This window comes from Chiloscyllium punctatum, chromosome 47 (genome assembly GCF_047496795.1).
Source record: "Chiloscyllium punctatum isolate Juve2018m chromosome 47, sChiPun1.3, whole genome shotgun sequence".
Taxonomy (NCBI): Eukaryota; Metazoa; Chordata; class Chondrichthyes; order Orectolobiformes; family Hemiscylliidae; genus Chiloscyllium; species Chiloscyllium punctatum.
In genome coordinates this window covers 51,471,577-51,615,755 of record NC_092785.1, presented here as the reverse complement: position 1 = coordinate 51,615,755, position 144,179 = coordinate 51,471,577, and the positions used below count along the sequence as shown (strand labels likewise).

Genomic DNA, 144,179 nt, shown 5'->3' with positions numbered 1-144,179 from the left:
AGAAAAGCTAATTGAAAACTTTGCTGTAAAGGACCTTTTGGGAACAGTGACCACAATACATTGGTGTTCTTTTATGCTGTTTGAGTACACGGTAGTTTTTGTTTTATTTGAAGTAACTGTCATAAATCTGAATCGTCCAAGCCCTGAAGGTGTGAGGAGAAATTGGGGTCTGCAGATGCTGGAGATCAGAGTTGAGGAGTGTGGTGCTGGAAGATCAGAGTCGAAAAGTGTGGTGCTGGAAAAGCACAGTCAGGCTGCGTACTAGTAGCAGGAGAATTGACGTTTTTGGCATAAGCCCTTCATCAGGAATGAGGCTTATGGATGAAGGGGGCAGGGAGATAAATGAGAAGGCGGTGTGGCAGGAGGGAGGTAGACAGAAATGCGATAGGTAGATGAAGGTGGGGTTGAAAGTGATAGGTGATGAAGGGAGACAGAACGCCTCATCTACTACATACGTTAAAGCCAGTGTGGTCTTCTCTACATTGGTAAGGCAGCTGGATCATTTCAGAGAACATAGCTGGGATAGCCACATTGACCAACTCCACCGCCTTGTGGCTGAACACTTTAACTCCCCTTTCCACTCTGCCAAGGACGTGAGAGTCCTGGGCCTCCTCCATCGCCAAACCCTAACCACCCGAAGCATGGATGAAGAAAGGTTCTTCTTCTACCTTGGGACCCTCCAACCACAGGGGATTAATGTAGGTTTCACCAGTTTCCCCATTTACCCTAACTCCACCTTATCCCAGTCCAATCTTCCAACTCAGCATCCTCCCCCCTTTTGAACGTTCCTATGTGTTCATCTTCCTTCCGATCAATCTGGTCCACCCGCCTCTCCGACCTCAGCCTTTCAGCCTCACCTTCCACTATCTAGTAGATCACAGGAATTAGCTTAGAAAAATGCCAAGTACCGTAGTAAGCCAGGGGAATCGGAGAAATATAGGACCCAGCAACGGATGACCAAGAAAAGAAAATCAAAAAGCGAAAAAGCATAAAAACAAAAGAAAAACATAAATACTGCTAAAAAAAAGTACATCAGTGTATGAAACAAAAATAAAAACAAGGTCAAATATGGAACAGTGAGTGTGCGGACAGAATAATTTATTGAAGACAACAGAGAAATCGCAGGGAAAAGAAACAGTATCTTTGTGTCTATCTTCAAGGCAGAAATTCTCCCAGAAATACCAAGTGACCATGGGACTTGCGTAAGTAAAGTCTAAGATCATTCTTATCAGTGTTGATGTCATCTTTGAAAAGAAAGCTGGATTGAGTATTTATAAACGTGACAAATCAAAAGTACTTCATACAAGAATTTCAGAGGAAGCAGCAATAGGCATATTGATTGCATCGCAGATTATCACGTTGTTTTCCAATACATTCCCGAAAGATATTTAGCCAATCTGGATAAGGCAAAGGTTACAAATATTATCCAACAGTTTAAGAAAGGATGAAGATGGAGAGTGGTGAACTACAGATCAGTAACTTGTCATCCGTGGTCGGATGTCTGTTGGGCTCGATTATAAAGAACGTGTTACTGGATATATAGAAAGTAATGGGAAAACTGGGGAGGATGATAATGCATCGATGAAACGAAAACCATAAGTGGCAAACATTTTTTGGAATGGTTTGAGATGATTCTTGTGGACGTAGGCAATGAGGAGCTAATGGATAACGTATAGTTGGATATTCAAGAGAATCTTTTATAAGAACTCTCCTACTAACATCATAAGAAAAGTTAAAGTGAAAGGACTTGGGAAGAATTGGACGGCAGAGTGGCACAGTGGTTAGCACTGCTACCTCACACCGCCAGAGACACGGGTTCAACTCCCGCCTCAGGCAGTTTCCACATTCTCCCCGTGTCTGCGTGGGTTTTCTCTGGGTGTTCCGTTTTCCTCCCACAGTTCAAAGATGTGCAGGTCAGGTGAATTGGCCATGCTAAATTGTCCGGAGTGTTAGGTAAGGGGTAAATGTAGGGGTATGGGTGGGTTGCGCTTCGGCGGGTCTGTGTGGACTTGTTGGGCAGAAGGGCCTGTTTTCACACTGTAATGCAATGTAATCTAAACACAAGCAAATAGGAAACGAAAAATTAGGTTGACATTCATGTGAATGTAATTGAAATATAGAAGATGCCATGCGCATCTTCTCAACTGAGAGTATTGTGTACCATTTGGAGTCCCAATCTAAGATAGAATATACTACAGACGAACTGCAAAAGGTATTCTCCAGATTAATCCCTAAAATGGCAAGATTGTCTGATGTGGAAACTCAGCCTGTGATCTCGAGTTTCAAAAGATGAGAGGTGATTTTACTGAAACTTAGAAACATAGAGGGGAGAGAATAACCGAGGGACATGAAGAAGTGCAAGCAGGAGAGACGAGGGAGAATCCCAGGATATTTTACACGGACAAGTAGAACAGAATAATCAGCAACAGTTCGTGTCCATTAGAAACCAAAGGGGCAATCAGTGTGTCAACCCGGAGAACATTGATAGATTGTTACAGGCAAACATCACAGCTGTTTTACTTGGGAGAAGGAGGATGCAGCTACAGAATTCGAGAAGATGGACTAGAAAGCTCTTGGAAAGAGATTTTTGTAAAATACAAGCGGCGGTTTGAGGCTTTGTCTGGTAAAAAATTGGACCAATCTGCAGGTCTGGATAATGTTGGAGTCAAGGGAGGAAAGACGCTGACTGGAAATTTTAATTAGAATCTGACAATAGGGGAGATGCCAGAGGACTGGAGAACAACTATTATGATTGCACTTCACAATAAGGGTGGTAGAGATAGACCAGGAAACTCTAGACGAGCGAGTATTAAATCACTGCTCGGGAAACTACTGGAGAAAATAGAGAAGGAGAAAATTGAACTCCAATCAGAATGGCAAGGTTTGATCAGGGATGATCATCATGACTTTATCAGAGTGAAGTCACACTAATGGAGTTGATTCAATTAGTTTGAGGAGGTCGCTTATTTAGTTTTGATGCAATGCCTTTGACAAAGTTCCGCATGGGAAACTGAAAAAAATAAAGTAAAATCTCAGAGTATCAAGGATAACTTGAAAAGTTACAGCAAAAATTGTTTTAGTGTCAGGAGGCAAAGGGTGATGGGAGAAGGCTGTTTGTGTGATTGGAGACCAGTGTCCCCTGGTGTACCACAGGGATCACTGCTGTGTCCCTTATTGTTTGTAGCATTCATAAATGGTATAGATGTGAATCTGGAGGGGGAGTGGGTGGAGGGGTGGGACATGTGATAAGCAAGTTTGTGTTTGAGACAAAGATTGGCCGGGTGGTTGGCAGTGAGGAGGAAGTTCTGATTTTAAAGGTAAATACAAGTGGAATGATCAGATGGGCAGATCAATGGCAGATGGAATGTGATCCTGATAAATATGAGGTGATGTACTTTGGAAGGAGGAACCAGACATGGGGTGTACACAATGATTGGCAGCACACTAGGGAGCTCAGAGGGTATTTCTCCACACATCCCTGAATGTGACTGAACAGGGTAATGGACTAGTTAAGAATTTAACCTTGGGTGGAACGTTTATTAATCAGGGAGTAGTTTATAAGTATTATACAGGGCTTGGTTTAGTCCATGATGGAGTACTGTATGTCGTTCTGGGAGCCAAATTATAAGGAAGGATGTGATTGTACTGGAGGGGGTTGCAGAGGAGATTCACCAGGATGTTCCCTGGAATGGACCATATCAGCTATGGAGAGAGGCTGGATAGGCTCGGGTTGTTTACTTTTGACAGAGAGGCTGAGGGGGATGTGATTCAGAAGGATAAGTTAACAAGGGGCATCGACAGAGTGGACAGACAGCAACTGTTCCTTTTAGACAGAGGATCAAGAACAAGGGAGCACACTTTTAAAGTGAAGGGTTTGAGGTTCAGAGAGGATTTAAAGATGACTTTTTCTTCACCCAGAGGGTGTTGGGGTCTGGAAAGTACTTTCTGAGAGGGGGGTTATCAAGGTTAACCTCTCAACTGTTAAAAGTACTTGGACAAGCACTTGGAAGTGCCATAACATTCCAGGCTATCAGCCTTTTGTCGGAAAGTGGGACTAATATAGATCGTGCTGTATTTCTGTTGGCACAGAGACTGTGCTCCTGTGAGTATATGATGTGGAAGGTCAATGATTGAGCAGCTTTACACAAGAATTGATGGGTTTCTGAAGATAATGTTCACAAAGGTTATATGAGTGAACTGTTATAGCTTGTCAAATTATGTCAATGTGAGAAGTATGAAAAAGAAGTGCAGTTTTTTTCCAGTTTGAAACCAGAGAATGGAGAATGGGAAACAGGGAAATGGCAAAACTATGAATCCACTACTTCAGTTCTGTCTTCACAGTACACAGACAATACCAGGAAAACCAAGTCTGGCGTGGAAAACGAAATAGTACATGGAACATAGAACATAGTAAGTAAATCGTTTGGGAGAAATGATTGGGACTGAAAGTAATGGTCATAGACAACACTAACACGGGTTTATGAAATGGGAATTATGTTTGAGAAACAGACTGGGAGACAAATGAAAGAGAAGCAATGGATGTAAAACGTGAATTTTCAGAAAGATTTTGGTAAAGCTCCAAGCCTAGTTTGCAAATTCAAATCTTCGTGGATTGGGGAGAATATATGGCCATGCTTCTAGAATGGGACAGCTGGCAGGAGACAGTGAATAGAAATAAACAGACTTGTGAAGCAACAGCCTGACATTGTATTTAAGGTCTGATTCTGTGAGTATGACTATATCCCTGACACCCCATCACCTTCCCCGGATATCTCCTCTCTCACCAGCAGGACAGACAAAGCAGAAGTGGTGGCACCGTGGGATGCAGTTTGAAGGGAACTGTTCTGGGAGTCCTCAACAATGAATCTGTATCCCATGAACTCTCATGGCGTTAGTTTACACATGGGAAAGGCAACCTCCTGCTGATTACCATGTACCAGCCTCTTCAACTGATGAGTCAGTACTCCTCCAAGCTGACCAACACTTGGAGGAAGCGCTGAGGGTGGCAAAGGCACAAAATATACTCTGGGTTAGGGATGTCAATGTCCACAAAAAGAGTGGTTCAGCAGCAGCATTACTGATTGAGCTGGTTGGGTCCGAAAGGATATAACTTCTCGACTCTGTCTGCGGCAGGTGGTGAAGGAACCCACAAGAGGGAAAAGCCATATTTGACCACAGCCTTACTAATCTGCCAGCTGCAGAAGTATCTGTCCATGACAGGATCGGGTAAGAGTGACCACCGCATAGTCATTGTGGAGATAAAGTCACATTTGCGTATTGCGAATAACCTCCACCATTTTAGGTGGCACTGTCACCATGCTAAATAGGACAGACTTTGAACAGATCTAGCAGCTCAAGTCTGGGTTTCGATAATATGTTGTGCGTCATCAATAGCAGCAGAATTGTACTCCAGCACAACCTCATGGCCTGGCATATCCCCCTCACAACAATTACCATCAAGCCAGAGGATCAACCTTGATTCAATGGAGTGTGCAGGAGGGCAGGAGCAACACTGGGAATACCTGAAAATGAGGTGTCTGCCTGATGAAGTCACCAACCATGACTACCTGTGTGCCAAACAGCATAAGCAGTTAGTCATAGACAGAGCAAAGTGATCCCACAAGCAACGGATCAGATCTAAGCTCTGCAGTCCTTCTACTTCTAGTAGAGAATAATTATGGATAATTAAACAAGTCAACAGAGGAGGACATTCCATAAGTATCCCCATCCTTCATGATGGAAGAGCCCAACACTTCATGCAAAAGTTAACATTCACGCATTCGCAACAATCTTCAGTCAGAAGTGCTGAGTGGATGATGCACCTCGGCCTCCTCTAGTGGTCCTCAACAATTCAGTTACCAGTCATCAGCCAATTTGATTCACTCCACGCGATATCCATATTCAGTTGGAGACACTGGATACCCCAGAGGGTACATACCCTGACAACATTCTGGCAATAGTACTGAAACGTTGATCTCCAGACCTTGTCACTGCCCTCACCAAGCTGTTCCAATACCGTTACAACAACATTTCCCCGATTACATGGAAAATTACCCCAAGTATCTCCTGTACATAAAAAGCAGACCAAATCCAATCCGGCCAATACCACCTCATCAGCCTACTCTCGATCATCAGTAAAGTGGTGGAAGGTCTCAGTGCTTTCAAGCAGCACCTGCCCAGCAATACCCTGGTCAATGACGCCCAGTTTGGGCTCCACCAGGGCCACGCAGCTCCTGGCCTCATTACCGTGGTTTAAACATGGACAAAAGAGCTGAATTCCAGAGGTGGGGTGAAAGTGATAGCCCTTTAAATCAAGGCTGCCTTCGCCCAAGTGTGTTATCAAGGGGCCTTAGCAAATCTGGAATCAATGGGTATCAGGGGCAAACTCCCCGCTGGTTAGAATCATACCTGACACATAGGAAGGTGGGCATGGTTGATAAAGGTCAGTCAACTCAGCTCCAGGATAAATCTGTAGGAGTCCCTCGGGCAGTGGCCTAGGCCCATACATCTTCAGGGCTGCTTCATTAATGACCTTGCCTCCATTTTAAGGTCAGAAGTGGAGATGTTTGCCAATGATTGCACAATCTTCTGCAACATTTGTGGCTCCTCAGATACTGAAGCAGTCCATGTTCAAATACAACAAGATCTGGACAGTATCCAGGCTGACAAGTGGCAAGTAATAGTCACGTCACACAAATGCCAGACCGTGAACATCGCCACTAAAATACAATCTAACCTGCACCTTGGCATTCAATGGTGTTACTGTCACTGAATCCACAGTGGACTGCGGCGGTTCAACAAGGCAGCTCACCACCATCTTCTCAAGGGGCAACCAGGGACAGGCAATAAATGCCGGCCCAGCCAGTCACACCCAGATTCAGGAAATAAATATCATTTAAAAAAAATAACAGAGGAAGGTTTCTGGGATATCACAGAGATCGGTGCTCAGGTCCCAGTTGTTCACAATGCCCATTAAACATTTGGTTGCAGGAATCAAATACAATATATCCCAACCTGCTGACAGAACTAAAGGATGTTGGATTGTGAGTGGGTGAGGAGATTGTAAAAAAGCTTCAAGGTGACTGAGACAAGTGGAGTGAATGGGCAAATACGTGGCAGATGGAGAGCAAGGTGGGTTGAGGTGACAGTGTGCCCATTGGTGGGAACAAGAGATTGGCAGCTTTTCGTTTGAAAAGGGATTTTTGAAACATGTTGATCTGAAAAGCAACGTATGGGCCTTTTTGTTTTTCCTTCTGCGCGGCCCTTCGAGGTCCCTGCATTACAGTGAGGTCTGAACCGACAAGGCAATACTGGGAATGGCATTCACACGCTGCCCAGTGTACATAGACCTACCAAGTGGGGAGCTGTAACATTGCAAAGGATCTGGATCTCCCTGTAGACCAGTCACTGAAAGCAATATTGCAGGAGCAGAATTCAGTTAGGAAGATCAACTGACCTTCATTTCAGGGGGATTTGAGTCCAGGGGTAAGCGTGTCTTACTGCAGCTGTAGAGGGCTTTGGTGAGACCCTATCTCAAACACTGTGCAGTATTCTGTGCAGATTTGGTCTCAGTACATAATAAAGGACAAACCTGACATTGAGGGAGAGCAGTGAAGGATGACAAGACTGATCTCTGGGATGACAGGCTTGTTGTGGGAGCAGAGTTTGGGGCGACTGAGCCTGTATTCCATGGGGTTTAGGAAAATGGGTGGAGATCTCAATGAGATATATAAAGCTCTGACAGGGTGAGACGGATTGGAAGCAGGGATGATAATTCCCCTGGCTGTGGTGTCTCAAACAAGGGTCCATAGTATTAGGTACAGACAGACCATTCTGCAATGAGATGACAATAAATGTCTGCACTCAGTGACTGGTGAACCTGAGGAATGCACTCGAACCTGAAAGCCAAGACACTGAATATAAATAAGGATTTAGAGACAGTAAAGGAATGGTGGGAGAGGAGGAAAACGGTGTGGAAATAAAGGGTCAGGTATCATTATATTGAATTGGGTAGCAAACTCGACAGACCAAATGGACTACTGCACTTCCTACTTTATAGCTTCCCAAGGTTAATCACAAGCTCTCAGATGTTAGGATGGAGGTCTCTGCAGGGTCAACATGACTGTGTTTCTCATTCCCTTTTTCCGATACTGAGGCTGGGGCCGGGTGTCCTGTCTGGTTTTATCCTTTAGACCTCGGAACAGTTTGATACAATAGAATGTCTTGTTTGGCGGATTCAGAGACCATTGCAAAGTTTATCACATGTCTCTGTGTCTGCAGTCACGTTTAGGCCAGACCAGGAAAACACGGGAGATTCACTTCCTGAAAGGACATTTGTGAAGCAAATTGGTGTGTACAATCGACATTGGCTTGAAGGTCACTATTTACGGACACCAGATTTTGCATCTTAATATTTTGTCAATTGTGTTTAACTTACACCAGCTGCCAGAGCATTGGCCTAGTCTGGATTAGTAATCCAGTGACCTTTCCACAGCAGCACCATATCTACATGGGGACCTATCAGAAATCATACTGAGCAGGTTATTTCTGTGCTGCTTAATAACTCTGTCAAAAAGAACTCCCACCAATTTGACTGTCGAGGTGGGTCTGAGGGGGAGGTAACTGGTCAGATTGTAATTATAATCCTCTTAGGAACTGGACATAGTTGAGTAATTTTCCACATTACCAGGGAGATGTCAGAGTTGGATCTGGAATGAAAGAGCTTCCCCAGGGACACGGCTTGTTGTGCAGCACAAGTCTTCAGTCCTATTGCAGGAATGGTGTCAGGGACCATTGTCTTTTTTGTACGTACTGTGTTCAGCTGTTTCTTCATGTCACGAACATCAAATTGAATTGGTTGAAGACGGGCATCTGTGATTCTCTGGCTATCATGGCGAGGGTGAGGTGGATCATCAACTCAACACTTTTGGCTGAGGTTGGTGCAGACACCACATCCTGGTCTTTTACACTGATGTACAGGACTGTTCAATTATTTAGGATGGGGATATTTGTGGAGCCCTTTCCACCATCATTTGTTTAATCATCCATCACCATTTATGACAGAATGTGACAGGATTGCGGAGCTTCGATCAGATCTGTTGGTCAAATGTGGTAGCATTAATGGGTTAGCATCAGGTTTAGGTTCACGTGGTTCTGACCCAGTCATGTTCACCCACAGTCATTACTGAAACATAGACCGTATTGATGGTAATGGCAGACTGAGGAAGTTATTCGAGGCTAAAAGTTACAGGTTGTAGTTGAATGCTGATGTAGTCTACAGCACTACATAAATACGCAGTTTTGAGCTGCAATATCTGCAATGCAATTCTGCTGTCTGTCCCTTAGTTCACATCGAGACCCATTCACCCATCAGTCATGTACTCAGTGACCTCCTCTGGTTTCTGGTGTGGTAACACTTCCATTTTCATACTTTCATTCTCCTGAGGGTCTCTCCCCGGATCAGGCTTTCAATCTGACACATTCTGCAAAACCAAGTAACTGATTTTAGTTCAATTGTTTAATTCACCTCAATTTTTTTCCTTGAGTAATAACATCTTCTGTGTTTAAAGTGAATGTTTTTCCTCTGTTTCTCTCCCTGACCATGATTAAGAGCTCTGCAGTGTCAGTGATGCCAGCCTTATGTAGTTTCCGAGCCAATGAATTCTCTGGATTCCCAATCATCTTCACCATATTGTATGTTTCCTCTTTTGGTTTGATGCCTTATTACTCATGGCTGCCTTGTCCTGACATGAGTATGTTTTATCTCCTTTGGGAGAATTTCTGATATCCTCCGAAATACCCACAGAAATTCCTGCTTTTGCTGCTCCATGGTCTGCCCTGCTCAGCTCCCTTTCCAATTAACTCTGGCCAGCTCCTCCTGAATGTCTTTGCAGTTACATTGCTCAATTATAACCACATTACATCTGGAAGAGAGCAATAGACATAAACCGAAAGAAGGAGCTTTGAGAGAAGGGACGCAAAGAATAATTGGTAAATTTCTTAACTAGATACAAAGAGAGAAAGAGTGCGACAACATAGATGAGGAAATGTGAAAAATGAGAAAACTAGATCATTGAAAGAATTAGATGTACATCCCTCAATGTTTTGCCAATTCCTGTGCGCTGTGGTCCTTTGTACAGTGCATGGACAACAGAGTAATGTGTTCAAATGCTGGCTCTGATGCCAGACTTTTTATCTCCAATAATATGACAGACACTAGCTTTGAATAGAACCCAACAGGCCAATATATTGAATTCTGATAGAAAGGGGATTAACTGAAATAATTTGGGACACCAGAAGCAATAATTTATAACACACATCCTGATAAGAAGGAGAGATTGGAGTAGAGAATTCTAGAAAAGAAGGGAACGTTGAGAGAAGGGGAAACATATCACTTTAGATGAGGATCCAATAATGTTTTATAAATTTTATACATCATATGCATCACTTTTCGTGTGTCTCCGTTTTTCATTTAGAATGTGTTGTGCACATATGAAAAATGTTACATATCTGCACACACACATTAATTAAAAAGTCTGTATAAAATCATTTTTCGCCATTGAAACTGTCCCGTTGTCATGTTACCAGGATACACGAACACCAGCTGTCCACCAAAAAACATGACCCATTATCACTATGTTCCATACATACAGACAAAGAAGGGCACCACTTTGATTGGGACAATGCACACACATACTAAGACACGCAAGGATGTTCTTAGAGGAATAGCAGTCTGAACAGAAGTCCATCAATAAACGCATCAATTTAGATCCTGTCTACATTCTCTTGTAAACAAAAGAACTGGAAATGACATCCCCCATCTTAAGAATCCAAGACCTATAAATAGAGAGGCGCGACATACCACCAGCACTTCAGCAGAGACTCAGAGACTCTCACTGATGATGTTACCTAGTCATAGTATCGAATCATCAGAAAACAAACCTTCAAGCACAGCGAGCTAATTTGCATATATAAAAACTGTTATTTTTCTTTTATTAATGGAATTTGGGAGTTCTTTGTCACTTATGTATTAACAGATTACGAGGTGAGGTGAGCTTTTTTGGGTTTGTGGTTTTAATTAACAGAAGGGCTCTAAATAGATGTCTTTACAGTTTGGGGCCCTGCTGTAAGGGACTTGGACAGATTTGAACAGATTTCGGGTACAAACTGTCCCAGTAAATTCCAACACGTTGCAATTAGTGACCTAGATCTTCAAATAAAACCAGTCGGAAAATCTGTTTAATTTTGTTTACTTGTGGTTGTTTAAATTAAAAGTGAGGGAAATGGCTTTTAACATTACTAAAGAGGTTCCCAGATTTGCCAAGAAAGTTTAGAAAGACAGAAGCAGGACATTTTTTAGAATTAGCAAATAGGTTGGAATTGGGTTTAACCAGGGACAAAAGGAAACCAGAAATTATAATGGACTTGGTCAAGCACTTTGATGTATCAAAGAAACAGACAACTGCAGTCGAGTTAGAAAAAACTTAAATTGCAGATATGGCAACTGAAGTTAGAAGATAAAGAAAGAGACGGAAACAGAAAGAGAAAAAAGAGAAGGAGAGGAAAAAGAAAGAGAGAGAGAATTTGAGATTCAGAATTTGGGAATTAGACAAGAAAGTTAAATTAACAGGATTGAGATGAAGGGAGAACGTCGGGATGTATACAACTATGTTAGTGCCTTGCCATATTTCGATGAGAAAAATGTCAAAACCTTTTTAATTTCATTTGAAAAAAATGACTCGGCAGATGACGTGTCCAGTGAACTTGTGGGTAATGCTCGTTCAGACTAAGCTGGTGGGCACAGCTGGTGAGGTATGTACAGCGCTGTCAGATGAGGGATCAAGAGATTATGCAGATGTCAAATTGGATATTTTGATTGGCTATGAATTGGAATCAGAAGCATATAGACAGAGATTCATAAAAATAGTGATGGAACCAGGTCAGACTTATGTTAAGTTTGAAAGAATTAACTACTGTCATTTTGTTAGATGGGTGTTGGACTTAAAAATAGATAAGACCTGTGAGGCTCGAAGGGAGATTAATCTGCTGGAGAAGTTTAAAGACTCACTTCCAGAGATGGTAAGAATTCATGTGCACGAACAGAAAGTTCAAGAAGCGAGAAGCGTGGCAGAAATGACAGGTAAATATGCATTGGTGCATGAGATGAAATTTAGCTTCCGGGAGAATTTATATGCAATGAGGGATAGAAATTGGGAGAAGGGAAGTTCACACATTACAAAGCAAACAGTAGCGCACAATAGTTTACCACAGGTGAAAAAAGAAGCCCAAAGGGGTTGAAAGGAGGTGAAAAGCCTCAGGTGTTCTCAGTATAAGGGAGTGGAACACATAATATGACAGTGCCGATGGTTTAAGAAGGGCACGAGGAAAAGGTGTTTTCATTGAAGTAAGCTGGGACACACTGTGATGGTCGTTGAAGGAAGGAACTTTGGGAAAGATGTCGCAGAAGAGGCTAAGCCCAGTGGCATTAGTGAAACTGGTAAAGGGGACCCCAAGTGGAGCCGAGGAGCTGCAGGAGAGTGCACAGCCGAGGCAGGGTCTGGGTATGGAGTCGGTACCTAATCTCTGAAAGAATTCACCGCTGTAGATAAAGTTTACTCAGAAAGAACAGGGGGAGAAGGACAAGAAGTTATAATTTTGTGAGATACGGGATCTGCTCAGTCTCTAATAGTTGATAAGTGAGGCGCCAGAAAAGCACAACAGATCAGGCAGCATCCAAACAGCAGGACAATCGAATATCAGGCAGTAACCCATCGTCAGGAACATGGTGGGGGGACAATGGGGCTGAAAGATAAATATGAGGGTAGTAGCTGAGCTGGTGGGAGGGTCACTGGGAAGGCAATAAGAATATATCGGTGGGAGTAATAGTGATATATCAGAGGGGAGGGTGGAGTCGGTAGGTGGGAAGGAAGCTGGCCAGTTAGGGCGGTTCACGAGGGCAGTGCTAGGTTGAATGGTTGGATCTGCGAGAGGTTGGTGGAGAGGAGATTTGGAATTTGGTGAAGTCAACGTTGATGATGGTTCTAGTTTGAGGGTTCTAGTTGTCCTATCCACAACACCCTCCTCTCCGACCTATCACCATCACACCCCACCTTCGTCTACCTACCGCCTTCCAAGCTATCTTCCACCCAGTTCCACTCCCACCCTCCTATTTATTTCTCTGCCCCCTTCCCCCTCCCTTACCCCACCCCTACTTTCCTGATGAAGGCTTTATGCCTGAAACGTCAACTCTTCTGCCCCTCAGATGCTGCCTGGTTGGCTATGCTTTTCCAGCCCCACACTTTTCAACTCTCATCTCCAGCATCTGCAGCCCTCACTTTCTCTCGGCCTCTAATAGTGAGAGATGAAAGTAATTTCACTCTTTCTGACATATTAATCAAGATCGTAACAATTTGTGGAATGGGGTTAGAAATTAAGTATTCCCTTGTGTAACATCAGGATGGAATGACAAATCAAGGTTGGGGAAGTAACAGTGACAGTGAGTAACAGAGTGTCATTTCCAGGAATATAGTTTATTCTTGTGAACGATTTAACAGGATCCAAGGTGGAAATGGCACCCCTTGTATTGGAGAAGGCAAAAGGAAAACTAAGGAATTGGGGAGTTAAAAGAAAAATACCCAGGATTTTTCCAGACTATATAGTAACAAGATTCCACTGTCATAAATTAGAGCAGGAAGGAAAACCGAAATAAAAAGCCAAAGGAGTTGATGTGCAGTGAACTGACACCCTGTTTGCAGGAAAAACCTGAACAGGCAGAGGATCAGGCAGAGGTGTTTAGTCCAGAAAGGCTAATGGACTTACAACAGATATATACACACACATACACATGCATATACACAGAAAAGGAATCACAATATATTGTCGAACATTATTAACTTAAAGATAGAATGCTAAAATTAAAATGGCGACCCCGATAGGTTATTGCAGAAGGGAAATGGGCCGAAGTGCACCAGATTGTGTTAGAGGTAGCGTACCGTGTTACGGGTAGCACATAAACTAACGACAGGGGGTCACCTTGGTGTACAGAAGAATCAGGTTAAGGTACAGAGGCATTTCTAGTGGCCTGGAATGCACACGAACGTGGTTATTTTTTGATGTACATGTCAAACATTCTAAATGGTAGGTAAGTCACAGGCAGTACTAAAGCCAGCACCTTTGTTACCAATTCCTGAATTCGAAGAACATTTCACGTAGGTTATGATGAGTTGTGTAGCTCCCCTATCTAAAATAAAAGTGGAAATGGCAGCCATAATGGATGTGTCTACCAGATTTCCAAAGGCAATTCTATTATGGAGTGTGAAGATAAAAGGGAGGTGGAGGAGTTGGTAGCTTTCTTTACTCACTGTGGGCTCCGCAGAGAGATTCAGTCAGACCAAGGTCTCATTTTACCGCTCAGTTGTTTAAAGAAGTCAGGGATACCTTAGGCATACAGCAGTTTAAATCAAGGGCATCCCATCCTGAATCCCAGGGAGCCTTGGAAAGTTAGCATCAGACGCTGAAGACCATATTAAGAGTGTACTGTCAGGATTACCGGAATGATTGGAATGAAGGTGTCTCATTGAATTGTTTGCCATTAGACAAAAATTATTTGTCCCAAATAAATCTACTCAGTTTACTTCCTTTGAGTTAATATTTGAAGTGAGAGGTCCTTTGGAATTAATTGAATATAAATTGACAGGACCGAAGTCAGAGATCTCACACTCGGATTATGTATGTGAGGTGAGGGAGAGATTAGATGGAGGAGGTGAGTTAGCTGAACAGCACCTGAAGGGCACAGCATAGAATGAAGCATGTGGCAGATACAAACTCTGAAATTTTGACGATTTCCTGTGGGGATGACATATTAGTATTGCCACCAGTGATAGGAATTCCCTTCACAGCCATGTTTAGTGACTCAGGAACAGAGTGCTGGTCAGATGAACAAATTGTGTAGTTTATCTATATGATGTAGTGATCATTAGCAAGTGATTGAAAGCTCACATGTTACAGTTGGCAGAGCATGTTGAACGATTACAAGAAGCAAACTTGGTAATAAACTTAAAGAAAACAGAATTCGCAAAGGCAGAGGTGACGTTCTAGGGACATTATATTGGAAATGGAAGATTGACCCCATGGAACACAAAGACAAAGGGCTTTGAGGAATTTCCACAACCATCCTCGAAGATAGAGATGCTTCGATTTTTGGAACTGAGTGGATTCTATCGGAAGTTTGTTCCAAACTTCAGCAGCGTATTGGCACCACTGATGGATTTACTAAAGGAGAACACAGAATTGTGGTGGACAGAACAATGCCAGGAGGCATTTGAGAATTTTAAAGCAGGATTAATCACCGCACCAGTTTTAGATACTCCAAATATTTTGAAACCCTTTGAAAGTTCTATTTGCTTCTAGGGATATAGGGCTTGGAGATGTATTGATACAGAAAGGTTATGATGGATTTGAATGGCTAATTGGCTACTTGTCGAAAAAACACAATATCCACCAGAAAGAAAAATACAACATTCTCCATTATTGAAAAATAATGATTAAGTTTTGCACTGACCTGACAATATTTCAATGTTTATGTGACAAATAAATTGTCGGAGATGGTTGTGGACAACGACAAACCTCTCACGTTTTTTGGAATATTTAAAGACCAGAATATGAGAGGATTTCATTGGGGTCGTATCACACCAACTTTAAATTTACAAAATGTACATGCTGTGGACCCTAAAATGTGATAGCAGATGTGTTATCGCGCATTTAAAGGAAAAAGTTTAGATAAGATTTGACTTATTCCAGTTTAAATAGGTGTACAAAATTAATATCAATGACATAACTGAGATTAATACTTTTGTATTTCATCATAATGGGATTAAGAATTAGAGGAAAAGAAACGAAGCCATCGTTTCATTCTGATGGTTAATTTTTTTTTTCTGAAGAAGGGAGGTCTTATGAAGCCGAAAGTATGTATGGGCACTTTAAAATAGAACGGGTTTTGTTGAATACAAAGTACAGCACCGATGCCAGCTAAATGTCAGATTGTTCCATATGTCACAATTAGCTGGGAAATGGAGACCTGAGTTTTGGTTGCTGTTTTCACAATAATTCAAATACAACCAAAGAGTTTAAATAATGATCGGGATACCAGAAGCCAACGGAACTTGAATATTATTGTTTGGACATCTGGAAAGCAATCAAGTTATGAGAATTGTTGTATCATGGGGACTATATAAACCCAGCATTTGAACACTAGAGGGAGAGCCATTGCCATCCAACAGCAGAGTAACTGCTGTAGAGCAGGAGTGATAACTGACCATCTCAAACACTCTCTATCAAAGATACATGTTCATGTAAACCTACTTGCAATAGAAAAAACATGACCCAGGGAGATCAGCAGCTGGAAGAGTGAACACAGCAGGGAAGATAGAGACTGTGTGGTCTTGAGATTGTAATGTTTAATATGTGGGCTGTTGGAACAGAATATTTTTACAGAGTTGGAGTCAGATAGTAAGTAGCTAAGAAAAGAGGAGCTTGTAATTGTGAATAGTTGTTGTTTAGTGTTCACTATTAAGGTTAAGACACTAACTTGTTAATTTTTGTTTAAATAGTGGAATGTAGGAGATCTGTATCACTCATATTTTAACAGATTACAAGGTGGGGCGAGCTTTTCTGGGTGTTTGGGTTTAATTAACAGAGGGGTTTCCACTCTACCTTGTAAATGTCCATCCACGCTAACCCCAATTCCCTGCAGTTGGCCCATATCCTTCCAGTCCTTTCCTATCTTAATATTTATCCAAATGCTTTTGAAATGTTGTTAATGTATCTCCTTCAATCACACCTGCGGGCAGCTCATCCACGTACCAGCCTCTGTGTAAAGAACTGGCCCCTCAAGTTCCCTTTTATTCCTTCCCCTTTAACCTTAAACTGATCCTCTCTCGTCCTCGATTCTCTAAACCTTGGAAAAAGACTGAGAGCATTAACCCCACCATCATGATCTGATTCAGCTCTATAAGGACTCCCTCAGTTTCCTACATGCTCAAGAAAAGGTCCTAGCTTGTCCAACCTCTCCCTATAACTCAGACCATTGGGTCCTGGGAACGTCTTTGTAAATTTCTTCTGCATTCTTTCTAATTTAATAGCATCCTCCCTATAACAACGTGACAAAACTGAACACAATACTCCTAGTGCGGACTTACCAAAGTCCTGTGTAACTGCAACATAAATTCCCAACTTCTATACACAATATCCTGCCTGATGAAGGCCAATGTGCCAAAAGCCTTCTTCACTGCCCTGTCTACCTGTGACTCCACTCTCAGAGAACCGTGCACCTGAACTCCAAGGTCTCTCTGCCCATTACACCCTTGAAGATCCTCCCATTCAACATGAGACTCCTACCTTGATTTGAGTTCCCAAAATGTAAGAAATCACGCATCGATATTAAATTCCATTTGCCATTTCTCGGCCCATTTCCCACCTGATTAAGGTCCTGCTGCAATTTCTGATAAACTTCCTCACTGACCATGCTCCCACTTACTTTAGTGTCATCTGCAAACTTACTAATCATAACTTGTACATTCTCAACCAAATCATAGATAACAAACAGCAATGGACCAAGCCTCCGGTCTGACAAACAACCTTCCACTCAACCCTCTGCTTCCTACCATCAACCCAACTGTGTATCCAATTGGCCAGTTCCCCCCCGCATTCTACGAGATGTTACCTTCCTGAGCAGCTGCCGTGTGGAACCTTATCAAAGGCCTTACTGAAATCCACAGAGACTACATCTACCATTCTGCCCTCATCAAACATCCTGGTAACTTCATCAAAGGACTTTAAGAAATTTGGGAAGCATGATCTGCCACTCGCAAGTCTATGCTGACTGCTTCGAATCAAATCCTGTGTACGTAATGGGTGCAGTCAATGGTATGCTGTCCTTCATTGTAAGATGATTCAAGTACATAAGTAAATCCATCTTCCTGCTGTTGTAGAACCTTGCTGAGACAACATTTGGTGCACTCTGTACAGATTTGATCTCCTTTGTAAGGAATGATCTCCTTACCACAGACACGGGTGATGGTAACATGAGGATAGAGTGAAGAAGCTGAGTGTTTAATCTGTAGAGCTGTGAGAGATGAAGAAATGGTGACGCTGAGACACGAGGAGTGGCAGCGATCACTTATTTCCAAAATAGACATTGACAGGGAGAGAAATTCCATACTTTACCCAGGATTGATTGGTTTGATTTATTGTCACGTGTACCTCAGTACAGGGAAACACTTTATTTATGAGCAGTGGAGGCAGATCATAGTAAGCATGGCCAGACAGATCATAGGGTGGAAATAGACTTGGACAGAGTAAGGCATACAGGTTACACTGAACAGGACGTGCCCTAGACAATGTCAACATGAACAAGATCAGCATTATTTGAACTTAGAGAGTCCATTCATCAGTCTAACGTGACTTTCCTAATAGTTTATATGTCTTAATTAACTCTCCCCACGTCACTGTGCAGTCGGTGAGTGAACCCTGTACTGAACGTCAGGTTAATTACAATCCCCAACAGCAGCCAGAATACCTCCGTCTAAAACAGGTATCCATTCCCAATAACTTCCGCCCTACATAGAGAACACCAGGCTGGCTTCTCGGAGATCGAAGATGCCTTCTTGAGACTTCACACAAGATATATGGCTTCCCTCTTCACCACTAGAAAACCACATTAAAGTCCCACATGTGTATCATGAGCAACAGAGCCAAGAGGAACAATGTGGAGCAGTCTGTCTGTGCAGCCTCTGCCCCACTTGTTCATCATGTTAGAGCATCAATTAGGAGACACATAAGACTGCCGATGCTGGAGATCAGAGTAGAGCATCAATTGCTGGAAAAGCACAGCGGGTCAGGCAGCATCAGGAATCAGCAAAACTTACGTCATTCTGCCCCTGTGTAAGTGCATTGAGGTGGGAATGGCCTCCTACTGTTCCTGTATAAGGGGCTCAAGGGAGAGATTGGCTTCAACCTCGTCCGATTGGACAGGGCCAAGGGCCTGACTGGATTACCCCTGGTTCCTGTTTGACAGCTCATTGTACTGACTAGTATGACAATGTTGCATCTTTAAGAGGTTATTTTGTCCGTGTTTCTTTTAAGAGAGAGATTGAACGATCGTTACCAAGCTGGGTAGTAAAGACCACTTGAGTAACAGCTACGGAGGCCTTGTGTTTATTTTAATGCAGCCTGAATGGGTGTGGCCAGCTCTCACAGATTAGGATCTCTGGGTTTTGGTTTCTCAGTGACATCAGAAACTATTGGGGTCTCCACAGAGTTGGAAGCTTCAGTGAAGGTCTCCTGGTTGCTACCCTCTCTGAAATTTCTCTTGATGCTGTTTTTAATTCCTGGATTGGAGAAATATTTGTGACATTCTGTGTCTGAATATTCCTTTTTGCCAAGGGCTGTGTTTATGGGATTTCCCTATATTGGAACAGTTCATTAGTAATAGTTCCTAGATCTATTATTCTGTTAAACTGTCCAATAGAATTACGTTATGCTAAATTCCTCTTTCTTTGGTTTCATTTTCTCTTTCGTGTTTAAGTAGATGGTGTTTTGCTTCACCGAGTAGTTTGACCATTCACATTGCATCTGGAACAGACACTTTGCATTTCCTTTAAAATGTGAAAACATTAGACTCTAGGCTATTGCCGTCAAATACTTTCGAGGAGCTCTGGTGTGGCCCTTCACACTAGACTCCTTCTCTTCCTGAGTAATAGGTTGGAGGCACTGAATGGGCTGTCCCTGTTCATCTCCAATAGTGTCTATGGCTGAATGACTTCCTCATATTACTGTGAAACCAGCGTGAGGTATTGAATGAACTCTTATTTTACTGTGGCAATGTGCAGTGCCCGCCAGTGCTGTTACATGAATGTTACGGACCATTTAACAACACAAGTCTCAATGGAGTCTGGATCCTGCTACACATGGAAAAAGACCAGTTCAGGAGTTGACGGGGGACAAAATGTTCTGAACATTGTGGAATCTTCAGCGACCATCCCCAGTTCTGATCTTATGGTGGGGAGGGTGGGGGCGGGGAGACATTGATGAAGCAGCTGAAGGTGTTTGTGAAGAGGAAGCTCCCCTGAGGATCTCGCACAGAGGTGACCCAGGACTGAGATGATGACCATCTTCCTTTGTGCCATGTTTGACCCCAAACACTGGAGAGGTTACTCTGATTCACATTAAGTTCAGATTTGTTAAGCTCCTTGATGTCAACAGAAGTCAACCACTGCCTTGATATCGGGGCCAGTCATTATTACCTGAACCCTTGTCTCAATCTCTTTTGTTCACATCAATAGGCCATGATATAGGAGCAGCAAGTGTTTTCTTCAAACAGGTGGGATTGAATGTCAGGATTTCTCTCCTCAAGGGTGTTCGGGGAGATAGATGACTGAACGTATTTGAAGAGGAGGTGTATGGACATTAACCTGTCAGAGAGTTGAGGGCTATGAAGAATTGGATATGAAAGAAAATTTGAGACGAAGAGCAGATCAGTCACGATCTTAAAGAAGGGCAAGGCAGGCTTGGGGAGTGAACAACATGCCCCTGTTTCTGATGTTCTCCCATTCTGTTATTGGAAAGTTAGTGGGTGTTATTTTCATGAATGTTCTGTTTTTGAATGTTGCAGACAGGGAGACCAGAGGATTTTGTGAGCCATCCCTGAGTGAGGTATGGGGGAGGCGGGGGGCGGCTGTATTCACACTGAACCTGAGTGTACAACATAACTAACAAATGAAGCACAAGTTACAGAGAAGGGAAGCTCTGTGAAGAGAGATGAGGGGTCTCTTTCGTACCCAGCCTGGGTTTTCCAATTACATTTCCCAACTCACTTCAAACCGCGTGGGACAGTACTGAGGGGCTGAATGGTCTCCTATGTTTCTGTGCAACATATTATAGGAGTAAGTAACCTCCAACTGCTCCTGTCTAGCAGGTTTGAGGGGCTGAATGGAACACAGGAACATTGGACTGAGGAGCAGGAGTGTGTCATTAGATACTTTGAGCCTTCTCCACCAGACACTAAGTTCGTGGATGATCAGGTTGTGGTCTCAGCCCCACTTTCCTGTCTGTATCCCATTATGCATGACTCACTTCTTTGTCAAATATTTAACTAACGCAGCTTTCAATCAATGTGAACATAGAGAAACGATAACCTTCCACTGAAGAGAATTCTGACTGGAAAGGTCCTTTCAGAATTATTTGTCATCCCTCTTATAGAATCAGAGAGTCAGGCAGAATGGAAACAGACCCATTAATCCATTCTGTTCACTCCGATCAGTTATCAAATCTGATTTCGTCCCATTTGCCAGTATTTGGCCAATAATCCTCCTGTGATTGTACCCGCCTTGACCACTTCCTCTGACTGCACTTTCTGTACACACATCAGTCTCTGCGTGAAATATTTACCTTCAGGTCCCTTCTAAATCATTTGCCCTCTCCCCTCCAACCTATGCTGTCTTGTTCTGGACTCCCCTATCCTTGGGAGCAGAACATGGCTGTTCAGCATATCCATGCCCCTGATGATTTTATAAACCTCTATAAGGTTGCCTCTCAACCTCTGACACTCCAGGGGGCAACACCTCAACGTAATCAGCCTCTCCCAATAGCTCAAGCCTCCAGTCCTGGAACATCCGTGTAAGTCATTTCTGCAGAAAACCGAGTTGTACGCAGTATTCTTAAAGTGGTCTCACCAACATCTTGTACAGATGCACCATACCACCACAACTCCTATACTCAATGCTCTGACTGATTTAGGCAAATGTGCCAAATGTGTTCAGCACCACTCTCTCTACCTGCGACTCACTGCTACAGGTAATCATGTACATAAACATCAGAAAGTTAACATGATGGTAGTGCTAGCAGATAGGAGGACCAGTGATACATTGATCCTTATTGAGATTAGATTGTGTTGGAAACATGAGCTTAACATGTCAGGAAGTGAAATCAAATCAATTCGTTCAGGGTGGGTTATATACAAAATAACAGATAGCCCGGAGTGAGTTCCAGACTGGAATCTAATCGAGAGTTTCGGGTGGTTAATATACAGAATACCAGATACCCCAGAGTGAGTTACAATCTGGAATCTAATCAAGGGGTTCAGGGTGGATTATATTCAGAATAACAGATAGCCTGGAGTGTGTTACAGCCTGGAATCCATGGACATGGGTTAGGATCTATCCTGTCTATACCTGGCATATGCTTCCTTCTTTTTCTGAACCAAACCGTCAATTTCTTTAGTCAGCCAGCATTCTCTATAACTACCAGCCTTCCCTTTCAACCCTGACAGGAAGTTACTGCCTGGAATCGAATCAAGGGGTTCAGAGTGGTTTATATACAGAATAACAGGTAGCCCAGAGTGAGTTACAGCCTGGAATCGAATTGAGGGGTTCAGGGAGGTTTATACACAGAACAACAGGTAGCCCAGAGTGAGTTACAGCCTGGAATCGAATTGAGGGGTTCAGGGTGGTTTATATGCAGAATATCGGATACCCCGGACTGAGTTACAGCCTGGAATCTAATTGAGGGTTTCAGGGTGGTTTATATGCAGAATAACAGATACTCTGGACTGAGTTACAGCCTGGAATCTAATTGAGGGGTTCAGAGTGGTTTATAAACAGAATAGCGGATACCCCGGAGTGATTTTCAGCCTGGAATCGAATTGAGGTGTTCAGGGTGGGTTATATACAGAATAACAGATAGCTCAGAGTGAGTTACGGCCTGGAATCTAATCGAGGGGTTCAAGGAGGTTAGTATACAGAATAACAGATAGCCCGGCGTGTGTTACTGCCTGGAATCTAATCAATGTCTGTTCACTTTAAGATAGGACGGATTTTGCTGAATCGAAAGTACAGCCACAGATGCCAGCTAATGGTCAGACTGTTCCAAATGTAACAATTAACTGGGAAATGGAAGCCTGAGTTTTGGTTGCTGTTTTGACAGCAATCAACTGCAATCAAAGACTTTAAATAATGCTCATAATATCAGAAGCCAATGGAATTTGAATATTATTGTTCGTACACCTGGAAATCAATCAAATTATGAGAATTATTGTATCATGGGAAGTAAATAAACCCAGCATTTTGAAAATAGAGGGAGAGCCGCTGCCATCCAACATAGAGCAACTGCTGTAGAGCAGGAATGCTAACTGACCATCTCAAACACTCTCTATCAAAGACACATGTTCATGTAAAACATACTTGCATTAAAAATAAAACATGATAAAGGGACACCAGCAGCTGAAAGAGTGAACACAGCGGGGAAGATAGAGACTGTGTGGTCTTGAGATTGTAACGTTTAATATGTAGGTTGTTAGAACAGTATTTTTTTTAAAGAGTTGGAGTCAGATAGTAAGTAGTTAAGAAAAGAGGGGCTTGTATTTGTGAATAGTTGTTGTTTAGTGTTCACTATTAAAGTTAAGAAACTAACTTGCTAATATTTGTTTAAATAGTGGAATGTAGGAGATCTGTGTCACTCATATTTTAACAGATTACGATGTGAGGCGAGCTTTTCTGGGTGTTTGGTTTTAATTAACAAAGGGATTTGACTCCACCTTGTAAATGTCCATTCACACTAACCCCATTTCCCTGCAGTTGGCCCATATGCTTCAAGTCCTTTCCTATCCACATATTTATCCAAAGGACACTGTTGCTGATGTGAATATTGAGTCGCAAGTGATTAGAAGGGATGGCCTTGAGGTACGTAGGGAAGAGGTCTGGGGAATACTGGAAAGGATGAAAATAGATAAGTCCCCTGGGCCTGATGGCATTTATCCTAGGATCCTCTGGGAAGCTCGGGAGGAGATAGCGGAGCCATTGGCCTTGATTTTTATGTCGTCGTTGTCTACGGGAATAGTGCAAGAAGACTGGAGGATAGCGAATGTGGTCCCCTTGTTCAAGAAGGGGAGCAGGGACAGACCGAGTAACTATAGGCCAGTGAGTCTCACTTCTGTTGTGGGGAAAGTCTTAGAGAGAATTGTAAGGGATAGGATTTATGAACATCTGGATAGGAATAATGTGATCAAGGATAGCCAGCATGGTTTTGTGAACGGCAGGTCGTGCCTCACAAACTTTATTGAATTCTTCGAGAAGGTGACTAAGGAGGTGGACGAGGGGAAAGCAGTAGATGTGGTGTATATGGATTTTAGCAAGGCGTTCGATAAGGTACCCCATGGCAGGCTAAAGCAAAAACGACGGAGTTATGGCATTGAGGGTGCATTAGAGGTTTGGATTAGGAATTGGCTGGCTGGAAGGAGACAGAGTGTAGTAGTTGATGGTATAGGTTCATCTTGGAGCGCAGTTACTAGCGGTGTTCCACAAGGATCTGTTTTGGGACCATTGCTGTTTGTCATTTTTATAAATGACCTGGAGGAGGGGATTGAAGGCTGGGTGAGCAAGTTTGCGGATGATATGAAAGTCGGTGGAGTGGAGGACTGTGAAGAAGGATGTGGCAGGTTACAGCGGGATATAGATAAGTTGCAGAGCTGGGCAGTAAGGTGGCAAATGGAATTCAATGTAGCTAAGTGTGAAGTCATTCACTTTGGTAGGAGTAACAAAAAGATGGATTACTGGGCTAATGGTAGACTACTTGGTAGTGTGGATGAGAAGAGGGATCTTGGTGTCCATGTACACAGGTCTCTGAAAGTTGCCACCCAGGTAAATAGTGCAGTGAAGAAGGCATATGGTGTACTGGGCTTTATTGGTAGAGGAATTGAGTTCCGGAGTCCTGAGGTCATGTTGCAGTTGTATAAGACTCTGGTGCGGCCTCATCTGGAGTATTGTGTGCAGTTTTGGTCGCCATACTATAGGAAGGATGTGGAGGCATTGGAACGAGTGCAGAGGAGGTTTACCAGGATGTTGCCTGGTATGGTAGGAAGATCGTATGAGGAAAGGCTGAGGCACTTGGGGCTGTTCTCATTGCAGAAAAGAAGGTTTTGGGGTGATTTGATAGAGGTGTACAAGATGATTAGGGGTTTAGATAGGGTTGACAGTGAGAACCTTTTTCTGCAAATGAAGTCAGCTGTTACTAGGGGACACAGCATTAAATTAAGGGGTGGTAGGTATGGGACAGATGTTAGGGGTAGATTTTTTACTCAGCGGGGTGTGAGTTCATGGAATATCCTGCCAGTAGCAGTGGTGGACTCTCCCTCTTTATGGTCATTTAAGCGGGCATTGGACAAGCATATGGAGGTTATTGGGCAAGTGTAGGTTAGGTAGGCTTCGGTCGGCGCAACATCGAGGGCCGAAGGGCCTGTACTGCGCTGTACTTTTCTATGTTCTATGTTCTATGCTTTTGAAATGTTGTTAATACACCCCCCCCCCCTCAGCCACATCTGCTGGCAACTCATCCACAACCCAGCCCTCTGTGTAAAGAAGTGGCCCCTCAGGTTCCCTTTTATTCCTTCCGCTTTAACCTTAAACTGATCTCCCCTCGATTCTCTAACCTTTGGAGAAAGACTGAGAGCATTCACCCTATCCATGTCCCTCATGATCTTATACAGCTCTATAAGGTCCCCCCTCAGTCTCCTACACTCTGAAGAAAAGTTCCGAGCTTGTCCAACCTCTCCCTATAACTCAGACCATTGGGTCCCGGCAACGTCTTTGTAAATTTCTTCTACACTCTCTCTAATTTCATTATATCCTCCCTATAACAAGTTGACAAAACTGAACACAATACTCCAAGTGCGGCCTTACCAAAGTCCTGTGTAACTGTAACATAAATTCCCAACTTCTATACTCAATGTCCTGCCTGATGAAGGCCAGCGTGTCAAAAGCCTTCTTCACTGGCCTGTCTACCTGTGACTCCACTCTCAGGGAACTTTGCACCTGAATTCCAAGGTCTCTCTGCCCACTACACCCCATAAGGCCCGCCCATTCACCATGAGACTCCTACCTTGATTTGAGATTCCTCGCTGCAAGACCTCACACATCTATATTAAATTCCATTTGCCATTTCTCAGCCCACTTGCCCACCTGATTAAGGTCCTGCTGCAATTTCTGAGAAACTTCCTCACTGATCATGCTCCCACTTATTTTAGCGTCATCTGCAAACTTACTAATCATACCTTGTACGTTCTCAACCAAATCATAGATAACAAACAGCTATGAACCCAACCTCCAGTCTAACAAGCATCCTTCCACTAAACCCTCTGCTTCCCATCAACAAGCCAACTGTGTATCCAATTGGCCAGTTCCCCCAATATTCTACGTGATGGAACATTCCAGAGCAGCCTGCCATGTGAAACCTTATCAAAGGCCTTACTGAAATCCATAGTGACTACATTTACCACACTGTCCTCCTCAACATTCTTGGTCACTTCACCAGAGGACTCTAAGAAATTTGGGAATTGATCTCCCAATCACAAGTCTATGCTGACTGCTCTGAATCAAACCCTGTGTAAGTAATGGGTGCAGTCAATGGTATGCTGTGCTTCATTGTAAGATGATTCGAGTACATAAGTAAAGCCATCTTCCTGCTGTTGTAGAGCCTTGCTGAGAGAGCATTTGGGGCACTCTCTACAGATTTGATCTCCTTTGTAAGGAATGATCTCCTTACCACAGACACGGGTGATGGTAACATGAGGATAGAGTGAAGAAGCTGAGTGTTTAATCTGTAGTGCTGTTAGAGATGAAGAAATGGTGACGCTGAAACACGAGGAGTGGCAGCGATCACTTATTTCCAAAATAGACATTGACAGGGAGAGAAATTCCATACTTAACCCAGGATTGATTGGTTTGATTTATTGTCACGTGTACCTCAGTACAGGGAAACACGTTATTTATGAGCAGTGGAGGCAGATCATAGTAAGCATGGTCAGACAGATCATAGGGTGGAAATATACTTGGACAGAGTAAGGCATACAGGTTACACTGAACAGGACATGCACTAGACAAGGTCAACATGAACAAGATCAGCATTATTTGAACTGAGAGCATCCATCCATCAGTCTAACGTGACTTTCCTAATAGTTTATATGCCTTTACTAACTCTCCCCACGTTATTGTGCAGTCGGCGTGTGAAACCTGTACTGAACATCAGGTTATTCATAATCCCCAACAGCAGCCACAATATCTTCCATATGAAACAGGTAGCCATTCCCACCAGCTTCCGCCCTACATAGAGAACACCAGGCTGTCTTCTTGGAGATGGAAGATGCATTCTTGAGACTTTGCACTAGGCATATGTCTTCCCTCCTCACCACTAGAAAACCACGTTAAAGTCCCACATGTGTATCATGAGCAACGGAGCCAGGAGGAACAACGTGGAGCAGTCTGTCTGTGCAGCTTCTGCATCATGTTAGAGCATCAATTAAGAGACAGTGAGGACTGCTGATGCTGGAGATCAGAGTAGAGAGTCGATTGCTGGAAAAGCACAGCAGGTCAGGCAGCATCCTTGAAGCAGGTGAATCGACGTATTGGGCATAAGACATTCATCAGGAATCAGCATCAATTCCCTCATTCTGCCCCCGTGTAAGTGCATTGAGGTGGGAATGGCCTCCTACTGTTCCTGTGTAAGTGACTCAAGGGACTGACTGGCTTCTTCCTCGTCCGATTGGACAGGGCCAAGGGCCTGACTGGGTTACCCCTGGTTCCTGTTTGACAGCTCATTGTACTGACTAGTATGACAATACTGCAGCTTTAAGAGGTTATTTGGTCGGGGTTTCTTTTATGAGAGAGATTGAACGATCATTACCAAGCTGGGTAGTTAAGACCACTTGAGTAAACAGCGAGGGAGGCCTTAGGTTAATTTTAATGCAGCCTGAATGAGTGTGGACAGCTCTCACAGATTAGGATCTCTGGGTTTTGGTTTCTCAGTGACATCAGAAACTATTGGGGTCGCCACAGAGTTGGAAACTTCAGTGAATGTTTCCTGGTTGCTACCCTCTCTGAAAGTTCTCTTGATGCTGTTTTTAATTCCTGGATTGGAGAAATATTTGTGACATTCTGTGTCTGAATATTCCTTTTTGCCAAGGGCTGTGTTTATGGGATTTCCCTATATTGGAACAGTTCATTAGTAATAGTTCCTAGATCTATTATTCTGTTAAACTATCCAATAGAATTACGTTATTCTAAATTCCTCTTTCTGTGGTTTTATTTCTTCTTTCGTATTTAAGTAGATGGTGTTTTGCTTCACACCGAGTAGTCTGACCAGTCACATTGCATCTGGAACAGACACTTTACATTTCCTTTAAAATAAGAAAACATTCGAGTCTAGGCTATTGCCGTCAAATATTTTCGAGGGGCTCTGGTGTGGTCCATCACACTAGACTCCTTCTCTTCCTGAGTAATAGGCTGGAGGCACTGAATGGGCTGTCCCTGTTCTTCTCCAATAGTGTCAATGGGCTGAATGGCTTCCTCATATTCCTGTGAAACCAGTGTTAGGTGATGAATGAATTCTTATTTTACTGTGGGAATGTGCAGTGTCAGGCAGTGCTGTTACATGAATGTTACTGATACTTTAACAGCACAAGCCTGAATGGAGCCTGGGTCTTGCTGCACATGGACACAGACCAATTCAGGAGCTGACGGGGGACAAAATGTTCTGAACATTGTTGAATCTTTAGCGACCATCCCCACTTCGGATCTTATGGTGGGGAGGGTGGGGGCGGGGAGACATTGATGAAGCAGCTGAAGATATTTGTGAAGATGAAGCTACCCTGAGAATCTCCCACAGAGGTGACCCAGGACAGAGATGATGAACATCTTGCTTTGTGCCATGTTTGACACCAAACACTGGAGAGTTTGATCTGATTCCCAATAAGTCCAGTTCCTTGATGTCAACAGATGTCAACCACTGCCTTGATATCAGGGCCAGTCATTTTTACCTGAACCCTTGTCTCAATCTCTTTTGTTCATATCAATAAGCCATGATATAGGAGCAGCAAGAGTTTTCTTCAAACAGGTGGGATTGAATGTCAGGATTTCTCTCCTCAAGGGTGTTCGGGGAGCTAGATGACTGAACGTATTTGAAGATGAGGTAGATGGAAATTGACCTGTCAGAGAGTTGAGGGCTATGAAGAATTGGATATGAAAGAGGATTTGAGACCAAGAGCAGATCAGTCATGATCTTAAAGAAGGGCAAGGCAGGCTTGGGGGGTGAACAACATGCCCCTGTTTCTGATGTTCTCCCATTCTGTTATTGGAAAGTTGGTGGGTGTTATTTTCATTAATGTTATGTTATTGAATGTTGCAGACAGGGAGACCAGAGGATTTTGTGAGCCATCCCTGAGTGAGGTATGGGGGCTGTATTCACAGTGAATCTGGGTGTACAACATGACCAACAAATGAAGCACAATTTGCAGAGAGGGAAAGCTCTGTGAAGAGAGATGAGGGGCCTCTTTCATACCCAGCCTGGGTTTTCCAATTACATTCCCAATTCACTTCAAACCGTATGGGACAGTACAGAGGGGGCTGAAATGTCTCCTGTGTTTCTGCGCAACAGGTTATAGGAGTAAGTAACCTCCAACTGCTCCTGTCTAGCAGGTTTGACGGGCTGAATGGAAGACAGGAACATGGGACTGAGGAGCAGGAGTGGGTCATTAGATACTTTGAGCCTTCTCCACCAGGCACTAAAATTGTAGCCGATCAGGTTGTGGTCTCAGCTCCACTTTCCTGTCTGTGTCCCATTATGCATGACTCACTTCTCTGTCAAATATTTAACTAACGCAGCTTTCAATCAATGTGAACATAGAGACACGATAACCCTCCACTGAAAAGAATTCCGACTTGAAAAGTCCTTTCAGAATTATTCGTCATCCATCTTATAGAATCAGAGAGTCATGCAGAACGGAAACAGACCCATTAATCCAATCTGTTCTCTCCGATCAGATATCAAATCTGATTTAGTCCCATTTGCCAGCATTTGGCCAATATTCCTCCTGTGATTGTATCCGCCTTGACCACTTCCTCTGACTGCTCTTTCTGTCCACACACCACTCTCTGTGTGAAATATTTACCTTCAGGTCCCTTCTAAATCATTCGCCCTCTCCCCTTCAACCTATGTTGTCTTGTTCTGGACTCCCATATCATTGGGAGCAGAACATGGCTGTTCAGAATATCCATGCCCCTGATGATTTTATAAACCTCTATAATGTTGCCTCTCAACCTCTCACACTCCAGGGGGAAACACCTCAACGTAATCAACCTCTCCCTAAAGCTCAAGCCTCCAGTCCTGGAACATTCGTGTAAGTCATTTCTGCAGAAAACCGAGTTGTACGCAGTATTCTGAAAGTGGCCTCACCAACGTCCTGTACAGATGTAACATATCACCACAACTCCTATACTCAATACTCTGACTGATTAAGGCAAATGTGCCAAATGTGTTCAGCACCACTCTGTCTACCTGCGACTCACTGCTACAGGTAATCATGTACGTAAACATCAGAAAGTTAACATGATGGTAGTGCCAGCAGATAGGAGGACCAGTGATACATTAATCATTATTGAGATTAGATTGTGTTGGGAACATTAGCTTAACATGTCAGGAAGTGAAATCAAATCAATGGGTTCAGGGTAGTTAATACACAAAATAACAGATAGCCCGGAGTGATTTACAGACTGGAATCTAATGGAGGGGTTCGGGTGATTAATATACAGAATACCAGATACCCCGGAGCGAGTTACAATCTGGAATCTAATCTAGGGGTTCAGGGTGGTTTATGTACGAATAACAGATATTTCAGAGTGAGTTACAGCATAGAATCTAATCTCGGGTTTCAGAGTGGTTTATATGCGGAATAACAGGTAGCCCGCAGTGAGTTACAGCCTGGAATCTAATTGCAGGGTTCAGGGTGGTTTATATACAGAATAACAGATAGTCCAGTGTGAGTTAAAGCCTGGAATCTAATCGAGGGATTCAGGGTGGTTTATTTGCAGAATAACAGATAGCCTGGAATGTGTTACAGGTTGGAACCTAGTCGAGGGGTTTAGCATGGTTTATGTACAGAATAACAGATGCCTTGGAGTTAGTTACAGCCTGGAATCTAATCGAGGGGTTCAGGGAGTTTTAGATACAGAATAACAGAGAGCCCGGAGTGAGTTACAGACTGGAATCTAATCGAGGAGTTCAGGGTCGTTTATATACAGAATAACAGAGAGCCCACAGTGAGTTCCAGCCTGGAATCTAATCGAGGGGTTCAGAGAGTTTTAGATACAGAATAACAGATAGCCCGGAGTGAGTTACAGACTGGAATCTAATCGAGGAGTTCAGGGTCGTTTATATACAGAATAACAGAGAGCCCGGAGTGAGTTACAGCCTGGAATCTAATCGAGGGATATGTTCACCTTTTTATATGAAATAACTTGTAACTGGGAGTGACTCACAAAGTGCACTATTGGCCAAGTGGTTTCAAATCTTGACTCACATAAACAGAATGCAGTCACAAACTACACAACTTTACTGACTCCCAACTTTCCTTGTTTGAGGACTATCCTCCTCTGTTTTCCCCTTTCACTGAAAGTATTAATATACCTTTTATACTGCACTGCCATTCTGGTTACAGTGCTACCTATCTCTCACTGTCTCATTTATCTTCAATCCTGTTGAAAGATACGTAAACCAAATAAAAACACAAAGTTCCAGAAAGAGTTTTGTTCAATTGCAGGTGCATTACTTTCTTTGATTTGTCGACAACACACAATTTGAACCCATAGAAGGTCAGTGTGGGATTTGAGAAACTCTTCACTTTGGGATGAGGCCTAGCCAGGCAGGCTTCTGATCCAAATCTGCAAATCTACAATTCAGTGACTAAGCTCTATCAGGTTTTGTATATTATGTTTCTTCATACATTAGGAGCTTGGAAAGTAAGGCAGACCTTACTGGAATGTCACATTGTCTCTCCGCATTCACTGTAAACAGGTTCTGGGATTTACATTTTAAGCACCTTCAAAGAGCTGTCTCCATTTCCTATCTCTGCTGGCATCAATGAATGGAAATGACTTTTGACACATTGCCCCCTCTCCCTTGCTGAAAGTATTCCGGACACAAATCAGTCAGGCAGTCATTTTAGATTTGTCCACAGCCACCATTTTATATCAGCAAAACGATGACATTGAGTTTATAAATAAGGAAAAGCAAGAGAGACTGGCAACATCAATACAGTTCGAAAATACATAAAACGATTCACTAGAGAGGAAGAAAAGGACAACCAACTCCGATTCCTAGACGTGATGGTACAGAGAACACCGAACGGAGAATTCACCAAGTCCTAAACTATGAAAGCAACCACCCAAACACACACAAACGAAGTTGCATCAGGACACTATTCAAAAGGACCACAACACACTGCAGCACACCAGAACGACAAAAAGAGGAAGAGGAACACCTATACAAAGTATTCACCAAAAACGGACACCCTCGCAATTTCATCAACAGATGCCTAAGGGAGAGACAACGGAACGAGGACATGCCGCAACTCAAAGGACTAGCCACACTACCATACATCAGGAGCATTTCTGAATTGACAGCCAGGCTACTGCGATCACTAGGACTCATAACAGCACACAAACCAACAGCCACTCTCAGACAACAACTCACCAGAACGAAGGACCCGATACCCAACATGAGCAAAAACTACTGTAGTGTACAAAATCCTATGCAAGGACTGCACAAAACAACTGCACAAAAAGACAGTTAACGATCCGTATACATGAACACCAACTAGCCACAAAACGATACGACCAGCTATCCTTAGTAGCCACACACACAGACGACAAGCAACATGAATTTGACTGGGACAACACTACTATTATAGGGCAAGCCAAACAGAGAACAGCCAGGGAATTCCTAGAGGCATGGCACTCATCCACAGACTCTATCAACAAACACATCGACCTGGACCCAATATACCGGCCACTGCAGCGGACAGCTGGAACTGACAACCGGAAGCAGCAGAGACAGGCCACAATAAATGCCGGAGGAAACAGCACAGAAGCGCTTCACAGAAGGCTCCCAAGCACTGAGGATGTCACCTAGACAGGGGACAAAACGTTTGTAAGACAAATTCCCAGCTCAGCGACCAGAACCACAACAACATAAAACATTGAACACGCACACAAAATCACACATAAACGTGCATACACAGACACACAGAATCACACACAGAGAGATACAGACTCCTTCCAGAAGCTGTCTCCATTTCCTACCTTACAATGGAATTCATGTTATGATGATGCATTCATGCAGGACAAGAAACAGCTTTTGAGACTTTCCCCATTGTGACAGGAATTCAGCCCCAATCTGAAACTTGGAGATATGTAACAGGACACAAATGTACAGCAGCTTTCTGTGTTCCTGCTCCCAATGTAACATTTGACCATTTAGTTTATCTTGTCTTCGGTCAAACATCCAACAAGGATCACTACACAGATCAATAACAGATCCCCAGGAGTGAGTTCCAGACTGGAATCTAATTGAGGGGTTTAGGGTTTACATACAGCATATGAGATACCCAGGAGTGAGGGACCGACTGGAATCGAATTGAGGGGTTCAGGGTGGTTTACATACAGAATAACAGATAACAAGTCGTGAGTCACAAAATCGCAGAGTTATACAGTCATAGAGATGTACATCATGGAAACAGACCCTTTGGTCCAACCCGTCTAGGCAGACCAGATATCCTAACCGACTCTAGTCTCTTTTTCAAGCACTTGGCCCATCTCCCTCCAAACCTTCCCATTCATATACCCATCGAGCTGAATTTTAAATGTTGCAATTGTACTACCCTCCACCACTTCCTCTGACAGTTCATTCCATTCATGGACCACCCTCTGAGTGAACAAGTTGCCCCTTAGGTCTCTTCCATATCTTTCCCCTCTCACACTAAACCTCTGCCCTCTAGTTCTGGACTCCCTACCCAAGGAAAACACTTTGTCTATTTATCCTATCCATGCCCGTCATGATTTTATAAACCTTGATAAAGTCACCCCTCAGCCTCTGATGCTCCAGGGAAAACAGCCCCAGCCTGTTCAGCCTCTCCCTGTGGCTCAAATCCTCCAATCCTGGCAACCTCCTTGTAAATCTTTTCTGAACCCTTCCAAATTTCACAACATCCTTCCGATAGGAAGGAGACCAGAATTGAATGCCATATTCCAACAGTGGCCTAACCCATGTCCAGTCCAGCCACAACATGACCTCTCAATGTCTATACTCATAACTCTGACCAATAAAGGAAAGCATACCAAACGCTGCCTCCATTATCTTATCCACCTGCCACTCTACTCTCACGGAGCTACGAACCTGCACTTCAAAGTATCTTTGTTCAGCAACACTCCCTCAGACCTGACCATTAAGTGTATAAGACCTGCTCAAATTTGCTTTCTCAAAATGCAGCACCTCATATTTATCTAAATTGAACTCCATCAAGTGGAATAGAAGTGAAGGTTTTGGGGTGTTTTTGAAACATGCCAGTCACACATACATGGAAGTGAGTTACACGTTGGAATCGAATCGAGAGGGTTCCGGGTGATTCATATAATCCCGACAGTGGGGAAACAAGCCCTTTAGCCCAACAAGACCACACTGACACACAGAAGAATAACCCATCCAGACCCATTTCCCCACATTTACCCCTGACTAATGCACCTAACATACACATCCCTGAATACCATGGGCAATTTTAACAGATGAATGGTAAACCGTTTGTGTATTGCCATAATATAATCAATATTACACACACACACACACACACTCCAATTTTAACTTGAAAGAACGTTGTCCAGATATTCATGGAACTCACGACAAAGGAAAAATTGCAAGATTGTTCAAAACAGTATTCTGCTTCTGAAGATATTGTACTCACACAGCTGCTAGCAATGGGATTTCATCCTGGGAGAATTGAATTTGGCTGAATTCCCTTTGCTTTAGGCAGTGAGTAGATTCCAATGAATTCTGGTCAGGGAGCACCCAAAGGGTTGCACGATGGTTAGCACTGATGCCTCACAACACCAGGGACTTTGGTTCGACTCTAGCCTGGGTGTGTGGAGTTTGTACGTTCTCCCCGTGTCTGTGTGAGCTTCTAGTAGGTGCTCCAGTTTCCTACCACAGCTCAAAGTGTGTAGGTTAGGTTGATTGGTCATGCTAAATTGTTGTAGTGATCAAGGATTTCTAGGTTCGGTGCATTAGTCAGGGGTAAATGTAGGGGAATTTTTTGGGAAGGTTAGTATGGACTTGTTGGGCCGAAGGACCTGTTTCAACACTGCAGGGATTCCATAAAAATAAGAATGGTAACGATGAGTTTAGAGTATTTTTTTAGCTCGCACACATTGCTGTGATGAGGAACATTGAAGGAGAGAGAGTGCAATCGGCCATTCCTTCTCAGGCAGATTACATTTTCTCCCTCTCTGAGTTGAATCACACAGTAATGTCATCCTCTCCCAAACTGGACCATGTGAGGTCTCCTTGTACATTGTCCACACTATGTCTCCATCACATTCCCTGCTCCATGTAGGTGCATCATTGCTGCTGTCACACACAGAGCAATACCCTGAGCAGAAAATGATCTTGGTCGATTTGAAGATATGTTTATATAACGCTGCGTCATTAAAAATTAAAATTTTTTAAGTTATTCAGAATACTTGTGTTAAACTGAATGCATTTTTAAGAGAAATACAGAAATTGCTGGAAAAGCTCGGCAGGTCTGTCAGCATCCAGATGCCTTTTACATGCTGTAGTTGTACCAGCCTCCACCACTTCCTCTGGCAGCTCATTCCATAAGCACACCACCCTCTGTGTGAAATGGTGCCCTTTCGGCCGCATCAAAACCTTTTCCCTCTCAATTTCCACCAATGCCCTCTAGTTTTGGACGCCCCAAACCTGGGGAAAAACCCCTGACTACTCACCCTATCCATGGCCATTTTGATTTTATTAACCTTTACTGCTGCGAAATGTGACTCCAATCAACACGAATAGCTGTACTTTCCGTCATCCTGGGCCTAAATTCTGAAATTCAAAACTGACACCTCTTCCTTCTCCATCAAGTCACAATTCTAAATCCATTTTAATCAGTTTGTTCAGATGTATCATGAGACACTTCTGTGGGCTTTAAACCGAGACCTTTGTGCCCAGAGAAAGGGACACTAGCATCACTCGACAATACCCATAAAGCTGGAACAGTATTCTCCTGTGTGTTTGTTCATCAGACTGTTCTGTCATGCTGGGACATACCTCTGCAACAGGTAGGATTTGAATCCGGGCCTTCTAGTCCAGAGCTAGGAACACTCCCACACAAGTTCAGGAATTGAAATCAAATCCAGAGCTCTGGCTCAGAGACAGGGACACTACCCACCACACTATCATACCCAGATTTTGGGTCATATTTTAGTGCCCACTTTCAGTTCAGTGTGGATTTATTATAATCAGGTTACCATTGCTATAAACATCTTTAATCACTATTATCTGTAGTCTGCAATATTAAGGAAAGAAATCCTGCAGACACACTCTGCCCAATGAAGGGTCTCAAATAGATATTTATTACTGAACACCAGAGACGAAGGTAGAGTTTAATTTCTGGTCCCAAAACACCGATCACTCTTACCCACCTCTAACGTGCGACTGCCCTCTTCCTAAAACCATGAAATGACACCAGGCCGCTGATTACTGTCCAGCCTCTCCTCCCCACTGACTGTGTCTGCAATCTGTCCCTCCTCCCCCTAACCACACAAGGCAACCCAAGCTCAGGGTCTTTGTGACAATCAAGGCTGGAGTGTGCAGGCCTCCTGGAGAGGGATGGGCACTTTAAAATTGAAGGGGGAGGGGGAGGTGGCAGTAATATCACTCACTGGGCTGAGGGGTGGCAGATGGAGTTGAGTTTGGATTAATGCGAGGCATTGGATTTGGTAAATCAAACAACAGCAGGACCTATACAATTAAAAGTAGGGTCTTTGGCAGTGTTGTAGAACAGAGACCTAGGCCGTCAGGTTTAATTCTTTAAAATTTTCATCTCATATAGATAGTGCGATTAAGGAGGTGTTTAACACACTTGTCTTCATTGGTCAGACCTTTCAGTATCGGAATTGGGACGTCAAATCTTGTGGTTGTACAGGACATTAGTGAGACCTCTTCTGGAATACTGTGTCCAGTCTGGTCATCCTGCCCGCCCATTCCATAGGCACACCTCCCTCTGGGTGAAAAAGCTGCCCCTAAGATCACTTTTAAATGTTTCCCCTCTCACCTTAAGTCTATGTCCTCTAGTTTTGGACTCCCTGTGCCCTAAGAAAATACCTTGACTCTTCACTTTAATATTACTGACCTTGATATTATTAAACTGGAAAGGGTTCAGAAGAGTTTAACCTGGATGTTGCTGGGAAAGGAGGGATTGAGCTATAAGGAGAGGCTGTGTAGGCTGGGATTTTTTCACTGAAGAATATGAAATTAAGCGGTAACTTTACGGAGGTTTATAAAATATTGAGGGGTACAGATAAGCCGAAGGGCTGATGTCTTTTCCCTAGAGTTGGGGATTCAAAACTGAGGGATATTTTAAGGTGCGAGGAAAAAGATTTACAAAAGTCAGGAGAGGTAATTATGTAAGACAGAATCTGGCTTGTGTGTGGAATGAACTTCCAGATGAAGTGGTGAAAGCAGGAACAGTTACAACGTTTAAAGGACATTTAGATCAGTCCATGGATAATACATCAGTTTGGATGGTGTGTGAGCAGCTGCCCTTTCCCTCCCCCTCTCTGAATGTATCCCTGTTGGTTTTCACCCTCTGCAAATGCCTGTGCAGTGGCGTGGGGAGGCCAGCAGAGGGTGGCATTGCATCACTTTAGGCACCACAGAGACTGGCAGACCTGCCCCACACAGAGACACACAGATACACACAGCAATTGTTAGGACACAACAGTGAGTTCATCTGGTAATATAAACTAAACATAAAGAAATGGTCAATTGGCTTTGTAAACTGTTAAAATATGAGTGACAGAAAACTCCCAAATTCCACTGTTTAAACAAAAATATCAATTTATTTTTTAACTCTGAAAGTGAACAAATTTCATCAACTATTCACAACTCTGAGACCCCATTTCTCTAAACTGCTTATTTCCCCATTCCAACTCTACAGCAATTACATAAACGTAATTTCAAAACCACACAGCAGCTGTTGTTTCATCTGACCTCACACCAAAATCCTTTTTTCCCATCTTTCCTGGGAAGACAGGCTCATGTTACAGGATGCTATCGAAGTGTCTATATTTCAGCATTCTGCAACCTGGGAACACATCCTTCCATGACACTGTGTCTCAGTCTCCCCATCTTTGTCTATACACCAAACCCCTCCCATGTGATGATATTTAAACTGATTCCCCCGCCGTGTCTCTGTGGCAGTGATGTTCACACACACAGCACCCCCTTGTCAGGGCACAATGGAGAGTTCGAGCTGTAAATGGGTGGGAGCTGCACATCCTGACACTTCCAGCCCGGGCTGCAAGTTTCCCCACACTGGGCAGGAATCTCACACAGTGTTACTGAGGAATGCACTGGGGTGGTATACACAGTCCTACATGCTGGGAGGGTAACTGCTCCTGGGTTACAGATCAATGCACTGGGGTGGTACACACAGTCCTACATGCTGGGAGGGTAACTGCTCCTGGGTTACAGATTAATGCACTGGGGTGGGGTACACAGCTCTACACGCTGGGAGGGTAACTGCTCCTGGGTTACAGATTTATGCAATGCGGAGGTGTGCATAATCCTACATTCTGGGAGGGTAGCTGCTCCTGGTTTACAGATGAATGCATGGGTGATCACTGCACAGGTCGCTGTGCTGGTCAGACTATCTAGTTGAGGTTTACAGATAATACAGTGATGTAGTCTGTGCAGCTCCCAATGTTGGATGGATATTTGTTTCAGATTTAGACATTAGTGCCCTGTTGTGTTCTGCACAGCTCTCAGTGCTGGACAGATATCTTGTCCGGGGTTATAGATCAATGCACTGCTGTGGTCTGCACAGCTCCCTGTCCTGGACAGATATCTAGTCCGAGTTTATATATCAATGCACTGCTGTGGTTTACACAGCTCCCCGTACTGGACAGATATCTAGTCCGAATTTATATATCAATGCACTGCTGTGGTTTACACAGCTCCCCGTACTGGACAGATATCTAGTCCGGGTTTATAGATCAATGCACTGCTGTGGTCTGCACAGCTCCCCGTCCTGGACAGATATCTTGTCCGGGGTTATAGATCAATGCACTGCTGTGGTCTGCACAGCTCCCTGTCCTGGACAGATATCTAGTCCGAGTTTATATATCAATGCACTGCTGTGGTTTACACAGCTCCCCGTACTGGACAGATATCTAGTCCGAGTTTATATATCAATGCACTGCTGTGGTTTACACAGCTCCCTGTACTGGACAGATAGCCGGTTGCTGAAGAAGGGCTTATGCCTGAAACGTCGATTCTCCTGTTCCTTGGCTGCTGCCTGACCTGCTGTGCTTTTCCAGCAACACATATTCAGCTCTGCACAGATATCTAGTCCGGGTTTATAGATCAATGCACTGCTGTGGTCTGCACAGCTCCCCGTCCTGGACAGATATCTAGTCCGGGTTTATAGATCAATGCACTGCTGGGGTCTGCACAGCTCCCCGTCCTGGACAGATATCTAGTCCGGGTTTATAGATCAATGCACTGCTGGGGTCTGCACAGCTCCCCGTCCTGGACAGATATCTAGTCCGGGTTTATAGATCAATGCACTGCTGTGGTCTGCGTTGCTTCCCATGCTGAATACTCGCTGAAGGAACACCGCAATCCAGGCAGCATCAGGAGGTATAGAATTTGATGTTTCAGGTGTAGCCCTCCTTCAGGATCCTTACAGAATGGTTCCACCTCCTGATGGTGTCAGAATTGCTGTGTTCTCACAGCTTCCTGCCTGTCTACTTTGGACTGCAGCATCTGCAGCTTTTCTCTCTCTATCACAGCTTCCAAAACTGGACAGATGTCGAGCCTGCGTTTGAAGATAAGTGCCCTGACATGATCTGTGTGCAGTGTTCCCCTCTGGACAGATTGCTGGATTGTATTGACCAGTGTAATGGATGAATCTGGACAGATTGCTGGGTTGTACTGAGCAGGACACTGGCTTGTTCTGTACAGTGTTCCACGGTGAACAGATATCTCCCTCTGGGTGTATGGTGTCTGGGCTGGTTCTGGGAGGTGGATTGAGAATGTGGTATATCTCACCATTTCAGCTGGTCTGGGAATGCCTTTAGTTCCCATTCCTGTGATTGGACGCTCCGTCTCTCACCCCATTAATGTTACAGTGTGTCCAGGCAAAGTACATCATGTTGGTGGGGTGGGGAGGGGGGAAAGGTCATGGACAGGTCAAGGGGTTACCTGGAACGTTCTGTCCCTGACATTCTATAACTGACATTCCCCGGAACGTTCTGTCCCTGACATTCTATAACTGCCATTTCCTGGAACGTTCTGTCCCTGACATTCTATAACTGACATTCCCCGGAACGTTCTGTCCCTGACATTCTATAACTGACATTCCCCGGAACGTTCTGTACCCGACATTCTATAACTGACATTCCCCGGAACGTTCTGTCCCTGACATTCTATAACTGACATTCCCCGGAACGTTCTGTACCCGACATTCTATAACTGACATTCCCCGGAACGTTCTGTCCCTGACATTCTATAACTGTCATTCCCCGGAACGTTCTGTACCCGACATTCTATAACTGACATTCCCCGGAACGTTCTGTCCCTGACATTCTATAACTGACATTCCCCGGAACGTTCTGTCCCTGACATTCTATAACTGACATTCCCCGGAACGTTCTGTACCCGACATTCTATAACTGACATTCCCCGGAACGTTCTGTCCCTGACATTCTATAACTGACATTCCCCGGAACGTTCTGTCCCTGACATTCTATAACTGACATTCCCCGGAACGTTCTGTACCCGACATTCTATAACTGACATTCCCCGGAACGTTCTGTACCCGACATTCTATAACTGACATTCCCCGGAACGTTCTGTCCCTGACATTCTATAACTGACATTCCCCGGAACGTTCTGTACCCGACATTCTATAACTGACATTCCCCGGAACATTCTGTACCCGACATTCTATAACTGACATTCCCCGGAACGTTCTGACCCTGACATTCTATAACTGACATTCCCCGGAACGTTCTGCCCCCGACATTCTATAACTGACATTCCCCGGAACGTTCTGTCCCTGACATTGTTTGTGAACGGCCGGACGTCAGTGAATTGAACAAACGATAAGATCCCGAGGGAAGAGATCCCGTTCCAGGGAGAAGGAGACACTGTTCCGAAGGCCCCTCAGGCAGTTAAAGGGGTGAATACGTTTTCCCTGCGTTTACATTTCTCCCCGACACAGGATCGACCACAATTTAGACCAAAATACAGAAATTCCCAAACTCCGTTTGTCTTCAGGAAACTGGGAGAGAATCCTTCAGGACAGCAACGTTTCCACCCTCCGTATTAGGAACTGGGAAGGAGTGACCTGTATCTGCTCTCGAGTGATCGAGTGTGTGGGAATGTTCTAGAAACCATCTGTCTTTATGGATGTGTCTCTGTGTGTTTGGGGAGGGAGGGTTTCTTGTGGTTTATGTCACATTTTTGTCAGTAATTCCGACCTTCCCATTTGTTATTCCAGCTCCAATTATTTTACTAAATCCCTGAATACAGGGACACATTTGAAAATCTCACTGGGTCCCCGATCAAACGGGTCCCTTTGCCTCCAGGCTGATGGATAATGGGTTTGTTTTCCTTCCTCACAGTTAACGTAGTGACCATCTACGTCCTGCTTTATAAAGATTGTGGATTGTCTCCATGTGTCAGACGATACCTGGGGGCCATGGCAGCGGCGGATCTCCTGGTCATTATCCTCGACCTGATCCTGAGACACATTCCCATTGTTTATGAGGAACAGTTTTATTTCCTGAGGTACTCCGTCCCCGTGTGTAATATCCACGCCGTCCTGCTTTATGCAGCCACTGACTGCTCTGTCTGGTTCACCGTCACTTTCACCTTTGATCGGTTTGTGGCCATTTGTTGCCAGAAGCTGAAAAGTAAATATTGCAGTGAGAAAACGGCGGCTGTGGTTCTGGGAGCAGTGACTGTGCTGAACTGTTTAAAGAACATTTTCTGGTATTTTATGCTCGAGGCTCGGTATTGGCTGGTGAACCGCCCCTGGTTTTGTGATGCAACAGACGCTGTTCAATCCTCCATTGTCTGGGTCACAATCGAGTCCCTCCACCACATTCTAACCCCGTGTGTCCCATTTCTCCTGATTCTGCTGCTCAATGTTCTCACCGTCAGACACATTATAGTGACCAGCAGAGCCCGCAGGAGACTCCGCGCTCACACCAATGGGGACGCTCAGTCTGACACTGAAATGAGAAACCGAAAAAAATCCATCATTTTACTGTTTGTGATCTCGGCCAATTTCATCCTGTTATGGTCAACGTTAATGCTGTTTTCTATATGGAGACGGATGTGGTTTATTGGGTATCGGTCTGTGTATCTCGATCTCTTTGTGCAGGAATTGGGCTTCATGCTGCAGCTCCTCAGTTGCTGCACAAACACCGCGATTTATGCCGTGACCCAGACTAAGTTCAGGCAGCAGCTGAAGAATGTGCTGAAATATCCCTTCACCCAAATCCATCCATCCATCAAATTCCCTCATTAATCAATCCATTCGGGATTTTCTCATTTCAGTTCAGTGTTTCAGCGATGGAGCAGCCTGTCACTCTGGTAACAGACTGAGGGTAGCGCTGGTTTGTCCATCCTTATCCCACAAGAGGGTTACAGGGAAACATTTCAATGTTTCTCACAACTCTGGGACCAGTGAGAAAAGGCACCATCCCACTGACTGGATCCATCACTTCCATTTGTAACCAATAAAAATGTTGATTAAAGCGTGCCGAGCAGCAGAGTGACCGATGTTGTTGTGTGTCTTTGTGTTGGAGAAGCTGAGCTGGAGAGAGACAGACTCAGCCCCAAGTCCTGGTTCTCAGGGAAGGAGAGGGCACCGCGCCCTGAGCTCAGGAGCTGGGTTTAACTCCCTCTGATCCCCCCCACTCCAACCTGACCTCCACATTTCCTGTCATGAGTGGGACAGGATTTCAGTTGTTTAATGGGGACTACCCCCCTCCCCAATCTCTGGATCTGAGGGAGAGGGACGCGTCAGGGAGAGAGATTACATCAGAGAGGGAGGGGGTGCCGGAGGGAAAGAGATTTAGTCAGAGAGAAACAGAGGGAGGTGGGGAGAAAGAGAGACTGAGGTAGGGGGATCGAGAGTGAGAGAAGTGGAGAGAGAGTGAAGGAGCAGGGAGAGACAGAGAGAGCGAGAGGCAAGGGAGAGCTAAGGTGAGGAAGAGAGAGAGAGAAATAGGGGAGGACATAATGAGAGAAGTGTCAGAGAGTGGGGGACAGAGAGAGGAGGACAGAGAGAGAGGGGGACAGAGAGAGAGGGGGACAAAGAGCCGGGGAACAGAGAGTGGGGGCTGAGAGTGGGGGACAGAGAGAGGGAGACAGAGAGAGAGGGGGAACAGAGAGATTGGGACAAAGAGAGGGAGAACAGAGAGAGGGGGACACAGAGAGAGGGGGACAAAGAGATGGGGAACAGAGAGGGGGGGACTGAGAGTGGGGGACAGAGAGAGGGGGACAGAGACTGGGGGACGGAGATAGTGGGGGACAGTGAGTGGGGGATGGAGAGACTGGGGGACAGAGGGGGGTCAGAGAGTGGGGGATGGAGAGAGTGGGGACGGGGGGCGGACGGGGGGACAGAGAGGGAGTTGACAAAGAGAGGAGGGAGTGAATGGGGGACACAGAGAGAGGGGGAAAGAGAGATGAGGACAGAGAGAGGGGGACAGAGTGAGGGGGACAAAGAGAGGGGGACAGAGAGAAAGGGGGGACAAAGAGAACGGGACAGAGAGAGGGCAACAGAGGGAGGGGGACAGAGAGAGGCAGATAGAAAGAGGGGGACAGAGAGGGGGACAGAGAGGGATGACAGGGAGTGGGGGACAGAGAGAGGGGAACAGAGAGAGAGGGAAAGAGAGGGGGGTCAGAGAGAGTGGGGAGACAGAAAGAGGGGGGTACATAGAGGGGGCTGAGAACGAGAAGGCGGGACGGGGGTGGGGAACAGAGAGGGAGGTCAGAGAGAGGGGGGAGAGAGATGGGAGGGGCGGAGAGGGGAGGGACGAAGCTGGGAGGGACAGAGATGGGGGCAGAGAGAGGGGGAACAGAGAGAGTGGGGACAGGGAGAAGGGGGACAGAGAGTGAAGGGGACAGAGAAACCGGGGGACAGAGAAATCGGGGGACAGAGAGAGGGGGGCAGATAGAGGGGGGGCAGAGAGAGGCGTAAAGAGAGACGGGGACAGAGGGGGCGGACTGAGAGCAGGGGGACAGAGAGAAGGGGGACAGAGAGAAGGGGGACAGAGAGAGAGGGGGACCGAGAGAGGGGGACAGAGCGCGGGAGATACAGAGAGGGGGGAGGACAGGGATAGAGAGGGGGAATGAGAGAGGGGGACAGAAAGAAGGAGGGATAGAGAGAGGGGGACAGAGAGAGAGGAGGACAGAGAGAGAGGGAGGACAGAGAGAGGTGGTACAGGGAGAAGGGGAGACAGAGAGAAGGAGCAGAGAGAGTGGGGACAGTAAGAGAGGGGAGACAGAGAGACGGGGGCGCAGTAGAGGGGGGACAGGGGAATGGAGAGAGGTGGGACAGAGAGTGGGGGAAAGAGAGAAGGGGACAGAGGGGGTGGACTGAGAGCGGTGGAACAGAGAGAAGGAGGGGCAGAGAGAGAGGGGACCGAGAGAGGGGGACAGAGCGCGGGAGAGACAAGAGAGAGTTGGGGGGACAGAGAGAGTGGGGACAGAGAGAGGAGGACAGAGAGAGGGGGGCAGAGAGCGGGGTGACTGGGGGGGAAGAGAAAGGGGGACAGAGAGAGGAGGGAACAGAGGGAGAGGGGGTCAGAGAGAGGGGGGCAGAGGGGGAAGAGAGAGGGGTGACAGAAAGAGCGTGGGGACAGAGAGAGATTGGGGACAGACAGAGGGGATTCCAGAGAGAGGGGAGAAAGAGAGAGAGGGGGGATGGAGAGAGAGAGAGGGGGACAGAGAGAAGGGGGACAGAGAGGGGGCGGTCAGAGTGAGAGAGGGGGTCAGAGAGAGAAGGGGACAGAGAGAGAGAGGGGGACAAGAGAGTGGGGACAAGAGAGTGGGGGGAGAGAGAGGGTTGAGTGATAGGGGAGAGAGAGGGGGTAGTGAGAGGGGGAAGAGAGAGAGGGGACAGAGAGAGGGGAACAGAGAGAGAGGGTGGACAGAGAGATGGGGACAGAGGGAGAGGGAGGGACAGAGTGAGAGTGTGACAGAGAGATTGGGGACAGAGTGAAGGGTGACAGAGCTGGGGGGACAGAGAGAGGAGGACAGAGAGAGAGTGGGGACAGAGAGAGAGGGGATATTGAGAGAGGGGGACAGGGAGATGGGGGCGAAGAGAGAGGGGGACAGAAAAAGGCGGCAGTGAGAGCGGTGGAAAGAAAGAGGAGGAAAGAGAGACGGGGACAGAGGGGACGGACAGAGAGAGTGGGTACAGAGGGGGTGGGACAGAGAGAGGGGGGACAGAGAGGGAGGGAACAGAGAGAGGGGGACAGAGAGAGTGGGGGGAGTGAGGTAGGGGACAGATAGGGAGAGAGAGGGGTGTATAGAGAGGGGTCAGAGAGTGGGGGACAGAGAGAGGGGGACAGAGAGAGGGGGACAGACGGTGGGGGACAGAGAGTGGAGGACAGAGAGAGGGGGGACAGAGAGAGGGGGTCAGAGAGAGGGGGACAAAGAGAGGGGGAACAGAGAGAGTAGGGTAGAGAGTGGGGGACAGACAGAGGGGGACAGAGAGTGGGGGACAGACAGAGGGGGACAGAGAGAGGGGGACAGAGAGAGGGGGGACAGAGAGTGGGGGAGCGAGAGAGCGGGGGACAGAGGGGGGGACGAGGGAGAGAGTGGGGGACAGAGGGGGGAACGGGTAGACAGAGAGGGAGGTGACAGAGAGAGGAGGGAGTGAGAGGGGAACACAGAGACGGAGGGGCAGAGAGCGCGTGGGGACAGAGAGGGGGATAGCGAGAGAGGCGGACAGAGAGAGGGTGACAGAGAGATGAGGACAGAGAGAACAGGAGAGAGAGGGTGACAGAGAGAGGGGGACAGAGAGGGGGACAGAGATAGAGGGACAGAGAGAGAGGGGGTACAGAGAGAGGGGGACAAAGAGAGGGGGACGGAGAGAGGGAGACAGAGAGTGGGGAACAGAGAGAGGGGGACAGAAAGCGGGGGACAGAGAGTGGGGGACAAAGAGTCGGGGACAGAGAGTGGGGGATGGAGAAAGTGGGGGACAGAGAGAGGGGGACAGAGAGTGGGGAATGGAGAGAGTGGGGGACAGAGGGGGGACGGGGGTCAGAGAGGGTGGTAATAGAGAGAGGACGGAGTGAGAGGGGGACACAGAGAGAGGGGGACAGAGAGAGGGGGACAGAGACAGCGGGATAGAGAGAGGGGGTGCCAGAGAGACTGAGGGGACAGAGAGAGGGGGTACATAGAGAGGGCTGGGACTGAGAAAGCGGGAAGGGGGGGCAGAGAGGGGGGTCAGAGAGAGGGGGGACAGAGAGAGGGTGACAGAGAGGGGAGGGACGGAGATGGGGGACAGAGATGGGGGCAGAGGGAGGGGGAACAGAGAGAATGGGGACAGGGAGAAGGGGGACAGAGAATGAAGGGGACAGAGAGATGGGGACAGAGGGGGGACAGATGGGGGGGCAGAGAGAGAGAGGGGGACCGAGAGAGGGGGACAGAGGAAGGAGGGGGACAGAGAGAGAGAGGTCAGAGTCAGGGGGACAGAGAGAGTGGGGACTGAGAGAGGGTGGGAGAGAGAGAGGGGGACAGAGAGGGGGGAGACAAGAGAGTGGGGGGAGCGAGGTGGGGAGAGATGGGGAGAGAGAGGGGTGTATAGAGAGGGGTCAGAGAGTGGGGGACAAAGAGAGGGGGAACAGAGAGAGGGGGACAGAGAGAGGTGGTGGGAGAGAGTGCGATGGAGAGCGGGGAAAGAGAGTGGGGGATGGAGAGAGTGGGGGACAGAGGGGGGATGGGGGAGAGAGTGGGCGACAGACTGGGGAAAGGGAAAACAGAGAGGGAGGTGAGAGAGAGAGGACGGAGTGAGAGGGGGACACAGAGACAAGGGGGAAAGAGAGCGCTTGGGGACAGAGTGGGGGACAGAAAGAGAGGGGGACAGAGAGATGAGGACAGAGAGAACGTGAGAGAGAGGGGGACAGAGAGGGGGGGAGAGAGAGTGGGGGACAGAGAGTGGGGGACAGAGAGTGGGGGCTGGAGAGAGTGGAGGACAAAGAGAGGGGGACAGAGAGTGGGGAATGGAGAGAGTGGGGGACAGAGGGCGGGACGGGGGAACAGAGAGGGAGGTAATAGAGAGAGGACGGAGTGAGATGGGGACAGAGAGGGGGACAGAGAGAGAGGGGGACAGAGAGAGAGGGATGGAGAGAGGGGGGGACAGAGAGAGTGAGGAGACAGAGAGAGGGGGTACATAGAGATGGCTGAGACCGAGAAGGCGAGAAGGGGAGTGACAGAGAGGGGGGACAGAGAGAGGGTGACAGAGAGGGGAGGGACGGAGAAGGGGGACAGAAATGGGGGCAGAGAGAGGGGGGAACAGAGAGAGTGGGGACAGAGAGAAGGGTGACAGAGAGTGAAGGGGACAGAGACGTGGGACGGGGGGGACAGATGGGGGGCAGAGAGAGGGGTAAAGAGAGGGGGGACAGAGAGAGGGAGGGACAGAGAGGGGGGACAGAAAGAGAGGGGGGACAGAGAGAGTGTGGTCAGAGTCAGGGGGACAGAGTGAGAGGGACCGAGAGAGGGACAGAGGGAGGGGGACAGAGAGAGGGCTGGGACCGAGAAGCGGGGGACAGAGAGGGGGACTGAGAGAGGGGGACAGAGAGAGGGGTGGGGAAGAGAGAGGGGGACAGAGAGAGAGGGAGACAGAGAGGGAGGGAGGACAGAGAGTGGTGGTACAGAGAGAGGGGGGACAGAGAGGGGGGAAGATGGGGTGTACAGGGTGAAGGTGGGACAGGGAGAGGGGGCAGAGAGAGTGGGGACAGTAAGAGATGGGAGACAGAGAGACGGGGATGCAGTAGAGGGACGGACAGGGGGACAGAGAGGGAGGGACAGAGAGAGGGGGAAAGAGAGAAGGGGACAGAGGGGGCAGACTGAGAGTGGGGGGACAGAGAGAAGGAGGGGCAGAGAGAGAGTGAACCGAGAGAGGGGGACAGAGAGCGGGAGAGACAGAGAGAGGTCGGGGTACAGAGAGAGTGGGGGTCACAGAGAGAGGGAGGCAGAGGGGGCAGAGAGAGGGGAACAGGGGTGTACAGAGAGAGGGGGGACAGATAGGGAGGGGGGACAGAGAGAGGGGGGACAAAGAGAGACGGGGACAGAGAGAGTGGGGACAGAGACAGAGAAACAAAGAGAGGGAGACAGAGAGAGGGGGACAGAGAGCGGGGGGACGGAGGTGCAGAGAAAGGAGGACAGAGAGAGGAGGGAACGGAGGGAGAGGGGATCAGAGAGAGGGGGGCAGAGGGGGAAGAGAGAGGGGTGACAGAGAGTGGGGACAGAGAGAGGGGGACAGAGAGAGGGGGACAGAGAGCGGGGGGACGGAGGTGCAGAGAAAGGAGGACAGAGAGAGGAGGGAACGGAGGGAGAGGGGATCAGAGAGAGGGGGGCAGAGGGGGAAGAGAGAGGGGTGACAGAGAGTGGGGACAGAGAGAGGGGGACAGAGAGAGGGGGACAGAGAGAGGGGGTGCCAGAGAGAGGGGAGAATGAGAGTGAGGGGGGAAGGAGAGAGAGAGAGGGGGACAGAGAGAGGGAGGGGCAAAGAAAGAGGGGAGAGAGGGAAGGGGGTCAGAGAGGGGGCGGTCAGAGAGAGATGGGGGATCAGAGAGAGAGGGGGAGAGAGAGAAAGTGGGACAAGAGAGTGGGGGGAGAAAGAGGGTGGAGTGACTGGGGAGAGAGAGGGGTAGAGAGAGGGGGAAGAGAGGGGGACAGAGAGAGGGGTGCACAGAGTGGGGGGACAGAGAGAGGGGAACAGAGAGAGAGGGTTGGACAGAGAGATGGGAACAGAGGGAAGGGAGGGACAGAGTGAGAGGGTGACAGAGAGAGTGGGGACAGGGAGGAGGGTGACAGAGCGGGGGGTACAGAGAGAGGGGGGCTATTGAGAGGGGGGGACAGAGAGATGGGGGCAAAGAGAGAGGGGGATAAAAAGAGGGGGGCAGAGAGAGCGGGTAAACAAAGAGGAGGAAAGAGAGAGGGGGACAGAGGGGACGAACCGAGAAAGGGTGGGACAGAGAGAGGGTGGGACAGAGAGAGAGGCACAGAGAGAGAGAGGGGGACACAGAGAGGGGGGCAAGAGAGAGGAGAGAGACGGGGGAGACAGTGGTTGAGAGAGGGGGGAGACAGACGGTGGGGGGGTAGCGACGAGGGGAGAGAGAGGAGGGGAGAGAGTGGGGAGAGAGAGAGGGGAAGACAGAGGGGGGAGAGAGGGCTAACAGAGAGGAGGGTAGAGAGAGGAGGGGAGAGAGGAGGGGAGAGAGGAGGGGAGAGAGAGGGGAGAGAGGGGGAGAGAGGGGGGAGAGAGAGGAGGGGAGAGAGTGGGCTGAGAGCGGGGGAGATGGGCAGGGAGAGAGATGGGGAGAGTGAGGGGGTGAGTGAGGGAGGGATTGAGAGAGGGAAGGGGGAGACACTGGGGTAAGTGATTGGGGTAAGAGAGCAGCGTAAGTGACCGGGGAGCGAGAGAGGGGAGGGAGAGAGGGGAGGGAGAAAGAGAGGGGAAGGAGAGAGACGAGAGAGAGTGGGGTGAAAAAGTGGGGAGATGGAGAGAGGGGAGGTGGAGAGAGGGGAGAAAGAGAGGGGTGGAAAGCGAGGGGAGAGAGAGAAAGGGTAGAGAAACAAGGGTATAGAGCGAGGGAGAGAGAGAGACAGAGGGGGTAGAGAGAGTGGAAGAGAGAGAGAGGGGAGAGAGAGGGTAGAGAGAGAGAGGGGGGCGAGAGAGGTCGGAGAGTGGGAGGGGGAGGGGGGTGAGAGAGGGGGGAGAGAGATGGTGTGAGAGAGGGGGTGAGAGAGGGGATGAGAGAGGGGGTGAGAGAGGGGGTGAGAGAGGGGAGAGAGAGGGGGTGAGAGAGAGGGGAGAGAGTGGAGACGAGTGGGGGCGAGATTGGGGGCGAGAGAGGGTGTGAGAAGGGGCTAGGGAGGGGGCGAGAGTGGGAGCAAGAGTGGGGGGCAAGAGAGGGAGCGAGAGTGGGGGCGAGAGAGAGGGGGAGAGAGGGGGTAGAGAGAGAGTTGGGGAAAGAGGCGGAGGGGGGAGAGAGAAGGGAGAGAGAGGCTAGAGAGAGGGGGAGAGAGTGTGGAGGAGAGAGTGGGGGAGAGAGTGGAGGAGAGAGAGGGGGTGAGAGAGAGGAGAGAGAGGGGCAAGAGAGGAGGGAAGAGAGAAGGAGAGAGAATGGGAGGAGAGAGAAAGGGTGATAGAGAGAGGTGAGAAGGAGAGGCGAGAGAGGGGGAGAGGGGGAGAGAGAGGGTGTGAGAGAGAGGGTGTGAGAGAGGGGGAGAGAGAGAGGGGGAGAGTGGGGGTTGAGAAAAGGGGAAAGACAGGGGGGTGTGGAGAAAGAAGGGGGCGGAGAAAGAAGGGGGCAGAGAAAGGGGGAGAGAAAGAGGGGGAGTGAGATTGGGGGAGACAGTGGGGAAAGAGTGGGAAAGAGAGAGGGGGAGAGTGAGATGGTGAGAGAGGGAGGGGGAAGAGGGGTGGAGAGAGGGGGGAGTGAGAGAGGGGAGAGAGATGGTGTGAGAGTGGGTGAAGAGAGTGCGGGAGACAGTGGGGAAAGAGAGTGGGGAGGGAGAGGAGAAAGAGTGAGCATGAGAGGCAGGGATTGAGAGAGGGAGAGAGAGGAGAGATTTAGGCGACAGAGTGGGAGAGAGAGTTAGTGAAGAGAGAAAGGGAGAGAGAGATTGGGGGTCGAGAGAGGGGGTGAGCAGGGTAGAGAGAGAGGGGAGAGGGAGGGAGAGAGAAGGGGAGGCGGAGAGAGGGGGAGAGTGGGGGACAGAGAGAAGAGAGTGGTGGACAGAGGGAGGGTGACAGAGGGAGGGGGACAGAGAGTGGAGGGAGAGAGAGGGGGAGAGAGGGGGGAGAGAGGGAGGGGTAGAGAGAGTGTGGGGACAGAGTGGGGGAGAGAGTGGGGAGAGAGAGTGCAGAGAGAGAGTGCAGAGAGAGAGAGTGAGGGTGAGAGTGGGGGAGGGTGATGTTTAGGGAGGGAGGGAGTGAGAGAGAGGGGAGAGATTTAGGTGACAGATTGGGGGAGAGTTAGTGAAGAGAGAGGGAGAGAGAGAGAGAGTGAGGTGTAGACAGAGAGAGTGGGTGAAAGAGAGAGGAGTAGAGAGAGGGGGTGAGAGAGACGGTAAAGAGAAGGCGAGAGAGGAGGGGAGAGGGGGAGAGAGGGGTTAGAGGGGTGAGAGGAGTGTGGAGAGCGGGGGAAGAAAGAGAGGAGGCAGAGAGAGAGAGATAGAGAGGGGGAAGAGATACGGGGAGGGCAAGAGAGAGGCGGAGATAGCGGGGGAAGAGAGGGGGGAGAGAGGGGGAGAGAGGGGGAGAGGGGGGAGAGAGGGGGGAGAGAGTGGGAGGGAGAGGAAGGTGCGAGGGAGGGTGAGAGAGGGGGGACAGAAAGAGGTTGAGAGCGGGAGGAGAGAGAGGGGAGAGAGATGGGGAGAGAGTGGGGGAGAGAGAGAGGAGAGTGAGAGGGGGAGACTGACGTGGCGAGAGACGGGGAGGAAGAGGAAGGTGCGAGGGAGGGTTAGAGAGGGGGTACAGAAAGAGGTTCAGAGTGGGGGGTGAGAGAGGGGAGAAAGAGGGGGAGAGAGTGGGGGAAGAGAGAGTGGGAAGAGAGAGGGGGAGCGAGACGGGGAGAGCGATGGGGAGAGAGGGGGTAGAGATGGGGCAAGAGAGGGGGAGGGAGAGGAAGGTGCGAGGAAGGGGGAGGAGGGGACAGAAAGGGGGTGAGAGCGAGGGAAGAGACAGGGGAGAGTTGTGGGAAGAGAGTGGGGGAGAGGGGGGAGACAGAGGGGGAGAGAGAGGGCGAGAGTGACGGGGAGAGCGACTGGGAGAGCGACGGGGACGGGTGAGAGACGGGGAGAGAGAGGGGGGCGGAGAGGAAGGGGGCGAGGGAGGTGGAGAGAGGGGGACAGAAAGGGGGGTGAGAGAGGGGAAGAGAGCGCAGGGAGAGAGAGGGGAGAGTGAGAGGGAGGGAGTGAGAGAGGGAGTGAGAAGGGAGAGATTTAGGCGACAGAGTTAGTGAAGAGCGAGAGGGGGAGAGAGTTTGAGGGGTAGAGAAACAGGGTGAGCGGGGTAGAGAGAGATGGGACAGAGAGAGGAGGTGAGAGAGTGGGGTAGAAAGAGGGGAGAGGGAGGGGAGAGGGAGAGAGGGTGAGAGTGGGGGGGAGAGAGAGGGGAGAGTTGGGGGAAAGAGAGGAGAGAGAGGCGGACAGAGAGAGGGGAAGATGGATGGGGACAGAGAGTGGAGGGAGAGAGAAGGGGAGAGAGAGATGGGGAGAGAAGGAGGGGAGACAGATTGTGGGGAGAGAGTGAGGGAGATATTGGGGAGAGAGAGTGGGGAGAAACAGTGTGGGGAGAGAGTGGGGGTGAGAGTGGGGGAGGAAGAGAGGAGGAGAGGGAGGGTGGAGTGAGGGGGAGGGGAGAGAGGTGTTAGAGGGGGGAGAGTGCGGGAGAGAGAGGGGAGAGTCGGGGGAGAGAAAAGGAGAGAGAGGGTAACAGAGGGAGGTGGCCAGAGAGAGGGGGACAGAGTGAGAGGGACAGAGAATCGAGAGAGAGAAAGAGGGGGAGATAGAGAGGGGCGAGAGAGGGTGAGCGGGGTAGAGAGAGATGGGATAGAGAGAGAAGGTGAGAGACTGGGGTAGAGAGAGGGGAGAGGGAGTGGAAGACGGAGAGTGGGGAGAGTGGGGGAGAGAGAGGGAAGAGTGGGGGAGAGAGAGGAGAGAGAGGCGGACAGAGGGACGGGGAAGAGGGAGGGGGTCAGAGAGTGGAGGGAGAGAGGGAGAGAGTTTGGAGAGAGAATGGGGAGAGACAGTGGGGGGAGAGAGTGGTGGAGAGAGTGGTGGAGGGAGAGGGTTAGGGAGGGAGGGAGTGAGAGAGAGGGGAGAGAGTTAGGTGACAGAGTGGGGGAGAGAGTTAGTGAAGAGAGAGGGGAGAGAGAGAGTGAGGGGTAGAGAGAGGGGGTGCGAGTGAGAGGTGCCGAGAGAGGGGTTGAGAGAGACCGTAGAGAGAAGGGGAGAGAGGAGGGGAGGGGGAGAGAGAGGGGGAAGAGAGAGGCGGCAGAGAGAGACAGAGAGGGGGAAGAGAGACAGAGAGAGAGAAGAGAGACAGGGAGCGGGAGAGAGGGGGAGGAGGAGGGAGTGAGAGAAGACGGGAGAGAGGGGGCAGAAAGGGGGGGAGAAAGTGGGGGAAGAGAGATGGGGAGAGTGTTGGCGTGTGTGAGGGGGTGAGAGAGAGAGGGAGAGAGACAGGGGAGAGAGTGGGTGGGAGAGAGAGGGGGAGAGAGAATGGGAGAGAGATGGGGAGAGGGGGAGAGACGGGGAGAGTGACGGGGAGAGATGGGGAGGGGGGGAGAAAGTGGGGGAAGAGAGATGGGGAGAGTGTGGGGGTGAGTGTGGGGGTGAGTGTGGGGGGAGGGAGGGAGAGAGGGGGCAGTGAGCGGGAGGAGAAAGTGGGGAAGAGAGATGGGGAGAGTGTGGGGGTGTGTGAGGGGGGTGAGAGAGAGAGGGACAGAGAGACGGGAGAGTGTGGGTGGGAGAGAGGGTGGGGGAGAGAGAAGGGGAGAGAGGGGGGAGAGGGGGAGAGACGGGGAGAGAGAGGGGAGGAAGAGGAAGGGGCGAGGGAGGTGGAGAGAGGGGGATAGAAAGGGGGTGAGAGAGGGGGGACAGAGCAGGCGGAGAGAGGAGACAGAGATGGGGAGAGAGATGGGGAAAGAGATGGGGAGAGTGAGAGGGAGAGAGAGGGGAGAAAGGGCGCACGAGAGGGGTCGTGAAAAGCGGGCAAGGGGGCGAGATGGGGTGAGAGAGAGGGGAGAAAGAGCGGAGAGAGAGAGGGAGAGAGTGAGGGTGCGAGAGAGAGGAGTAGAGAGAGGGGGAGAGGGAAGGAATAGAGAGAGGGCGAGAGACGGGGAGAGAGACAGGGAGAGATTGTGGAGAGACAGGGGGAGAGCGAGAGGTGTCGAGAGAAGGGACAAGAGAGAGGGCGAGAGTGGGTGGCGAGAGAGTGGGGTAAGACAGGGGGGTGAGAGAGGGGGCGAGAGAGGGGAATGAGAGAGCGGGGGTGAGAGAGGGGGAGAGGGGGAGAGAGAGGTGGAGAGAGAGGTGGCTGAGAGAGAGAGAGTGTGGAGAGAAAGGGGGAAGAGTGAGCGGGAGAGTGAGAGGGAGAGAGAGGGCAGGGATAAAGGGGGGGAGAGAGGGTAAGGGTGAGACAGGGGAGAGGGGGCGTGAGAGCGGGGGTGAGAGAGCGGAGGTGAGAGAGCGGGGAATGAGAGAGAGGCGGGCAGAGAGTGGGGGAGAGAGAGGGGGAGAGAGAGGGGGCAGAGAGGGGGAGAGGGGGAGAGAGAGGTGGAGAGAGAGAGGGAAAGAGAGGGGAGAGAGAGGGGGAGAGACTGGAGAGGGAGACGAAGGGGGCGAGGGAGGTTGAGGTGGGACAGAAAGGGGGTGAGAGAGTGGCAAGAGAGCGTGGGGAGAGAGGGGGGAGAGAGATGGGGAGAGTGATGGGGAAAGAGATGGCGAGAGTGAGAGGGAGAGAAAGGGGAGAGAGGGAGCACGAGAGGGAGTGAGAGAGGCGGGCGAGGGGGATGAGAGGGGGTGAGAGAGAGGGGAGAGAGAGGGGAGAGAGAGGGGGAGTGAGAGGATGCAAGAGAGAGGGGTAGAGAGAGGGGAGAGAGAGGGGGCGAAAGAGGGGGCGAGACAGAGGGTGAGAAGGGGCAGTGAGAGAGAGTGTGGAGAAAAAGTGGGGAAGAGAGAGCAGGGAGAGAGGGGAGAGAGACAGGAGAGATAGGGGGCAGAGAGAGAGAGAGAGACTGCATGGAGAGAAAGGAGGAAGAGAGTGTGGGAGAGTGAGAGGGAGAGAGAGGGGGAGCGATAGTGTGGGAGAGACAGGGCGAGAGAGAGAAAGAAAGGGTGAGAGAGGGGAGAGAGGGAGGTGAGAGAGACGGACTGAGGGAGCAGTGGTAAGAGAGCGGGGTGTTAGAGAGAGGGGGGAGAGAGACGGGTAGAGCGACGGGGAGAGCGACGGGGAGAGGGGGGAGAGACGGGGAGAGAGAGTTGGAAGGAGACAAAGGGGGCGAGGGAGGTGGAGAGAGGGGGAAAGAAAGGGGTGAGAGTGTGGGAGAGAGAGGGGAGAGAGAGGGGAGAGTGAAAGGGTGAGAGAGGTAGGGAGTGATAGACGGAGAGAGAGAGAGAGGCGAGAGATTTAGGTGACAGAGTTAGTGAAGAGCGAGGGGGGAGAGAGAGTTTGAGGGGTAGAGAGAGGGTGAGCGGGGTAGAGAGAGATCTCATAGAGACAGGGGATGAGAGAGTGGGGTAGAGAGAGGGGAGAGGGAGGGGGAGAGATAGGGAGAGGAGAGAGGGGTTAGAGGGGTGAGAGTGGGGGACAGAGAGGGGCGAGTCGGGGGGGAGAGAGGGGGAGAGAGGGGGAGAGCGAAGGGGAGGGGGGAGAGACGGAGGGAGAGAGAGGGGGAGGGAGATAAAGGGAGCGAGGGACCGGGTTAGAGAGGGGGCAGAAAGTGCGAGTGAGTGCGGGGAGAGAGAGGGGAGAGAGATGGGGAGAGAGATGGGGAGAGTGAGAGTGCCAAATGAGAGGCGGGCGAGAGGTGGTGAGAGAGGGGGAGAGAGAGAGGGGCGAGGGGTGAGAGAGACAATGCGAGAGAGAGGGGTAGAGAGAGCGGGGAGAGAGAGAAGGGTAGAGAGGGTGGCGAGTGAGGGGGGCGAGATGGGGATGAGAAAGCGGGCGAGAGGGGGGAGAGAGAGGGGGAGAGAGAGGTTGATAACGAGGGGGAGAGAGAGTGGGGAGAGAGAGGGGAGAGGGGGCAGAAAGAGAGAGTATGTGGAGAGAAAGGGGGAAGATAGAGCGGGAGAGTGAGCGGGGAGAGAGAGAGGGGGAGAGATAGAGAGAGAGTGTGTGGTGGGGGGGGAAAGAGGGGGGAGAGGGTGAGAGAGAGGGGGAGAATGAGACCGGACGAGAGAGTGGGGGTGAGAGCGTGGGGGCTAGATTTGTGGGTGAGAGAGGATGGCGCGACAGAGTGGGGGAGAGAGAAGGGACGAGATGGGGGAGACAGTGGGGAAGAGACTGGAGGAGAGAATGGGGGAGTGAGTGGAGGGAGAGAGTGTGGGGAGAGAGTGTGGGAGAAAGGGTAGAGAATGAGGGAGAAAGTGCGGGATAGAGTGGGGCAGAGTGAGAGGGTGAGAAAAGGAGGGGATGAGAGAGGCAGAGAGAGGGGAGAAGGTTCGGTGGCAGAGTGGGGATAGAGTTAGTGAAGTGAAGGGGAGACAGAGTGAGGGGGTATAGAGAGAGGGGGTAGAGAGAGGGTGAAGCGCGGGGAGAGCGAGGGAGTGAGAGGGAATGAGAGTGGGAGGGAGAGTGAGCTGACCGAGTGAGGGGAGAGAGGGAAGGGCAGTAAGAGAGGGGCTCGAGAGATGGGTGTGACAGAGGGAGAGAGGGAGGGGAGAGAAGGGAGGGGAGATAACAAGGGGAAGTGAGGGGGAGAGAGAGAGAGGAGAAAGAGAGGGAGAGAAAGGGAGTGGGGAGGGAGAGGGGGTGAGAGAGAGAGGGGGAGAGAGAGAGACAGGAGACAGAGGGGAGAGAGAGGGGACTGAGAGGGGGGAGACAAAGAGGGGGAGAGAGAGAGGGTGCAGAGCGAGAGGTAGAGAGAGTGGGGCGAGAGATTGGGGCGAGAGAGGGGGAAAGAGAGAGGGGGAGAGGGAGGGGAAAGAGTGAGGGGGAGAGAGGGGCGAGAGGGGAGAAAGGGGGAAGAGGTGGCGAGAGAGGGATGAGAGAGCTTGTAGAGAGGGGAAAGTCAGAGAGCTTGGGAGAGAGTGGAGAGAGAGAGGGGGAGATGGAGAGAGGGGGGACAAAGAATGGGAGAGAGAAGATGGAGAGGGGAGAGATAGAGGGGATATAGACAGAGAGAGAGAAAGGGTTGAGAGAGAGGGTAGAGAAGTTGAGTAGTGAAAAGGATAAAAAGAGAGGCGGAGAGAAGTGGGGTGAGAGAGAGGGCGAGAGAGGGGGACAGAGGGAGTGGGAGAGAGAGAAGGGGAGAGAGGGAGGGGGAGACAGGAGGGCAGAGAGAATGGGGGAGAGCGAGTAAGGGACAGTGAGTGGGTAGAGAGAGAGACAGACGGAGAGAGAAAGGGGGAGAGAGAGAGGAGGAGGGGGGAGTGAGGTGAGAGAAAGGTGAGAGAGAGGGGAGAGAGAGAGAGGGGAGAGAGAGGGGACGAGGGAGGTGGGCGAGAGCGGGAAGAGAGAGAGGTAGGAGAGAGAGAGAAGTGGGGGGAGAGACAATGGTGGGGAGAGAGAGATGTAGGCGAGAGAGAGAGGTGAGGGTGAGAGAGGTGGGGGAAAAGAGACAGGGGAAGAGAGAGGAGGAAAGAGACAGAGGGGAAGAGAGGGAAGGGCAGAGAGAAGGAGGGCGAAAGAGGGGAGTAGGGCCAACGGAGAGGGGTCAAGGGAGAGGGCGGAGAGAGGAGGGGGAGAGAGAGGGGGAGAGAGGGGAGAGAGGAGGGGGAGAGAGGGATGGAGAGAGAGGGGGAGAGGGGGAGAGAGAGATGGGGAGACAGAGGGGGGGGAGAGAGAGCGGGAAGAGAGACAGGAGAGAGAGAGGAGGCAAGGTAGAGGGAGAGAGAGAGGTGAGTGAAACGGGCAGAGAGAGAGGGAGAAAGAGAGGGGAAGGGAGAGGGGGAGAGCGAGCGAGAAAGCGAGGGGCAAGAGAGGGTGACGAGCGAGAGGGGAGACAGAGAGGGTGTGACAGAGAGAGGGGATGGAGAGGGGGAGAAAGAGAGGTGAGGGGGGAGAGAGGGGGGAGATAGAGTGGGGGAGTGAGTGGGGGGATTGAGTGGGGGGAGTGTGGGGAGAGGGGGAGAGGGGGGTAAAGAGTGGGGGAGAGAGAGAGGGAAGGAGTGAGTGGGGGAGGGGGAGGGGGAGTGAGGTTACAGAGTGAGGGGGTCAAAAGAGGGGGCGAGCGAGGGGGGACAGGAAGGGGAGAGAGGGAGGGGGAGAGAGGGAGGGGGAGAGACAAGGAGTGGGGAGAGAGTGGGGGAGAGAGAGGGGGAGAGAGAGAGGGAGAAAGAGAAAGGTGCGAGTGAGGCAAGAGAGGAGGCAAGAGATGGGAAAAGAGAGAGGGAGAGAGCGAGGGGGGAGCGAGAGACAAAGCGTGGGGAGAGAGGGGTGGCAGAAAGGGGAGGAAGACAGAGGGGGAAGACAGAGAGCGGGGGAGAGAGTGGGGAAGAGAGGGGGGAGATGGAGATAGAAGAGACGGAGAGAGGTGAGAGGGAAGATGGAGAGGGGAGAGAGTGGAGAGAGAGAGGAGAGAGAGACGGGGGGTAGAGAGACAGGGGTAGAGAGAGGGGAGTATTGAGAAGGATAAAGAGAGAGGGTGGAGAGAGAAGGGGGCGAGAGAGGGGGGCAAGAGAGGGGGACAGGGGGAGTGGGAGAGAGTGAGGGAGAGAGAGTGATGGGAAAGAGGGAGTGGGAGAGAGAGGGGAGAGAGAGGGGAGAGAGAGGTGGTGAGAGAGAGAGGTGAGGGAGATAGAGAGGTAAGTGAGAGAGAGGTGGGGGAGAGAGAGGTGGGGGAAAGAAAGAGAGGGGGAAGAAAGAGCGAGGGAAGAGAGAGGGGCAGAGAGAGAGGGAAATATAAGGGGCGAGATAAGGGGGAGAGATTGGGGGAGAGATTGGGGAGAGATCGGGGAGAGGTACCGGGAGAGATAGGGGAGAGGTACCGGGAGAGATAGGGGAGAGATAGGGGAGAGAGAAGGGGAAAGAGAAGGGGGAAAAGGAGGGGAAAGAGAAGGGGAAAAATAGGGGAGAGTGAGGGGTTAGAGAGAGATGGATTAGAGAGAGAGAACGGGACAGAAAGGGGTCGAATGCAGGTGTCGAGAGAGGGGGTCGAGAGGGGGTAGTCGACTGAGGGCTTTCGAAGGGAGCGGTTGTGAGAGGTGTGTCGAGAGAGGGGGGACAGTGAGGGGGTCGAGAGAAGGGGGCTGAGAGAGGGGGTTCGAGAGAGTGGGTCAATAGGGGGAGAGTGAGGGGAGGGGGAGAGAGAGGGGTTAGAGCGTGGGGGAGAGTGATTGGGGAGAGAGAGTGGGGGGGAGAAAGGGGGCAAAGAGGGGGTAGAGATGGGGAGGAAATGAGAGAGAGTGGAGAGAGAGAGTGAAGGGTGAGAGATGGGGAGAGCGAGGTGCGAGCAAGAGAGATGGGCAAGAGAGTGGGTGAGCGAGAGACAGAGAGAGGTGCAAGTGTGAGTGAGTGAGTGAGTGAGGGGACGGAAATGAGAGAGAGTCTGAGATCGAGAGAGAGAAGGCGATAAGGGGACAAGAGAGAGAGAGAAAGATAGAAAGAGGGGGAGAGCGAGATAGGGAGAGATACAAGGTGAGCTAGAGAGAGAGGGACGTGAGTGAGAGGCACGCGAGGGGGGGAGAGAGAGAGTCAGGTGAGAGAGAGGGATGAGGTGGAGAATGAGTGAGTGGGTGAGAGAGAGAGTGAGTGAGGGGAAGAGAGATAGAAAGAGAAGTTGAGAGAGGGACTGAGAGAGAGAATGAGAGTGAGAGGGTGAGAGATAGAGAGTGAGGGAATGAGGGAGGGGATCGAGAAAAAGCGACAGAGAGTCAGAGAGAGATGTCTCAGTGAGGACCAGTCCAGCAGAGGTGAAAGCAGGTCCCTCACAAGATGATGTGAATGAAGCCTAGAATATAGCTGTTCCTTACCCAGCTATGTGTCCATGTCCTGTCTTCCGGGTCTGAATACAGAAGGTCACGAACTCCTCCCTGAGCTGTTTACCTGTGAGTGATCTTACTGACTGCAGGATTCACTGAAGGCTCCAGACCTCCCTCTCCATCTCTGTCTGGCTGACCAACCGTCTTTGATGTGGTTATGGACGAGACAGGAGTTAGGAATTCGGCTGAGACAGGAACAGCCTGATGACCTACAGGAGACAGGGAAACAGACAGAATGGGAAGTTAGACTGATGCAGTGCGGGATCTGGAAAATCCCAGTCTCCATCCCTGGCCTGTGCTGCTGTGTCTCTCTGGAATGGGGAATTCCACTGGCTCAGGATCTGGAGTAGCTGCAAGTGTGAGAGACACTGACAGATGCAGCAATTCGACCCACACAGTGAGGGATACCACATGGAGAGATACTGAGTGATATCACCAGAGTGCAGGAAGGTATCAGGATCACACAATGGTCATGATGAAAGGGTTGGGATTCATGGTGCACGGGGATCAGTACTCAGTGACAGGTGAGCTACGAGTGGGACAGGTGATGGCCTCGTGCTATTCTCACCCGACTGTTCATCCAGATGTTAATGCCAGTGTCCAGTATAACCCATCTGACTGCTTAATATCCTTTTAGGAAGGAAATCTATTATAGACAGCGGGTCTGGCCGACATATGAATCCCGACCCAGAGCAATGGGGTTGACTCTCAACTGCCCCCTGAAATGATCCAGCAAGGCACTCAGCTCAAGAGCAGCTCGGGGTCGACATGCGATGCTGGCCAGCCAGAGACAGCAACATCCCATGAGTGAATTAAACACAACACGGCACGGTGGCACAGTGGTTAGCGCTGCTGCCTCACAGCGCCTGAGGCCTGGGTTCAATTCCCGCCTCAGGCGACTGACTGTGTGGAGTTTGCACGTTCTCCCCGTGTCTGCGTGGGTTTCCTCCGGGTGCTCTGGTTTCCTCCCGCAGGCCAGGTGAATTGGCCATGCTAAGTTGCCCATAGTGTTAGGTAAGGGGTAAATGTAGATGTAGATGTAGAGGTATGGGTGGGTTACGCTTCGGCGGGGCGGTGTGGACTTGTTGGGCCGAAGGGCCTGTTTCCACACTGTAAGTAATCTAATCTAATCTAAAAAAAACACTGCTGGGATCAGTGTCCTGGTCAATCATGTCGGTAAGCTTATGGACAGGACTTTAAACTGACAGAGAGGATGCAGGGCCAGGGTTCAGGTGAAAGGAGCTTTCCAAATCCAAACAGAAATGGCAATGTAGATGAAGACGAACAGAAAGAGACAGAGTTTAACTGAAACTGTACATCAGTGAATTGGACTGTGACAAGAAATTGTGGAAAGAGTCAATCGTAATGTTCTTTTTTGGAATGGACAACGTCTCTGCAATAAGGTGGATGGACTGGGGCACAGAGATAAATGAGATTTAGTGGTGACAGGGTGAACAAAAGGTGGAACATGAATATTCTATTGTCCACCTCCTTGAGGGGTGACAGGGAGTGCAGGATGGGTAACCCTGACAGTAATGGGTAACAAAGGCATTACAGAGAAAGCCTTTGGCCTCAGATGATGCAGCTGAATCAGACTGAATGCAGATTCTGGGTAACACGTGGCAAAAACACAAGCAGGAGAACAGTTTAGAGGCTGCCCAACAGCATTTCATTGCTCAGCCCTGTTCCACATTCCAATGTATTCCTGTGTAATACAAAGGCACTGTGACCATTTTGGGAGACTTCAGTCTTTATATAATCTGGGACAGTCACATCGGCAAAAGGGATGTTCTCCGAACTCCTCTTTGGATGTTTCTATCAGTGTTTCTTTGAATAACACGTCGTGCAAACGGCCAGGGAGGTGACTATCTCAGATCGACCGTTCTCGGTCAGATCCACCGACGTCAAGCCGGTGTTCTTCTCTGACCACTGCCTCCTGCTGGCCGACTGTCACCTACAGGACGAACAGCGGGCGGGCAAGGGAACGTGGAAACTGAACACTAAGTTGTTGACCCCGGGAAACATCGAAGAGCTCAAGAGGGATTACGCAGGTTGGAGAACCATGAAGCCCCTCTTTGAATCTCCAGCGGACTGGTGAGAAACGGTAAAAGGGAACATCAAGAGGTTCTTTATCCTCAAAGATGTCCAGGAGGCGAGAGAGAGGCGGGGAAAACTGTCCCAGCTCCAGGAAAGTATGCAGAACCTGCTCCTGCTGCAGACGATGGGGGTTGATGTCACGGAGGACCTCAAGGAGGTGAAGGGCCAGCAAGCCTCGCTCTTTGCCTCGGAGGCCTCCAGGATAATCTTCCGGTCCAGGGTCCGCTCAGTGGAGCAGGACGAGACGTGCTCACGTTTCTTCTTCCAGAAGGTGCACAAAGAGAGCTCCGTGCTCAGCAGCCTGAAGAAAGAAGATGGCTCGGTAACGTCATCTCAGGCTGACGTCATGAGGATCAGCAAATCCTTCTACGCCAGCCTGTATGACTTGAAGCCAACCGACAGCGCGGCCTCCCAGTCGTTCCTGTCCTCTATCACGGAGGTCCTAGACGACGGAACACGAGAGAGGCTGGACCAGCCGCTATCTCTGGATGAACTGACCAAGGCCCTCGAGTCCTTCGAAAAGAATAAAACTCCCGGAAGCGACGGCTTACCGGTCGAGGTTTATTCCGCTCTTTGGGACTTGATCAGCCAGGACCTGCTGGAGGTGTATGTCAGTATGATCCGGGCAGGTACCATGAGTGAATCCATGAGGAAAGACATCATCACCCTCGTCTACAAGCGGAAGGGGGAGAGGGAGGAAATTAGAAATTGGAGACCGATCTCACTGTTAAATGCAGACTACAAAATCTTGTCAAAGGTCATCGCCAACCGGGTCAGGTCTGCTCTGGGATCGGTGATCCACCCGGACCAAACCTGTGCTGTACCGGGCAGGAAGATCTCTGAGAGTCTCGCACTCCTCAGGGATACGATCGCCTACGTGCAGGACAGGGGGGTGGACACCTGCCTCATCAGCCTGGACCAGGAGAAAGCCTTTGACAGGATATTGCATACATATATGAGGGATGTCCTCTCCAAAATGGGCTTTGGGGAGGGAATCGGAAATTGGATCAGACTGCTCTACACCAACATTGTCAGTGCAGTCTCAATCAATGGGTGGGAATCAGATAGCTTCCCTGTAAGATCTGGAGTCAGGCAGGGATGCCCCCTCTCACCCGCCTTGTTTGTGTGTTGCATAGAGCCATTTGCCGAGTCCATCAGGAAGGATGTGAGCCTGAGTGGGGTGACTATTCCTGGCAGCGGGGGCCTGCAGGTTAAGGCCTCCCTGTACATGGATGACGTCGCTGTTTTCTGCTCGGATCCGCTGTCCGTGCACAGACTCGTGTGCATCTGTGACCAGTTCGAACGGGCCTCGGGGGCCAAGGTAAACCGAGGCAAGAGCGAGGCCATGCACTTCGGGAACTGGGCCGACCAATCCTCTATCCCCTTCACCGTCAGGACTGACGACCTGAAGGTGCTGGGTATTTGGTTCGGGGGGGCTGGGGCGTGCACCAAGACCTGGGAGGAGCGGATCAGGAAGATGAGACAGAAACTAGGCAGATGGGGGCAACGGTCGCTCTCCATCGTGGGAAAAAACCTGGTCATCAGGTGTGAGGTACTCTCAGTATTGCTATATGTGGCACAGGTCTGGCCTATCCCCAGGACCTGTGCCGCTGCAGTCACCCGGGCCATCTTCCAATTCATTTGGAGATCAAAGATGGACCGGGTCCGAAGAGACTCTATGTACAAAGACCGGTGCAATGGGGGAAAAAACACACCCAATGCCACCCTCACCCTGATGGCCACCTTTGTGTGTGGCTGCATCAAGCTGTGCGTGGATCCCCGGTACGCAAACACCAAGTGTCACTACGTACTGAGGTTCTACCTGTCCCCGGTGTTGCGAAGGATGGGCCTGGCCTCGCTGCCGCGGTACGCTCCGAGTAGTTGAACCGTTCCGTATCACCTGTCCTTCGTGGAGAAATTTATGAGGAAAAACACCTTTGACCACAAGTCCATCAGGAAGTGGTCAGCACATAGCGTCCTTGAGACCCTTCGGGAAAAGGAGAGGGCGGATCCTGTCGAGCGGTTCCCTGAGCAGACTGTCAAAGCCATTTGGCAGAATGCCTCATCGCCAGAACTTTCCAACAAGCACCAAGACGTGGCTTGGCTGGTGGTGAGAAGGGCTCTGCCTGTGAGATCCTTTATGCACGCCCGGACTCTCTGCCGCACCGCACGCTGCCCTCGAAGTGGCTGCGGGGGGGACGAGACTGTCACACACCTCCTTCTGGAATGTGCCTATGCAGAGGAAGTCTGGAGAGGAATGCAGTGGTGCTTTTCGAGGTTTGTCCCGAGCAGCGCCGTGACGCGGGACTCCGTGCTCTACGGCCTGTTCCCCGGGACTCACACCAAGACGAACATTAACTGGAGGATCATCAACTCGGTGAAGGACGCTCTCTGGGCGGTCCGAAACCTGTTGATCTTCCAGCTGAAGGAGTTGACCCCGACCGAGTGTTGCAGACTGGCACATTCCAAGGTCCAAGACTACGTGTTGAGGGACGCGCTGAAGCTTGGGGCAGCTGCCGCCAAGGCGCGGTGGGGAAAGACCACCATGTAAGATCGGCCTGCCTAAAGAAGAACAGGGGGCCCATGCGGACGTTTTGTTTTTTTTTGGGCTCTGCTGATGGCTCAGCCAAATATATGTACAAGATTGAAAAATGCACAGGATTGTTCATGACATTGATAAATACGAATCTGTGTTCGGAAATGTGGACATATGTATGGCATGATCAAATGTACAGACCATCAAATCTTTTTATGAATAAAGTATAGTTTTGAAATAAAAAAAACATCTCAGATCGACCGTTGGGTGATGACGCTGAGGGAAGGAGTAATGTCCCACTGAGATATCCTCTGGGAAATTGTAGTGTAGTGGAATTCAGCGAGATGATGGATTTTTAAAGTGACCATAAAGCACAGCCAACAATCACAACCAAAGTCATTGACATGTGTTTGAGAGGAGAACTGACCAAGGTAAACAGGGGAAACAGTGAAGTGTATGGCTGGTAATGGACAGTACAAAACATTTACAGTCAGAGAGATGGACAGCACAGAAACAGGGCCTTTGGTCCAACTCATCTACACCACCCACATATCCTAACATAATCTCATCACATTTGCCAGCACTTGGCCCAAATCTCTCTCAACCCTTCCTGTTCATATACCCATCCAAATGCCTTTTAAATGCAGTAATTGTACCAGCCTCCACCACTTCATCTGGCAGGTCATTCCATACACACAACACCCTCCACATCAAAACGTTGTCCCTTACGTTCCTTTTATATCTTTCCCGTCTCACCCTCAACCTGGGCCCTCCAGTTCTGGACTACCCCATCCCAGGGAAAAGAATATGTCTGTTATACCTATCGATTCGTCTCATGGTTTTATAAACCTCCATATGGGTGCCCCTCAGCCTCAGACATTCTCGGGAAAACAGGCCCAGCCCATTTCACCTCTCCCTGTAGCTCACATCCTCCAATCCTATCAGCATCTTTGTAAATCTTTCTGAACCCTTTCAATTTATACAACATCCTTCCGATATGGAGGAGACAAGAATTGCACACAATATTCCAAAAGTGACTTATCCAATGTCCTGTATAGCTACAACATGACCTCCCAACTCATCTACTCAATGCACTGATCAGTAAACACAACCATACCAAACACCTTCTTCACTATCCTATCGACCTACAATTCTCCTTTCAAGGAACAATGAACCTGCACTCCAAGGTCTCTTTGTTCAGAAACACTCCCTGGGACATTAACATTAAGTGTATCAGTCCTGCAAGAGTTGCTTTTCCAAAATGCAGCACCTCCCATTTATCTAAATGAAGCTCCATCTCCCACCCCTCAGCCCATTGGCCCATCAGTTCACCATCCCGTTGTAATGTGAAGTAACATTCTTCGCTGCCCACTAAACCTGCAATTTTGGTGTCATCTGCAAACTTACTAACTATACCTGCTGTGTTCACATTCAAATCATTTATATCATTAATGGAAAGTAGTGGACACAGCACCGATCCTTGTGGCACTCCACTGGTCACAGGTCTCCAGGCTGAAAAAAACACCCTCCACAACCACCCTCTGTCTTCTACCTTCGTGCCAGTTCTGAATCCAAATGGCTGGTTTTCCCTGTATTCCATGAGATCTATCCTTGCTCTCCAATCTACCATGTGGAAACATTTCGAACACCTTACTGAAGTCCATATCACTCACATCCACCGCGCTGCCCTCATCAATCCTTTTGTTAGTTCTTCAAAAAACTCAATATCTTGAGACATGATTTCCCACGCACAATGCAATGCTGACTATCCCCAATTATACACTGCCTTTCTAAACACATGTAATTCCTGTCCCTCATGTATCCGTCTTTCCACGTGCCCACGACTGACGTCAGGCGAACCAGTCTGTAGTTCCCTGGCTTGTCCTTACCACCCTTCTTAAACAGTGGCACCAAGTTAGCTTAACCTGCAGTCTCCTGGCACCTCACCTGTGTCTATCGATGATACAAATATTTCAGCACTGGGCCCAGCAATCACTTCTCTAGCTTCCCACAGAGATCGAGATTATACCTGACAAGGTCCTGGTGATTTATCCATCTTTAACCATTTCAAGAGATCCAACACCTCTTCCTCTGTAATATGAACATTTTGCAAGATGACATCATCTACTCTCCAATGCTATTTCTCAAACCATCATTCTATTCTATATCTTCCATTTCCTTCTCGACAGGAAATACTTGTTAGGTATTTTCTCAATCTCCTGCAGCTCCACGTGCAGGCTGTCTTGATCTTTGAGGGCCCTATTGTCTCCCCAGTGACCCTTTGGCCTTTATGCATTTGTAAAAGATCTTTGGATTCTCCTTAATCCTAATTGTTAAAGCAATCTCATGTCCCCTTTTTGCCCTGCTGATTTCCCTCTAACCGTACACAACACTGTAATCTCCCCCTTCCTGACTGATCCCTACACAACACTGTAATCTCCCCCTCCCTGACTGATCCCTACCCAACACTGCAACCTCCCCCTCCCTGACTATTCCCTACCCAACACTGCAACCTCCCCCTCCCTGACTGATCCCTACCCAACTCTGTAATCTCCCCCTCCCTGATTGATCACTACCCAACTCTGTAATCTCCCCCTCCCTGATTGATCACTACCCAACACTACAACCTACCCCTCCTTAACTGATCCCTGCCCAACACTGCAATCTCCCCCTCCCTGACTGATCCCTACCCAACACTGTAATCACCCCCTCCCTGACTGATCCCTACCCAACACTGTAATCTCCCCCTCCCTGACTGATCCCTCCCCAACACTGTAATCTCCCCCTCCCTGACTGTTCCCTCCCCAACACTGTAATCTCCCCCTCCCAGACTGATCCCTACCCAACACTGTAATCACCCCCTCCCTGACTGATCCCTACCCAACACTGTAATCTCCCCCTCCCAGACTGATCCCTACCCAACACTGTAATCTCCCCCTCCCTGACTGATCCTTACCCAACACTGCACTCACCCCCTCCCTGACTGATCCCTACCCAACACTGTAATCACCCCCTCCCTGACTGATCCCTACCCAACACTGCACTCACCCCCTCCCTGACTGATCCCTACCCAACACTGCAATCTCCCCCTCCCAGACTGATCCGTACACAACACTGCAATCTCCCCTCCCTGACTGATCCCTACACAACACTGCACTCACCCCCTCCCTATCTGATGCCTACCCAACACTGCAATCTCCCCCTCCCTGACTGATCCCTACCCAACACTGCACTCACCCCCTCCCTGACTGATCCCTACACAACACTGCAATCTCCCCCTCCCTGACTGATCCCTACCCAACACTGCAATCTCCCCCTCCCTGACTGATCCCTACACAACACTGCACTCACCCCCTCCCTGACTGATCCCTACCCAACACTGCACTCACCCCCTCCCTGACTGATCCCTACCCAACACTGCACTCACCCCCTCCCTGACTGATCCCTACCCAACACTGCACTCACCCCCTCCCTGACTGATCCCTACCCAACACTGCAATCTCCCCCTCCCTGACTGATCCCTACCCAACACTGCACTCACCCCCTCCCTGACTGATCCCTACCCAACACTGCACTCACCCCCTCCCTGACTGATCCCTACTCAACACTGCAATCTCCCCCTCCCTGACTGATCCCTACCCAACATTGTAATCTCCCCCTCCCTGACTGATCCCTACACAACACTGCAATCTCCCCTCCCTGACTGATCCCTACACAACACTGCACTCACCCCCTCCCTGACTGATCCCTACCCAACACTGCACTCACCCCCTCCCTGACTGATCCCTACCCAACACTGCAATCTCCCCCTCCCTGACTGATCCCTACACAACACTGCACTCACCCCCTCCCTGACTGATCCCTACCCAACACTGCACTCACCCCCTCCCTGACTGATCCCTACCCAACACTGCAATCTCCCCCTCCCTGACTGATCCCTGCCCAACACTGCACTCACCCCCTCCCTGACTGATCCCTACACAACACTGCACTCACCCCCTCCCTGACTGATCCCTACCCAACACTGCACTCACCCCCTCCCTGACTGATCCCTACCCAACACTGCACTCACCCCCTCCCTGACTGATCCCTACCCAACTCTGCACTCACCCCCTCCCTGACTGATCCCTCCCCAACACTGCAATCTCCCCCTCCCTGACTGATCCCTACTCAACACTGCACTCACCCCCTCCCTGACTGTTCCCTCCCCAACACTGCAATCTCCCCCTCCCTGACTGATCCCTACCCAACACTGCAATCTCCCCCTCCCTGACTGATCCCTCCCCAACACTGTAATCTCCCCCTCCCTGACTGATCCCTCCCCAACACTGCAATCTCCCCCTCCCTGACTGATCCCTACTCAACACTGCACTCACCCCCTCCCTGACTGTTCCCTCCCCAACACTGCAATCTCTCCCTTCCTGACTGATCCCTACTCAACACGGCAATCTCCCCCTCCCTGACTGATCCCTACCCAACACTACAACCTACCCCTCCCTGACTGATCCCTACACAACACTGCACTCAACCGCTCTCTGACTGATCCCTACCCAACACTGCAATCTCCCGCTCTCTGACTGATCCCTACTCAACACTGCAATATGCCCCTCCCTGACTGTTCCCTCCCCAACACTGTAATCTCCCCCTCCCTGACTGATCCCTACCCAACACTGCAATCTCCCCCTCCCTGACTGATCCCTACCCAACACTGCACTCACCCCCTCCCTGACTGACCCCAACCCAACACTGCAATCACCCCCTCCCTGACTGATCCCAACCCAACACTGCAATCACCCCCTCCCTGACTGTTCCCTCCCCAACACTGTAATCTCCCCCTCCTGACTGACCCCAACCCAACTCTACAATCACCCCCTCCCTGACTGATCCCTACTCAACACTGCAATATGCCCCTCGCTGACTGATCCCCACCCAACACTGCAATCTCCCCCTCCCTGACTGATCCCTCCGCAACACTGTAATCTCCCCCTCCCTGACTGACCCCAACCCAACACTGCAATCACCCCCTCCCTGACTGATCCCTACCCAACACTGCAATCTCCCCCTCCCTGACTGATCCCCACCCAACACTGCAATCTCCCCCTCCCTGACTGATCTCCACCCAACAAAGTAATCTCCCCCTCCCTGACTGATCCCTACCCAACACTGCAATCTCCCCCTCCCTGACTGATCCCTACCCAACACTGCAACCTCCCTCTCCCTGACTGATCCCTACCCAACACTCCAATCGCCCCCTCCCTGACTGATCCCTACCCAAAACTGTAATCTCCCCCTCTCTGATTGATCCCTACCCAACACTACAACCTACCCCTCCCTGACTGATCCCTACACAACACTGCACTCAACCGCTCTCTGACTGATCCCTACCCAACACTGCAATCTCCCGCTCTCTGACTGATCCCTACTCAACACTGCAATATGCCCCTCCCTGACTGTTCCCTCCCCAACACTGCAATCTCCCCCTCCCTGACTGATCCCTACCCAACACTGCAATCTCTCCCTTCCTGACTGATCCCTACCCAACACTGCAATCTCTCCCTTCCTGACTGATCCCTACTCAACACGGCAATCTCCCCCTCCCTGATTGATCCCTACCCAACACTACAACCTACCCCTCCCTGACTGATCCCTACACAACACTGCACTCAACCGCTCTCTGACTGATCCCTACCCAACACTGCAATCTCCCGCTCTCTGACTGATCCCTACTCAACACTGCAATATGCCCCTCCCTGACTGTTCCCTCCCCAACACTGTAATCTCCCCCTCCCTGACTGATCCCTACCCAACACTGCAATCTCCCCCTCCCTGACTGATCCCTACCCAACACTGCAATCTCTCCCTTCCTGACTGATCCCTACTCAACACGGCAATCTCCCCCTCCCTGACTTACCCCCACCCGACAAAGTAATCTCCCCCTCCTGACCCATCTCTCCCAGGTCAGGTCAGAGGGATGCAGGTATTAATAATTAATCCTGTCCTTTGTGTATTTATATGTATTAGAATGTATGAACGTGGACAAATCTCCTGACCAAATATATCCAACAACACAGCAAGAGGCGAGAGAAAAAATTGTGGGGGTCCCTGGCTGATCTTTTTGCATCGACATTCCCTACAGGTGAGGTCCCACATTTTGGAGGGCAGCAACTGTTGTGCCTTTATTCGAGAAGGGCTGCAAAGGAAAACCTGGGAACCATAGAACAGTAAACCCAACATCCATGGTAAGTAAATTACTTGAGAAGATGCTCTGCATTTGGAAATACAACATTTAATTGGGAGTAGTCAGCATAGCCTTGTGTGTGGGAGACTAGGCCTCACAAATTTGTCAGCGTTCTTTGATGAAGTGATCAGGAAGTTTGGCGAGGGCAGGCCAGTACATGTAGACTCTACAGACTTCAGGAAGGCCTTTGATAAGATTCCACATGGTACCTTGCTCTGGAAGGTTAGATCGCATGGAATCCAGGGGGCGTTGGCAAACTGAGTACTCAATTGGCTTGATGGTAGGAAGCAGAGGGTAACAGTCAGACTGGAGGCCTGTGACTAGTGGTGTGCCTCAGCGGTCATAGAATCATAGATTCCCTCCTCTGTGGAAACAGGCCCTTCGGCCCAACAAGATCACTGGCCCTCTGAAGATTATTCCACCCAAACCTATTCCCATACCCTGTTACTCTACATTAACCCCTGACTAATGCAACTTACTTACACATCCATGAACACTATAGGCAACTGAGCATTGCCAGTTTACCTGACCTGCACATCTTTGGATTGTGGGAGTAAACCGGAGCACCCAGAGAAAACCCACGCAGACATGGGAAGAACATACAAACTCACTTGGGTTGGCATGGTGTCTCAGTGGTTGGCACTGCTGCCTCACAGCGCCAGGGACCCGGGTTCGACACCAGCCTCAAGTGACTGTCTGTGTGGAGTTTGCACATTCTCCCTGTGTCTACGTGGGTTTCCTCTGGGTGCTCCGGTTTCCCCCCACAATCCAAAAATGTACAGGTCAGATGAATTGGCCAGGCTAAGTTGTCCATAGTGCTCGGTGCATTCGTCCAGGGTAAAGATTGGGTAAGGAGAATGATCTGGGTGAGTTACTCTTCAGCAGGTCGGTGTGGACTTGTTGGGCCAAATGGCCTGTTTCCATACTGTAGGAATTCTAACCCTAACAGGATCTAACCCACACAGACCATCCTGTGAGGTTGGAATTGAACCCAGATTGACAGTGTTGTGAGGCCTGAGTGCTAACCACTGTGCCATTGTGCCACTGAGCTGGTCAGTGCTAGGCCCATTACTGTTTGTCATCTATATCAATAATTTGGATGGGGATGTTTAAGGCATGATTAGAAAGTTTTCAGATTACACTAAAATAAGTGAGGAAGGTTCTCAGCAATTGCAACAGGGCCTTGATCAGCTGGGGAATTGGGCTGAGAAATGACAAATAGAGTTTAATACAGACAAGGGCGAGATCTCGCATTTTGGAAAGTCACATCAAGACTGGGGTTTCATGGGGATTGGTAGGGCCTGATGGAGTGTAGTGGGACAGAGGGAGCTTGGATTCTAGGAGCACGGCTCTCTGAACTCAGGGAGATAGGGCAGTGAAGGAGGCTTTTGGCACACTGGGCCCTTCACCAGTCAGGGCATGGAATATCGAAGTTGGGAAGTTCTGTTGTAGTTGTGCAGGATGTTGGTGAGGCCACACTTGGAATATTGTGTTCAGTTTTACCCACCTTGCTATAGGAAGGATGTTATTAAACTGGAAAGAGTGCAGAAGAAACTTACAAGGATGTTGCCAGAACTCAACTAGACGGTTATAGACAGAGGTTGGACAAGCAAGGACATTTTCTTTCGTGCGTAAGAGACTGAGGGGGTGTCCTTATAGAGGTGTATAAGATCATGGGAGGCATGAATAGGGTGCATGCACTCAGTCTTTATCCAAGGCTTAGGGAATCAAGGATGAAAGGGCATCAGTTTAAGGTGAAAGGGGAACGATTAAAAGGGAACCTGAGGGACAATGCTTTTCCCCAGAGGGTGGTCCACATACGGAATGAACTACCAGTGCAAGTGGTCGAGGAGGATACTTTTAAGAACATTTAAAAGGCACTTGGACAAATACATGGAGAGGAACGTAGTGGAAGGATATGGGCCAAGTGCAGGGAAATGGGGTTAGTGTGGATGGGCCAGTTTGGGCCAAAGAGCCTGTCTCCATGCTGTAGAAATCTATGACTCTATGAAAATACCCAGGTGTCCCATAATACCGAAGCAGCCAAAGCAATAGGAATACGAGCTGGTACAAATCTGAAACAGTCCTGCAGAATTTCACAGGAAGCCAGCCTGGCCTTGCATTGAAGGACTCCTGGCACAGGAGCTGCAGTGAGATGCCCATAGAGAACTGGGGAAGGAAGCTGGAAAGCTCTCTCCACTGCCGATAGCCTGGAGGACCCCGGGCTGGGATAAGGCAGCTGGGATCCGGTCACCCCAGGGAAACCTACAGGCTGTGACCGAGCTAGGTCTCCGACACAATGAGCAGGACAGAAGGTTGCAGGAAAATCTCACCCACATGGGACTACTCCAGTTCCAATTGGGAAGAGCCCAATCCAGTGAAAGGAGGGTCTCTGGGGATGGGGAAGCAGCCTCAGGTTACATTGACAATCTGGAAGGACAGTGTATGAGCTCCAAGCAGCTGTATGGGTCCTGTACACCTGCAACACGGAGCAACACACATCAGGCCCCAGTAGGAGGTGCCAGAAGCAAATACAATCCCTAGGGAACCAGGACTCCTCCCAGAATGGGATAATGTGTGCCTTTGGGGTTCTACCTCCCCAGGGAGATAATGACAGGCTCCACACTGACACATCCACACCCACTCACAGATGAGGACTCCCACTGCCTGTCTCAAAGGTAACTGCACCTTTTGCCCCCATCCCTGAGCCACAGCCGAACTCAGAGTCCATGAATCATGTGGTTACCCAGTGTAAAGCAGCTTATGGTCTCACTCCGTACACAACAGCCATTCCAGGCACCCAGCTGGTGGGCAGCACCAACAATATCCCGTCTCTGGCACAGATACTGACTGACAGTCTGTCATACACAGAGTGGACGCTGAGGAGCAAACCAAATGAATCGCCATGTGCCTTAGTCCAGCAGGCCATTCAGCCCTCCCTGAGGGCCAACAGCTAGGGAGGGGCATCCATGATGAGACGAAGGCAGCGATCCTCACTGCTCGATGGCAGGATAAGGCATAACCTGCAGAGGCGCTACATAACTGCAGAACAACAACCAGGGGAATGCTCCCCCCTCCCCCCGTCAGCTTCACCCGGAGACTCTGTGCCCAATTTGTCTGGATTTTTGGGGATATGAGCTGCACCTCTCTTAGCGATGAGAAACTGGGCCCGACCCTTTGTCTCCCATCTCTCAGAAAGGTGGAGGGACTACTGGGATTCGACCCCTCAATCGCACCCGTAATGAGGCTTGGGCCCTCTGCTAATTAATCACTGAATACGAAATAGACTTTAGGGATTTCCACATTGTGTTAAAGGAGCTCAGGGATCAGTAGTGATTGGTAGGATTTCACGAGAATGGGTGCATGGTAGTAGGATACCAAGCACCCTGCCTGGACTAGGGGTCATTTTCGGACAGCAATATCCCAGGAAGCCCACCAGGGAGAATTCCGCAGAAACAACATTAAAAACGGGCTGTGACCAGGAGGGAAGGCTCCTCCCCCAGCTGGTCCCACACATGCCAGGATCTCACAATATACTAGTGATTAAACTCACAGCGAATTCCTTGTTCATGAACGTTTATCACAAACTGGCACTAATCATAATGAATGTATCAGGGATACAGTAATCAGACTGGTGTCCTTCCCCATTAAAATAATCACGGTCCCAACTGACCCACAGGATAATGGGACAATGGACAGGGAAATTTGAGGGAAAACACAGAACCCAGAAAAGTAATTAACAGACAAATGAAAAGGGAACTCCTTAATGATTGAGCCACAGTATACGAGTCCATCCCCAGGGCGGGAGTGTTACCGGTCAGTACGTTGACTTGGCTAATTTGGAGAATAAACTCAGGATCCTGACCCAACAACTCTCTCATGAGCCTGAAAAAGACTGAATACAGAAAGCCCAGAGGAGACCATGGGACAACTCGTGGAGAATCAGGCGAACCATCACTTCTTGACCAAACTGGAGGGTCACGCCAACACGATTAACCAGATCATCCACGTCCCAATCAGAAATTATGGTGAGCAGTAAAACCACACCCTGTGCAGAATCTATGGTAACGGGATGATGAAACAGCTGAGGGAGGAGCTCAGACAGGCCAGCCAAGGGAATGTCCCATCCCGGGTTAGTGACAAACAGCATAAATATTTGTTCCAGGAGAACACCCACACCAAGGTCTCTCACTGTCAGTGACAGCAGCTCGCCAAGGGCTGGGTTAATAACAGCTGTAAGGACACTCTCGGTGGGACACCTGGGCTTGGTATGAGGGATTCCACTTAACCCAAGTGACCAAAGGTAGGATGAAGTCCAAATTATCGGAGTTGTATAAAAAAGGTATTTGGAAGGGCTACCATGATTACCTCCCACTTCCTGTGGAGATAGAGGGAACATTGCCAGGGACCATACTTACCTAAATGGGAAGGAACAGGTCATACCATGACATTCCTAAAGCCTGTTATCCAAGAATTTGGCTCCTCTCACATCGGTTGTGGTCCTAACCGCACTCACCTTGATATATCTCGGGATACCGGTGGTTAGGATTGCAGGCTGTAACAGATGGGTACGATCATGGTGAATAATGCCTGGACACACACTCAGGGGCTGGAAGGTAGATGGAACGCCCCGGGTGATCAACTTATTTTCATTCATTTCCAGTGTTTGAGTGTTCCTGGCCGGGCCAGTGTTGATTTCCTGCTCATAGTTGCCATTACAACAGATTGGCCATATTAACTTTCCAATTGTGTCAAGGGATATTCGGGCTGGCTGGAGTAGCCATAGGAAATGCAAGGTTTCAGGGATATCATTGGGGGAGTGGGTCTGAGTTGGATTCTCTTAAGAGGGTCATTATGGACTCAATGGGCCGAACGGTCTGATTCTGTTCTGTCAAGATTTTATGATATCACTTATCAGCAATAAGACTTAGGGAGTAGGTTTGCTCGGTGATAGGTTTGATATCCAGACGTTTCGTTACCTGGCTGGGTAGCATCATCAGTGGTAACCTTCAAGTGAAGCTATAAGACCATCGGTTTGGAAAACGTACACAATGGCTTTTGCACAGACAGCTGGCTACTCTGACAACAAGCATAACCAGCTTTTAAAATTAGGTTTGTAATTTATTGCATAAGCTTCTTTCTTTCCATTCAAGTGGATGAGTTGGGGGAGATGTCACAATCTCCTGGCTAAAACACAGAAAGACAGCCAAGGTTTATTGGCCAAGGAAATCTCCCAAATCACAAAACCCGCACACCAGGCACAGTGCAAACACAGCATGATGTAAAAGGCAACAGTTATTCTGGACAGACGTATCTACCAAACAAATGAGGGCCCAGACAGGAAGGCACCGGCTCCTGCTACACAAAGAAATGAACAGCAACAAGCCATCCAAATGATTGGCAATGCTTAAAACTATTAACGGATTCTCCTAATTGGCCAGAACGACAGAAAGTTCCTGAAAACAATCCAGAAATTAACAAAAACAGGGTATATCTGCAGATTGATTGCCTGAATCTCTGGAGGCCTTCTGAGGAGACCAGCATGGCAAGAGACAGAGACCATCTGACCATCCAGAGACAGCGAGGGCGAGAGAAAACATTTTCGCAGACCCAGAAGCAGAACCAGAGACAGAGAGAGGCTGAAGCAAAACCCAGGGGCATGGGAGAGAGGGAATGTGAAAATCCATTGAGAGAGAGAGTTGGAACCAACTAGAATAACAAGTGTCACCCCTTCAGTCTGTCCATGTTTTAACTCCTCAGTCTTAGTCTGACTTCCCCTTCTCTCCCTCTCTCTGTCCTTCTGTCTTTCTCTCTCATACACACACTCTTTCTCTCACTCTCTCCCTCTCCCTGTCTCTCTCTGCCCATCTTTCTCCCATTCCCCTTCCCCATCCGCATTCTCTCCATCTCTGTATCTTTTTCTCACCCTCCCTTTCTGTTTTTCGCTATTTCAGACCTGAAAGATCTCACCCAATTTTGTACCCCCTCAAAAATGCTGTGCCCCTCATTTTCACTGTCCTCCCAAATTTATCCCCTTCCCCAAATATCTTCCCTCCCAAATAATTGCCACACCAGATGTGCCCACCTCAAATATTTCACTGCCCCCAACATTGCTGTGAGCCGCACTCCCTGGGGCAGAGGGAAATGAATGGAAAAGTGTGGAGCTGGAAAAGCCCAGCAGGTCAGGCCTGAACCATCGACTCTCCTGGCTGACCCGCTGTGCTTCCCCAGCTCCACACTTTGTAACTCTGACTCTCCAGCATTTGCAGCCCTTCCTTTCTCACGCAGGTAAATGATTCTGGGTTGACTGACTGGCCTGTGGCTGTTTTAATGCACAGCAAGATCCCAGTCCCAGAATTATAGAAGGCTTGTATCACAGATGGAGTCCTTCCTGCCCATTCTCCCCCCCCCCCCCATTAAATGATCCTGGTCCTGTTCAGGATCCTCAGGATTAAGACCATAGGACCATAAGACCATAAGACATAGGAGTGGAAGTAAGGCCATTCGGCCCATCGAGTCCACTCCGCCATTCAGTCATGGCTGATGAGCATTTCAGCTCCACTTACCAGCATTCTCCCCATAGCCCTTAATTCCTCTAGACAACAATAACCTATCAATCTCGGCCTTGAAGACATTTAGCGTCCTGGCTTCCACTGCACTCCGTGGCAATGAATTCCACAGGCCCACCACTCTCTGGCTGAAGAAATGTCTCCACATTTCTGTTCTGAAATGACCCCCTCTAATTCTAAGGCTGTGTCCACGGGTCCTCGTCTCCTCGCCTAACAGAAACAATTTCCTAGCATCCACCTTTTCAAAGCCATGTATTATTTTATACGTCTCTATTAGATCTCCCCTTAATCTTCTAAACTCCAACGAATACAATCCCAGTATCCTCAGCCGTCCCTCATATGCTAGACCTGTCATTCCAGGGATCATCCGTGTGAATCTCTGCTGGACACGTTCCAGTGCCAGTATGTCCTTCCTGAGGTGTGGGGACCAAAACTGGACACAGTACTCCAAATGGGGCCTAACCAGAGCTTTATAAAGTCTGAGTAGTACATCTCTGCTTTTATATTCCATTGTCCCCTGAATGGCCTCACTGACTATCCTTTCTGTGGAGACCTCTTCTCCATGTTGTGGTTCTGTTCGCCGAGCTGGGAATTTGTGTTGCAGACGTTTCGTCCCCTGTCTCGGTGACATCCTCGGTGCTTGGGGGGCTCCTGTGAAGCGCTTCTGTGTTGGTCCCTCCGGCATTTATAGTGATTTGTATCTGCCGCTTCTGGTTGTCAGTTCCAGCTGTCCACTGCAGTGGCCGGTATATTGGATCCAGGTCGATGTGTTTGTTAAACACACCAACCCGGACCCAATATACCGGCCATTGCAACGGACAGCTGGAACTGACAACCAGAAGCGGCAGAGACAGGCCACTATAAATGCCGGAGGGACCAACACAGAAGCGCTTCACAGGAGGCTCCCAAACGCTGAGGATGTCACCTAGACAGGGGACGAAACGTCTGCAACACAAATTTCCAGCTCGGCGAACACAACAACAACAATGAGCACCTGAGCTACAAATCTTCTCAGAAACTTTGAATACCTCTTCTCCATCCTGTCTCAGACATTGCGTCTCATGCTGTCCCTCCCTCAATCTCTCTGTCTCTCACAGCAGCCCCTCCTTTCTCCACCAACCCTAAAACCCCATCAAACAGTCCCCCATCTCTGGCTGTCCCACTCCCTCCCTGTCTCCCAATCTCCCCCTTCCCATGTAGACCCACAGCTCCTGGGCTGGAGGACATGGTGCAGAGACTAACACACCTTTTGACTGGCTGCTGTCATGCACAGAAAGATCCCACTCTGCAACCATTCCCCTGACACACACACTGTCCTTCTCCCTCCATATGTGTCCTTCTTCCTCTCCCTGTTTCTCACTGCCCATCTCTCTCTCTTTCCCCACTTTCTCCATCCCCACTCTCTCCATCTCTCTCTTTCTCTTTTTGTCACGCTCCCTTTCTCTTTTTCTTCATTTCAGACTCAATGAGAAAAGTACTTTTATGTCCCTTACACTAACCCCCTCCCCACAGTCGGGGTAACATTCGGGAGAGACCAGGAAAAGGTTGATCCCCCGCATTAAATGTACAGCATCCAGCGACACAGAGACAAACTCTTCCCATGTCCCTTCCCCAGTCATTGGGACAGGGGTCTAGGGAGACAGAGGGAGAGAAACTACAAGAGTGAAAGAGAGATGGGTAGACAGACAGTGAGAGGGAGGGAGAGAATAAGAGGAAGATGGGCAGGCAGAGGGTGGGAGAGAAAGTGAGAAGAACTGAAAAAGAGTAGGAGAGAGGCAGAGAGAGAAAAGGCGAGAGAGAGAGAGAGAGTAAAACCCCTGGAAAAGAAATACAATGTCAGACAGATACAAGGGGAAAAAGGGGAGGCAAAGACAGGGAGAGAAGGTCAGATAGACAGCGAGAGAGAAATCCCAGGGAGAGATATAGGGTAGAGAAAGAGAGAGGAGTTGCAGCAGCAGCGTAGAGCTGAGAGAGTGGAGTGGGGGGGGGGAGGGGGGAGGGGGCGGCTGTAATGCAACGAGAATGATTTACAGACAAGAACGTCAAGATCCCACAGAGCTGAGAGAAAGATGCAGAGGGAGATGAGCAAGGTGTTGGTTTTGGGGAAGATTGAATGATTAAACATTCCTGAAAAACATGATGGGGTGACAAAGGGGCAGAGTGTTGGAGGGAGGGAATCTGCAGGGAAATGTCAACAGGGCAGAGATATGAAGGATGTTGTGAGATAGGGATTGAAGGGAAAATGTGGGAGAGACAGCTGGGAACACAGAAATATACATAAGAGCTCTCATGGGAGTGGGAAGCAGTGAGATAATAGACAATAGACAATAGATGCAGGAGTAAGCCATTCTGCCCTTCGAGCCTGCACCGCCATTCAATATGATCATGGCTGATCATTCCTAATCAGTATCCTGTTCCAGCCTTATCTCCATAACCCTTGACTCCACTATCTTTAAGAGCTCTATCCAATTCTTTCTTAAATGAATCCAGAGACTGGGCCTCCACTGCCCTCTGGGGCAGAGCATTCCACACAGCCACCACTCTCTGGGTGAAGTAGTTTCTCCTCATCTCTGTCCTAAATGGTCTACCCCGTATTTTTAAGTTGTGTCCTCTGGTTCGGCACTCCCCCATCAACGGAAGTATGTTCCCTCCTGCCAGAGTGTCCAGTCCTTTCATAATCCTATACGTTTCAATCAGATCCCCTCTCAGTCTTCTTAACTCAAGGGTATACAAGCCCAGTCGCTTCAGTCTTTCCGTGTAAGGCAATCCTGCCATTCCAGGAATTGACCTCGTGAACCTACGCTGCACTCCCTCAATAGCCAGAATGTCTTTCCTCAAATTTGGAGACCAGAACTGTACACAGTACTCCAGGTGTGGTCTCACCAGGGCCCTGTCCAGCTGCAGAAGCACCTCTTTGCTTCTATACTCAATCCCTCTTGTTATGAAGGCCAGCATGCTATTAGCCTTCTTCACGACCTGCTGTACCTGCATGCTTGCCTTCATTGACTGGTGGACAAGAACACCCAGATCTCTCTGAACAGCCCCTTTACCTAATTTGATACCATTGAGGTAGTAATCTGCCTTCCTGTTCTTGCCACCAAAGTGGATAACCAGACATTTATCCACATTAAACTGCATCTGCCATGCATCTGCCCACTCACCTAACTTGTCCAGGTCACCCTGTAATCCCCTAACATCCTCATCACATTTCTCCCTACCACCTAGCTTTGTGTCATCAGCAAATTTGCTAATGTTATTGCTGATACCATCTTCTATATCATTTACATATATTGTAAAAAGCTGCGGTCCCAGCACGGATCCCTGCGGTACCCCACTGGTCACTGCCTGCCATTCCGAAATGGAGCCGTTAATCACTACCCTTTGTTTCCTATTAGCCAACCAATTCTCTATCCAATCTAGTACTTTGCCCCCAATCCCGTGCGCCCTAATTTTACTCACTAACCTCTTGTGTGGGACTTTATCAAAAGCTTTCTGAAAGTCCAGGTACACTACATCCACTGGATCTCCCTCGTCCATCTTCCGAGTTACATCCTTAAAAAATTCAAAAAATTTAGTCAAGCATGATTTCCCCTTCATAAATCCATGCTGACTCTGTCCTATCCTGTTACTATTATCGAGATGTGCCGTAATTTCATCCTTTATAATAGACTCCAGCATCTTTCCCACCACTGAGGTCAGACTAACTGGTCTATAATTTCCTGCTTTCTCCCGCCCACCCTTCTTAAAAAGTGGCACAACATTAGCCGCCCTCCAATCCTCAGGAACCGACCCCGATTCTATTGATCTCTGGAAAATAATCACCAGCGCATCCACGATTTCCCGAGCCACCTCCTTCAGTACCCTGGGATGCAGGCCATCAGGTCCCGGAGACTTATCAACCTTCAGACCTAACAGTCTCTCCAACACCAAATCCTGGCAAATAGAAATTCCCTTAAGTTCAGGTCCTTCAGCCACTGTTACCTCAGGGAGATTGCTTGTGTCTTCCCCAGTGAACACAGATCTGAAGTACCCATTTAATTCCTCTGCCATTTCTTCGTTCCCTGTAATATATTCCCCTGCTTCTGTCTTCAAGGGCCCAATTTTTGTTCTAACCATTTTTTTGCCTTGGACATACCTAAAAAAGCTTTTACTATCCTCCTTTATATTCTTGGCCAGTTTACCTTCGTACCTCATTTTTTCTCTGCGTATTTCCTTCTTACTAATCCTCTGTTGTTCTTTAAAAGCTTCCCAGTCCTCCGTTTTCCCGCTTATCTTCGCTAAGTTATACTTTTTCTCTTTTAACCTTATATGTTTCTTTACTTCCCTCGTCAGCCACGGCCGCCCATGTCTCCTCCTGGGATCTTTCTTCCTTTTAGGAATGAACTGATCCTGCATCTTCTGCATCATACACAGAAATATCCGCCATTGTTCCTCCACGGTCTTCCCTGTTAAGGTATTGAACCATTGAACTTTGGCCAGTTGCTCCCTCAGAGCTCCATATTTCCCTTTATTCAACTGAAATATTGTCACTTCAGATTGTACCCACTCCCTCTCAAATTGCAGATTGAAGCTTATTGTATTATGGTCACTACTTCCCAATGGCTCCTTCACTTCGAGGTCACTGACCAATTCTGGTTCGTTACACAATACCAGATCCAGAATCGCCTTATCCCTGGTCGGCTCCAGCACCAGCTGCTCTAAAAATCCATCTCTGAGGCACTCCACAAAGTCTCTTTCTTGAGGCCCGAAACCATCCTGATTCTCCCAGTCTACCTGCATGTTAAAATCCCCCATAACAACTGTAGTAACATCTTTGCGACAAGCCAAATTCAGCTCCTGATTCAACTTACCTCCAACATCCAGACTACTGTTTGGGGGACTGTAGATGACTCCCATGAGGGTCTTTTTACCCTTAGTGTTTCGAAGCTCTATCCACACTGACTCTACATCCCCTGACTCTAGGTCCACCCGCGCAAGGGACTGAATATCCTCCCTTACCAACAAGGCCACCCCACCCCCTCTGCCCGTCAGTCTATCCTTACGATAGCACGTGTAGCCTTGAATATTCATTTCCCAGGCCCTGTCCCCGTGAAGCCACGTCTCAGTTATCCCCACAATATCGTATCTGCCAATTTCCAAAAGAGCCTCAAGCTCATCCACCTTGTGTCTAATGCTTCGTGCATTCATATATAGAATTTTTAATTTGTTACTGCTCTCACCCTTCCCCTCAACCCTTATTTCACTCAACTTTACAGCATGATGCCTTTTCCAGTTTTCTGCCTCCTTGATACAGTTGTCTTTCTTGACTTCTCTTGTTCTAACTACCCCTTCAATTTCCTTTTTAAACATCCAGCTTGTCCCCTCCCCCCCGCTACTTAGTTTAAATGTAGCGGTGTTGCAGCAGAAAACCTGCCTGCCAGAATGCCGATCCCTGTTCTATTAAGGTGCAAGCCGTTTCTCTGATCGGTGGGATCAGACTGTGCAGCCTCCCCCTCTCTAGCATCTTGCGCCGTTGTCTCTCCTCAGTGAAGAGCTCGCATCTTGTGGTAAAATTCCCACAGACAGCCTGAATCCCACAGTGTGTGTGTGTGTGTGTGTGTGTGTGTCTGTGTGTCTGTGTCTGTGTGTGTTCACTCTCTTTGGTTCCAGCTCCTGTCTGATGATTCCGTATAGCAGAATAATTTGATTCTCTGTCTCTGTACTGTCCGGGTTTCAGCTCCCAAATCAAATGCTAAATCCTCCACGATCCTATTGAATAGTAGAGCAGGCTCGAGGGGATGAATGGTCTCCTCCTGTTCCTATTTCAGATGGTCTTATGTTCTTAACACTACCTCCCAGCTCTTGGCCCCCACCCTGGAGGTTATGACTCCACAAGGCCCTGATCTGTAGAGTGCTGCACTCTTCCGTGAGTATCGGAAGGAATCAGCCTCATTTGGATTAGAGTTGCAGCCTCTCAGTGAGAAGTGAAATCTCCTCGAGATTCCCCTCAGTCTCTCACTGTAAGGTGGAGCAGGCCAGTCTCGGGGAAGCAAACAACAGGCCAGGTCTGCCCTGTCCTCCAGCTCCATTTCAGAAGGCCACAAGGGAGGGGCTTGTTTCCTTCATCAGCTTCCTGTGCTCTGCCTTCTGGGTTAGGGTGGGGGCCGAATGGCCTTGCTCCTTGCTCCTATTGAGGTGCAGGCTGGCTATGATTGGGTTATACAGGGCATGCCCCTGGAGAGAAGTCACTTAGCTCAGTTGGCTGGACAGTTGGTTTATAATGCAGAGTAAAACCAATAGCGTGTGTTCAATTCCCACACCAGCTGGGGTTACCCTGAAGGACTCTCCTTCCCAACCTCTCCCCTCAGCTGGGCCCTGGTGACCCTCTGATTAAATCCCCACCAGACCCCACTCTGTAATGAGGAGCTGTCCCATGCTCTGGTAAGACTACGGTGACATTACATTGGTTTGTACCTGGAGCACTGTGTGCAGGACTAGTCACTGCATTGTCAGAGGGATGTTAGTGTGTGGGGAAGGTTTATTGGATGAATCCCCACTGGAATGAACAGCACTCTCTTTCCCCCAGTTAATTCACTCTTGCAGCCTTTGTGTCATTGGAGACACGAGGACCACCTCACCTGAAACAGCAGCTGGATTTTATATTCATGAGCACCCAAAAAGATTGGCTAGTTTACACACACACACACACACACACACACACAAAGCCCCTGCCACACACAGGCTCTCTCACACACACAAACACACACTCCTTCAAACAAAAACACAGACACACTCACACACACACACACACACACACACACAGGCACAACTCTCTCACACACAAACACACACAAGCACACACTATATCTCTCACACACATACATGCACAGATATACACTCCCTCAAATACACACACGGGCACACTCTCTCACACATACACGCAGACACACTCTCTCTCACACAGACACACTCTCTCTCTCATTTACACACACACTCTCACACACACTCTCATTCTCTCACACGCCCACTCACTCTCATGTACATAGACATTCTCTCTCACACACACACACTCTCTGTCTCTCACACACACAGACATTCTCTCTCACACACATACACACAGACAGACATACAGACATACAGACACACGATCCCTCAAACACACACAGACACACTCTCTCTCACACACACATACACACAGTCTCTCTCATTTACACACACACTCACACACACACGCTTATTCTCTCACACACCCACTCACTCTCACGCACACAGACACTCTCTCTCACACACACAAACACTCTCTGTCTCTGACACACTCACACTCTCTCTCACACACACACTCTGTCTCTCTCACACACAGACATTCTCTCTCACATGCATACACACAGACACGCAGACACACGCTCCTTCAAACACACATAGACACACTCTCTCTCACACACACACACATGGACACACACTCTCTCACACACACAGATGCTCTCTCTCACACACACATAAACACAGTTACACTCTCTCTCACACACATACACACGCAGACACACGCTCCCTCAAATATGCATAGACACACTCTCTCACACACACACGGACACCCACATTCTCTCTCACACGCACTCTCTCTCACACACAGACCCACTCACTCTCACACACACATGCACACAGACACACTCTCTCACACACACACTATTTCTCACATAAGACACACTGTCATACACACACACAGACACATACACACTTCGACACAGACACATACACATATAGACACACACACACGTTCTCTCTCTCACACACACTCTCAAACACACATACACACTCTCTCTCACACACATACACACTCTCTCACACACACACATGCACACAGAGACACACACACCCTAAAACACACACACAGCCACACACTCTCACATGAACATGCACTTCTCTCTCACGCACACATATACAGACACACAGAGATACACATGCATCCACTCTTTCACACACACAAACACGGGCAGTCTCTCTCTCTCTCTGTTTCTCTCTCTCTCTGTCTCACACACACACACACACACACAGAGCTGGCATGGTTGAGGTATTGCTGGAGAAATGATTTCTCCGAGGACGGAACCCTGATCTCACATGATGACTGCTCCATGGAGACAGACAGCAGCTACAGATGGACTTGTTGGATCTTCCTGTGCCCCACCTCTTGCATCGACAGCATTAGTCTGTTTGGGTGCCTGCTTTCCTAAAACGTCTCCAAGCAACAAGTGACAATAGATTGAGGAAAGTTTTCCCCCAAACCATGTTTCAGACACATCCTGATGTTATTTTTCACTGATTGTTTAAAATGATCTGAATCTTCTGAAATGGGGAGTGGCTTCCATTTCAGATTACGACACCAGAGTGCCTCGGGGACCCTGAGGAAATGATCAGGGAATTGCATCTATTCCTTTCTATCCTCTGCACTCTGTACCACGAGATAGTGCTCCCTCAGTACCTCAGATAGTGCTCCCTGAATACCCCAGATAGTTCTCCCTCAATATGTCAGATAGTGCTCCCTCAGTACCTGAGATAGTTCTCTCTCAGTACCTCAGAAAGCGCTCCCTCAGTACCTCACAAAGTGCTCCCTCAATACCTCAGATTGTGCTCGGTCAATACCTCAGATAATTCTATCTCAATACCTCAGATAGTTCTCCCTCAATACCTCAGATGGTACTCCCTCAATACCTCAGATAGTTCTCCCTCAGTACCTCAGATGGTGCTCCCTCAATACCTCAGAAAGAGCTCCCTCAGTACCTCAGATAGATCTCCCACAGTACCACAGGTAGTTCTCCCTCAATATCTCAGATAGTGCTCCCTCAATACCTCAGATAGCTCTCCCTCAGTACCTCAGGAAGTACTCCCTCAATACCACAGATATGTTTCCCTCAGTACCTCAGATAGTGCCCCCACAGTACCTCAGATAGTTCTCCCTCAATACCTCAGAAAGTGCTCCCTCAGAACCTCAGATAGTTCTCCCTGAATACCCCAGATAGTTCTCCCTCAATACCTCAGATAGTTCTCCCTCAGTACCTCAGGTAGTTCTCCCTCAATATCTCAGATAGTGCTCCCTCAATACCTCAGATAGCTCTCCCTCAGTACCTCAGGAAGTACTCCCTCAATACCACAGATATGTTTCCCTCAGTACCTCAGATAGTGCCCCCACAGTACCTCAGATAGTTCTCCCTCAATACCTCAGAAAGTGCTCCCTCAGAACCTCAGATAGTTCTCCCTGAATACCCCAGATAGTTCTCCCTCAATACCTCAGATAGTTCTCCCTCAATACCTCAGAGTGTGCTCCCTAAATACCTCAGAAAGTGCTCCCTCAATACCTCAGATAGTGCTCCCTCAGTACCTCAGATAGTTCTCCCTCAGTACCTCAGATAGATCTCGCTCAATACCTCAGAGAGTGCTCCCTCAATAGCTCAGAAAGTGCACCCTCACTACCTCAGGTAGTTCTCCCTCAATACCTCAGAAAGTGCTCTCTCAGTACCTCAGATAGTTCACCCTCAGTACCTCAGATCGTTCTCCCTCAATACCTCAGGTAGTGCTCCCTCAATACCTCAGAAAGTGCTCCCTCAGAACCTCAGATATTTCTCCCTCAGTACATCAGAAAGTGCTCCCTCAATACCTCAGATAGTTCTCCCTCAATCCCTCAGAAGGTGGTCCCTCAATACCTCAGAAAGTGCTCCCTCAGTACCTCAGAATGTGTTCCCTCAATCCCTCAGAAAGTGCTCCCTCAATACCACAGAAGTTCTCCCTCAGTACCTCAGAAAGTGCTCCCTCGGTACCTCAGATAATGCTCCCTCAATTCCTCAGAAAGTCCTCGTTCAATACCTCAGATAGTTTTCCCGCAGTACCTCAGATAATGCTCCCTCAATTCCTCAGAATGTGGTCTCTCAATACCTCAGAAGATGCTCCCTCAGTGCCTCAGAAAGTGATCCCTCAATACCTCAGAAGTTCTCCCTTAGTACCTCAGAAAGTGCTCCCTCAATATCTCAGAAATTTGCTCCCTCAGTACCTCAGATAGTGCTCCCCCTGTACCTCAGAAAATGCTCCCTCAGTACCTCAGAAAGTGGTCCCTCAATACCTTAGATAGTGCTCCCGCAATACCTCAGAGAGTGCTCCCTTCAATATCTAAGAAATTGCTCCAACAGTACCTCAGACAGTGCTCCCTCAAAAGCTCAGAAAGTGCTCCCCCAATACCTCAGAAAGTGCTCCCTCAATACCTCAGATAGTTCTCCCTCAGTACCTCAGAAAGTGCTCCCTCAATATCTCAGTAATTTGCTCCCTCAATACCTCCGAATATGCTCCCTCAATACCTCAGAAAGTGCTCCCTCGGTACCTCAGATAATGCTCCCTCAATTCCTCAGAAAGTCCTCGTTCAATAACTCAGATAGTTTTCCCTCAGTACCTCAGATAATGCTCTCTCAATTCCTCAGAAAGTGGTCTCTCAATACCTCAGAAAGTGCTCCCTCAGTGCCTCAGAAAGTGCTCCTTCAATACCTCAGATAGTGCTCCCTCAATACCTCAGAAAGTGCGCCCTTCAATATCTAAGAAACTGCTCCCACAGTACCTCAGACAGTGCTCCCTCAATACCTCAGAAAGTGCTCCCTCAGAACCTCAGATAGTTCTCCCTGAATACCCCAGATAGTTCTCCCTCAATACCTCAGATAGTTCTCCCTCAATACCTCAGAGTGTGCTCCCTAAATACCTCAGAAAGTGCTCCCTCAATACCTCAGATAGTGCTCCCTCAGTACCTCAGATAGTTCTCCCTCAGTACCTCAGATAGATCTCGCTCAATACCTCAGAGAGTGCTCCCTCAATAGCTCAGAAAGTGCACCCTCACTACCTCAGGTAGTTCTCCCTCAATACCTCAGAAAGTGCTCTCTCAGTACCTCAGATAGTTCACCCTCAGTACCTCAGGTAGTGCTCCCTGAATACCTCAGATAGTTCACCCTCAATATCTCAGATAGTGCTCCCTCAATACCTCAGAAATTGCTCCCTCAGAACCTCAGATATTTCTCCCTCAGTACATCAGAAAGTGCTCCCTCAATACCTCAGATAGTGCTCCCCAGTAACCCAGAAAGTGCTCCCTCAATACCTCAGATAGTTCTCCCTCAATCCCTCAGAAGGTGCTCCCTCAATACCTCAGAAAGTGCTCCCTCAGTACCTCAGAAAGTGCTCCCTCAGTCCCTCAGAAAGTGCTCCGTCAGTACCTCAGATAATGCTCCCTCAATTCCTCAGAAAGTGGTCTCTCAATACCTCAGAAAGTGCTTCCTCAATACTTCAGAAAGTGCTCCCTCAGTACCTCAGATAGTTCTCCCTCAATACCTCAGAAAGTGCTCTCTCAATACCGAAGAAAGCGTCACTTTATTGTATTTAACCCCCAAAGCCCCTCAGACATTACCTCCACAAAACATTCACATCCTCAACACTTCAGGGCTCAGCCCAGCCCCCCCCCCTCAGATTGTGTTCAAACCCCTTCAGACAGTGAGGACCCACATCCACCCCTGTCCAAGATTGGAGCCCAGGTCCCCAGAACATTACTTGTCTCTCTGGATTAATTTTAGAATTCCTACAGTGTAGAAGCAAGCCATTCCGTCCATTGGCTCCACACTGACTGTCTGAACAGCATCCCACCCAGACTCACATCCTCTACTCTATCCCTGTAATGCTGCATTTCCCATGGCATCTTTGGGCGGTGGGAGGAAACTGGATCACCTGGAGGGAACCCGCACAGATACAGAGAGAATGTGTAAACTCCACACAGACAGTCACCGGGAGTTAGAATCAAACCACTGAGACACTGTGCTGTCCTCTCTCCTTGCATGCCATGTCATCTAACCTTTTACTAAGTGTCTCCTATGTGAAACCTTCTCATCTGTCTCCTTGGTCATCCCCTCAAAAGCTCTATCAACTTGGACACATCATTTCCAAACAAACCCAAGCTGACCATCCCTAATCAATCCTTGCTTTTCCAAATGCATGTAAGTTGTCTCTCAGAATGCCCTCTAACAGCTTACCCACCACTGCCATCAGGCTCACAGCTCCATAGTTCAATGGCTGTTCCTTGCAGCCTTACTTCAATAATGGCCCATCATTAATCACCCTCCAGTCTTCAGGCACCTCACCCGTCGCCACTGATCGGTCCATCTGACAAGGCCATCTCCATCCTTCTGTAACCTAAGACTATCATCCTCAGTATTTATCACCCAACCAATCTTCATATCATTCATGAACCCAATGATTAACCCTCCACCATTCAAATCTAAATCTTTTCTATCAACCACATCAGCAAGACCCCAACAGTGAGACATGAACAGACAGAGATTTCTAACTGGGCCATCACTGTCTGCTTCCTGGCTCTCAGCATTCTGCACCAAATTCCTTGGATCTTGAGTTTTTATGTTCACTATCAGTTTCCAGTATGGATCCTGATAAAAGCCTTACTGACCTCCAAGCAGGCGACAGGAAAGTATTGCCCTTATTTACACACCTGGTCACCTCCTTAAAAAGCGCAATCCCATTGGTCAGACCTGACCCTCCCCTTAACACAACCATTCTGACTGTTCTTCGTGAACTCCAGTCTCTTTAAATGCTGATTAATTCTATCTCCCAAAATTGCTTCCAACAGACGTCCCACCCACGATATTAGCCTGACTGGCCTGTAGCTGCCTGGTATATCCCATGCTCCTTCTTGAATAACAGTACCACATGGTCAGTCCGATGACACCTCTCCTGTGGACAGAGGGGATTTGAAAATGTTTGCAAGTGTACCTGCTCCTTCCTCCATCACCTCATTCGGTAAACTGAGATACATTTCCACTGTCTTTGGAGATTTATTGGATTGTAAGAAGGCCTGACCACTCAGAACCATTTCTCTCTCTATATATGCTCATTCATTTAATTGTATCACAGAGCATCTTCACGATTTCATATCAACCCTGTCCCAATGAGCATTGACAAAATGCATTCATTCACTGTAGCCTCTGGGTCCATGCACAAATTTTCACTGTGTTTCTCGCATTATCAATTCACCCTTAATGTCACTGTAAGGTACATTCAGAATTCTATTTCCCCTCTTAGCACTCCTCTCTCCCAGGCAATTAGCCTGTGATATGATTTGGAGGAGTGTGGGATGTCATTCTGGATGTGAATTAGCATTGGGAAGCTCAGAAATAAGGAACACCCAACTGTGCTGAGTGTGGGGCAGTGGGATTCATTTGGGATGAGCACACGGAAGCTGAGGAATAAAACAAAAACTCGATCCCTGGGAAAAGAGGGTGGTACCTCTTCAGGTTCAATAACCAATTAAAGATGGTCTGTTTGAACACAGTCTCTGGAATCTGGACGTGGGAATCATTACTGAGCAGGGTATGAAGGAAGCAGATTCAGAAATGGACTGAACAATTTCAGATATTCCTCGTAGACCACAAGACATGGGAGCTGAAACTAAGTCTTTCAGCCCATCTGATAGTGTGGCACTCACTCAGTACTGACTCTCTTACAATGCAGGTATCCCACAGACTGATGCGCTGACAGTGTAGCGCTCCCTCAGTAATGACCCTCTGACAGTGCAACACTGCACCCATATGGACCCTCTGACATTGCAGCACTCCTTCAGTACTGACCCTCTGACAGTGCAGCACTCCTTCAGTACTGACACTCTGACAGTGCAGCACTCCCTCAGTACTGACCCCCTGACAGCGCAGCCCTCCCTCAGTATTGACCCTCTGACAGTGCAGCACTCCCTCAATGTGACCCTCCGACAGTGCAGCACTCCCTCAGTGCTGACCCTCTCACAGTGTGACACTCCCCCAATGCTGATACTCTGACAGTGTGGCACTCGCTCAGTAATGACCCCTCTGACAGAGCAACACTATCTCAGTACTGACCCTCTGACAGTGTGGCACTCCCACAGTACTGACCCTGTGACATTGCAGCACTCCCTCAGTACAGACTGTTTAGCAGTGCAGCATTCCTTCAGTACTTACCCTTTTATATTGCAGCACTCTCTCAGTACTGACCCTCTGACAGTGTAGCACTCCCACATTACTGAACCTCCAGCAGTGTAGCACTCCCTCAGTACTGACCCTCTGATATTGCAGCACTCCCTCAGTGCTGACCCTCTGACAGTGCAGCACTCGCTCAGTATTGACCCTCTGGCAGTGTGACAATCCCGCAGCACTGACCCTCTGACAGGGCAGCATTCCATCAGTACTGACACTCTCACAGTGCAGCACTCCCTCAGCACTGTCACTCTGAGAGTGTGGCACTCCCTCTGTACTGACCCTCTGACAGTGTTGCACTCCCTCTGTACTGACCCTTTGGCAGTGTAGAACTCCCTCAGCACTGACCCGCTGACAGTGTGACACTCCCTCAGTGCTGACCCTCTGATAGTGTGACACTCCCTAAGTATTGACCCTCTGACATTGCAGCACTCCATCTGTACTGACCATCTGACAGTGCAGCACTCCCTCACTACTGGCCCTCTGACAGTGCAGCACTCTCTCAGTGCTGACCCTCTGACAGTGTGACACTCCCTCAGTACTGACCCTCTGGCAGTGCAGCACTCCCTCAGCACTGAACCTCCGACAGTGTGGCACTCCCACAGTGTTGACCCCCTGACAGTATGACACTCCCTGGGTACTGAACCGCTGACAGTGCAGCACCCTCTCTGTACTGACCCTTTTGCACTGTAGCACTCACTCAGCACTGACTGTTTGGAAGTGTAGCGCTCCCTCAGCACTGACCCTCTGACAGTGTGACAATCCCTTAGTACTGATGCTCTGACAGTGTGGCACTCGCTCAGTAATGACCCCTCTGACAGAGCAACACTATCTCAGTACTGACCCTCTGACAGTGTGGCACTCCCACAGTGCTGACCGTGTAACATTGCAGCACTCCCTCAGTACAGATTGTTTAGCAGTGCAGCATTCCTTCAGTACTTACCCTTTTATATTGCAGCACTCTCTCAGTACTGACATTCTGACAGTGCAGCATTCCCTCAGTACTGACTCTCTCACAGTGTAACACTCCCTCAATACTGTCACTCTGACAGTGTGGCACTCCTTCAGTACTGACCCTCTGACAGTGCAGCACTCCCTCAGTACTGACCCTCTGACAGTGCAGCACTCTCTCAGTACTGACCCTCTGATAGTGCAGCACTCCCTCAATGTGACACTCCGACGGTGCAGCACTCTTTCAATGTGACACTCCGACAGTGCAGCACTCCTTCAATGTGACCCTCCAACAGTGCAGCACTCCCTCAGTGCTGACCCTCTCACAGTGTGATACTCCCCCAGTGCTGATACTCTGACAGTGTGGCTCTCGCTCAGTAATGACCCCTCTGGCAGAGCAACACTATCTCAGTACTGACCCTCTGACAGTGTGGCACTCCCACAGTGCTGACCGTGTAACATTGCAGCACTCCCTCAGTACAGATTGTTTAGCAGTGCAGCATTCCTTCAGTACTTACCCTTTTATATTGCAGCACTCTCTCAGTACTGACATTCTGACAGTGCAGCATTCCCTCAGTACTGACTCTCTCACAGTGTAACACTCCCTCAATACTGTCACTCTGACAGTGTGGCACTCCTTCAGTACTGACCCTCTGACAGTGCAGCACTCCCTCAGTACTGACCCTCTGACAGTGCAGCACTCCCTCAGTACTGACCCTCTGACAGTGCAGCACTCCCTCAGTACTGACCCTCTGACAGTGCAGCACTCCCTCAATGTGACCCTCTGACAGTGCAGCACTCCCTCAGTACTGACCCTCTGACAGTGCAGCACTCCCTCAATGTGACCCTCTGACAGTGCAGCACTCCCTCAGTACTGACCCTCTGACAGTGCAGCACTCCCTCAGTACTGACCCTCTGACAGTGCAGCACTCCCACAATGTGACCCTCCGACAGTGCAGCACTCCCTCAGTGCTGACCCTCTGACAGTGCAGCACTCCCTCAATGTGACCCTCTGACAGTGCAGCACTCCCTCAGTGCTGACCCTCTCACAATGTGACAATCCCTTAGTACTGATACTCTGACAGTGTGGCTCTCGCTCAGTAATGACCCCTCTGACAGAGCAACACTATCTCAGTACTGACCCTCTGACAGTGTGGCACTCCCACAGTGCTGACCCTGTGACATTGCAGCACTCCCTCAGTACAGACTGTTTAGCAATGCAGCATTCCTTCAGTCATTACCCTTTTATATTGCAGCACTCTCTCTGTACTAACCCTTGACAGTGCCGCACTCCGTCAGTACTGACCCTCTGACAGTACAGCACTCTCTCAGCACTGACCCCTCTGACAGTGGAGCACCCCCTCAGTACTGACCCTCTGACATTGCAGCACTCCCTCAGTGCTGACCCTCTGACATTGCAGCACTCCCTCAGTCCTGACCCTCTGACAGTGCAGCACTCCCTCAGTATTAACCCTCTGGCAGTGTGACAATCCCGCAGCACTGACCCTCTGTCATTGCAGCACTTCCTCAAGAGCTGACCCTCTGACAGTGCAGCACTCCCTCAGTATTGACCCTCTGGCAGTGTGACAATCCCGCAGCACTGACCCTCTGACAGTTTGGCACTCCATCAGTACTGACACTCTCACAGCGCAGCAATCCCTCAGCTCTGTCACTCTGAGAGTGTGGCACTCCCTCAGTACTGACCCTCTGACAGTGTGGCACTCCCTCAGTATTGACCCTCTGACAGTGCGGCACTCCCTCAATCCTGTCACTCTGACACTGAGGCACTCCCACAGTGCTGACACTCTGACATTGCAGCACTCCCTCATTACTGACTCTCTGACAGTGCAGCACTCCCTCAATACTGACCCTCTGACAGTGCAGTACTCCCTCAGTACTGACAGTGCAGCACTCCCTCAATACTGTCACTCTGACAGTGTGGCACCCCCTCAGTATTGACCCTCTGACAGTCCAGCATTCCCTCAATACTGATCCTCAGCCAGTGCAGCATTCCTCAGTGCTGACCCTCTGACAGTGCACAATCTCTCAGTAATGACCCTCTCACAGTTCAGCTCTCTCTCACTAATTACCCTCTGAATTTCAGCGCTTCCTACATCCCGACCCTCTGACAATGCTGCACTCCCTCTATACTGACTCTCTGGCAATGCAGGAATCCCTCAGTACTGACCCTCTGACAGTGCAGCACTCCCTCAGTAATGACTCTCTGACAGTGTAACACTCCCTCAGAACTGATGCTCTGACAGTGCAGCACTCCCTCAGTACTGACTCTCTGACAGTGTAACACTCCCTCAGAACTGATGCTCTGACAGTGTATCACTCCCTCAGTACTGACTCTCTGACAGTGTAACACTCCCTCAGAACTGATGCTCTGACAGTGTATCACTCCCTCAGTACTGACTCTCTGACAGTGTAACACTCCCTCAGAACTGATGCTCTGACAGTGTGACACTCCCTCAGTACTGACCTTCTGACAGTGCAGCATTCCCTCAGTACTGACTCTCTCACAGTGCAACACTCCCTCAATACTGTCACTCTGATAGTGCAGAACTCCTTCAGTACTCACCTTCTGACAGTGCAGCACTCCCTCTGTACTGACCCTCTGACAGTGTGGCACTCCCAAAGTACTGACACTCTGACCGTACAGCACTCCCTCAGTATTGATCCTCTGACAGTGCAGCACTCCCTCAATACTGATCCTCTGACAGTGCAGCACTCCCTCAATACTGATCCTCTGACAGTGCAGCACTCCCTCAGTACTGTCACTCTGACACTGTGGCACTTCCACAGTGCTGACTCTCTGACAGTGCAGCACTCCCTCAGTACTGACTGTCCGACAGTGCAGCACTCCCTCAGTACTGACCCTCTGACAGTGCAGCACTCCCTCAGTACTGACTGTCCGACAGTGCAGCACTCCCTCAATACTGACCCTCTGACATTTCAGCGCTTCCTCCATCCCGACCCTCTGACAATGCTGCACTCCCTCAATACTGACTCTCTGGCAATGAAGCAGACCCTCAGTACTGACTGTCCAACAGTGCGGTGATCTCTCATGACCGATTCATGACAGTGTGAACCTGACTCGGTACTGACCCTCTGATAGTGCAGCAGTCCCTCAGTCCAGCTTTCCTGACAGTGCAGCATCCACTCAGTATTGACCCTCTGACAATGTGACACACCCGCAGTACTGACCATCTGACAGTGCAGTACTCCCTCAGTACTGACCCTCTGACAGTGCAGCACCCCCTCAGTGCAGACCCTCTGACAGTGTAGCACTCTCTATATACTGACCCTCTGACAGTGTGGCACTCTCTCAGTACTGACCCTCTCACAGTTCAACTCTCTCTCAGTAATAATCCTCTGACATTTCAGTGTTTCCTACGTCCCGACCCTCTGACAATGCTGCACTCCCTCTATACTGACTCTCTGGCTATGCAGGAATCCCTCAGTACTGACCCTCTGACAGTGCAGCACTCCCTCAGTACTGACCCTCTGACAGTGCAGCACTCCCTCAGTACTGACCCTCTGACAGTGCAGCACTCCCTCAATACTGACTCTCTGGCAATGAAGCAGACCCTCAGTACTGTCTGTCCAACAGTGCGGTGATCTCTCATGACCGATTCATGACAGTGTGAACCTGACTCCGTACTGACCCTCTGATAGTGCAGCAGTCCCTCAGTCCAGCTTTCCTGACAGTGCAGCATCCACTCAGTACTGACCCTCTGACAATGTGACACACCCGCAGTACTGACCATCTGACAGTGCAGTACTCCCTCAGTACTGACCCTCTGACAGTGCAGCACTCCCTCAGTACTGACCCTCTGACAGTGCAGTACTCCCTCAGGGCTGACCCTCTGACAGTGCAGCACTCCCTCAGTACTGACCCTCTGACAGTGCAGTACTCCCTCAGTACTGACCCTCTGACAGTGCAGTACTCCCTCAGTACTGACCCTCTGACAATGTGACACACCCGCAGTACTGACCATCTGACAGTGCAGTACTCCCTCAGTACTGACCCTCTGACAGTGCAGCACTCCCTCAGTACAGACCCTTTGGCAGTGCAGCACTCTCTCAGTGCTGACCCTCTGATAGTGTGACACTCCCTCAGAGCTGACCCTCTGACAGTGCAGCACTCCCTCAGTGCTGATCCTCTGACAGTGTGACACTCCCGCAGTACTGACCATCTGACAGTGCAGTACTCCTTCAGTACTGACCCTCTGACAGTGTGACACTCTCTCAGTGCTGAACCTCTGACAGTGCAGCACTCCCTCTGTACGGACCCTCTGACAGTGCAGCACTCCCTCAGTACTCACCCTCTGACAGTGTGACACTCCCGCAGTACTGACCATCTGACAGTGCAGTACTCCTTCAGTACTGACCCTCTGACAGTGTGACACTCGCTCAGTACTAACCCTCTGACAGAGCAACACTATCTCAGTACTGACCCTCTGACAGTGAGGCACTCCCTCAGTACTGACCCTCTGACAGTGCACACTCTCTCAGGACTGACCCTCTCACAGTTCAATTCTCTCTCAGTAATAATCCTCTGACATTTCAGTGTTTCCTACGTCCCGACCCTCTGACAATGCTGCACTCCCACTATACTGACTCTCTGGCTATGCAGGAATCCCTCAGTACTGACCCTCTGACAGTGCAGCACTCCCTCAGTACGGACCCTATGACAGTGCAGCACTCCCTCAGTGCTGACTCTCTGACAGTGCAGCACTCCCTCATTACTGACCCTCTGACAGTGCACACTCTCTCAGTACTGACCCTCTCACAGTTCAGCTCTCTCTCACTAATTACCCTCTGAATTTCAGCACTTCCTACGCCCCGACCCTCTGACAATGCTGCACTCCCTCTATACTGACTCTCTGGCTATGCAGGAATCCCTCAGTACTGACCCTCTGACAGTGCTGCGCTCACTCAGTAAGGACACTCTGACAGTGCAGCACTCCCTCAGTACAGACCGTCTGACAGTGCGGCACTCCCTCTATACTGACCGTTTGACATTGCAGCACCTCCTCAGTACTGACACTCTGACAGTGTGACACTCCCTCAGTACTGACCCTCTGACAGTGTGGCACTCTATCAGTACTTTCACTCTGACAGTACAGCACTCCCTCAGTACTGACCCTCTGACAGTCTGGCACTCCATCAATCCTTTCACTCTGACAGTGCAGCACTCCCTCAGTACTGACCCTCTGACTGTGCAGCACTCCCTCAGTACTGACCCTCTGACAGTGTGACATTCCCTCAGTACTGACCCTCTGACAGTGCAGCACTCCCTCAGTACTGACCCTCTGACAGTGCAGCACTCCCTCAGTAGTGACACTCTGACAGTGCAGCACTCCCTCAGTACTGACCATCTGACAGTGTGGCACTCCCTCAGTACTGACCCACTGACAGTGCATCACTCCCTCAGTACTGACCCTTTGGGAGTGTAACACTCCCTCAGCATGGACTCTTTGGCAGGGTAGACCTCCCTCAGCTCTGAGATTCTGACAGTGTGGTACTACCTCAGTACTGACCCCTCTGACAGTGCCGCACACCCTCAGTACTGACCCCTCTGACAGTGCAGCGCTCACTCAGTAAGGACACTCTGACAGTGCAGCGCTCTCATAGTAAGGACTTTCTGAGAATGTGGCACTCCCTCAGTACTAACCTTCTAACTTTGCAGCACCCACTCAGTAATGACACTCTGACTGTGCAGCACTCCCTCAGTACTGCCACTCTTACAGTGCAGCACTCCCTCAATACTGACAGCTCTGACAGTGCAGCACTCCCTCAGTACTGACCCTCTGACAGTGTGGCACTCCCTCAGTACTGACACTCTGACAGTGCAGCGCTCCCTTAGTAAGGAGCCTCTGACAGTGCAGCACTCCCTCAGTACTGACCCTCTGACATTGCAGCACTCCCTCAGTACTGACCCTCTGACTGTGCAGCACTCCCTCAGTACTGCCACTCTTACAGTGCAGCACTCCCTCAATACTGACAGCTCTGACAGTGCAGCACTCCCTCAGTACTGACCCTCTGACAGTGTGGCACTCCCTCAGTACTGACACTCTGACAGTGCAGCGCTCCCTTAGTAAGGAGCCTCTGACAGTGCAGCACTCCCTCAGTACTGACCCTCTGACATTGCAGCACTCCCTCAGTACTGACATTCTTACAGTGCAGCATTCCCTCAGCACTGACCCTCTGTCAGTGTGGCACTCACTAAGTACTGGCACTCTGACAGAGCAGCACTCCCTCAGCACTGACCATCTGACAGTGCAGCACTCCCTCAGTAGTAACACTCTGACAGTGCAGCACTCCCTCAGTACTGGCATTCTGACAGTGCAGCACTCCCTCAGTACTGACCATCTGACAGTGTGGCCCTCCCTCAATACTGACGTTCTGACAGTGCAGCACTCCCTCAGTACTGACCATCTGACAGTGTGGCACTCCCTCAGTACTGAAACTCTGACAGTGTGGCCCTCCCTCAATTTGACCCTCTGACAGTGTGGCACTCCCTCACTACTGACCATCTGACAGTGTGGCACTCCCTCAGTACAGAAACTCTGACAGTGTGGCACTCCCTCAATTTGACCCTCTGACAGTGCAGCACTCCCTCAGTACTGACCATCTGACAGTGTGGCACTCCCTCAGTACTGACGTTCTGACAGTGCAGCACTCCCTCACTACTGACCATCTGACAGTGTGGCACTCCCTCAGTACTGAAACTCTGACTGTGTGGCACTTCCTCAGTACTGACCCTCTGACAGTGCGGCACTCCCTCAGTACTGACCCTCTGACAGTGCAGCACTTCCTCAGTACTGACCCTCTGACAGTGCGGCACTCCCTCAGTACTGACTCTCTGACAGTGCGGCACTCCCTCAGCACTGACACTCTGACAGTGCGGCACTCCCTCAGTACTGACCCTCTGACAGTGTGGCACTCCCTCAGCACTGACACTCTGACAGTGCGGCACTCCCTCAGTACTGTCACTCTGACAGTGCAGCACTCCCTCAGTACTGACACTCTGACAGTGCAGCACTCCCTCATTAATGATCCTTGGACAGTGCAGCGCTCCCTCAGTAGTGACCCTCAGACCGTGCAGCACTCCCTCTGTAATGACCCTCTGACAGTGTGACACTCCCTCAGTACTGATTCTCTGACAGTGCAGCACTCCCTCAGTGCTGACCCACTGACAGTGCAGCACTCCCTCAGTGCTGACCCACTGACAGTGCAGCACTCCCTCAGTACTGACCCACTGACAGTGCAGCACTCCCTCAGTGCTGACCCACTGACAGTGCAGCACTCCCTCAGTACTGACCCACTGACAGTGCAGCACTCCCTCAGTGCTGACCCACTGACAGTGCAGCACTCCCTCAGTACTGACCCTCTGACAGTGTGACACTCCCTCAGTACTGATTCTCTGACAGTGCAGCACTCCCTCAGTGCTGACCCACTGACAGTGCAGCACTCCCTCAGTCCTGACCCTCTGACTGTGCAGCACTCCCTCGGTACTGACCCTCTTTATTTCTTGGGAAATATGGAGACATAGGGTTTGCAGATTCTGAGGAAGCATGAGAGAGACACACAAACCAAGGCCTGTCTGAAACTCTCTGCAATAGATTATTCAGAGGCACAGAGTCACAGAGATGCAGAGCATGGAACCAGACCCTCCTATCCAACTTGTCCATACCAACCAGATATTCTCATCTCATTTTATTCCATTTGCTAGCACTTGGCTGATATCCCTCTAAACCCTTCCTATTCACCTACTCATCCTGATGCCTTTGAAATGTCGCAATTATACCAGACCCCATCACTTCCTCTGGCAGCTACCTGCATGCCCTTGAATAAGTGCTCAAACATTCATACTGTCGATTCAAACTCTAATAAACACCAACCTACGAAAGGATATCATTGTCATTTTCAACTGACCCTTTGCTTCTTCATTACGCTGATTTGAACAGAGGTAAAGAAACAGAGTTAGTGACCATCCACCGTGACCCTGTTATAAAACTTATTTTCAAATGTGGCTTGTATGTGATTCCCACCCCCTCTAATAGTTGCCTGGAAGGTGGGGGTGGGGTGTACTCTCCTGCTGCAGTCCTTGGGTGTCCCACAGTGATGTTAGGGAGGGAGCTCCAGGAGTTTGACCTGCACCATGTAAAGAGCTCTCTTACTGGAGTGCCCTTTTTAAAGTTGGGAAGTTATTATAGACCAGGAGGACCTGAGAGCTGCTGTCTTGTCAGAGAGAGAGGCCTGGTGGGTCACACCCCTCAGGTGAGGGGAGAGGTCATGATAGAGATTGAGCCAACAATGTTGGCATCATGAACCTGTTAGCTGAGGTAACTGACCCCCCTTTGTAGCCGAGGGATTCAATCCCTTGAACAGAGCAAGCTTGAGAATTCAACACTAAAATCAATCTGTACGGACACGCTAGAGACCGGAAACATCAATACAGAGATTGCTGAAGAAGCTAAGCTTGTCCGGCAGCATCTCTGAGGGGAGAGGGAGAAAGAGACAGAGAGAAAGTTTACCTTTTAATCCAGTGATTTCTGCAGGAAAGTTCCTTCAGAACAAACTGTTTTGAGGAAGAGTCACTTGATAAAGGCACTTCACAAAGATCCTGATCAATGTAACTTTGTGATGTTAGTTCAGAAGGAACAGCTCAGACCTAACATTTCGGTGTGCCTTTGTTCTGTATCTGTTCTCCCATGTAGCCCGCCCTCCCAATACAATACCTTACACAGCCTTAAACCTGCACACCTGCTGTGCTCTTCCAGCACCACTAATCCAGAATCTGGTTTCCAGCATCTGCAGTCATTGATTTTACCACAGCCTTAAACCTGTTTGTCAACTTTCAACAGTAGCAGCCTCAGGGCATTGAACACAGACTGAATTACTCAGTGATGCATGAATGAGATCAAGTTCTCAAGTCAACAGATGGTGGGGAAATTCAGCACAATACAGCAGGTAGCAACAGTGAAGAGAGGAACAATTCGCATTCCAAGTGACTCTTCCTCAAAACGGTCTGTTCTGAAGGAACTTTCGCGCAGAAATCACTGGATTGAAAGGTGAACTTTCTCTCTGTCTCTTTCTCCCCCTCCCTTCACAGAAGCACTATCTGAGGTAATGAGGGTGCACATTCTGAGGTACTGAGGGAGCACTTTCTGAGCTACCGAGGGAGCACTTTTTGATATATTAAGGGTGCACTTTCTGAGGTATTGAGGAAGCACTATCTGAGGTATTGAGGGATCAATTTCTGAGGATTTGAGGAAGCACTATCTGAGGTATTCAGGGAGCACAATCTGAGGTATTGAGCAAGCACTATCTGATGTAATGAGGAAAAACTCTCTGAGGTACTGAGGGAGCACTTTCTGAGGTATTAAGGAAGCACTACCTGAGGTACTGAGGGAGCACTTTCTGAGGTTTGAGAGAGCACTTTCTGTGGTCCTGAGTGTGCACTATCTGAGGAATTGAGCGAGTACTTTCTGAGGTATTGAGGGAGCACTATTTGAGGTACTGAGGGGCGACTTTCTGAGGTACTGAGTGTGCACTATCTGAGGTATTGAGGGAGCACTGTCTGAGGTATTGACGGTACTCCTTCTGAGGTATTGCATGAGTGCTTTCTGAGGTATTGAGGGAGTACTATCTGAGGTAACGAGGAAGCACCATGTGAGTACTGAGGGAACACTATTTGAGGAACTGAGGGAGCGTGTTCTGAGGTACTGAGGGAGCACTATTTGAGGTGTTGAGGAAGCACTATCTGAGCTATTGAGGGAGCATTGTATGAGGTACCGAGGAAGCACTGTATGAGGTACTGAGTGTGCACTATCTGATGTATTGAGGGGGCACTTTCTGAGGTATTGAACGAGTAATTTCTGAGGTATTGAGGGAGCAGTATCAGATGTACTGAGGGAGCACTTTCTGACGTATTGAGGGAGGACTTTCTGAGGTATTGAGGAAGCACTATCTGAGGTGCTGAGTTAGCACTATCTGAGGTACTGAGGGAGAACGTTCTGACATATAGAGGGTGCACTTTCTGAGGTATTGAGTGAGCACTATCTGAGGTATTGAGGGAGCATTTTCTGAGGTATTGAGGGAGTACTATCTGAGGTATTGATGGAGCACTATCTAGGTACTGAGGAAGCAGTTTCTCAGGTATTGAGTGAGCACTTTCTGAGGCAATGAGGGAGCATTATCAGAGGTATTGAGGGAGCACTTTCTGCAGTACTGCTGGAGCACCTTCTGAGGTACTTAGGAAGCACTATCTGAGGTATTGACGGTGCACTATGTGAGGTATTGAGAGAGCCTTTTCTGAGGTATTGAGGGAGCATTTTCTGAGGTACTGAAGGTGCACTATCTGAGGTACTGAGGGAGCCCTTTCTGAGGTACTGAGGGAGTTCTTTCAGAGGTATTGAGGAAGCACTATCTGAGGGACTGAGGAAGCAGTCTCTGAGGTACTGAGGGAGCACCCACTGAGGTATTGAGGTAGATCTATCTGAGGTATTGAGGAACATTATCTGAGTTATTGAGGGAACACTTTCTGAGGTATTGAGGGAGCACTTTGTGAGGTATGGAAGGAGCTCTTTTTGAGGTATTCAGGGAGCACTTTCTGAGGTATGGAGGGCGCACTTTCTGAGGTATTGGACAAGCACTTTTTGAGCTACTGAGGGAGCAATATCTCAGGTTTTGAGGGAGCACTTTCTGAGGTATTGAGGAAGCACTATCTGAGGGACTGAGGAAGCACTCTCTGAGGTACTGAGGGAGCACTTTCTGAGGCATTGAGGAAGCACTACCAGAGGTACTGAGGGAGCACTCTCTGAGGTATTGAGGGAGATCTATCTGAGGTACTGAGGGAGCACTATCTGAGGTATTGAGGGAGCACATTGATTTATTGAGGAAGCAATTTTCTGAGGTACTGAGGGAGCACTTTCTGAGGTATTGAGTGAACACTTTCTGAGATATTGAGGGAGCATTATATGAGGTATTGAGAGAGCACTTTCTGAGGTTTTGAGGGAGCACTATGTTAGGTATGGTGGAGCACTATCTGATGTATTGAGGGTGGACTTTCTGAGGTATTGAGGGAGGACCTTCTGAGGAATTGAGGAAGCACTATCAGAGGTATTGAGGGAGCATTATCTGAGGTATTGAGGGAGCATTATCTGAGGTACTGAGGGAGCACTATCTGAGGTACTGAGGGAGCACTATCTGACATACTGAGGGACCATTAACTGAGGAACTGAGGGAGCACTTTCTGTGGGACTGAGGAAGCACTTGTTGAGGTATTGCGGGTGCACTATCTGAGGTATTGAGGGAGCACTTTCTGAGGTAGTGAGGGAGCAATTACTGAGGTATTGAGGGAGTACTATCTGAGGTATTGGGGGAGCACCTTCTGAGGTATTGAGTGAGTATTTTCTGAGGTATTGAGGAAGCACTATCTGAGGTACTGAGGGAGCAATTTCTGAGGTACTGAGTATGCACTATCTGAGGTATTGAGGGAGCACTTTCTGACGTATTAAGGAAGCACTGTCTGAGGTACTGAGGGAGCAATTTCTGAGGTACTGAGTATGCACTATCTGAGGTATTGAGTGAGCACTGTCTGAGGTACTGAGTGTGCACTATCTGAGGTATTGAGGGAGCACTGTCTGAGTTGTGAGGAAGCACTGCCTGGAGTACAGAGTGTGCACTATCTGAGGTATTGAGGGGGCACTTTCTGAGGTATTGAGCGAGTAATTTCTGAGGTAGTGAGGAAGCAGTATCAGATGTACTGAGGCGGCACTTTATGACGTATTGAGGGTGCACTATCTGAGGGACTGAGTATGCAATGTCTGAGGTACTGTGGGAGCATGTTCTGAGGTATTGAGTTAGCACTATCTGAGGTAATGAGGGAGCACTTTCTGACATATAGAGGGTGCATTTTCTAAGTTATTCAGTGAGCACTATCTGAGGTATTGAGGGAGCACTTTCTGAGGTATTGAGGGAGTACTATCTGTGGTATTGATGGAGCGCTATCTAGGTACAGAGTAAGCAGTTTCTCAGGTATTGAGTGAGCACTTTCTGAGGTAATTAGGGAGCATTATCAGAGGTATTGAAGGAACACTTTCTGCAGTACAGCGGGAGCACCTTCTGAGGTACTTAGGAAGCACTATCTGAGGTACTGACGGTGCACTATGTGAGGTATTGAGGGAGCCTTTTCTGAGGTATTGAGGGAGCATTTTCTGAGGTACTGAGGGTGCACTATCTGAGTTACTGAGGGAGCCCTTTCTGAGGTATTGAGGGAGTACTTTCTGAGGTACTGAGGGAGTACTTTCCGAGGTATTGAGCAAGCACTCTCTGAGGTACTGAGGAATAATATCTGAGGTATTGAGGGAGCACTATTTGATTAACTGAGAAAGCATTCTCTGAGTTACTGAGGGAGCACTTTCTGAGGCATTGAGAAAGCACTATCTGAGCTACTGTGGAAGCAATATCTCAGGTATTGAGGGAGCACTTTCTAAGGTATTGAGTGAGCACTTTCTGAGGCATTGAGAGAGTACTATCTGCGGAATTGATGGAGCACTATCTCGGTACTGAGGAAGCAGTTTCTGGGGTATTGAGTGAGCACTTTCTGAGGTAATGAGGGAGCATTATCAGAGGGAGCACTTTCTGCAGTACTGCAGAAGCACATTCTGAGGTACTTAGGAAGCACTATCTGAGATTCTGAAAGTGCACTATGTGAGGTATTGAGAGAGCCTTTTCTGAGGTATTGAGGGAGCATTTTCTGAGGTACTGAGGGTGCACTATCTGAGCTACTGAGGGAGCCCTTTCTGAGGTATTGAGGCAGTACTTTCAGAGGTACTGAGGGAGTACTTTCTGAGGTATTGAGCAAGCACTATCTGAGGTACTGAGGAAGTAATATCTGAGGTATTGAGGGAGCACTTTCTTAGGTTTGAGGAAGCACTATTTCATTTACTGAGGAAGCACTGTCTGAGGTACTGAGGGAGCCCTTTCTGAGGTATTGAGGCAGTACTTTCAGAGGTACTGAGGAAGCACTGTCTGAGGTACTGAGGGAGCATTTTCTGAGGTATTGAGAAAGCGCTATGTGAGGTACTGAGGGAGCAATGTCTCAGGTATGAAGGGAGCACTTTCTGAGGTATTGAGGAAGCATTGTCTGATGTACTGAGGAAGCACTCTCTGAGGTACTGACGGAGCACATTCTAAGGTATTGAGGAGGCACGACCTGAGGTACTGAGGGAGCACCCTCTGAGGTATTGAGCGAGATCTATCTGAGGTATTGAGGAACACTATCTGAGGTATTGAGGGAACACTTTCTGAGGTATTGAGGGAGCACTTTCTGAGGTATGAAAGGAGCTCTTTTTGAGGTATTGAGGGAGCACTATTTGAGCTACTGAGGGAGCAATATCTCAGGTTTTGAGGGAGCACTTTCTGAGGTATTGAGGAGGCATTATCTGAGGTATGGAGGGAGCACTATCTGAGATATTGAGTGAACACTTTCTGAGATTTTAAGGAAGCAATATTCTGACGTACTGAAGGCGCACTTTCTGAGGTATTGAGTGAACACTTTCTGAGATATTGAGGGAGCATTATATGAGGTATTGAGGGAGCACTTTCTCAGGTATTGAGGGAGTGCTATCTAAGGTATAGGGAGCAAGGAGGTATTGAGGGAGCACATTCTGAGGTATTGAGGGAATACTTTCTTAGGTATTGAGGAAGCACTATCTGAGGTTTTGAGGGAGCACTTTCTGAGGTACTGAGGGAGCACTTTCTGAGGTATTGAGGGAGCACTTTCTGAGGTACTAATGGTGCACTTTCTGAGGTATTGAGGAAGCGCTATCTGAGGTATTGAGGAAGCACTTTTTGAGGATCTGAAGAAGCATGATCTGAGGTATTGAGGGAGTGCTATCTGAGGTATTGAGGAAGCACTTTCTGAGGTAGTGAGGAAGCACTATCTGAGGGACTGAGGGAACATTAACTGAGATACTGAGGGAGCATTATCTGAGGTACTGAGGAAGCGTTATCTGAGGTACTGAGGGAGCACTTTCTGAGGTATTGAGGAAGCACTATCTGAACTACTGAGAGGGCAATATCTCAGGTATTGAGGGAGTACTTTCTGAGGTAATGAGGAAGCACTGTCTGAGGTACTGAGGGAGCACCCTCTGAGGTGCTGAGTGTGCACTATCTGAGGTATTGAGGAACACTTTCTGAGGTATTGAGGGAGCACATTCTGAGGTATGGAAGGAGCTCATTTTGAGGTATTGAGGGAGCACTATCTGAGGTATTGAACAAGCACTATTTGAGCTACTGAGGGAGCACTTTCTCAAATTTTGAGGGAGCATTTTCTGAGGTAATGAGGAGGCACTATCTGAGGTACTTTGGAAGCAGAGGTACTGAGGGAGCACTTTCTGAGGTATTGAGGGAGCACATTCTGAGGTATGGAAGGAGCTCATTTTGAGGTATTGAGGGAGCACTATCTGAGGTATTGAACAAGCACTATTTGAGCTACTGAGGGAGCACTTTCTCAAATTTTGAGGGAGCATTTTCTGAGGTAATGAGGAGGCACTATCTGAGGTACTTTGGAAGCAGAGGTACTGAGGGAGCACTTTCTGAGGTATTGAGGAAGCACTACCTGAGGTATTGAGGGAGATCTATCTGAGATATTGAGGAACACGTTCTGAGGTATTGAGGGAGCACTTTCTGAGATATGGAAGGATCTCTTTTTGAAGTATTGAGGGAGCACTATCTGAGGTACTGAGGGAGCGCTATCTGAGGTATTGAGGGAGCACTTTCTGAGGTATTGAGTGAACACTTTTTGAGATATTGAGGGATCATTATATGAGGTACTGAGGGAGCACTATCTGAGGTATTGTGGGAGCACTATCTGAGGTATTGACGGAGCACATTCTGAGGTATTGAGGGAGCACTTTCTGAGGTACTGAAGTAGCACTATCTGAGGTATTGAGGGAGCATTGTCTGAGGTATTGAGGGAGCATTATCTGAGGTACTGAGGGAGCACTTTCTGAGGTATTGAGGGAGAATTCTGAGGTATTGAGGGAGCAATTACTGAGGTATTGGGGGAGCACTATCTGAGGTATTGGGGGAGCTCCTTCTGAGGTATTGAGCGAGTATTTTCTGAGGTGTTGAGGAAGCACGATCTGAGGTACGGAGGGAGCACTTTCTGACGTATTGAGGAACCACTGTCAGACGTATTAAGGAAGCAGTGTCTGAGGTACTGAGGGAGCAATTTCTGAGGTACTGAGTGTGCACTATCTGAGGTATTGAGGGAGCACTGTCTGAGTAGTGAGGAAGCACTGCCTGAAGTACAGAATGTGCACTATCTGAGGTATTGAGGGAGCACATTCTGAGGTATTGAGCGAGCACTATCTTAGGTATGGGGGGGCACTATCTGAGGTATTGAGGGAGCACATTCTGAGGTATTGAGGGAGCACTTTCTGAGGTATTGAGCAAGCTCCATCTGAGGTACTGATGGAGCACTTTCTAACATATAGAGCGTGCACTTTCTAAGGTATTGAGTGAGCACTATCTGAGGTATTGATGAAGCACTATCTAGGTACTGAGAAAGCAATTTCTGAGGTATTGAGTGGGCACTTTCTGAGGTAATGAGGGAGCATTATCAGAGGTATTGAGGGAGCATTATCTGAGGTATTGAGAGAGCACTCTCTGCAGTACTGCGGGAGCACCTTCTGAGGTACTTAGGAAGCACTATCTGAGATATTGACGGTGCACTATGTGAGGTATTGAGAGAGCCTTTTCTGAGATATTGAGGGAACATTTTCTGAGGTACTGAGGGTGCACTATTTGAGGTTTTGAAGGAGCATTTTCTGAGGTATTGAGGGAGCATTTTCTGAGATACTGATGGTGCACTATCCGAGGTATTGAGGGAGCAGGATCTGAGGTACTGATGTTGCACTTCCTGAGGTATTGAGGGAGTACTTTCTGAGGTACTGAGGTAGTACTTTCCGAGGTATTGAGCAAGCACTATCTGAGGTACTGAGGAATAATATCTGAGGTATTGAGGGAGCACTTTCTGAAGAATTGAGGGAGCACTATTTGATTTACTGAGGAAGCACTCTCTGAGTTACTGAGAGAGCACTTTCGGAGGTATTGAGAAAGCACTATCTGAGGTACTGAGGGAGCACTATCTGAGGTATGGAGGGAGCACTTTCTGAGTTATTGAGCAAACACATTCTGAGCTACTGTGGGAGCAATGTCTCAGGTATTGAGGGAGCACAATCTGATGTACTGAGGGAGCACTCTCTGAGGTATTGAGGGAGATCTATCTGAGGTATTGAGGAACACTCTCTGAGGTATAGAGGGAACACTTTCTGAGGTAGTGAGGGTGCACTTTCTGAGGTATGGAAGGAGCTGTTTTTGAGGTATTGATGGAGCACTATCTGAGGTACTGAGGGAGCACAATCTGAGATATTGAGGGAGCACTTTCTGAGGTATTGAGGAAACAATTTTTCTGAAGTACTGAAGGTGAACTTTCTGAGGTATTGAGTGAACACTTTCTGCAAAATTGAGGGAGCATTATATGAGTTACTGAGGGAGCACTTTCTGAAGTATTGAGGGAGCACTATCTGAGCTATTGAGGGAGCATTATCTGTGATACTGAGGGAGCACTTTCTGAGGTACTGAGGGACCACTTTCTGAGGTATTAATAGTGCACTTTTTGAGGTATTGAGGAAGCACTATCTGAGGTAGTGATGAAGCACTCTCTAAGGTACTGAGGGAGCATTATCTGAAGTACAGAGTGTGCACTATCTGACGTATTGAGGAAGCACTATCTGAGGTAGTGATGAAGCACTCTCTAAGGTACTGAGGGAGCATTATCTGAGGTACTGAGGGAGCACTTTCTGTGGTACTGAGGAAGCACTTTCTGAGGTATTGAGAGTGCACTATCTGAGGTATTGAGGGAGCACTTTCTGAGGTATTGAGGGAGCAATAACTGAGGTGTTGAGAGAGCACTATCTGAGGTATTGGGGGAGCTCCTTCTGAGGTATTGAGCGAGTATTTTCTGAGGTATTGAGGAAGCACGATCTGAGGTACTGAGGGAGCACTTTCTGACGTATTAAGGAAGCACTGTCCGACGCATTGAGGGAGCAATTTCTAAGTTGTGAGGAAGCACTGCCTGAAGTACAGAGTGTGCACTATCTGACGTATTGAGGGAGCACTTTCTAAGGTATTGAGTGAGGACTATCTGAGGTATTGAGGGAGCACTTTCTGAGGTATTGATGGAGTACTGTCTGAGGTATTGAGGGAGCACTTCCTGAGGTATTGAGGGAGTACTATCTGAGGTATTGATGGAGCACTATCTAGGTATTGAGGAAGCAGTTTCTCAGGTATTGAGTGAGCACTTTCTGAGGTAATTTGGGAGCATTATCAGAGGTATTGAGGGAGCACTTTCTGCAGTACTGCGGGAGCACCTTCTGAGGTACTTAGGAAGCACTATCTGAGGTACTGACGGTGCACTATGTGAGGTATTGAGAGAGCCATTTCTGAGGTATTGAGGGAGCATTTTCTGAGGTACTGAGGGTGCATGATCTGAGATACTGATGGTGCACTATCTGAGGTACTGAGGGAGCCCTTTCTGAGGTATTGAGGGAGCACTGTCTGAGGTATTGAGGAAACAATTTTCTGAAGTACTGAAGGTGCACTTTCTGAGGTATTGAGTGAACACTTTCTGAGATATTGAGGGAGCGTTATGAGGTACTGAGGGAGCACTTTCTGAGGTATTGAGGGAACATTATCTGTGGAACTGAGGGAGCACTATCTGAGGTTCTGAGGGAGACTATCTGAGGTATTAATTGTGCACTTTCTGAGGTATTGAGGAAGCGCGATCTGAGATATTGAGGGAGAACTATCTGAGGTTTGGAGGGAGCGCTTTCTGATGTAGTGAGGAAGCACTATCTGAGGTATTGAGGGAACATTATCTGACATACTGAGAGAGCATTATCTGAGGTACTGAGGGAGCACTTTCTGTGGTACTGAGGAAGCACTTTCTGAAGTATTGAGGGTGCACTATCTGAGGTATTGAGGGAGCACTGTCTGAGTACTGAGGAAGCGCTGCCTGAAGTACAGAGAGTGCACTATCTGAAGTATTGAGGGAGCACTTACTGAGGTATTGTGGGAGCATTTTCTAAAGTATTGAGGTAGCACTTTCTGAGGTATTGAGGGAGAACCTTCTGAGGGACTTAGGAAGCACTATCTGAGTTATTGAGGGTGCACTACCTGAGGTATTGAGGGTGCACTACCTGTGGTATTGAGGGAGCACTATCTGAGGTACTGAGGGTGTACTATCTGAGGTATTGATGGAGCATTTTCTGAGGTACTGAAGGTGCGCTGGCAAAGGTATTGAGGGAGCACTATCTGAGGTATTGAGGGAGCGCTATATGAGGAATTGAGGGAGCACTTTCTTAGGTAATGAGGGACGGACTATCTGAGGTACTGAGGTAGCCCTTTCTGAGGTATTGGGTGTGCAGTATCTGAGGTACTGAGGGAGCACTTTCTGAGGTATTGAGCAAGCATTTCCTGAGGTACTGAGGGAGCACTCTCTGAGGTATTAAGGGAGATATATCTGAGGTATTGAGGAACACTATCTGAAGTATTGAGGGAGCACTATCTGAGGAACTGAGGGAGCACTATCTGATGTACTGAGGTAGCACTTTCTGAGGTATTGAGTGAGCACTTTCTGAGCTATTGAGTGAGCATTATATGAAGTACTGAATTAGCACTTTCTGAGGTATTGAGGGAGCAAAATCTAAGGCATGGGGAGCACTATCTGAGATATTGAGGGAGCACTTCCTGAGGTATTGTGGGTGCTCCTTCTGAGGTACTGAGGGAGCACTTGCTGACGTACTGAGTGTGCACTATCTGTGGTACCGAGGAAGCACTTTCTGAGGTATTGAAGAAGTACAATGTGAGTGCTGAGGGAGCACTATCTGAGGTACTGAGGAAGCACTATCTGAGGTACTGAGGAAGCACTATCTGAGTTATTGAGGGTGCACTATCTGAGGTAGTGAGGGAGCATTTTCGGAGGTATTGAAGGACCATTTTCTGAGGTACTGGCAGTGCACTATCTGAGGTATTGAGGGAGCACTATCTGAGGTATTGAGGGAGCACTATCTGAGGTATTGAGGGAGTACTTTCTGAGGTACTGAGGGAGTACATTCTGTGGTAGTGAGCAAGCACTATCTGAGGTACTGAGGAAGTACTATCTGAGGTATTGAGGAAGCACTATTTGACTTACTGAGGAAGCATTCCCTGAGGTACTGAGGGAGTACATTCTGAGGTATTGCGGAAGCACTATGTGAGGTACTGAGGGAGCAATATCTCAAGTATCGAGGGAACACTTTCTGAGGTATTGCGGGAGATCCATCAAAGGTATTGAGGAACACTATCTGAGGTATTGAGGGAGCACTTTCTGAGGTATTGCGGAAGCACTCCGTGAGGTACTGAGTTTTCAATAACTCAAGTATTGAGGAACACTTTCTGAGGTACTCAGGAAGCACTGCCTAAGGTACTGAGGGAGCACTTTCTGAGGTATTGAGAAAGCACTGCCTGAGGTATTGAGGGAGCACTCTTTGAGGTTTTCAGGGAGATCTATGTGAGGTATTGAGGAACACTATCTGAGGTATTGAGGGAGCACTCTCTGAGGAAATGAGAGAGCACTATCTGAGGTATTGAGGTTGAACTTTCTGAGATATTGAGGGAGTACTATCTAAGGTATGGGGGAGCACTATCTGAGGTATTGAGGGATCACACTCTGAGGTATTGAGGGAGCATTATCTGTGGTACTGAAGAAGCACTTTCTGAGGTATTAAGGGTGCACTTTCTGAGGTATTGAGGAAGCACTATCTGAGGTATTGAGGCAGCACTTTATGAGGTTCTGATGAAGCACTCTCTGAGGTACTGAGGGAGCATTATCTGAGGTACAGAGGGAGCACTTTCTGACGTATTAAGGAAGCACTGTCTGACGTATTGAGAGAGCAATTTCTGAGTTGTGAGGAAGCACTGCCTGAAGTACAGAGTGTGCACTATCTGACGTATTGAGGGAGCACTTTCTAAGGTATTGAGTGAGCACTATCTGAGGTATTGAGGGAACACTTTATGAGGTATTGAGGGAGCAATTACTGAGGTATTGAGGGAGCAATATCTGAGGTATTTGGGGAGCTCCTTCTGTGGTATTGAGCGAGTATTGTCTGCGGTATTGAGGAAGCATTATCTGAGGTACTGAGGGAGCACTTTCTGACGTATTTGGAAGCACTGTCCGACATATTGAGGGAGCAATTTCTGAGTTGTGAGGAAGCACTGCATGAAGTCCAGAGTGTGCACTATCTGAGGGAGCACTTTCTAAGGTATTGAGGGAGCACTTTCTAAGGTATTGTGTGAGGACTATCTGAGGTATTGAGGGAGCACTTTCTGAGATATTGAGGAAGCATTATCTGACATACTGAGGGAGCATTATCTGAGGTACTGAGGGAGCACTTTCTGTTATACTGAGGAAGCACTTTCTGAGGTTTTGAGGGAGTGCTTTCTGAGGTATTGAGGATGCACTATCGGAGGTATTGCGGGAACACTTTTTGTGGTATAAAGGGAGCACTACCTGAGGTATTGAGGGAGCACATTCTGAGGAATTGAGGGAGCACCTTCTGAGGTATTGAGGAAGCACTATCTGAGCAATTGAGGGAGCATTATCTGTGGTACTGTGGGAGCACACTTTCTGTGGTACTGAGGGAGGACATCTGAGGTATTAAGCGTGCACTTTTTGAGGTATTGAGGAAGCGCTAGCGGAGGAAGTGATGAAGCACTCTCTAAGGTACTGAGGGAGCATTATCTGAGGTACTGAGGGAGCACTTTCTGTGGTACTGAGGAAGCACTATCTGAGGTACTGAGGAAGCACTTTCTGAGGTATTGAGGTTGCACTTTCTGAGGTAGTGAGGGAGCAATAACTGAGGTATTGAGGGAGCACTATCAGATGTATTGGGGGAGCGCCTTCTGTGGTATTGAGCGAGTATTTTCTGAGTTATTGAGGGAGCACTATCTGAGGCACTGAGGGAGCACTTTCTGACGTATTAAGGAAGCACTGTCCGACATATTGAGGGAGTAATTTCTGAGTTGTGAGGAAGCACTGCCTTAAGTACAGAGTGTGCACTATCTGACGTATTGAGCGAGCACCTTGTAAGGTATTGAGTGAGAACTATCTGAGGTATTGAGGGAGCACTTTCTGAGGTATTGAGGAAGCACTATCTGAGGTACTGAGGGAGCATTATCCGACATACTGAGGGAGCATTATCTGAGGTACTGAGGGAGCACTTTCTTTGGTACTGAGGAAACACTTTCTGAGGTATTGAGGGTGCACTATCGGAGGTATTGCGGGAACACTTTCTGAGGTATTGCGTGAACACTTTTTGTGGTATAAAGGGAGCACTCCTTAGGTATTGAAGGAGCACTATCTTAGGTATTGAGGGAGCACTATCTTAGGTATGGGGGAGCACTATCTGAGGTATTGAGGGAGCACATTCTAAGGTATTGTGGGAACACCTTCTGAGGTATTGAGGAAGCACTATCTGAGCTATTGAGGGAGCATTATCTGTGGTACTGAGGGACCACTTTCTGAGGTACTGAGGGAGCACTTTCTGAGGTATTGAGGAAGTGCTCTCGGAGGAAGTGATGAAGCACTCTCTAAGGTACTGAGGGAGCATTATCTGAGGTACTGAGGGAGCACTTTCTGTGGTACTGCGGAATCACTTTCTGAGGTATTGCGGGTGCAGTATCTGAGGTATTGAGGGAGCACTTTCTGAGGTAGTGAGGGGGCAATTACTGAGGTATTGAGGGAACACTATCTGATGTATTGGGGCGTGCCTTCTGAGGTATTGAGCGAGTATTTTCTGAGTTATTGAGGAAGCACTATCTGAGGCACTGAGGGAGCACTTTCTGACGTAGTAAGGAAGCACTGTCCAACATATTGAGGAAGCAATTTCTGAGTTGTGAGGAAGCTCTGCCTGAAGTACAGAGTGTGCACTATCTGACGTATTGAGGGAGCACTTTGTAAGGTATTGAGTGAGAACTATCTGAGGTATTGAGGGAGCACTTTCTGAGGTATTGAGGAAGCACTATCTGAGGTACTGAGGGAGCACTTTCTGAGGTATTAATGGTGCACTTTCTGAGGTATTGAGGAGGTGCTATCTGAGGTATTGGAGGAGCAATTTTTGAGGATCTGAAGAAGCGTGATCTGAGATATTGAGGGAGTGCTATCTGAGGTATTGAGGGAGCGCTTTCTGAGGTAGTGAGGAAGCACTATCTGAGGTGTTGAGGGAACATTATCTGACATACTGAGGGAACACTTTCTAATGTACTGAGGAAGCATTTTCTGAGGTATAGAGGGAGCACTTTCTGAGGTACTGAGGAAGCACTACCTGAGGTACTGAGGAAGAAATATCTGACATACTGAGGGAGCATTATCTGAGGTACGGAGGGAGCACTTTCTGTGGTTGAACTATCTGAGATACTGAGGAAGCACTGTCTGAGGTATTGAGGGTGCACTATCTGAGGTATTGTTGGAGCACTTTCTGAGGTATTGAGGGAGCAATTACTGAGATATTGAGGGAGCACTATCTGAGGTATTGAGGGAGCTCCTTCTGAGGTATGGAGCAAGTATTTTCTGAGGTATTGAGGAAGTACTATCTGAGGTACTGAGGGAGCACTTTCTGACGTATTGAGGAAGCACTGTCCAACGTATTAAGGAAGCACTGTCTGAGGTACTGAGTGTGCACTATCTGAGCTGTTGAGGGAGCACTGTCTGAGTACTGAGGAAGCACTGCCTGAAGTACAGAGAGTGCACTAGCTTAAGTATTGAGGGAGCACTTTCTGAGGTATTGAGTGAGCATTATCTAAAGTATTGAGTGAGCACTTTCTGAAGTATTGAGGGTGCACTACCTGAGGTGATGAGGGAGCACTTTCTGTTGTAGTGATGGAGCACTTTCTGAGGTACTGAGGGTGTACTATCTGAGGAATTGTTGGAGCATTTTCTGAGGTACTGAAGGTGTGCTGGCTAAGGTATTCAGGGAGTACTATCTGAGGTACTGAGGGAGCACTTTCTGTGGTCCTGAGGAAGCACTATCTGAGGTACTGAGGAAGCACTTTCTGAGGTATTGAGGGTGCACTTTCTGAGGTAGTGAGGGAGCAATAACTGAGGTATTGAGGGAGCACTATCAGATGTATTGGGGGAGCGCCTTCTGTGGTATTGAGCGAGTATTTTCTGAGTTATTGAGGGAGCACTATCTGAGGCACTGAGGGAGCACTTTCTGACGTATTAAGGAAGCACTGTCCGACATATTGAGGGAGTAATTTCTGAGTTGTGAGGAAGCACTGCCTTAAGTACAGAGTGTGCACTATCTGACGTATTGAGCGAGCACCTTGTAAGGTATTGAGTGAGAACTATCTGAGGTATTGAGGGAGCACTTTCTGAGGTATTGAGGAAGCACTATCTGAGGTACTGAGGGAGCATTATCCGACATACTGAGGGAGCATTATCTGAGGTACTGAGGGAGCACTTTCTTTGGTACTGAGGAAACACTTTCTGAGGTATTGAGGGTGCACTATCGGAGGTATTGCGGGAACACTTTCTGAGGTATTGCGTGAACACTTTTTGTGGTATAAAGGGAGCACTCCTTAGGTATTGAGGGAGCACTATCTTAGGTATGGGGGAGCACTATCTGAGGTATTGAGGGAGCACATTCTGAGGTATTGTGGGAACACCTTCTGAGGTATTGAGGAAGCACTATCTGAGCTATTGAGGGAGCATTATCTGTGGTACTGAGGGACCACTTTCTGAGGTACTGAGGGAGCACTTTCTGAGGTATTGAGGAAGTGCTATCGGAGGAAGTGATGAAGCACTCTCTAAGGTACTGAGGGAGCATTATCTGAGGTACTGAGGGAGCACTTTCTGTGGTACTGCGGAATCACTTTCTGAGGTATTGCGGGTGCAGTATCTGAGGTATTGAGGGAGCACTTTCTGAGGTAGTGAGGGGGCAATTACTGAGGTATTGAGGGAACACTATCTGATGTATTGAGGCACGCCTTCTGAGGTATTGAGCGAGTATTTTCTGAGTTATTGAGGAAGCACTATCTGAGGCACTGAGGGAGCACTTTCTGACGTAGTAAGGAAGCACTGTCCAACATATTGAGGAAGCAATTTCTGAGTTGTGAGGAAGCTCTGCCTGAAGTACAGAGTGTGCACTATCTGACGTATTGAGGGAGCACTTTGTAAGGTATTGAGTGAGAACTATCTGAGGTATTGAGGGAGCACTTTCTGAGGTATTGAGGAAGCACTATCTGAGGTACTGAGGGAGCACTTTCTGAGGTATTAATGGTGCACTTTCTGAGGTATTGAGGAGGCGCTATCTGAGGTATTGGAGGAGCAATTTTTGAGGATCTGAAGAAGCGTGATCTGAGATATTGAGGGAGTGCTATCTGAGGTATTGAGGGAGCGCTTTCTGAGGTAGTGAGGAAGCACTATCTGAGGTGTTGAGGGAACATTATCTGACATACTGAGGGAACACTTTCTAATGTACTGAGGAAGCATTTTCTGAGGTATAGAGGGAGCACTTTCTGAGGTACTGAGGAAGCACTACCTGAGGTACTGAGGAAGAATTATCTGACATACTGAGGGAGCATTATCTGAGGTACGGAGGGAGCACTTTCTGTGGTTGAACTATCTGAGATACTGAGGAAGCACTGTCTGAGGTATTGAGGGTGCACTATCTGAGGTATTGTTGGAGCACATTCTGAGGTATTGAGGGAGCAATTACTGAGATATTGAGGGAGCACTATCTGAGGTATTGAGGGAGCTCCTTCTGAGGTATGGAGCAAGTATTTTCTGAGGTATTGAGGAAGTACTATCTGAGGTACTGAGGGAGCACTTTCTGACGTATTGAGGAAGCACTGTCCGACGTATTAAGGAAGCACTGTCTGAGGTACTGAGTGTGCACTATCTGAGCTATTGAGGGAGCACTGTCTGAGTACTGAGGAAGCACTGCCTGAAGTACAGAGAGTGCACTAGCTTAAGTATTGAGGGAGCACTTTCTGAGGTATTGAGTGAGCATTATCTAAAGTATTGAGTGAGCACTTGCTGAAGTATTGAGGGTGCACTACCTGAGGTGATGAGGGAGCACTTTCTGTTGTAGTGATGGAGCACTTTCTGAGGTACTGAGGGTGTACTATCTGAGGAATTGTTGGAGCATTTTCTGAGGTACTGAAGGTGTGCTGGCTAAGGTATTCAGGGAGTACTATCTGAGGAATTGAGGGAGCACTTTCTGAGGTAATGAGGGACGAATTATCTGAGGTATTGAGGTAGCCCTTTCTGAGGTATTGGGTGTGCAGTATCTGAGGTAATGAGGAAGCACTATCTGAGGTATTGAGGGAGCACTTTCTGAGGTATTGAGGAAGCCCTATTTGATTTGCTGAGAAAGCACTCTCTGAGGTACTGAGGGAGCACTTTCTGAGGTATTGAGGAAGCACTATCTGAGATACTGAGGGAGTACTGTCTGAGGTATTGAGCAAGCACTATCTGAGGTACTGAGGGTACAATATCTCAGGTATTGAGGGACCACTTTCTGAGGTATTGAGCAAGCATTTCCTGAGGTACTGAGGGAGCACTCTCTGAGGTATTGAGGGAGATCTATCTGAGGTATTGAGGAACACTATCTGAAGTATTGAGGGAGCACTCTCTGAGGTATTGAGGGTACTCCTGAGGTATGGAAGAAGCTCTTTCTGAGGTATTGAGGGAGCACTATTTGAGGAACTGAGGAAGCACTATCTGAGGAACTGTGGGAACACTATCTGAGGTATTGAGGGAACACTTTGTGAGGTAGTGAGGGAGCAATAACTGAGGTATTGAGGGAGCACTACCTGAGGTATTTGGAGGGCTCCGTCTGTGGTATTGAGCGAGTATTTTCTGAGGTATTAAGGAAGCATTATCTGAGGTAGTGAGGGAGCACTTTCTGACATATTCAGGAAGCACTGTCCGACATATTGAGGGAGCAATTTCTGAGTTGTGAGGAAGCACTGTCTGAAGTACAGAGTGTGCACTATCTGACGTATTGAGCAAGCACTTTGTAAGGTATTGAGTGAGAACTATCTGAGGTATTGAGGGAGCACTTTCTGAGGTATTGAGGAAGCACTATCTGAGGTACTGAGGGAGCATTATCTGACATACTGAGGGAGCATTATCTGAATACTGAGGGAGCACTTTCTTTGGTACTGAGGAAGCACTTTCTGAGGTATTGAGGGTGCACTATCGGAGGTATTGCGTGAACACTTTTTGTGGTATAAAGGGAGTACTAGCTGAGGTATTGAGGGAGCACTATCTTAGGTATGGGTGAGCACTATGTGAGGTATTGAGGGAGCACATTCTGAGGTATTGAGGGAGCACCTTCTGAGGTATTGAGGAAGCACTATCTGAGCTATTGAGGGAGCATTATCTGTGGTACTGAGGGAGCACTTTCTGAGGTATTAAGGGTGCACTTTTTGAGGTATTGAGGAAGCGCTATCTGAGGTAGTGATGAAGCACTCTCTAAGGTACTGAGGGAGCATTATCTGAGGTACTGAGGGAGCACGTTCTGTGGTACTGAGGAAGCACTTTCTGAGATAGTGCGGGTGCACTATCTGAGGTATTGAGGGCGCACTTTCTGAGGTAGTGAGGGAGCAATTACTGAGGTATTGAGGGAGCACTATCTGAGGTATTGGGGGAGCGCCTTCTGAGGTATTGAGCGAGTATTTTCTGAGTTATTGAGGAAGCACTATCTGAGGTACTGAGGGAGCACTTTCTGACGTATTAAGGAAGCACTGTCCAACATATTGAGGGAGTAATTTCTGAGTTGTGAGGAAGCACTGCCTGAAGTGTAGAGTGTGCACTATTTGACGTATTGAGCGAGCACTTTGTAAGGTATTGAGTGAGAAATATCTGAGGTATTGAGGGAGCATTTTCTGAGGTATTGAGGAAGCATGACCTGAGGTACTGAGGGAGCACTTTCTGAAGTATGAAAGGAGCTCTTTTTGAGGTATTGAGGGAGCACTATTTGATGTATGGAGGGAGGACTTTCTGAGGTATTGAGCAAGCACTATTTGAGCTACTGAGGGAGCAATATCTCAGGTTTTGAGGGAGATCTATCTGAGGTATTGAGGAACACTATCTGAGGTATTGAGGAGGCAGTATCTGATGTACTGAGGAAGCACTCTCTGAGGTATTGAGGGAGATCTATCTGAGGTATTGAGGAAAACTTTCTGAGGTATTGAGGGAGCAATCTTCTGAAGTACTGAGGGAGCACTTTATGAGGTATTGAGTGAACATTTTCTGAGGTATTGAGGGAGCATTATATGAGGTATTGAGGGAGCGCTATCTTAGGTACTGAGGAAGCATTATCCGACATACTGAGGGAGCATTATCTGAGGTACTGTGAGAGCACTATCTGAGGTAGTGAAGGAGAACTTTCTGTGGTACTGAGGAAGCCCTTTCTGAGGTATTGCAGGTGTACTATCTGAGGTATTGAGAGAGTACTTTCTGTGGTATTGAAGGAGCAATTACTGAGGTATTGAGGGAGCATTATCTGAGATATTGAGGGAACTCCTTCTGAGGTATTGAGCGAGTATTTTCTGAGGCATTGAGGAAGCACTATCTGAGGTACTGAGGGAGCACTTTCTGACGTATTAAGGAAGCACTGTCTGAGGTACTGAGGGAGCAATTTCTGAGGTACAGAGTGTGCACTATCTGAGGTATTGAGTGAGCATTATCTAAAGTATTGAGTGAGCATTTTCTGAGGTACTTAGGAAGCATTATCCGAGGTATTGAGAGAACACTTTCTGTGGTAGTGAGGGAGGACCTTCTGAGGTACTGAGGGTGTACTATCTGAGGTATTGATGGAGCATTTTCTGTTGTATTGAAGGTTCGCTGGCTAAGGTACTCAGGGAGCACTATCTGAGGTATTGAGTGAGCACTATCTGAGGTAATGAGGGACGTTCTATCTGAGGTACTGAGGGAGCCCTTTCTGAGGTCTTGGGTGTGCACTATCTGAGGAACTGAGGAAGCACTATCTGAGGTATTGAGGGAGTACTTTCTGAGGTACTGAGGGAGTACTTTCTGAGGTATTGAGCGAGAACTATCTGAGGTACTGAGGAAGCACTATCTGTGGTATTGAGGGAGCACTTTCTGAAGTATTGAGGAAACACTATTTGATTTGCTGAGGAAGCACTATCTGAGGTACTGAGGGAGCACTTTCTGAGATATTGAGGAAGCACTATCTGAGGTACTGAGGGAGTACTTTCTGAGGTATTAAGCAAGCACTATGTGAGGAACTGTGGGAACACTATCTGAGGTGTTGAGGGAGCACTTTCTGAGGTATTGAAGAAGCAATTTTCTAGGTACTGAGGGAGCACATTCTGAGGTACTGAGGAAGCACTATCTGAGGTATTGAGGGAGCAGTATCTAAGGCATGGGGGAGCACTATCTGAGGTATTGGGGGAGAACATTCCGAGGTATTGAGGGTGCTCCTTCTGAGGTATTGAGCGAGGGCTTTCTGAGGTATTGAGGGAGCACAATCTGAGCTATTGAGAGTGCACGACCTGTGGTACTGAGGAAGCACTTTCTGATGTAGTGAGGAAGCACAAAAAGAAAACTGAGGGAGCACTACCTGAGTTACTGAGGAAGCACTATCTGAGTTATTGAGCGTGCACTGTCTGAGGTATTGAGGGAGCATTTTCTGATGTACTGATGGTGCACTATCTGAGGTACTGTGGGAGCCATTTCTGAGGTATTGTGTGTGCACTATCTGAGAAAGTGAGGAAGCTCGAAATGCGGTATTGAGGGAGTACTTTCTGAGGTACTGAGGGAGTACTTTCTGTGGTATTCAGCAAGCACTGTCTGCGGTTCTGAGGAAGTACTATGTGAGGTATTGAGGGAGCTCTTTCTGAGGTATTGAGGAAGCAATTTGTGAGGTACTGAGGGAGCATTATCTGACATACTGAGGGAGCAATATCTGATGTACTGAGGGAGCACATTCTGTGGTACTGAGGAAGCATTTTCTGAGGTATTGAGGGTGCACTATCGGAGGTATTGAGGGAACACATTCTGAGGTATTGCGTGAACACTTTTTGAGGAATAAAGGGAGCACTATCTGAGGTATTGAGGGAGCCCTTTCTGAGTTATTGAGGGCGCACTATCTTAGGTATGGGGGAGCACTAACTGAGGTATTGAGGGAGCACATTCTGAGGTACTGAGGGAGCACTTTCTGAGGTATTAAGGGTGCACCTTTTGAGGTATTGAGGAAGCGCTATCTGAGGTAGTGATGAAGCACTCTCTAAGGTACTGAGGGACAATTATCAGAGGTACTGAGGAAGCACTTTCTGAGGTATTGAGGGAGCACTTTCTGAGGTACGGAGGAAGCACTATCTGAGGTACTGAGAAAGCATTATCTGACATACTGATGGAACATTATCTGAGGTATTGAGGCAGCACTTTCTGAGGTTCTGACAAAGCACTCTCTGAGGTACTGAGGGAGCATTATCTGAGGTACAGAGGGAGCACTTTCTGACGTATTACAGAAGCACTGTCCGACCTATTGAGGGAGCAATGTCTGAGTTGTGAGGAAGCACTGCCTGAAGTACAGAGTGTGCACTATCTGACGTATTGAGGGAGCACTTTCTAAGATATTGAGTGAGAACTCTCTGAGGTATGGAGGGAGCACTTTCTGAGGTACTGAGTAAGCAATATCTGAGGGACTAAGAGAGCATTATCTGACATACTGAGGGAGCATTATCTGATGTACTGAGGGAGCACTTTCTGTGATACTGAAGGAGCACTATCTGAGGTATTGAGTGTGCACTATCTTAGTTATTGAGCGAGCACTGTCTGAGTACTGAGGAAGCACTCCCTGAAGTACAGAGTGTGCACTATCTGAAGTACTGAGGAAGCACTTTCTGAGGTATTGAGGAAGCACTATCTGAGGTACTGAGGGAGCATTATCCGACATACTGAGGGAGCATTATCTGAGGTACTGAGGGAGCACTTTCTTTGGTACTGAGGAAACACTTTCTGAGGTATTGAGGGTGCACTATCGGAGGTATTGCGGGAACACTTTCTGAGGTATTGCGTGAACACTTTTTGTGGTATAAAGGGAGCACTCCTTAGGTATTGAAGGAGCACTATCTTAGGTATTGAGGGAGCACTATCTTAGGTATGGGGGAGCACTATCTGAGGTATTGAGGGAGCACATTCTAAGGTATTGTGGGAACACCTTCTGAGGTATTGAGGAAGCACTATCTGAGCTATTGAGGGAGCATTATCTGTGGTACTGAGGGACCACTTTCTGAGGTACTGAGGGAGCACTTTCTGAGGTATTGAGGAAGTGCTCTCGGAGGAAGTGATGAAGCACTCTCTAAGGTACTGAGGGAGCATTATCTGAGGTACTGAGGGAGCACTTTCTGTGGTACTGCGGAATCACTTTCTGAGGTATTGCGGGTGCAGTATCTGAGGTATTGAGGGAGCACTTTCTGAGGTAGTGAGGGGGCAATTACTGAGGTATTGAGGGAACACTATCTGATGTATTGGGGCGTGCCTTCTGAGGTATTGAGCGAGTATTTTCTGAGTTATTGAGGAAGCACTATCTGAGGCACTGAGGGAGCACTTTCTGACGTAGTAAGGAAGCACTGTCCAACATATTGAGGAAGCAATTTCTGAGTTGTGAGGAAGCTCTGCCTGAAGTACAGAGTGTGCACTATCTGACGTATTGAGGGAGCACTTTGTAAGGTATTGAGTGAGAACTATCTGAGGTATTGAGGGAGCACTTTCTGAGGTATTGAGGAAGCACTATCTGAGGTACTGAGGGAGCACTTTCTGAGGTATTAATGGTGCACTTTCTGAGGTATTGAGGAGGTGCTATCTGAGGTATTGGAGGAGCAATTTTTGAGGATCTGAAGAAGCGTGATCTGAGATATTGAGGGAGTGCTATCTGAGGTATTGAGGGAGCGCTTTCTGAGGTAGTGAGGAAGCACTATCTGAGGTGTTGAGGGAACATTATCTGACATACTGAGGGAACACTTTCTAATGTACTGAGGAAGCATTTTCTGAGGTATAGAGGGAGCACTTTCTGAGGTACTGAGGAAGCACTACCTGAGGTACTGAGGAAGAAATATCTGACATACTGAGGGAGCATTATCTGAGGTACGGAGGGAGCACTTTCTGTGGTTGAACTATCTGAGATACTGAGGAAGCACTGTCTGAGGTATTGAGGGTGCACTATCTGAGGTATTGTTGGAGCACTTTCTGAGGTATTGAGGGAGCAATTACTGAGATATTGAGGGAGCACTATCTGAGGTATTGAGGGAGCTCCTTCTGAGGTATGGAGCAAGTATTTTCTGAGGTATTGAGGAAGTACTATCTGAGGTACTGAGGGAGCACTTTCTGACGTATTGAGGAAGCACTGTCCAACGTATTAAGGAAGCACTGTCTGAGGTACTGAGTGTGCACTATCTGAGCTGTTGAGGGAGCACTGTCTGAGTACTGAGGAAGCACTGCCTGAAGTACAGAGAGTGCACTAGCTTAAGTATTGAGGGAGCACTTTCTGAGGTATTGAGTGAGCATTATCTAAAGTATTGAGTGAGCACTTTCTGAAGTATTGAGGGTGCACTACCTGAGGTGATGAGGGAGCACTTTCTGTTGTAGTGATGGAGCACTTTCTGAGGTACTGAGGGTGTACTATCTGAGGAATTGTTGGAGCATTTTCTGAGGTACTGAAGGTGTGCTGGCTAAGGTATTCAGGGAGTACTATCTGAGGTACTGAGGGAGCACTTTCTGTGGTCCTGAGGAAGCACTATCTGAGGTACTGAGGAAGCACTTTCTGAGGTATTGAGGGTGCACTTTCTGAGGTAGTGAGGGAGCAATAACTGAGGTATTGAGGGAGCACTATCAGATGTATTGGGGGAGCGCCTTCTGTGGTATTGAGCGAGTATTTTCTGAGTTATTGAGGGAGCACTATCTGAGGCACTGAGGGAGCACTTTCTGACGTATTAAGGAAGCACTGTCCGACATATTGAGGGAGTAATTTCTGAGTTGTGAGGAAGCACTGCCTTAAGTACAGAGTGTGCACTATCTGACGTATTGAGCGAGCACCTTGTAAGGTATTGAGTGAGAACTATCTGAGGTATTGAGGGAGCACTTTCTGAGGTATTGAGGAAGCACTATCTGAGGTACTGAGGGAGCATTATCCGACATACTGAGGGAGCATTATCTGAGGTACTGAGGGAGCACTTTCTTTGGTACTGAGGAAACACTTTCTGAGGTATTGAGGGTGCACTATCGGAGGTATTGCGGGAACACTTTCTGAGGTATTGCGTGAACACTTTTTGTGGTATAAAGGGAGCACTCCTTAGGTATTGAGGGAGCACTATCTTAGGTATGGGGGAGCACTATCTGAGGTATTGAGGGAGCACATTCTGAGGTATTGTGGGAACACCTTCTGAGGTATTGAGGAAGCACTATCTGAGCTATTGAGGGAGCATTATCTGTGGTACTGAGGGACCACTTTCTGAGGTACTGAGGGAGCACTTTCTGAGGTATTGAGGAAGTGCTATCGGAGGAAGTGATGAAGCACTCTCTAAGGTACTGAGGGAGCATTATCTGAGGTACTGAGGGAGCACTTTCTGTGGTACTGCGGAATCACTTTCTGAGGTATTGCGGGTGCAGTATCTGAGGTATTGAGGGAGCACTTTCTGAGGTAGTGAGGGGGCAATTACTGAGGTATTGAGGGAACACTATCTGATGTATTGAGGCACGCCTTCTGAGGTATTGAGCGAGTATTTTCTGAGTTATTGAGGAAGCACTATCTGAGGCACTGAGGGAGCACTTTCTGACGTAGTAAGGAAGCACTGTCCAACATATTGAGGAAGCAATTTCTGAGTTGTGAGGAAGCTCTGCCTGAAGTACAGAGTGTGCACTATCTGACGTATTGAGGGAGCACTTTGTAAGGTATTGAGTGAGAACTATCTGAGGTATTGAGGGAGCACTTTCTGAGGTATTGAGGAAGCACTATCTGAGGTACTGAGGGAGCACTTTCTGAGGTATTAATGGTGCACTTTCTGAGGTATTGAGGAGGCGCTATCTGAGGTATTGGAGGAGCAATTTTTGAGGATCTGAAGAAGCGTGATCTGAGATATTGAGGGAGTGCTATCTGAGGTATTGAGGGAGCGCTTTCTGAGGTAGTGAGGAAGCACTATCTGAGGTGTTGAGGGAACATTATCTGACATACTGAGGGAACACTTTCTAATGTACTGAGGAAGCATTTTCTGAGGTATAGAGGGAGCACTTTCTGAGGTACTGAGGAAGCACTACCTGAGGTACTGAGGAAGAATTATCTGACATACTGAGGGAGCATTATCTGAGGTACTGAGGGAGCACTTTCTGTGGTTGAACTATCTGAGATACTGAGGAAGCACTGTCTGAGGTATTGAGGGTGCACTATCTGAGGTATTGTTGGAGCACATTCTGAGGTATTGAGGGAGCAATTACTGAGATATTGAGGGAGCACTATCTGAGGTATTGAGGGAGCTCCTTCTGAGGTATGGAGCAAGTATTTTCTGAGGTATTGAGGAAGTACTATCTGAGGTACTGAGGGAGCACTTTCTGACGTATTGAGGAAGCACTGTCCGACGTATTAAGGAAGCACTGTCTGAGGTACTGAGTGTGCACTATCTGAGCTATTGAGGGAGCACTGTCTGAGTACTGAGGAAGCACTGCCTGAAGTACAGAGAGTGCACTAGCTTAAGTATTGAGGGAGCACTTTCTGAGGTATTGAGTGAGCATTATCTAAAGTATTGAGTGAGCACTTGCTGAAGTATTGAGGGTGCACTACCTGAGGTGATGAGGGAGCACTTTCTGTTGTAGTGATGGAGCACTTTCTGAGGTACTGAGGGTGTACTATCTGAGGAATTGTTGGAGCATTTTCTGAGGTACTGAAGGTGTGCTGGCTAAGGTATTCAGGGAGTACTATCTGAGGAATTGAGGGAGCACTTTCTGAGGTAATGAGGGACGAATTATCTGAGGTATTGAGGTAGCCCTTTCTGAGGTATTGGGTGTGCAGTATCTGAGGTAATGAGGAAGCACTATCTGAGGTATTGAGGGAGCACTTTCTGAGGTATTGAGGAAGCCCTATTTGATTTGCTGAGAAAGCACTCTCTGAGGTACTGAGGGAGCACTTTCTGAGGTATTGAGGAAGCACTATCTGAGATACTGAGGGAGTACTGTCTGAGGTATTGAGCAAGCACTATCTGAGGTACTGAGGGTACAATATCTCAGGTATTGAGGGACCACTTTCTGAGGTATTGAGCAAGCATTTCCTGAGGTACTGAGGGAGCACTCTCTGAGGTATTGAGGGAGATCTATCTGAGGTATTGAGGAACACTATCTGAAGTATTGAGGGAGCACTCTCTGAGGTATTGAGGGTACTCCTGAGGTATGGAAGAAGCTCTTTCTGAGGTATTGAGGGAGCACTATTTGAGGAACTGAGGAAGCACTATCTGAGGAACTGTGGGAACACTATCTGAGGTATTGAGGGAACACTTTGTGAGGTAGTGAGGGAGCAATAACTGAGGTATTGAGGGAGCACTACCTGAGGTATTTGGAGGGCTCCGTCTGTGGTATTGAGCGAGTATTTTCTGAGGTATTAAGGAAGCATTATCTGAGGTAGTGAGGGAGCACTTTCTGACATATTCAGGAAGCACTGTCCGACATATTGAGGGAGCAATTTCTGAGTTGTGAGGAAGCACTGTCTGAAGTACAGAGTGTGCACTATCTGACGTATTGAGCAAGCACTTTGTAAGGTATTGAGTGAGAACTATCTGAGGTATTGAGGGAGCACTTTCTGAGGTATTGAGGAAGCACTATCTGAGGTACTGAGGGAGCATTATCTGACATACTGAGGGAGCATTATCTGAATACTGAGGGAGCACTTTCTTTGGTACTGAGGAAGCACTTTCTGAGGTATTGAGGGTGCACTATCGGAGGTATTGCGTGAACACTTTTTGTGGTATAAAGGGAGTACTAGCTGAGGTATTGAGGGAGCACTATCTTAGGTATGGGTGAGCACTATGTGAGGTATTGAGGGAGCACATTCTGAGGTATTGAGGGAGCACCTTCTGAGGTATTGAGGAAGCACTATCTGAGCTATTGAGGGAGCATTATCTGTGGTACTGAGGGAGCACTTTCTGAGGTATTAAGGGTGCACTTTTTGAGGTATTGAGGAAGCGCTATCTGAGGTAGTGATGAAGCACTCTCTAAGGTACTGAGGGAGCATTATCTGAGGTACTGAGGGAGCACGTTCTGTGGTACTGAGGAAGCACTTTCTGAGATAGTGCGGGTGCACTATCTGAGGTATTGAGGGCGCACTTTCTGAGGTAGTGAGGGAGCAATTACTGAGGTATTGAGGGAGCACTATCTGAGGTATTGGGGGAGCGCCTTCTGAGGTATTGAGCGAGTATTTTCTGAGTTATTGAGGAAGCACTATCTGAGGTACTGAGGGAGCACTTTCTGACGTATTAAGGAAGCACTGTCCAACATATTGAGGGAGTAATTTCTGAGTTGTGAGGAAGCACTGCCTGAAGTGTAGAGTGTGCACTATTTGACGTATTGAGCGAGCACTTTGTAAGGTATTGAGTGAGAAATATCTGAGGTATTGAGGGAGCATTTTCTGAGGTATTGAGGAAGCATGACCTGAGGTACTGAGGGAGCACTTTCTGAAGTATGAAAGGAGCTCTTTTTGAGGTATTGAGGGAGCACTATTTGATGTATGGAGGGAGGACTTTCTGAGGTATTGAGCAAGCACTATTTGAGCTACTGAGGGAGCAATATCTCAGGTTTTGAGGGAGATCTATCTGAGGTATTGAGGAACATTATCTGAGGTATTGAGGAGGCAGTATCTGATGTACTGAGGAAGCACTCTCTGAGGTATTGAGGGAGATCTATCTGAGGTATTGAGGAAAACTTTCTGAGGTATTGAGGGAGCAATCTTCTGAAGTACTGAGGGAGCACTTTATGAGGTATTGAGTGAACATTTTCTGAGGTATTGAGGGAGCATTATATGAGGTATTGAGGGAGCGCTATCTTAGGTACTGAGGAAGCATTATCCGACATACTGAGGGAGCATTATCTGAGGTACTGTGAGAGCACTATCTGAGGTAGTGAAGGAGAACTTTCTGTGGTACTGAGGAAGCCCTTTCTGAGGTATTGCAGGTGTACTATCTGAGGTATTGAGAGAGTACTTTCTGTGGTATTGAAGGAGCAATTACTGAGGTATTGAGGGAGCATTATCTGAGATATTGAGGGAACTCCTTCTGAGGTATTGAGCGAGTATTTTCTGAGGCATTGAGGAAGCACTATCTGAGGTACTGAGGGAGCACTTTCTGACGTATTAAGGAAGCACTGTCTGAGGTACTGAGGGAGCAATTTCTGAGGTACAGAGTGTGCACTATCTGAGGTATTGAGTGAGCATTATCTAAAGTATTGAGTGAGCATTTTCTGAGGTACTTAGGAAGCATTATCCGAGGTATTGAGAGAACACTTTCTGTGGTAGTGAGGGAGGACCTTCTGAGGTACTGAGGGTGTACTATCTGAGGTATTGATGGAGCATTTTCTGTTGTATTGAAGGTTCGCTGGCTAAGGTACTCAGGGAGCACTATCTGAGGTATTGAGTGAGCACTATCTGAGGTAATGAGGGACGTTCTATCTGAGGTACTGAGGGAGCCCTTTCTGAGGTCTTGGGTGTGCACTATCTGAGGAACTGAGGAAGCACTATCTGAGGTATTGAGGGAGTACTTTCTGAGGTACTGAGGGAGTACTTTCTGAGGTATTGAGCGAGAACTATCTGAGGTACTGAGGAAGCACTATCTGTGGTATTGAGGGAGCACTTTCTGAAGTATTGAGGAAACACTATTTGATTTGCTGAGGAAGCACTATCTGAGGTACTGAGGGAGCACTTTCTGAGATATTGAGGAAGCACTATCTGAGGTACTGAGGGAGTACTTTCTGAGGTATTAAGCAAGCACTATGTGAGGAACTGTGGGAACACTATCTGAGGTGTTGAGGGAGCACTTTCTGAGGTATTGAAGAAGCAATTTTCTAGGTACTGAGGGAGCACATTCTGAGGTACTGAGGAAGCACTATCTGAGGTATTGAGGGAGCAGTATCTAAGGCATGGGGGAGCACTATCTGAGGTATTGGGGGAGAACATTCCGAGGTATTGAGGGTGCTCCTTCTGAGGTATTGAGCGAGGGCTTTCTGAGGTATTGAGGGAGCACAATCTGAGCTATTGAGAGTGCACGACCTGTGGTACTGAGGAAGCACTTTCTGATGTAGTGAGGAAGCACAAAAAGAAAACTGAGGGAGCACTACCTGAGTTACTGAGGAAGCACTATCTGAGTTATTGAGCGTGCACTGTCTGAGGTATTGAGGGAGCATTTTCTGATGTACTGATGGTGCACTATCTGAGGTACTGTGGGAGCCATTTCTGAGGTATTGTGTGTGCACTATCTGAGAAAGTGAGGAAGCTCGAAATGCGGTATTGAGGGAGTACTTTCTGAGGTACTGAGGGAGTACTTTCTGTGGTATTCAGCAAGCACTGTCTGCGGTTCTGAGGAAGTACTATGTGAGGTATTGAGGGAGCTCTTTCTGAGGTATTGAGGAAGCAATTTGTGAGGTACTGAGGGAGCATTATCTGACATACTGAGGGAGCAATATCTGATGTACTGAGGGAGCACATTCTGTGGTACTGAGGAAGCATTTTCTGAGGTATTGAGGGTGCACTATCGGAGGTATTGAGGGAACACATTCTGAGGTATTGCGTGAACACTTTTTGAGGTATAAAGGGAGCACTATCTGAGGTATTGAGGGAGCCCTTTCTGAGGTATTGAGGGCGCACTATCTTAGGTATGGGGGAGCACTAACTGAGGTATTGAGGGAGCACATTCTGAGGTACTGAGGGAGCACTTTCTGAGGTATTAAGGGTGCACCTTTTGAGGTATTGAGGAAGCGCTATCTGAGGTAGTGATGAAGCACTCTCTAAGGTACTGAGGGACAATTATCAGAGGTACTGAGGAAGCACTTTCTGAGGTATTGAGGGAGCACTTTCTGAGGTACGGAGGAAGCACTATCTGAGGTACTGAGAAAGCATTATCTGACATACTGATGGAACATTATCTGAGGTATTGAGGCAGCACTTTCTGAGGTTCTGACAAAGCACTCTCTGAGGTACTGAGGGAGCATTATCTGAGGTACAGAGGGAGCACTTTCTGACGTATTACAGAAGCACTGTCCGACCTATTGAGGGAGCAATGTCTGAGTTGTGAGGAAGCACTGCCTGAAGTACAGAGTGTGCACTATCTGACGTATTGAGGGAGCACTTTCTAAGATATTGAGTGAGAACTCTCTGAGGTATGGAGGGAGCACTTTCTGAGGTACTGAGTAAGCAATATCTGAGGGACTAAGAGAGCATTATCTGACATACTGAGGGAGCATTATCTGATGTACTGAGGGAGCACTTTCTGTGATACTGAAGGAGCACTATCTGAGGTATTGAGTGTGCACTATCTTAGTTATTGAGCGAGCACTGTCTGAGTACTGAGGAAGCACTCCCTGAAGTACAGAGTGTGCACTATCTGAAGTACTGAGGAAGCACTTTCTGAGGTATTGAGGGTGCACTATCTGAGGTATTGAGGGAGCACGTTCTGAAGTATTGAGTGAGCACTATCTGAGGTATTGACGGAGTACTTACTGAGGTATTGTGGGAGCATTTTCTAATGTTTTGAGGGAGCACTTTCTGAGGTATTGAGGGTGCACCTTTTGAGATATTGAGGAAGCGCTATCTGAAGTAGTGATGAAGCACTTTCTAAGGTACAGAGGGAGCATTATCTGAGGTAGTGAGGAAGCACTATCTGAGGTACTGAGGGAGGATTATCTGACATACTGATGGAGTATTTTCTGAGGTACTGAGGGAACACTTTTTGTGGTACTGAGGAAGCACTTTTTGAGGTATTGAGAGTGCACAATCTGAAGTAGTGAGGGAGCACTTTCTGAGGTAGTGAGGGAGCAATAACTGAGGTATTGAGGGTGCACTATCTGAGGTATTGAGGGAGCACTTTCTGAGGTGGTGAGGGAGCAATTACTGAGGTATTGAGGGATCACTTTCTGTGGTAGTGAGGGAGCACTTTCTGAGGTATTGAGGGTTCACTATCTGAGGTACTGATGGAGCACTTTCTGAGGTATTGACGGAGCACTATCTGAGGTACTGAGGGAGTACTGTCTGAGGTATTGAGCAAGCACTATCTGAGGTACTGAGGGTGCAATATCTCGGGTATTGAGGGAGCACTTACTGAGGTATTGAGGAAGCTCTATCTGAGGTACTGAGGGTGCATTTCCTGAGGTATTGAGCAAGCACTAAGTGAGGTACTGAGGTCGCAATATCTCAGGTACTGAGGGAGCACTTTCTGAGGTATTGAGCAAGCATTGCCTGAGGTACTGAGGCAGCACTCTCTGAGGTATTGAGGGAGATCTATCTGAGGTATTGAGGAACACTATCTGAAGGTATTGAGGGATCACTATCTGAGGGATTAAGGGAGCACTTTCTGAGGTATTGAGAGTGTACTATCTGAGGTATTGATGGAGCACTTTCTGAGATACTGAAGGTGCGCTGTCTAAGGTATTCAGGGAGCACTATCTGAGGTATTGAGGGACTGACAATCTAAGGTACAGAGGGAGCCCTTTCTGACGTATTGGGTGTGCACTATCTGAGGAACTGAGGAAGCACTATCTGAGGTATTGAGGGAGTACGTTCTGAGGTACTGAGGGAGTAGTTTCTGAGGTATTGAGGAAGAACTTTCTGAGGTATTGAGGAAGCACTATCTGAGATACTGAGGGAGTACTGTCTGAGGTATTCAGCAAGCACTATCTGAGGCATTGAGGGTGCAATATCTCGGGTATTGAGGGAGCACTTACTGAGGTATTGAGGAAGCACTTTCTGATGTACTGATGAAGCACTCTCTGAGTTACTGAGGGAGCACTTTCTGAGGTATTGAGCAAGCATTGCCTGAGGCACTGAGCGAGCCCTCTCTGAGGTATTGAAGGAGATCTATCTGAGGTATTGAGGAACACTATCTGAAGTATTGAGGGAGCACTATCTGATGTACTGTGGGAGCACTTTCTGAGGTATTGAGTGAGCACTTTCTGAGCCATTGAGTGAGCATTATATGAGTACTGAGGTAGCACTTTCTGAGGTATTGAAGAAGCACTATCTGAGCTATTGAGGGAGCATTATCTATGGTACTGAGGGAGCACTTTCTGAGGTATTGAGGGAGAACATTCTGAGATACAGAGGGAGTACTGTCTGAGGTATTCAGCAAGCACTATCTGAGGCATTGAGGGTGCAATATCTCAGGTATTTAGGGAGCACTTACTGAGGTATTGAGGAAGCACTTTCTGAGGTAGTGAGGGAGCAATAACTGAGGTATTGAGGGAGCACTACCTGAGGTATTTGGAGGGCTCCTTCTGTGGTATTGAGCGAGTATTTTCTGAGGTATTAAGGAAGCATTATCTGAGGTAGTGAGGGAGCACTTTCTGACATATTAAGGAAGCACTGTCCGACATATTGAGGCAGCAATTTCTGAGTTGTGAGGAAGCACTGCCTGAAGTACAGAGTGTGCACTATCTGACGTATTGAGCAACACTTTGTAAGGTATTGAGGTATTGAGGGAGCACTTTCTGAGGTATTGAGGACGCACTATCTGAGGTACTGAGGGAGCATTATCTGACATACTGAGGGAGCATTATCTGAATACTGAGGGAGCACTTTCTTTGGTACTGAGGAAGCACTTTCTGAGGTATTGAGGGTGCACTATCGGAGGTATTGCGTGAACACTTTTTGTGGTATAAAGGGAGTTCTAGCTGAGGTATTGAGGGAGCACTATCTTAGGTATGGGTGAGCACTATGTGAGGTATTGAGGGAGCACATTCTGAGGTATTGAGGGAGCACCTTCTGAGGTATTGAGGAAGCACTATCTGAGATTTTGAGGGAGCATTACCTGTGGTACTGAGGGAGCACTTTCTGAGGTATTAAGGGTGCACTTTTTGAGGTATTGAGGAAGCGCTATCTGAGGTAGTGATGAAGCACTCTCTAAGGTACTGAGGGAGAATTATCTGAGGTATTGAGGGAGCACGTTCTGTGGTACTGAGGAAGCACTTTCTGAGGTATTGCGGGTGCACTATCTGAGGTATTGAGGGCGCACTTTCTGAGGTAGTGAGGGAGCAATTACTGAGGTATTGAGGGAGCACTATCTGAGGTATTGGGGGAGCGCCTTCTGAGGTATTGAGCGAGTATTTTCTGAGTTATTGAGGAAGCACTATCTGAGGTACTGAGTGAGCACTTTCTGACGTATTAAGGAAGCACTGTCCGACATATTGAGGGAGTAATTTCTGAGTTGTGAGGAAGCACTGCCTGAAGTGCAGAGTGTGCACTATTTGACGTATTGAGCGAGCACTTTGTAAGGTATTGAGTGAGAACTATCTGAGGTATTGAGGGAGCACTTTCTGAGGTATTGAGAAAGCACTATCTGAGGTACTGAGGAAGCATTATCTTACATACTGAGGGAGCATTATCTGAGGTACTGAGGGAGCACTTTCTTTGGTACTGAGGGAGCACTTTCTGAGGTACTGAGGGAACACCTTCTGAGGTATTAATGGTGCACTTTCTGAGGTATTGAGGAAGCGCTATCTGAGGTATTGGAGGAGCAGTTTTTGAGGATCTGAAGAAGGACGATCTGAGATATTGAGGGAGCGCTATCTGAGGTATTGAGGAAGCGCTTTTTGAGATAGTGAGGAAGCACTATCTGAGGTGTTGAGGGAACATTATCTGACATACTGAGGGAGCGCTTTCTAAGGTACTGAGGAAGCACTTTCTGAGGTACTGAGGAAGCACTACCTGAGGTACTGAGGAAGAATTATCTGACATACTGTGGGAGCATTATCTGAGGTACTGAGGGAGCACTTTCTGTGGTTGAACTATCTGAGATACTGAGGAAGCACTGTCTGAGGTATTGAGGGTGCACTATCTGAGGAACTGAGGAAACACCATCTGAGGAACTGTGGGAACACTATCTGAGGTATTCAGGGATCGCTTTCTGAGGTAGTGAGGGAAAATTATCTGAGATACTGAGGGAAGGCTTTCTAAGGTACTGGGGAAGCACTATCTGAGGTACTGAGGACAGACTATCTGAGGTATTGAGGGAGCACTTTCTGAGGTATTGAGGAAGCACGACCTGAGGTACTGAGGGAGCACTTTCTGAAGGATGAAAGGAGCTCTTTTTGAGGTATTGAGGGAGCACTATTTGAGGTATGGAGGGAGGACTTTCTGAGGTATTGAGCAAGCACTATTTGAGCTACTGAGGGAGCAATATCTCAGGTTTTGAGGGAGATCTATCTGAGGTATTGAGGAACACTATCTGAGGTATTGAGGAGATAGTATCTGATGTACTGAGGAAGCACTCTCTGAGGTATTGAGGGAAATCTATCTGAGGTATTGAGGAAAACTTTCTGAGGTATTGAGGGAGCAATCTTCTGAAGTACTGAGGGAGCACTTTATGAGGTATTGAGTGAACATTTTCTGAGGTATTGAGGGAGCATTATATGAGGTATTGAGGGAGCGCTATCTTAGGTACTGAGGAAGCATTATCCGACATACTGAGGGAGCATTATCTGAGGTACTGTGAGAGCACTATCTGAGGTAGTGAAGGAGAACTTTCTGTGGTACTGAGGAAGCCCTTTCTGAGGTATTGCAGGTGTACTATCTGAGGTATTGAGAGAGTACTTTCTGTGGTATTGAAGGAGCAATTACTGAGGTATTGAGGGAGCATTATCTGAGATATTGAGGGAACTCCTTCTGAGGTATTGAGCGAGTATTTTCTGAGGCATTGAGGAAGCACTATCTGAGGTACTGAGGGAGCACTTTCTGACGTATTAAGGAAGCACTGTCTGAGGTACTGAGGGAGCAATTTCTGAGGTACAGAGTGTGCACTATCTGAGGTATTGAGTGAGCATTATCTAAAGTATTGAGTGAGCATTTTCTGAGGTACTTAGGAAGCATTATCCGAGGTATTGAGAGAACACTTTCTGTGGTAGTGAGGGAGGACCTTCTGAGGTACTGAGGGTGTACTATCTGAGGTATTGATGGAGCATTTTCTGTTGTATTGAAGGTTCGCTGGCTAAGGTACTCAGGGAGCACTATCTGAGGTATTGAGTGAGCACTATCTGAGGTAATGAGGGACGTTCTATCTGAGGTACTGAGGGAGCCCTTTCTGAGGTCTTGGGTGTGCACTATCTGAGGAACTGAGGAAGCACTATCTGAGGTATTGAGGGAGTACTTTCTGAGGTACTGAGGGAGTACTTTCTGAGGTATTGAGCGAGAACTATCTGAGGTACTGAGGAAGCACTATCTGTGGTATTGAGGGAGCACTTTCTGAAGTATTGAGGAAGCACTATTTGATTTGCTGGGGAAGCACTATCTGAGGTACTGAGGGAGCACTTTCTGAGATACTGAGGAAGCACTATCTGAGGTACTGAGGGAGTACTTTCTGAGGTATTAAGCAAGCACTATGTGAGGAACTGTGGGAACACTATCTGAGGTGTTGAGGGAGCACTTTCTGAGGTATTGAAGAAGCAATTTTCTAGGTACTGAGGGAGCACATTCTGAGGTACTGAGGAAGCACTATCTGAGGTATTGAGGGAGCAGTATCTAAGGCATGGGGGAGCACTATCTGAGGTATTGGGGGAGAACATTCCGAGGTATTGAGGGTGCTCCTTCTGAGGTATTGAGCGAGGGCTTTCTGAGGTATTGAGGGAGCACAATCTGAGCTATTGAGAGTGCACGACCTGTGGTACTGAGGAAGCACTTTCTGATGTATTGAGGAAGCACAAAAAGAAAACTGAGGGAGCACTACCTGAGTTACTGAGGAAGCACTATCTGAGTTATTGAGCGTGCACTGTCTGAGGTATTGAGGGAGCATTTTTTGATGTACTGATGGTGCACTATCTGAGGTACTGTGGGAGCCATTTCTGAGGTATTGAGTGTGCACTATCTGAGAAAGTGAGGAAGCTCGAAATGCGGTATTGAGGGAGTACGTTCTGAGGTACTGAGGGAGTACTTTCTGTGGTATTGAGCAAGAACTATCTGCGGTTCTGAGGAAGTACTATGTGAGGTATTGAGGGAGCTCTTTCTGAGGTATTGAGGAAGCAATTTGTGAGGTACTGAGGGAGCATTATCTGACATACTGAGGGAGCATTATCTGATGTACTGAGGGAGCACATTCTGTGGTACTGAGGAAGCATTTTCTGAGGTATTGAGGGTGCACTATCGGAGGTATTGAGGGAACACATTCTGAGGTATTGCGTGAACACTTTTTGAGGTATAAAGGGAGCACTATCTGAGGTATTGAGGGAGCTCTTTCTGAGGTATTGAGGAAGCACTATGTGAGGTATTGAGGGAGCATTATCTGACATACTGAGGGAGCACATTCTGTGGTACTGAGGAAGCACTTTCTGAGGTATTGAGGGTGCACTATCGGAGGTATTGAGGGAGCCCTTTCTGAGTTATTGAGGGCGCACTATCTTAGGTATTGAGGGAGCACATTCTGAGGTACTGAGGGAGCACTTTCTGAGGTATTAAGGGTGCACTTTTTGAGGTATTGAGGAAGCGCTATCTGAGGTAGTGATGAAGCACTCTCTAAGGTACTGAGGGACAATTATCAGAGGTACTGAGGAAGCACTTTCTGAGGTATTGAGGGAGCACTTTCTGAGGTACGGAGGAAGCACTATCTGAGGTACTGAGAAAGCATTATCTGACATACTGATGGAACATTATCTGAGGTATTGAGGCAGCACTTTCTGAGGTTCTGACGAAGCACTCTCTGAGGTACTGAGGGAGCATTATCTGAGGTACAGAGGGAGCACTTTCTGACGTATTAAGGAAGCACTGTCCGACCTATTGAGGGAGCAATGTCTGAGTTGTGAGGAAGCACTGCCTGAATTACAGAGTGTGCACTATCTGACGTATTGAGGGAGCACTTTCTAAGATATTGAGTGAGAACTCTCTGAGGTATGGAGGGAGCACTTTCTGAGGTACTGAGGAAGCAATATCTGAGGGACTGAGAGAGCATTATCTGACATACTGAGGGAGCATTATCTGATGTACTGAGGGAGCACTTTCTGTGATACTGAGGGAGCACTATCTGAGGTATTGAGGGTGCACTATCTTAGTTATTGAGCGAGCACTGTCTGAGTACTGAGGAAGCACTGCCTGAAGTACAGAGTGTGCACTATCTGAAGTACTGAGGAAGCACTTTCTGAGGTATTGAGGGTGCACTATCTGAGGTATTGAGGGAGCACTTTCTGAAGTATTGAGTGAGCACTATCTGAGGTATTGACGGAGTACTTACTGAGGTATTGTGGGAGCATTTTCTAATGTTTTGAGGGAGCACTTTCTGAGGTATTGAGGGTGCACCTTTTGAGATATTGAGGAAGCGCTATCTGAAGAAGTGATGAAGCACTTTCTAAGGTAGAGAGGGAGCATTATCTGAGGTATTGAGGAAGCACTATCTGAGGTACTGAGGGAGGATTATCTGACATACTGATGGAGTATTTTCTGAGGTGCTGAGGGAACACTTTTTGTGGTACTGAGGAAGCACTTTCTGAGGTATTGAGGGTGCACAATCTGAGGTAGTGAGGGAGCACTTTCTGAGGTAGTGAGGGAGCAATAACTGAGGTATTGAGGGTGCACTATCTGAGGTATTGAGGGAGCACTTTCTGAGGTGGTGAGGGAGCAATTACTTAGGTATTGAGGGATCACTTTCTGTGGTAGTGAGGGAGCACTTTCTGAGGTATTGAGGGTTCACTATCTGAGGTACTGATGGAGCACTTTCTGAGGTATTGAGGGAGCACTATCTGAGGTACTGAGGGAGTACTGTCTGAGGTATTGAGCAAGCACTATCTGAGGTACTGAGGGTGCAATATCTCGGGTATTGAGGGAGCACTTACTGAGGTATTGAGGAAGCACTATCTGAGGTACTGAGGGTTCATTTCCTGAGGTATTGAGCAAGCACTAAGTGAGGTACTGAGGTAGCAATATCTCAGGTACTGAGGGAGCACTTTCTGAGGTATTGAGCAAGCATTGCCTGAGGTACTGAGGGAGCACTCTCTGAGGTATTGAGGGAGATCTATCTGAGGTATTGAGGAACACTATCTGAAGGTATTGAGGGAGCACTATCTGTGGGATTGCGGGAGCACTTTCTGAGGTATTGAGAGAGTACTATCTGAGGTATTGATGGAGCACTTTCTGAGATACTGAAGGTGCGCTGTCTAAGGTATTCAGGGAGCACTATCTGAGGTATTGAGGGACTGACAATCTAAGGTACAGAGGGAGCCCTTTCTGACGTATTGGGTGTGCACTATCTGAGGAACTGAGAAAGCACTATCTGAGGTATTGAGGGAGTGCATTCTGAGGTACTGAGGGAGTAGTTTCTGAGGTATTGAGGAAGAACTTTCTGAGGTATTGAGGAAGCACTATCTGAGATACTGAGGGAGTACTGTCTGAGGTATTCAGCAAGCACTATCTGAGGCATTGAGGGTGCAATATCTCGGGTATTGAGGGAGCACTTACTGAGGTATTGAGGAAGCACTTTCTGATGTACTGATGAAACACTCTCTGAGGTACTGAGGGAGCACTTTCTGAGGTATTGAGCAAGCATTGCCTGAGGCACTGAGCGAGCCCTCTCTGAGGTATTGAGGGAGATCTATCTGAGGTATTGAGGAGCACTATCTGAAGTATTGAGGGAGCACTATCTGATGTACTGTGGGAGCACTTTCTGAGGTATTGAGTGAGCACTTTCTGAGCCATTGAGTGAGCATTATATGAGTACTGAGGTAGCACTTTCTGAGGTATTGAAGAAGCACTATCTGAGCTATTGAGGGAGCATTATCTGTGGTACTGAGGGAGCACTTTCTGAGGTATTGAGGGAGTACTTTCTGAGGTATTGAGGGAGAACTTTCTGAGGTATTGAGGAAGCACTGTTTGATTTGCTGAGGAAGCACTCTCTGAGGTACTGAGGGAGCACTTTCTGAGGTATTAAGGAAGCACTATCTGAGATACAGAGGGAGTACTGTCTGAGGTATTCAGCAAGCACTATCTGAGGCATTGAGGGTGCAATATCTCAGGTATTTCGAGAGCACTTACTGAGGTATTGAGGAAGCACTTTCTGATGTACTGATGAAGCACTTTATGAGGTATTGAGGGAGCACTTTCTGAGGTATTGAGGGAGCACTATCTGAGGTATTGGGGGAGCTCCTGCTGAGGTATTGAGCGAGTATTTTCTGAGCTATGAGAAAGCACGATCTGAGGTACTGAGGGAGCACTTTCTGACATATTAAGGAACCACTGTCCGACGTATTGAGGGAGCAATTTCTGAGTTGTGAGGAAGCACTGTCTGAAGTACAGAGTGTTCACTATCTGACGTATTGAGGGAGCACTTTCTAAGGTATTGAGTGAGGACTATCTGAGGTATTGAGGGAGCACTTTCTGAGGTATTGAGGGAGCAATTACTGAGGTATTGAGGGAGCACTTTCTGAGTTATTGAGGAAGCATTATCTGACGTACTGAGGGAGCATTATCTGGCATACTGAGGAAGCATTATCTGATGTACTGAGGGAGCACTTTCTGTTATACTGAGGAAGCACTTTCTGAGGTTTTGAGGGAGTGCTTTCTGAGGTATTGAGGGTGTTCCTTCTGAGATATTGAGGGTGCTCCTTCTGAGGTATTGGGTGAGGGCTTTCTGAGGTATTGAGGGAGCACAATCTGAGATATTGAGAGTGCACGACCTGTGGTACCGAGGAAGCACTTTCTGATGTATTGAGGAAGCACAAAAAGAAAACTGAGGGAGCACTACCTGAGTTACTGAGGAAGCACTATCTGAGTTATTGAGCGTGCACTGTCGGAGGTATTGAGGGAGCATTTTCTGATGTCCTGATGGTGCACTATCTGAGGTACTGTGGGAGCCATTTCTGAGGTATTGTGTGTGCACTATCTGAGAAACTGAGGAAGCTCGAAATGCGGTATTGAGGAGTACTTTCTGAGGCACTGAGGGAGTACTTTCTGTGGTATTGAGCAAGAACTATCTGAGGGACTGAGGAAGTACTATCTGAGGTATTGAGGGAGCACTTTCTGAGGTATTGAGGAAGCAATATCTGAGGGACTGAGAGAGCATTATCTGACATACTGAGGGAGCATTATCTGATGTACTGAGGGAGCACTTTCTGTGATACTGCGGGAGCACTATCTGAGGTATTGAGGTTGCACTATCTTAGGTATTGAGGGAGCACTGTCTGAGTACTGAGGAAGCACTGCCTGAAGTACAGAGTGTGCACTATCCGAAGTACTGAGGAAGCACTTTCTGAGGTATTGAGGATGCACTATCGGTGGTATTGAGGGAGCACTTTCTGAAGTATTGAGTGAGCACTATCTGAGGTATTGACGGAGTACTTACTGAGGCATTGTGGGAGCTTTTTCTAATGTATTGAGGGAGCACTTTCTGAGGTATTGAGGGTGCACCTTTTGAGATATTGAGGAAGCGCTATCTGAGGTAGTGATGAAGCACTTTCTAAGGTACTGAGGGAGCATTATCTGAGGTACTGAGGAAGCACTATCTGAGGTACTGAGGGAGGATTATCTGACATACTGATGGAGCATTTTCTGAGGTACTGAGGGAGCATGTTCTGAGGTAGTGAGGGAGCAATAACTGAGGTATTGAGGGTGCACAATCTGAGGTATTGAGGGTGCACTATCTGAGGTATTGAGGGAGCACTTTCTGAGGTGGTGAGGGAGCAATTACTGAGGTATTGCGGGAGCACTATCTGAGGTACTGAGGAAGCACTTTCTGAAATAGTGAGGGAGCACTTTCTGAGGTATTGAGGGTGCACTATCTGAGGTACTGATGGAGCACTTTCTGAGGTATTGAGGATGCACTATATGAGGTACTGAGGGAGCAATATCTGAGATATTGAGGAAGCACTATTTGATTTGCTGAAGAAGCACTCTCTGAGGTACTGAGGGAGCACTTTCTGAGGTTTTGAGGAAGGACTATCTGAGATACTGAGGGAGTACTTTCTGAGGTATTGAGCAAGCATTATGTGAGGTACTGAGGGCGCAATTTCTCGGGTATTGAGGGAGCACTTACAGAGGTATTGAGGAAGCACTATCTGAGGTACTGAGCGTGTCCTTTCTGAGGTAATGAGCAAGCACTAAGTGAGGTACTGAGGGAGCAATATCTCAGGTACTGAGGGAGCACTTTCTGAGGTATTGAGCAAGCATTGCCTGAGGTACTGAGGGAGCACTCTCTGAGGTATTGAGGGAGATCTCTCTGAGGTATTGAGGAACACTATCTGAGGGTATTGAGGGAGCACTATCTGAGGGATTGAGGGAGCACTTTCTGAGGTATTGAGAGTGTACTATCTGAGGTATTCATGGAGCATTTTCTGAGATACTGAAGGTGCACTGTCCAAGGTATTCAGGAGCACTATCTGAGGTATTGAGGGAGCACTTACTGAGGTAATGAGGGACTGACAATCTGAGGTACAGAGGGAGCCCTTTCTGACGTATTGGGTGTGCACTATCTGAGGAACTGAGGAAGCACTATCTGAGGTATTGAGGGAGTACGTTCTGAGGTACTGAGGGGGTACTTTCTGAGATATTGAGGGAGCACTTTCTGAGGTATTGAGGAGGCACTGTTTGATTTGCTGAGGAAGCACTCTCTGAGGTACTGAGGGAGCACTTTCTGAGGTATTAAGGAAGCACTATCTGAGATACTGAGGGAGTACTGTCTGAGGTATTCAGCAAGCGCTATCTGAGGCATTGAGGGTGCAATATCTCGGGTATTGAGGGAGCACTTACTGAGGTATTGAGGAAGCACTTTCTGATGTACTGATGAAGCACTCTCCGAGGTACTGAGGGAGCACTTTCTGAGGTATTGAGCAAGCATTGCCTGAGGCACTGAGCGAGCCCTCTCTGAGGTATTGAGGGAGATCTATCTGAGGTATTGAGGAACACTATCTGAAGTACTGAGGAAGCACTTTCTGAGGTATTGAGGATGCACTATCGGTGGTATTGAGGGAGCACTTTCTGAAGTATTGAGTGAGCACTATCTGAGGTATTGACGGAGTACTTACTGAGGCATTGTGGGAGCTTTTTCTAATGTATTGAGGGAGCACTTTCTGAGGTATTGAGGGTGCACCTTTTGAGATATTGAGGAAGCGCTATCTGAGGTAGTGATGAAGCACTTTCTAAGGTACTGAGGGAGCATTATCTGAGGTACTGAGGAAGCACTATCTGAGGTACTGAGGGAGGATTATCTGACATACTGATGGAGCATTTTCTGAGGTACTGAGGGAGCATGTTCTGAGGTAGTGAGGGAGCAATAACTGAGGTATTGAGGGTGCACAATCTGAGGTATTGAGGGTGCACAATCTGAGGTATTGAGGGTGCACTATCTGAGGTATTGAGGGAGCACTTTCTGAGGTGGTGAGGGAGCAATTACTGAGGTATTGCGGGAGCACTATCTGAGGTACTGAGGAAGCACTTTCTGAAATAGTGAGGGAGCACTTTCTGAGGTATTGAGGGTGCACTATCTGAGGTACTGATGGAGCACTTTCTGAGGTATTGAGGATGCACTATCTGAGGTACTGAGGGAGCAATATCTGAGATATTGAGGAAGCACTATTTGATTTGCTGAATAAGCACTCTCTGAGGTACTGAGGGAGCACTTTCTGAGGTTTTGAGGAAGGACTATCTGAGATACTGAGGGAGTACTTTCTGAGGTATTGAGCAAGCATTATGTGAGGTACTGAGGGCGCAATTTCTCGGGTATTGAGGGAGCACTTACAGAGGTATTGAGGAAGCACTATCTGAGGTACTGAGCGTGTCCTTTCTGAGGTAATGAGCAAGCACTAAGTGAGGTACTGAGGGAGCAATATCTCAGGTACTGAGGGAGCACTTTCTGAGGTATTGAGCAAGCATTGCCTGAGGTACTGAGGGAGCACTCTCTGAGGTATTGAGGGAGATCTCTCTGAGGTATTGAGGAACACTATCTGAGGGTATTGAGGGAGCACTATCTGAGGGATTGAGGGAGCACTTTCTGAGGTATTGAGAGTGTACTATCTGAGGTATTCATGGAGCATTTTCTGAGATACTGAAGGTGCACTGTCCAAGGTATTCAGGAGCACTATCTGAGGTATTGAGGGAGCACTTACTGAGGTAATGAGGGACTGACAATCTGAGGTACAGAGGGAGCCCTTTCTGACGTATTGGGTGTGCACTATCTGAGGTATTGAGGGAGTACGTTCTGAGGTACTGAGGGGGTACTTTCTGAGATATTGAGGGAGCACTTTCTGAGGTATTCAGGAGGCACTGTTTGATTTGCTGAGGAAGCACTCTCTGAGGTACTGAGGGAGCACTTTCTGAGGTATTAAGGAAGCACTATCTGAGATACTGAGGGAGTACTGTCTGAGGTATTCAGCAAGCGCTATCTGAGGCATTGAGGGTGCAATATCTCGGGTATTGAGGGAGCAC

The 144,179-nt window shown here is 48.3% G+C and overlaps 1 long non-coding RNA gene across 1 annotated transcript; it reads right to left on the bottom strand.

Annotated features, from left to right (window-relative positions):
- Nucleotides 1–42,004: 42,004 nt before the first annotated feature.
- On the bottom strand, nucleotides 42,005–101,179 carry LOC140468478 (uncharacterized). The gene is made up of 4 exons (XR_011955664.1): nucleotides 101,001–101,179; nucleotides 80,955–81,043; nucleotides 60,043–60,260; nucleotides 42,005–42,061 (listed from the first exon to the last, which is right to left on the bottom strand). It is a non-coding gene; the product is annotated as an uncharacterized lncRNA (long non-coding RNA).
- Nucleotides 101,180–144,179: the final 43,000 nt, after the last annotated feature.